The 144,179-nt window shown below is 36.3% G+C and overlaps 1 protein-coding gene and 1 pseudogene across 2 annotated transcripts; both read left to right on the forward strand.

Annotated features, from left to right (window-relative positions):
- Window positions 1–19,531: 19,531 nt before the first annotated feature.
- Window positions 19,532–72,416, forward strand: LOC120079960 (P-loop containing nucleoside triphosphate hydrolases superfamily protein). Of its 2 annotated transcripts, XR_016530147.1 has the most exons (12): window positions 19,532–19,824; window positions 19,920–20,113; window positions 20,245–20,317; window positions 20,603–20,712; window positions 24,913–25,056; window positions 33,281–33,389; window positions 33,481–33,839; window positions 45,902–45,975; window positions 59,581–59,882; window positions 61,310–61,654; window positions 70,027–70,273; window positions 71,853–72,346. XR_016530147.1 is itself a non-coding variant. In XM_039034441.2 (11 exons), exons 2-11 carry the CDS (start codon window positions 19,978–19,980, stop codon window positions 72,090–72,092), a joined length of 1,794 nt encoding a protein of 597 aa, XP_038890369.2. In that variant the 5' UTR covers window positions 19,532–19,824; window positions 19,920–19,977; the 3' UTR covers window positions 72,093–72,416. The 2 variants fall into 2 exon arrangements, 1 of the variants encoding a protein (XP_038890369.2); XM_039034441.2 differs by lacking the exon at window positions 61,310–61,654 and having other exon boundaries at window positions 71,853–72,416.
- Window positions 72,417–103,937: 31,521 nt separating this feature from the next.
- On the forward strand, window positions 103,938–104,588 carry LOC150035725 (uncharacterized; annotated as a pseudogene).
- The last annotated feature ends 39,591 nt before the right edge of the window (window positions 104,589–144,179 follow it).

Raw genomic sequence — 144,179 nt, forward strand, 5'->3', positions numbered from 1 at the left:
TTTGTGATTGGATCATAAAACAATTGTTCATTAGGGAATCAATGGGGGACTTAAGGAACAAGAGGTAATTTTAGGAGTAAATCAGAGATTTGACCCAACTGTTATTGCGAATAACCTGTGAAGGGTTAACTTACTAATCATGGTTATATCGAGTAGACATAATATATCTACAGTGAGGGGAGTTCAACTATGGGCTTTAGTGGAGTGACCCATTAGTTAACGAATGGGGGTTAGATCGGTCTAATGAATTTAGCCGATTAATCTCAGATCGTTGGAGCCCATGATCTGTAGGTCCATGAGGTCCCCCTACTAGCTCGGAAATGGATAGCTCTAGAGTAGCGTGATAAGTTAATTTGAAACATTCAAATTAGAATCAAACGAAATTGGAGAAAATATATTTAAATATGATTTAAATATATGAAAATGAATTTGTGTAAAAATTAATTTAATATTAGATATTAAATTAATTAGAATTATTTAAATTGTTTAAATAATTATTTATTAATTTTATTAGAAAATTAAATTTTGAAATTAATTTGTAAAATTAATAAATTTTGATTTTAGAAATAAAATATTATTGTAAAATCAATTTTGGATTCTTGGAAAATGGAAAAATTACACAAACTTGAAAATATGGGTTTTTCATCTTCAAGTAGCTTACTAAGAACCCACCACCTCCTCCTTTGCTTTTCTCCAAGCATGAGTTGCGTCCCATGCAACACATCTCTTTGCATGATAGTCTGCAATATATTGAAGAGATTGGAGTGAAGAAAGGCATGAGAACCGACTGAAATTTTTATGAAAAATTCGAATGAAGAAGGTGTTCTTCAATGGGTTCTGTTCAGTGAGTTTTCTTTATATTCCTTTGATTCCAACTTATTTTGAGTCCCACAACTCAATCTAGAGCACCAAGAGGATAGTAGGGAAGATCTTGTGGTGGTCTACATAAGGATTCGGAGGATTTTGTAGCTGAAAATGGAGATTTCATTGGTTCAGCCAAGGTATGTTCATGAAACCCATTATACTATGTTTTTAGCATGTTTCTTTTCAACAAAAATTAATGAACTAGAGTGCTTATGGATCCTGATTTCTTCTGATGCGTGATGATGTCCATCCAACAGGACTTACCAGGAAACCTAGTGAGGCTTATACTTGGGTTTTATTAGGAAAACTTGTATGTGCAACGCATAACACATCACCGCAACTCACACCATAATCGCATCACAATTTACAACACATCAGTTACATCTAACTCTTTAAGTACCACTGATTCCTCTAATGAACAATAAGTCATGGTCCTACTTTGACTGAGTTCTCTCTTCTAAAGAAAGGGTGCGGTCACTATGTTCAAGACCCGGAATCAACCCTTAAGGGAGCAATTTATCTACTTACCCCTACTTCGGGGAAGCAGTGAATTCCATCTTGTGTAACTGAGTTCCCAGCTCCCCAATCAAAAGAATCCCCAAAAAGTTAGGCTTGTTGAGTTGGCAATTTGGCCACTCTCACCCATACTAATCAAAGGATTGCTCTCATAAGCAGGAGTTCCCAAAACACTCAAGATTAAGGTCATGTCACCTATGGTCATTTTAGTGAAATGTAAGTCTCAATTATCAATGGCGTTATATAAAGAGACTAATCATCTCGTGGTCTGGTCTTATACAAACTCTTTGTATAGGACACCTCCGCTCGCATGTCTCCACATGAATGGTCGGGATCAAACCATTTGTAGCACTTTACAACACTTGTAAATATCTATAAAGCGGATCGTATCCGTAGTGTCACAAGGATAAGGTATCCTTCCTTTATCCTTATACTACAGACCATTTATGTTATTACTTAAAGCATGATCCATTTGTATGTCTCACATACATGCTTAAGTTTACATGAAATAACCACAGATCTTAGTTTATTGGATATGAGTAAATGTAAATAAAATAACATTTATTTTATCAATTACAATGTGTACAAACTTTTTACAAACTACGAGACTCCGGAAGAATGAGGACATCAATCCCAACATGAACAAACTCTTTGTGATGTAATAATATGAGATATTTTATTCACTACAATCTATGAAATTTGAGATATTTTAGTTGCATTAACCACAAACCAATAAACTAAGATCTCTACTTATGTTATAACTTAAGCATGTATGTGGAGACATACAAGTGAATCGTGCTTTAAGTAATAACCTAAATGGTCTGTAGTATATGCATAAAAGAGGGAAACATTATCCTGGTGACACTACGAATGTGGCCCGCTTTGTAGATGTTACAAGTGTTGTAAAGTGCTACAAGTGGTCTGATCCTGACCATTCATGTATTAGACATGTGAACGGGGATGCTTTATAAAAAGAAGTTTATATAAGACCGAACCATGAAATGTTTAGTCTCGTTATATAATGTCGTTCATGACAGAGACTTTCGTTTCACTAGGATGACCATAGGTAACATGACCTTAATCCTAAATGAGTTAGGAACTCCTGCTTATGAGGGTGGTCCTTTGATTTGCATGGGTACGAGTGGCCAAATCGCCGACTCAAACCTACCACTTTGGGGATTCGTCTGATTGGGGAGCTGGGAACTCAGCTACACAAGACAAAATTCACTTCTTCCCTAAAGCAGGGGTAAGTAGATAAATTGCTCCTTTAAGGGCTGATTTCAAGGCTTGAATAATGTGGCACCATACCTTCTCTTGGCCCGAGAAGTGTTTACTCATAGTGGGACTATGATGTATTGTTCATTAGAGGAATCAGTGATACTTAAGGGGTTAGATGTAACTTCAGGGGCAAAATGGTAAATTGGTCCAGGTGTACTTCCGAGTGATTTGTGAAGGGTCATCACACTGTTGATTGGTTATATGGACACAGAAATATATCTGTAGTGAGAAGAGTGCAACTGTCAGTCTTTAGTGGAGTGCCCACTGTTAACAGATGATGGATATCGTGATTAAAGAGTTTAGTCAGCTATTCACGTACCATGGAGCTTCAAGCTAGAGGTTCATAAGGTCCCCTTGGTAGTTCAATGGGTTCATGTTGAGAATCAGTTTTTTGAGTTAGTTTAAAGTGTTCAAATTAATAAGAGGGATAATTGATTCAAATATATGTGATATAATTGATTTGATATATTAGATATATTAATTGGAGGAATTAATATAAATATTATTTATATTAAATGCAATAAAGGAGAAAAAGAACTATAATTTATATGTTGCATATGATGTGATATTAAAACTATGAGTTATAAACATAATATGATAAATTAGTTATTATATTTATTTATAATTAAATCAATTATAAGATAACTAATTTTCGCTTTTATCTCCTAATAACCGCATTAGTGGGAAGTTTTATTCAGTTTTGATAACTGATGGATAAAATGAAAATTGTTTTCATTTTTCAAAGCCAACACATTCTAATCAAGTAAAAAAAGAAAAAGCTATATAATAGCTTTGAGAAAAAAAACGATCAAGCATCGAGTTTGCTAGACGATAACTCCTCGCTACTCAACGATCGAGTATCCAAGTCTATACGATAGACTTCCGCATTCTCCCACTTACTCGATTGTATAGTTTCTCCTTCCCTCTACCAACTCTATATTGATAACAGGCAGAAATGCACGTTATTACAACGCAAAGATACAAAACCATGTGGGAATGCAATGATAAAAATATGCAAAATCGTGTCCAAAAGCATTAAGTTGAGAATATTGCGATCGCATGCACCCATCGCATTAAAGCAGCTAATTTACTTATTTTGTGCAGGAAAATGCATTGGCCAAAGCAAATTGTGATCTAAGGATTTCGGCGCCCGAGCACATTAGAAGATTCCGACCGCAAAGCTATGCGATCGTATGCGCTCGCGAAGATCTGCTCAAGAAGGTGGTCGCATAAAGACGGCGCATAAGGTGAAAGCATAATAAATCATGATGGGACGGAAAGCTAATGACAGTCGAATCCAAACTTAGTTGACAAGTCGTTAGCGACACACTGTAGCAAGTACATTCAACTTTTTTGTGACCAATAATCGGCACGAATTAATGACCGCCCATCATTGCAATAATTTGAGAGAAAAGTTCTTCACCTTGAAGCTCTATAAATACCAAAGGCCACCACTGTGAAAGGAGTTCGAAAAATAGTTCTAGTTCAAAATATACACAGTTTGCCATATACATAGAAGATAGATCATAGATAGTCGTTAGTCTGTAATTCTTATACCTAGAAGGCGGAGGCGAGCTAAGAGAAGAAGACGCCGAGAGATCACTCCTGGGTAGCTCGAAAGACTATTGGGAGGCGCTGCAAATGGAGAGAGGGCCGACACTTGCGAAAGCAAGAACATTCTTTTGGGCAGAGTAAAGTAAAACACAGTGTAAAAGCCTCATGGAGCAAGACATTGCTACCGGGCTTCCTATCCCTATTTTCCATTGTCGTTTTGTATTCTGATTTTATTTATAAAATGGAATTTGCATCTCTATATCTGTTCAATCTCTTCACATTGTGCATGAGTCACTAAATTTCCGAATGGGTTGAGAAGCACTTAGCTAGCATGACCTAAGATCTTCACTTTATGCGATCATCTTGTCTTATGTATGCGTCATCACCCTTTAGAGATACTTGAGAGAGTCAGGTTAGAATCTAGGCTTGAGAGATCAGATTAGAAATGCATAAGTAAGAGATAGAGACTTAGAGATAAGTTCTATTCACTATCATGCATCGCATGCACCCTAGAAATAGGGTATGATAGTATGTGGTCACCTTGTGTATGTGTGTATCATTCATCATCGCATAGACAAGAATAGAGGCTTAGACATAAGTTCTATCGACATTATTGTATACATCGCATGCGTCCTAGGAATAGGAACTATGACATTTGCATTGAGAGATGACATGTTGTTGTATGTGTGTAAGCATGATCGCATAACTTGAACGCAATCTTAGGAAGTGTTAGCTAAATCCCTTCTCAACCCGTTCGTCGCATACTCGTTGTAACTTTTGCTGTCATTAACTCTTTACTCAATTCTGCCGCATAGGATTTATACTTTAAAAAACATACCAACCAACTTATTGTTTTTGTCAGCGCAAAGGAATTAAAATTTACCGTCGCATAAGTAACTCAATAGTCCCTGTGTTTGACCCTGGACTTACCAGGCAACCTAGTAGGATTTATACTTGGATTTTACTAGGAAAACTTGCATGTGCAACGCATAGTTCACCACCACAATTTCATACCATTATTTCATCACATTCACAAATCATCACATACAGAGCCCACACATCATGTATTCTCACACTAAGAATATGAAGGTAGCCTCTTGGTAGTGACAAGTTTGTTGTTCGAGGATCGAGGATCGAGTTTTACTGGACCAGTTCGAGATTGTTCGGTTTGTTCGTTGCGTTTATGCGCTTGATCGAGTTTGCTTGGACGCTTGGCTGATTGATTGAGATCTTACTAGAAGAAAAGTTCTTCAAAAGGTTTGTCTTACTTGATCCCTTTGTGTTCATTCCTCGAAGCATGTTGTAATTTACTTGTTGATTCATAACTAATGTTGTTTGATTGTAAATGTCTTGTTCTTTCACAAAAACATTTGGAACACTCTGGTTCTGCTCAGTGATTCTCTTGTTTAAGAGTTCCTGCTAGTATTAAAATCAATGACTTTAAGCGATGACGATATTCTTGTATAGACAAGAAAATGAAACGTGGATATTTTTCTATTCGATATTGATATTTACTCATTATGAATGAAGTAAAAATCAATATACAAGTTTTGACTTGTAACACCCCCCGAGTTTTTTTTTTTTTTCAAGAATGAACTTTCGAGGATGAAAGTTCTTTAAGGAGGGAAGAATGTAACACCCCGCACATTTTTTTTTTAGTAATAATGTAATTTCAGTAACTTTATTATTTGGAATTTCAGTAATTGGTATTAGTTGGAGGGCATTTTTAGAATTTTGGACTTCAAGTGTAAGTACGGGAATTTAATTGTTGACGTGAAATTATTCAAATTGGAAATTAATGGCAGGAATTAATTTTCTTTTGAAACGGAAAGAAATTTAATAGTATAAAACAAAAAAGGAATTAAATGAACTATAATGATCCGACCCCCTAGGACTTAAGTTAAGCCGTTACTAAATACATGCATACATAGAACTCAAAACGACACTCGGTTATGGTGAAATAAATGTTAATTAAATAAGGTAAGTTCAAAAGACTTTCATTAAATTCAAATACTAAGACAATAGTAGGGTACCCATAAATCATAAAGGATAGTAAATGAGTCTGAAAACGAATCTTAAAGTAAGTTTTAAACATCAAAACTAAAAGTTAAGAGAAACATGAAAAGAACTCTAAATTTCATGATGCGGAAACGTAAAAACTAGTCCCAGTGGCTCGATCACGAATTCCTCTTGTCCATCGCCAGTGCATCTCTACCTTTACCTGGAACAACAACATGAGAAAGAATGAGTATAAAATACTCAGTAAGTAACCCTACTACTGTGGTCAAGCTGGGCATCTATGTCCTCTAGATATCCACCTCTGGTGAAACATATAAACTGCTCTAGTCCACATGGGACACATATACACATGAAACAAGGAGAGTGATCATATCCTACTATAGTTAAGTATGCTAACTACCTCTGGTGAATCGCAAAGGAGACACAAATTGGTGAATCCCAAAGTAGACACAAACTGGTGAATCCCAAAGGAAACACAAACTGGTGAATGCCGAAGGAAACACAAACTGGTGAATCCCGAAGGAAACACAAACTGGTGAATGCCAAAGGAAACTCAAATTGGTGAATGCCGAAGAAACACAAACTGGTGAATCTCGAAGGTAACACAAAATCTAATGGCCATCTAACTAATCAGTAAGGATATTTGCACAGTCTTAACATCATAATCATCACCGTACAAATTTATGACATACATATAAACCTCAACATCATGACTCTACCACATACACATATACCTCAACATCATGGTTCTACAACATACATGTGTACCTCAACATCATCAGATCAAATACAACCATATGGAAGCACATACCATCTCATACTAGCATTCAAGTGTCTGTGCATAAATAAATAATTCAAATCTCGTACCAGAACATACTTTGATCATATTATACTATCAGTCTATCATGCTAACATTCTGCCATAACGTACATTTATCATGCTAGCATACATCTAATGCCTAGCCCGTGGGCAGTTCTAGTAGTAAGATTACTTACTTTGATATTAGGTCCAACCAAAAAGCAATTGAATCTTCGTGAAATTCTTGAATCCTTAATCAAGCCTAAACATAAACCAAGCTTTAAAATTAATAGTTAAGGCCAAATTCCAAACACCCAAATATTATGAAATATTTCCAGATAACCTTACCTAAGGTGTGGTCCATTTCGAATTCACCTTCCAAACCTCCAATTTTAAGCCCAAATAATTAGCAAACCAAACTCTTCTTCATCTTGAATGAAATTCTTGAATCAACCCCTAATCATAATTTGAAATTAGGCTTACGTGATTAAAGCTTGAATCAAATACATACTTCACTACCAATATCTCAAATAACCATATGTAGCTTTGTCAAAAAAAAATCATTTCCAAATGACTTTACCAAAATTTCTCAACAACCAGGTAATCAAAGCATAAAACTTACCAAAACTCACTAAAACAAACTCCAACTCACTGAACAACACCTCAATACCTTCACAAACTTGAATCCAAAGTTAAAACACAATGGGTATCATCCAATTGATGCCAAAAGTAAATGAGTATTCATGAATCAATCGAAAACAAACCCAAACAGCAGAAATCTTACCCAAATTGATAGATCCAGTGATGGCAAAAGCGAACAACGCTTGAGCAGTGGTGGACGAAGGTATGGGGCCAACGGTAAGCTATGGGGCCAACTCGTTCCAGGACCTCAAAAGGTCCAATGAATCTTGGACTCAACTTTCCCTTCCTGCTAAACCTCAGAATACCTTTCATGCGTGCCACTTTTAAGAACACTTTCACACCAGTCTCAAATTCCAGGTCCTTACATCTTATATCGGCGTAGCTCTTCTGTCTGCTTTGAGTCGGTTGCATACGAACTCTGATCTTCTGTATTGCCTCATTCGTGGTCTGCACTAGCTCAGGACCTAACAACTTCCTCTCACCAACCTCACCCCGGCATACTGGAGACTTGCAACTCTTTCCATATAGGGCCTCAAATGGCAATGTGCCAGTGGCAGTCTGATAGCTATTATTATATGCGAATTCCATTAAATGCAAGTGAGAGTCCTAACTCCCTGAAAACTCTAGTGCACAAGCGCACAACATATCTTCCAATATCTGGTTTAGATGTTCTATTTGACCATCAGTCTATGGGTGAAAAATTGTACCAAAATCCAATCGAGTACTCAATGCTAACTAGAGACTCTAAAAAAAAAAGACTAGATGCAAAACAAGGGTCATCGTTTGACATGGCTAAAACTAGTACCAAAAGAGGTGTAACAACCCCTTCCATAAATAACTATGAAACTTAAGATGTTGAAAATCAGCAACACTTCTACACGTCTGAGCTGAGAACAGTGAAAACAGTCATGAAGTTAAGAAAGTCTTATATACTAAAAACATATATCTGAGCCTACCATGTCACAGGGAAAACTTCATATGTGCAGTGAAGAAACTGGTCATACTATAAAATGCGTCATCTAAAGATATGTACTAGAACAAATCTAGTCAACTGAAAATTGCTTCTACTCTAGAAGCGCAAACTATGATGTCTTTCCTAGGGTCTACATGTCTAAGAATAACTCTGTCTAATTAAGTCTCACATTCATGAGAAACTCATCATGAGGCTTTATGCTGTCATGAGCTATAAAACTTGCTTGAGCCATCCTCATATTATTCTTTAGGCTTGAAACAATCACATATCATTACTTAGACCCCGCTGCGAACGAGTCCAGAATTCCCCCCGAAAATGAGGTTTTAAAGTCCCTAGATGCTAAAGCATAAGTCAATTGATAACATATTTTCATAACCTCGTAATAACCGTAATTGATCCTTGAAGTCATTTTTTTTAACGATAAAACTTTCTTGATTCATAAGTCCTAGCTTGGATTACTCGTATTCCCTAAAGCTAGTTAACTCATTACCCATGCAAGAGAATACATACTATCTTGTAATGCTCCAAACCCACTTTTAGTAACTTCTTACTATCAACTCAACTTTATTACCAATCTATCCCTTATGCCAATGGTGATATTGGAAGATCCAACTTACTTACTTTTGTGCATATACCACTTTTTTCTACCTCGAGCTAGATTAATTTCCTTTTTCAATCAAATTAATGGTCTTCCTAGTTCATTTTTCGAACTTGCACACTACGTCAAAATACCTTAAATCTTACTAATGCGGTCAACGGTTTACCTCTTAACTAATGAAGCCTCAACATACCATGCCAATAGTTCTTGAAGTAACTCCATTTTAACTTATCCTTTCTCAACCTTTTATTTCGGTAACAGATTCTTGTGATAAAACAAAGTTCCAGGCCAATCACCTATGCAAGCTATCTTTCCATCCAACTTATATTCTCCTAAAGTTCCACATGGTAATTAGATATTTTTCTTTTACACCGAAACAAATTCCTTGTAACCCCTCATATCATACCTCCAAACCATACTTAACTGGGCGTTTTGAACACATTAAATTCCTTTCTATTTCCAAAAGAGTAAACTTTCTTGGATACTTTTCTCTCATTCACACTTATCTCTGATAAAACCACTAAATTCAAGATACCTCCTTTTTTTTTTTCATTTTCCATGTGGAATATAATCTCTTTACTAAATTATATTTTTCTTAACTCCTCTATAAATCTTATCTCTCTCACTAAGAATTTCCATCTTGTAGAATTCCTCTTTGCCAATTTGCATACGTTTAAACTCCAAAAGACTTTTGTTTCTTCAAATCTGTCTAACTTGGATCTCTTTAACACAATAAGGCTCTGGGTTTAGTCTAGGTATACTAAAATAATCATTCAACCCAAACAAATAACACCTTACTTTAACCCCTTTAAGTCTAAGGTCATGTTCACTATTTTAGCTTCATGTAATGATATCAACTTAGCTAGATATTCCAAAAAAAAAAAAAAAAAAATCTTCATATCATCACATATACTTTACCTACTCCATCGAGTCGTAGTATTACCCAAGTGATTATGACTTATGAATCCTTTCTAAAATTCTTCTCAAAATGTTGGGTTTTTAATATCTCAAAACCTTTAATGAATCATAGTCTCTTCTTCTTGTCCTTCTTATCCATAAAACAATTTTTACCTTATTTTCGAGAATGTGGCCTGTGAAGGAATTTATTTCTACTGTCTCCAATTGCACTAACCAATACATAACACTAGTCCTGGATGAATTCTTGCCTCGACAATTTTATTCCTAGCCTTAAACATATACGTACCTTTATTTCTAAACTATCATAACTCTACATAGTTTCATCAACCTTTAAGATCTCTAAACTAAGGTATATGTATTTGTTTGTATCTAACATAATTTCCATGAGATAAACTAGTGCCAAGTGACCTCATAATTTATTCTATTTTATTTTTTTTCTCCTTTTGTAGTGTCGTACCTGATAATCCTCTTATAATAACTTCTAACAAGTCACTGACCTAGCATTAGAACACAACTGGTGCATTTAAGCTAAACAGATATTTTAATGCACAACCATCATAAAACTTGTAATTGATAAGACATATCTGGCGATGACGAGGAATCCGTTCGTTGGTCGTAAGGACAATCTAGACTTACATAGTAAGTCAGTCTATAGAACCCAAAACATGGCTCTGATACCAACTGTAACGACCCGACCCCCTAGGACTTAAGTTAAGCCATTACTAAATACATGCATGCATGGAACTCAAAACGACACTCGGTTATGGTGAAATAAATGCTAATTAAATAAGGTAAGTTCAAAAGACTTTCATTAAATTCAAATACTAAGACAATAGTAGGGTACCCATAAATCATAAAGGATAGTAAATGAGTCTGAAAAATGATTCTTAAAGTAAGTTTTAAACATCAAAACTAAAAGTTAAGAGAAACATGAAAAGAACTCTAAATTTCATGATGCGGAAACGTAAAAACTAGTCCCAGTGGCTCGATCACGAATTCCTCTTGTCCATCGCCAGTGCATCTCTACCTTTACCTGGAATAACAACATGAGAAAGAATGAGTATAAAATACTCAGTAAGTAACCCTACTACTGTGGTCAAGCTGGGCATCTATATCCTCTAGATATCCACCTCTGGTGAAACATATAAACTGCTCTAGTGCTCATGGGACACATATGCACATGAAACAAGAAGGAGACTGAGTTATATTCTACTGTAGTTAAGTATGCCCACTACCTTTGGTGAATCCCGAAGGAGACACAGACTGGTGAATCCCGAAGGAAACACAAACTGGTGAATGCCGAAGGAAACACAAACTGGTGAATGTCGAAGGAAACACAAAATCTAATGGGCATCTAATTAATTAGTAAGGACATTTGCACAGTCTCAACATCCTAATCATCAGTCTACGAATCTATGACATACATATAAACCTCAAAATCATGGCTCTACCACATACACATATACCTCAACATCATGGTTCTACAACATACATGTGTACCTCAACATCATCAGATCAAATACAACCATATGGAAGCACATGACAAGATGTTCTATTTTTCTAGAGAAATATATTCGTACTAGCATTCAAGTGTCTATGTGCATAAATAAATAATTCAGATCTCGTACCAGAACAAACTTTGATCATATTATACTATCAGTCTATCATGCTAACATTCTGCCATAACGTACATTTATCATGCTAGCATACATCTAATGTCTGGCCCATGGGCAGTTCCAGTAGTAAGATTACTTACCTTGATATTAGGTCGAACCAAAAAGCAATTGAATCTTTGTGAAATTCTTGAATCCTTAATCAAGCCTAAACATAAACCAAGCTTTAAAATTAATAGTTAAGGCCAAATTCCAAACACCCAAATATTATAAAATATTTCCAGATAACCTTACCTAAGGTGTGGTCCATTTCGAATTCACTTTCCAAACCTCTAATTTTAAGCCCAAATAATTAGCAAACCAAACTCTTCTTCATCTTGAATGAAATTCTTGAATTAACCCCTTAATCATAATTTGAAATTAGGCTTACATGATTAAAGCTTGAATCAAATACATACTTCACTACCAATGTCTCAAATAAATTATCCATATGTAGCTTCGTCAAAAAAATCACTTCCAGATGACTTTACCAAAATTTCTCAACAACGAAAATTAATCTACAAGAGGGTAATCAAAGCATAAAACTTACCAAAACTCGCTAAAACAAACTCCAACTTCACTGAACAACACCTCAATACCTTCACAAACTTGAATCCAAAGTTAAAACACAATGGGTATCATCCAATTGATGCCAAAAGTAAATGAGTATTCATGAGTCAATCGAAAACAAACCCAAACAGCAGAAATCTTACCCAAATCGATAGATCCAGTGATGGCAAAAGCGAACAATGCTTGAGCAGTGGTGGACGAAGGTCATGAAGAAGAAACTAACGCGGCGGCTTTGGGCGGCGTCGGACGGGCTCACGAACGTGAGGAAGAAAATGGGGGTGGGGTTTGACTTTTTATAAAAAAAACAATAATAATAATAAAACAAAAAAGGAAATAAATATAATTACATTTAATTCTTTCGTTTTATACTATTAAATTCCTTTCCGTTTCAAAAGAAAATTAATTCCTACCATTAATTTCTAATTTGAATAATTTCACGCCAACAATTAAATTCCCGCACTTACAGTTAAAGTCCAAAATTCCAAAAATGCCCTCCAACTAATACCAATTACTGAAATTCCAAATAATAAAGTTACTTAAATTACATTATTACTAAAAAAAATGTGCGGGGTGTTACATGACTATTCAACCAATTTAAATAATGGATTTGAAGCGATTTTGTATATTAAAAGTCCATATACAGATATTTAGGACATGTTATTTAATTTGTCTCATGCATCTTACATTTACAAAGTAGTTGTTTAATGTTCACTACGATTGCTAAAAATGGAATAGTAATGTACCAATCTACAATGGCGTTGATATGTCTAAGGAAAATGTTTCCTAAGACACCTCAAATGTTGAAGGGATATCAATTTTACATTAAGACTTCATTAACATGTAATATACAATTGGTTGGTTTAATCGGGGAATTCGATGGTATGACCATTGAGTGTTGAAAATTAAAACTTACAAATAATGGAACTTCAGTGTATAGAGTTTAAGATTTGTTTTTTTACGAGTTACACTATTTCATATTGGATTTAGAGAGATCCATGTTTTATTCTAGATGGTCTCTATTGGACTGAGAGGCAGTATTTTGCTTGTGAAACAATAATTTGCCTATGTTTAAGATGTTTTGAGATATTTAAAAATTGTTTCAGATATTTCTTAATCTATTCACTTTATGCGATAATGTGATTCAAGGATTAGGTTGGAGACCATATGTAAGCACCTAGTGGAAGGAATAACGTGGAATGTGAGTACATATCATTGGTGAATAGATGGTTCTTACTGACATAATTATTTGTATTATATAAAAATATTCTCTAGGCTAAAGTGTGAGAGGATTTTCTAGGTTTTCTAGGACTACGAGACATGTTTCGAGTGTGCTAGGGCAAGTGGGAGAGCATGTAGGGTATAGTGTATGCCCTAGGATACATGTCTCATTGGCTCATATTTCCCCAGATTTAGTGCAACTGGGAGATTGTTAGGGTGTATGCTCTAAAGCCTCGTAGTTTTATGTAAGTTGAATCAATGATTGATTTATTTTGAGTCCCATAACTCAATCTAAGGCTCCAAGAGAATAATAGGGAAGACCTAGGGGTGGTTCACATCTAAAGAAAAAGGAGATTGCAATTAGAGATCGTGATTTAAGAGGTATATCAAAGGTTAGTGTTGAAACTCTGTTTTAGTTTATGAGCATGCTTAGTTTGAAGCCAAAATTAATGAATTAGAATGCTTAATGATCATGTTTTGCTTCCGCTGCTTACTTCCTGAATCCAACAATAACATCACCTTGCGCCAAGCTTTGGTCAACGTGCATCGTAACATCTTCACCCTTCGCCAAAATCAAAGCTAGCAGGCTGAGCGCAGCCACAAATACTTTGACTTATTGACTGCCTACCTACATGGCCTCGTGGTCCCTCCTCATTTGCGCCAGCCTCTATTTTTCAAAGAGCTTCCCGCAACTGCGCTGCAAGCTCCTCCCAACGGCGATCCCCACCACAAGTGTAAATTCAGGGGTGTGATTTTGGAAGTTATTTTCTGCTTTTCTCTTTCTTTTTTCATTGTATTTGATTTTAATTGTCTTAAATATACCTTGCGCTGGCTAGTCTTAATTCCATAGCGTCTTTTGATTTTGTGCTCGTTTTCTTTGTTCTTTTCTCCTACTCATCTTTGCCCTCCGTACTTATCTCTTATCCTTTTAAAATTCTCTCTTTTTGCACGTCTTTTGCATTGATAGTTTAGCTGCTACGATGAATCATATGCATTTACTTAACACATCTCAATTACATTACATGCTTATTTCACTCCTAAAACCTTCCTCAATCAGTATCATTCTTACCTTGTATTTGTGCAAGCCTCTGCTCAATCCTCTTCTTCAAAATTTTTGAACAAGTTTTTCTTTGTTTTTCTTACAAGTGCAATGAGGATATTGCCACTCTAAAAAATTTCGGGGTGGGCAAGGTCTGAGCAGATGCGTTAACTTTTGACCTTGTGTTTTCACAAGCTACGTCTAAAAAAAAAACATTAAAATAATGTAATAAACTCCATTAACAGCACAACGAAAAATCCTAACCTGATAAGAGTTAAGTTGAGAAAGGAACTTGCTCGTAGTTGAATGCTTCACATGATACCCATGCAGGCAAGCCAAAATGAAAGTAGGTTACTAGGATCAATGCAATTGAAATTTAATTAAATAAAGACAACTCCAATATCTAGTAGGAGTTAAAACTTATAGCTAAGATAAGAGTTGAGTTGAACTTGGAATACAAACGTAGTTGGATGACCGTATGACACCCTTGGCAAGCCAAAACGAAGAGTGTAACCAAGTTCAGCACCTTTAAAGCAAGATAAGTAATGAAAACGCAAATTGTCCTCCTATGCAAGAAATGCATTTTGTTTTATGAAAAAAATGATACAAAATTATTTAAAAATTAGAAAAAATTTTTGAGTAGAAGTTTGCCGAATTTAAGACTAAGGAAAGATTTTCCTGAAGAAGCAACCAAAAGTTAAAAGAAACAAATGATTCTAAGGAGATTGTTGTAAAGCTAAAGCACTCTGAACTGCTAGTTGGCGCAATATGATGATTTAAGATAAATTTGAATTTCCTCGGTTAAATATGCTTGAGGGCAAGTAGTATTCTAAATTTGGGGGTGTGATAACTTGTAGAAATACAAGTTATTCGCGCTGTCTTTTTTAGAATATGCAATAAAAGTAGGAAGAAAATTCGCCAATCACGAGTAAATTTATGAAATCAACCAAGCTTGCGCCAGGGTATTCAAAAGACACCCGCTGACCGCATTTCATGTGCAAGGTGTGCCAAAGTCTGTATTTTACAGGTAACTATAGAAGACATCGCATGCGCTAATCCCTAAAAGAATATGCAATAGACGCATGCCTCAGGATCTTTGAAATTGTACTAGCAGATACTCTGACCAATCTTCTGAGCATTGACCATGATGCAAGCTGACATTCTCACCTACCATGACAAATGACAACAACAGATCAGAGCAAGAATCCCAATGTAGAAAAGTGCACGGCTCTATAAATAGAGCCTTGACGCCAGGATGAGATGGGAGGCGAGAAGCAAGAGAGTTGGAGAGTACAATCTACTTTCACTTTCCACCCTTTTTCCAACATCAAAAGTTCACCGGAGAAAGAGTCGAAGAGGGCTCACACCATACTGCCTCACTATACAAAAGCCAACAACCTGCACAATCATCTATTGATGACAAAAGATTGTTATCAGTCGTGCATCCATTTCATTTCATTGCTATTAACGTGTTATAGTACATGTTTATCTAAGACATTAGGCAGCTTGTATTCATAATTTCCCACTTTCTTAATATTATTATCATGTTCATCTCTATCTCATTTCACATCTATTCTTTCGCTATTACTTCCTCCATGAATCACTAAATTTCATAGGGTGAGAGGGAAGGTTACTCTCATGAGTTAAATTAAACATTGGGACTCTATCGTGTTCACTTAACAAATTATTGAAGAAACACTTGCCTGTGAAAATGGAGACAAGTATTATAACCAACGTCTCGAGAGAGAAATGGTTGTAGATTTCGTAAAGTGAAGCAAGAAGTATTTCTAGAGATAAAAACAACCTCGCATTCTTTAGTACTTCCATTTGCGCATCATTGAAATATGACAAGCAAGGATAGCCACTGAGAGGTACACGTCAATGAGAAGTATGAACTATGATCGTTGCTTAGTGAGATTTAATGAGTCAGTAGTTACCTTCCCTCGAGCCGTATCATTTCCACAAATCCTAAATCCAATAAACTAATGAATCCCTAGCTATAACATGAATACATGGACTTTATATGGAGGCATAAAAGTGGATCAAGTTTGAGTATATAGCCAAAATGGTCTATAAGTATAGGGATAAGTTTTGGTATCTTATCCTAAGGACACTATGGATGCGACCCATTTTGTATTTGATACAAACGATGTGATCATGAATCCTTCATATAGAGACATGTGAGTAGGATCATCTTATGCAAAAGATTGCATAAGATCGGACCACGAAATAGTCACTTTTTCTTTATAACGCCATTGATTGTTAAAATTGACTATTTCAAATTCAATCATCTATAGGTAATTCGATCTTAATCCTGAGCTAACTTCTGTTTTTTCAAGATTTTCCTTTAATTTTGTATAGGTGAGAGTGACTCGATAGTGTCGACTTAATAAACCTCTCATTTTAGGGGTAAGACCGGGTAAATAGTTGGGGACATAGTTCTGCAAGAGGGAATTCGCTCCTACCCGATTTTAGGGTTAGTAGATAAGGTTTTCCCTTAAGTACTGACTCATAGTCTTGAACAAGGGGCCTACCCTCTCTTTGGCTGAGAGGGACTCGGTTTAGTGGTAGGACCACAAACCAATTGTTCATGAGCGGATCAGTGGAGACTTAAAGAGCAAGATGTATTATAGGAGTAAAACGGTAATTTTGACTCAATTGTAAATACAAACAATCTGTGAAGGATTGACTTATTGTTTATGATTAAATAAAGTTAATAAAAATGTATCTACAATGAGGAGAGTGCAACTAATAGGCTTTAGTAAAGTGTTCCGATATTTAACGAATGTTGGTTAATTTGGTTAAAAGAGTTTAGCCAATTAATCTCAAATCATTTGGAGCTCATGATTTGTAGGTTCATTAGGTCCCTTGCTAGCTTATAAATGGACTAAACCTTAGAATAATGTGATGAGAGAATTTGAAGTGTTTAAATTCGGTTTAGGGAATTATTAATTATATATAATATAATTAATCGTTTAATTATCAAATTAAACGAATTTGAGAATTAAAAATATATTTAAATATGATTTAAATATTATTTACGTGCATAAGGATTCACGTTCAGGATTAGTGTTTTATTTAATTTAATATTTGATATTAAATTAATTTATTAATTAAATTGTTTAATTAATAAAGTAAAATTAATTTTATATGAAATTGTTTATTAAAATTAATTGTATTTGAAAATTGAATTTGTAACATCTCATTATTTTATTTTTCATTTTAAATTTGATTTTGTGAATTTCATATTTAAAATGAGGAAATAAGGGTTAGTGGAAAAATCCTTATTTTTCCACTAACATGAACACATAATCCCACTAAATTAACTTTGGTTTGGTGTCATCTCCTCAGGATTTTCGTTTGCATGAACTGATTTGATAAAAGATTTTTTTTTTTTTTTAATTATGAAATTGATTCATGCCATTGAAATTTTGAGAGAGAAGGGTTCTGTCTCAAGACTTACACACCAAAAGACTCTAATTCTCCAAAATTCCTTGAATTGCTTTTCATTTTGGATCTCACAATCCAATCTAAGGCCAGGGAATAATATGGAAGACTCTTTGGTAGTCTACAACCTTTGGAGAGAGATATCGGCTGGAAATTGGAGCTATTTGGAGTTCTACAAAAGTTGTTCTTCTAAGCCTCATTTTTTGGTTTTTATGAACAATCATGCTTAATCTCTAAAAACGATCCTAATTTCTTCCGCATGTCAATGTTAACACCATCAATATGGGGCCATTTTGCGGATAGAAAAAAGTTGCACAAGATTTTGGGTTTAGAGTTTACCATTTAGGGGTTACAATTTAGGGTTTAGGGTTTAGGCAAATGTCATTCGTTTGTAAAATCCTTATGCATCACGGGGTATCTCGAGGTTCTGACGCAAATGGGACATTTTGCAGACAAAAGAAAGCTACTCAAAATATTCATTCCAAACACCCTTTTCGATGCCCCGCCTCGTTTTAGCACGAAAAGGCCTCAATTCGTAAAATCCCTCATTCCCTATGAGTCCCTTAAGGTTTTGACTCATATTGGAGCCATTTCATGGAGAAAAAAAAATTGGTCTTTTGTGTTCAGGGTTTGAAATGCACTTCGTTCGAGAAATACTTTTGACTCAAATAGGGTCATTTCGTGGGATAAACAAAGTTGCTCAAAATATTTGTTATGGACATCCCATTCAAGCCCAGACTCTTTAGGGCACAGAAAGCGCTTTGGTCGCAAAAATCCCTTTGTTCCACGAGGTTTCTTGAGGTTTTGACTCATACGAGGTCATTTCGCGAACAAAAGAAAGTTGTTCAAAATTTTGGGTTTAAGGTTTGACGCTCAAAATGCGTTCTGTTCGCAAAATCCTTATATGTATCTTATGATTTTGACTCAAATGAGACTATTTTATAGAAAAAAATGAAGCTGCTTTAAATCTTCGTTCCAGGCACTGCATTTGTAGCATAGGCTCATCAGGAAATGAAAAGTGCTATGATCACAAAATCCCTCTACCCCATGAGATTTCCTTAAGTTCTAACTCGTATGGGGCTTTTTCATGGACCAAAAAAGGTTACTCACAACTTTGGGTTCAAGGTTTATAGTTTCTTTAAATCTTTATATTCAAAAACCCAAAATTTGCTAAAATTGGTTGAAAAAACTCGGACAAAAGAACTATCAAACTTGATGGAATGAGAGAATGAGAGCGAAGAAGAAAACTTTGAATTACGGGTGATCAACTCAAACCGAAAAGCCTAAAAACCGACCAAGGTCAACGAAACCGACATCAATGGTAGGTTTTATGTACTATACGATTGGTGGTCAGAAAAACCGGTAGTTGGTCGAGCCAAAAATGGCTCATTTGACCGAAACCGACCGTTGTAGATATAAAAGAAATCCCATGTACTTAATTTTGTGTAGACATGCACGTGACAAAAAAAAAAAATGTTATTTTAATAGGTAATGATTATCTATAGACATGTTTTAGGGTTTGGCCTTCGGTCTGGAAAACTCAAAAACATCAGGCTCCTTTGTTCCAAGTCGCGAGCCCTGTCTTCACTACTATTTCTCACCCTCTCTCCCCGTCCTCGTTCTGCCGCTGCCGCAGCCGCTCCACCAGCACGCACCGCGTCTTCCTGCACCGGCATTCACGTTTGCAGCCGCGCCGTCGCTTCTGTTATCGTCGCCGCCCTCACGTCGTTGGCCGTCGGTATGCTCCGTGCGTTTCTTCTTTTCTTTCTCTCTCGTTCAGTCCTTCTCCCTCTACCTCACTTCTCACTTCCGTTTTTCTCTCTTCACACCAAGGACCAACTTAGCAGTTAGGAGCAAGCAACCGCACAGCAGGGTAGGCTGAGCTCCTGGGATGAGTGGCAGCACCAAATATATGAACGAGGGGATGAAAAGTACAACGAAGAAAATGGTTAAAGAGGACGAGATTTTTGCCTCTTGTACTTTCGCCAGCCTCGGTCTGGACTCTACTTTATGCGACCAGCTCCGAGGTGTGTTATGTGCCGACTTTATTCTCTTCCTTTACCACGTCTATTTATAATCTACCTTCTGCTATGTTAATTGCATTGTTTCTAATCTTGGCCTGCATCTCCTGGTGTGGTTTTTTCTTCCATCTGGACAGATAAAATGGGATTTGAAGTTCCTACGCTTGTACAGGCTCAAGCAATTTCGGCTATTTTATCCAGGCGTCATGTGTATCCTTCCAGGCTTGTCTCCTTTTTTCTTTTTCTTTTTCTTTTCTTTCTTTCTTCTCTCTCTCTCTCTCTCTCTCTGCAGAAACAACAATTTTTTTCTCTATGAAACTTCATCAATAAAATTTACGATAAGAAATTGATATTATATTGTAGAAAAACGCATACAAAAAAGGGATATCTGGACATTGATTCTCTATCTTTATCACATGGGAAATACATCGAACGGTGCATCTATCTTTTGATATTTGTAGTGCTTCTACAAGTTTTCTTAACTTCTTCATGTAGTCTTGTTAATGCGGCCACGGGCACTGGCAAAACTGTTGCATATTTGGTTCCAATCATCCATCACATGTTGAAGTCTGATCGTAGGATTCAGCGGGCTGATGGAACCTTCGGTACGTAACATTAGTAATTTATTTTTTCATGCTCAATTTTCACCTTTGCCTACTTAATATATATATATATATATATATATATATATATATATATAACAAGAGACTTTATTAAGAAACCAATAAACTAGGGACTAATGCGTCCCTTCTTAAACGGGATCAAACAAAACCTTCTCATTCTAATTTTTTCATTGAGGACTTCTAATTAGCTACACAACTATGGATTCCTTGTGCAACCACCAACCGACGAGAATTTCATGTAACCAAGTACATATAATTTGCTGAAGTCTTCTTGATTTTTTTGAATCCAATATCTTGTCTTGCTCTGTTTTTCAACGTTCGGAACAGAGGAGGAGCTCTGTTCCTTATGGGTTCTCTTAATAAACTCTGTGTCTTTTATATTAGAATAGAGTTTTCTGAAGTCTTTCTTCCCCTTGACATATCAGCATAGCCAATATCTTGAGTCGAATTGAATGTCTGTACTGTTGACTTTGTTTGCTTTGGCATTGAGCCAACTTCCCTATGTAGTTTCATAGAGTCACTTAACATGTTGACGGAGGATTGCCAACCTGAAGTTGAAATACCCGATGGGACGTGGATGAAAAATCTTCCTTTAGATGTAGGCCATACTACGCATCTCATTAACCGAGGATTTGTGGATCTTGGATAACCTTGTAACATTGAATTCGTCTTTTCCACTTTTAACGAAGAAGCTTGAGATTGGGGACTTAATCAATTCTGAGATATTCTCCACGAACCAGAAGAGTTGCCATTCTGATAAAAGTAGATGTTTCTTAACTTCCACATCTTCTACGTAAAATTTTCCATATTGGAGATAAACACAAAAATGTACTTCATTTATCTTACAACTCTCGACTTCCATTGAGAGAAGCTTTTCTGCCCAAAAGGCAATTGACGGCGAACGACTTATTGGTGGCCGGAGTTGCTAGATGGAGAGAGGGAGAGGTGGGTGGGGGAAAGGTGGGCGGAAAGGAGGAAGAAGGTGGTTGAAGGTGGGTGGTTACTGGTGGCCGGAGTTGCTAGACGGAGAGAGGGAGAGAGCCTCCATTGTGATTTCTATTTTCTCTTGTCTTTGCATTAACCATATTTGAGAGAGGCATTTGCATTAACTTTCCACATACTATGTTGTCATCAAGCTGAAATAAAATGTTGAAATCTATATTGAACAATTCAACTTCTTCTAGCTCAACTTGGTGCTCCTTTTATTCACCATCTGATTCTTGTGACTTAGAACTTGAGATGATTGGAGAAGAGCATGGGGTACCTCGCACAAAATGAATGTTTGAGCCTTACATTGTTGCCCTTCTAAGTTAGGCGTTTGGGTGCATTTGTAAAGTGTGACATCAGTCAGTTCCTCACCTCTTATGTAGCGCTCCCATTGGGTGGGAGGGAACCCTAAGAGTTAGTTATTATGGAATCTTGTCTAAAAGTTTTAAAAATTGGTTGTCTTCTTGAAAAAGGAATATTTTTCTGAAAGGGGAGACTTACTCTTATTCTAGCAAGAGGAGGAGGATCCCATTTGGTTAAGTGAGAGGTGGTGTTGAAGCCTACTGAACTTGAAGATTGGGTATTGGAGATTTGAGATTACAAAATGAGGCTCTTCTAGCTTAGTGGTTGTGGTAGTTCTTCATGGAGGTAGACATGCTTGTGGTATAAAGTGATTGTGAGTAGGTATGGACCTCATCCTTTTGATGAGTGGGCTTTATTTAAATGGGGAGTTGATGGGCCCTCTTTGGAAAGTTCTCTCATTTTGCCTCCCTTCTTTCTCTTAGTTTGTTAGGCGCTATTGAGGAAGGCTCAAGTATTTGTTTTTGGGAGAACTATTGGGTGGGAGATAAGCCTTTGTGTGTCTTATTTCCACGTCTTTACTTTCTTTTAGATAAGAGGTGACTTCAATGCTGTCTTCCTCTAACCATTCTTCTTCGATCTTTTTGGGCTTTTGTCGCCCTCTATCTTATAGAAACTAGAAAGGTAGTTGATGTGACATGTTTTCTTTTTATCCTTTGAACCAATTTATTTTATTTTTTTTTTTATAGAAACAACTATTTTCATTGAGAAAAAAATATGAAAGAATATAAAGGCATATAAAAAACCAAGCCCCACAAAAACCCCCAAGGAAAAGAGGATCAACTAGGTAAAATGTTGTCGATGGAATAATTACAGAAAGTCTTTGTAATCAAAGTCCAAAGAGAAACATGAAACCGTACCAAGGACCAAACATCACAAGGGTCCCTCTCCACTCCTCTAAAAACCCTATCATTTCTTTTCACTCAAAGATCCCATTTAAGGCATACACCTTATTATTCTCTTATTTTTAGCAACTCTTTTTCGGGAGGACATCATTCAAATTTTGGTTGGTCCACTTTTGGCCAATAGTTCTTAGATTGTATGGTCGTTAAACTCTTTTGTCTGAGATTTGATTTGAACATAATCAGAGAGTTTTTCACGAAAATCACTTCCTTGGTCTGCTCAGGATTCAGCTTGTCTTCTTGCTTTTTCTTGGTGTTCTCTATCTAAGGCTTTTTCTAATTATTCTATCCAGAATATTAGTTTGAATTAGAGTCCTTTAATTTTCTTTGTATAACCCTGTTTTATCCTTTGTTGTATTTTCTTTTAATTATCGTTTCTTGTATTTAGAGCATTAAAATTATTTCATTATATGAATAAAAGGTCTTGTTTCCTTTTTTTTTTTCTAAAAAAAAGTGGAACTACTTGGTTGAATCTATAATCTCTAATATCAGATTAGTCTCATTTTATTACCTAAATGAAGAAGCTTGTTTCTTGTTTAATGGAAAGGAAAAAACGAAGAGGCTTGTTTCTTGTTAAAAAAAAAATCACGATGAGGAGGGAACACAAAATCGAACTTCTGAAAGAAATCGTTTTATTTTGTTGTCACAAACTTATACATCCAGAGCAAGTGATCCATGTTTTTCTCTGCCTTTCAACACATAATACAATAGAATGGTCCTAGTGGCGCACTAAATGGGCATTCTCCTGAAAAGCCAGTACAAAATATTCTCACGAACAAGTAAGACTTGCCAATAAAAGAACTTAACTTTCTTTGGAATTTTAATATCCCATAAGAACCCCCCCCGCCCCCAAAAAAAAAAAAAGTGCTAATAGGAGAGGGATCTAGTAAATGTTGAAAGAAACGACTTTGAAGACAAACCCTCGATCAAGACTCCAAACACGAAAATCTCTTCTCCTAGGCCTAAAGATAGCCTCCCTTATCAATTAAAATAACCTGACTTGTTAATTGATAGGGAAGTCTGATTATTCTTTTATGAAGAAAGGGATTTTCTATTTTCGAGAAGCTATCCTGCCTACAAATTAAAGCTTCCTCCGTCCTCATTAATTCACCTGATTTCCTATGTGTCTCAGGTGAAGCAGGCTTTTGGAAGTAAAACACTGGTTGAACCAACCCTTCCCATGCTTACGAACAACATTGAATGGATGGAAATTCTTGAGTAAGTGTTTGCTCATTGACGGAATGAGAATATGGGTGATTGGGAGACACTCATTCCATGGAAAGGGTTACCCGAGCATGAAGCCTCGTGAGAAAATTACGACCGGTTCCATAATTAGTTTCCTGACTTCCACCTTGAGGATAAGGACATTATTGCTCTCGGGGTGTTGTGAGGCCCCCAACAGATATGTTAGATGGGGTAGATCGGGGACTTTCCCTCATGGGACTTGATTGGGCCATTATTGGGCTTTTGTTACAATTGTATTTAGGCTTTAGTGTTTTAGCTTTTGGCTGCTTTTGGGATTATCTTTTGGCTTTTGTGTATGTTCTCTATGGTTGGCATACCATATCATAGTGTGGAGATTGCCCAGTTGTTCTTGGCTTGTATATGTAATTTTGTGATTTCTATTTATATTTCAAGTAGAACATTTACATTGTATTTCTTTGTCAAAGAAAGAACTAATAAATAAATAGCTTTTATTATTTTTAATTCTCATCAACGAAATAGAAAAATTACATAAGAGTAACAATCATCATATGACAAAAGAAAAAGCTAAAAGATATAAATTGAATTGCAAAACCCTGATACCAAACGGGAGAAAGCAAGCTAAAAGAGAAATTTATTCATTGTTAGTGTTGTTCAACTCTCTTTCACTCACACGTATGCTTGATACCTCCCACGTATATTTGAGTCTAACGAATTCTTTTGGCCATAGCGTTGGTTCTTGTACCAACGCGAGAGCTATGCATGCAGGTCTATGAAAGTCTACAAAAACTAATACAAAGTTATCATTGGATTGTCCCCGGTTACATCACAGGTGGGGAAAGTCGATCTAAGGAGAAAGCGAGGTTGCGAAAAGGTAGGAGACTCTAAGTTCAAGTTATGGAATATTTCATTTTGGTGTAAGGTAGCCTTATTCCGTGATAATGTACATGTATTTGTTGGTATTTTTGGAAAAGAAATTTCATTTATAAAATTTATGAATAAAGTTTTAACCTAATGACTTCATAGCTATGATTATAGTAATTGGTTGGTGATAATTACGGTTGTGAAATGATTTTTTGGTTTGGTCGGTTTGTTGTTTGGTTTGGTTTAGGTTAAAATACCATTTTAGTCCGTATACTTTGAGTCTCGTTCCATTTCATTCCTTGTGCTTTCATATGTCCATACTAATCTATCTACTCAGTAAATCTTAAAAGTAGTCTTTATTATTAGTACTAAGTTCAGTACGATAAGACATTGAAGTTAATTTTATCAAACTTTGATATCTTAATTTTTTTAAAGTTAATCTTAAGATAGGATATTGAAGTTATTGAAGTAAACTTTTATTAAACTTGGTAAATAATGATAACCGTTTCCATTTATGGAAATAAATGGTATAATGTGGATTTGTTTCCAAAATTTATGGAGGGTAGGTGTTAGACCCCCAATTATATTGCAATACCAAAGGAGGGGTATAAATGGAAAAGCTTATGGTGTAGACTCAAATCTTGGAGAAAATTTTGAAGTAGAGTATTATTGATGATGATAGAATTGTAGACAATGATCTGATAGACCCCCGATCAAGAAGGTATACATCTGAAAGAAGAACAAGCAAGGTGAAGGGTAGAATGGACAAAATGATGTAATGCAAAATGAATAGGGGATTTGTGGGGACCAGGGAGCTTTTCTGTTATTAGGATTATTCCATTATCATTCTGTTATTAAGTTGTTAGGCTGTGGCTATAAATAGGAATAAGGAGGGTAAGGTCTAGGCATGTTTTGGCTTGTATTGAAAATAGCTCAGAGAGCTTGTAGAAGGGGAGGAGGGCCTCGGCTTCCTTGGCTTATAAGCCTAAATTGTGGATATATAATCCGAGGACTATCACTTTGGTATCAGAGCCAATGGTCATTGGGGAATGGTGAAGAAGATGGAAGCTTGAACTTCTGCAATCGAGGAACAACTAACTAGGAATGGAGGCTCGGATGGATCAACGGTTTACTGAAATGCAACAGGTAACGGACAACGTTATGACAACACGCTTTGAAATGTTGGGTGAAACGATGGAGCAAAAGATGTTGCTCATGCTTGAAACATGGTCAAAGAAAAGGGACTCTGCAGGGAAGGGGGAAGACACCAGCTCGTCTGAGTGGACAGTGACGGACAAAGGGAAACACCCAGAGGGCGAGGGAAGCAATAAGAAAGAAAGTTTGGCGTGTAGAGAAAAGGAGGCACCTCTGTTCGATATGCGTTTGCGGAAGCTCGAAATTTCGATTTTCAAAGGAAAAGTGGGAGACGACCAGCTTGGGTGGTTCCATCGAGTGGAGCGCTACTTCATTGTCAATCGTTTGTCAGAGAAGGACAAGATTGAAGCTGCGGTGCTGTGTTTAGATGGTGAAGCGCTGGAGTGGCACCATTGGGAAGAAGAGCGGACGCCAATGGAGAGTTGGGCTGATTTCAAAGAGCAAATGCTCTTGCGCTTCCTGCCGGCAAAAGAAGAAGATCAACGAGCCCAATTCTTGACCTTGAAACAGGAAAGGACAGTGAGAGCATATCGGCGTTGGTTTGAGCAACTTTCAAGGCCATTGAAGGACTTATCGGACGAGACACTGGAGAGTAAGTTTGTTAGTGGGTTGAAGGAAGACATCCAAGTTGAAATGCGAATGTTTAAGCTAGTGGGTATTAAAGAAAAGATGAGAATGGCCCAGCTGATTGAGGATACGGAAGAAGCCCACAAGAAGAAGTGGGGAAGCAGAAGCCAAAGCCCAAGCCAACCGGTCAAAACAATCGGGTCCACTACAACCCCGGGTATGGGTTCAACATTGGGCCAAGGTAACCTAAATAATACCCCCATGGCCCATACAATTTCCCTTAACCCTAGCCGTAGCATGATAGCTTCCTTAAACTCGGTGACACTGCAAGACGTGAATGGCAAGACACTCCTGGCCTACAACTACAAATGGCTCTCTGATAGCGAGATGCAAAGTCGCAGAGACAAGGGGCTATTTTACCGGTGTGATGAACGGTATAGCCTAGGCCACTGCTGTAAAAAGGAGCTGAATCTGTTAATCCACCTCGATGAGGAGGAAGTAGAGGCTGTAGCTGAAGAGAGTGTGGAACCAGAGAGTGCTGAAGGAATTGCCCCAGCTACGTTAGAAAACATGGAGCACCACTCGACTATATTAGACCCAATTGAAATCGAGATTGCTGAATTATCCCTTAATTCTTTAGCCGGAATCGACTCCCCAAAGACAGTGGAACTGATGGGCACGGTAGGGGACAGTGCTGTAGTAGTATTGATTGACAGTGGAGCATCCCATAATTTCATTGATGAAAAGTTGGTCAACACACTTAACCTTCCTTGTTCACCCACCTCCAACTGAGGAATTATGCTTGGCACAGGGAAATCGGTTTAGACCAACGACATCTGTAAAGGTGTAGTCCTTAACCTTCCTAATTTAACTATCATTAACGATTTTTTTTTCCTATACCTCTGGGCAATGCCGATGTGGTACTAGGCGTCTAGTGGCTCATGACCCTCGGGCGCGTGGAATGTGACGAGCACATCGGAGATGGATTTCCAAGTGGGTGAATAGTGGGTACATTTGAAAGGGGACCGAAGTTTAGTAAAGTCCTAGTTCTCATTAAAATCCATGATGAAACACATGATGAAGGAAGGTCAAGGGATTCTCCTCGAGTTGGATGCAATAGGAATCCTATCAGAAGACGATTCCCTCAGTTGTAAAATGGCCAGCGGATACCTTGAAATTCAGGAAGTCTTGCAACAATACCAATCAATGATTAGACCAATGGAGGGGTTACCAACATTAAGGCGCCACGACCACATGATTGAGTTAAAATCAAGGGAGGGACTGATCAATATTCGGCCGTATAGATATCCACAATTTCAAAAGAACGAGATCGAGCAGTTAGTAGCAGAAATGCTGACAACAGGCATCATACAACCAAGTACTAGCCCTTTCTCCAGCTCGGTTTTGTTGGTAAGGAAGAAGGATGGTAGCTGGAGGTTCTGTGTTGATTACAGAGCATTGAACCAAGCAACGATCCCTGCCAACTACCCCATTCCGGTTGTGGATGAACTCCTTTATGAACTCATAGGGGCAGTAATATTTTCCAAAATCAACCTTAAATCTGGATATCATCAAATACGAGTCGCACAACAAGACATCTACAAAACGGCCTTCAGGACGAACGAGGGGCACTACGAATTTTTGGTGATACCATTTGGCCTATGGAATGTTCCCTTCACATTCCAATCGGTAATGAATGATATCCTATGCCTTTTTTTTATGCAAATTTGTAATAGTGTTCTTTGATGATATCCTAATATATAGCACTTCTGCTCATGAACATGTAAACCATCTTACCATGGTGCTGCAAGTCTTGTCTAAAAATCAACTAGTGGCTAATATGAAGAAATGCACGTTCGCGACATCAAGCATTGAGTACCTTGGTCATGTAATATCAGCTGAACGGGTGGTAGCCGACCCATCTAAAATTGAAGCTATGGTAAAATGGCCAGCCCCAACAACGATGAAACAGTTGAAGGGTTTTTTGGGTTTAACAGGGTACTACCGGAAGTTTGTGTGCAACTACGGGTTCATTTCTTTCCTTCTCACGCAACAACTCAAAAAGGACAAGTTCTTATGGAACGAGGAGGCCTAAAGATCTTTCGGAACTTTGAAAAAGGCCTCGACTAAGATTCCAGTGTTAGGCCTTCTGGACTTCACACAGCCATTCGTGGTCGAGACAGATGCGTCCGGGGTAGGAGTCAGAGCTGTATTAATGCAAAAAGGCCGACCCCTCACCTTTTACAGTCATGCTCTACCCGTCATACACCGATTGAAGGCAATTTATGAACGAGAATTAATTGTCATTGTGTTGGCAGTTCAGAAATGGCGACCCTACTTGTTAGGATGTCGATTCACAGTACAAATAGACCAAAAGAGTCTTAAGTTTCTGTTAGAACAATGGGTGATCGCGGGTGAATATCAGAAGTGGGTGGCGAAGCTGATTGGTTACGACTTTGTCATTGAATACAAGAAGGGCTTGGATAATTCAACTGTCGATGCCTTATCCCAAGTACATACAACCGTTGAATTAACAGCTCTAAGTTGTGTGGACAACGTCAACCCAGCTGTCTTTTGTAGCCAAGTCGATCAAGATGAAGAATTGAAGAAGATCCGGTAGGCTATTAGAGCCGGCGAACCAACACTAGTTAGGTATTCTATGAAAGGGGACCTCCTGCTCTATAAAAACATTATTGTGTTGCCCACGAATTCCCCTACAATCCCTCTCTTACTCCAAGAATTCCATTATAATCTTGTGGGAGGACACAATGGGACAGTTCGAATGTATCGTCTCAAAAAGGAGTTCTTTTGGAAAGGGATGAAAGCGACTATACGATCCTTCGTGGGTGATTGTTTGGTTTGTCAGCAAGCTAAGTATTTGTCCTTAGCGCCAGCAGGGCTGTTGGAGTCGTTACCAATATTGATTTGGGATGACATTAGCATGGACTTTGCTGAAGGCCTACCTAAGTCAAAAGGCCACAACGCTATAATGGTGGTGGTCGACAAGTTATCGAAATATGCTCACTTCATCGCCCTCCGATACCCTTTCACAACAGCTACAATGGCCGGCATATTCCTATGTGAGGTGGTTCGATTACATGGAACACCTCGAAGCATCGTTTCAGATAGGGACAAGATATTTACAAGTTTGTTCTGGGAAGAGTTATTTAAGTTAATGGGGGGAACCCAATTGAAGCGAAGCACCTCATATCACCCACAATTCGATGGCTAGATAAAGGTCGTAAACCGAGGATTGGAAGCGTACTCCGATGTTTTACCATCGATACTCTGACTAAATGGGCAAAATGGCTAGCTTGGGCTGATATAACTACAACATGTCTTACCACACTTAACTAAAAAAACTCACTCTTTGAGGTCGTCTGTGGTCGCTCGGTGCCCCCATTAATTTCCTATGAAGCTGGCACTGCAGTAGTTGCGGAGGTGGATGTCCTTTTGAAGGAAAGAGATGACATGTTAACTCAGTTAAAGGTCACGCTTGAACGAACACAACAATGGATGAAAGCCTACGTGGATGCCAAACGGTGAGAAATGGAATTCCAAATCAATGAATGGGTATATGTTAAACTTAAACCATATTGGCAAGGCACATTGTTCATCCACAAACATCCCAAGCTAGCTCCTCGCTTCATCGAACCTTTCAAGATCAACGAACGAATCGGTCCAGTGGCATACCGACTCGATCTCCCAGCCCACGTGAACAATCACCCAGTTTTTCATGTGTCTCAATTACGAAAGGCAATCGGGTCCATCTTACCAAGGATTGTCACCCCTCAGACATGGCAGCATGATACAGAGCTGCATTTGCAACCTCTAGCAGTATTGGGCGTTCGAAAGGTTGGCACTACTGTGATCTCCCCTACATATTTTGAAGTGTTAATTTAGTGGGAGGGCTTGTCTTCAGAGGAAGCTACGTGGGAGAATGGCCTTCATTGTTGAACAATTCCCTAATTTTCACCTTGAGAACAAGGTGACTCTTTGGGGGGTGGGTAGTGATAGACCCCCGATCAAGAAGGTATACGTCCGAAAGAAGAACAAGCAAGGTGAAGGGCAGAATGGACAAAATGATGTAATGCAAAATGAATAGGGGATTTGTGGGGACCAGGGATCTTTTTTGTTATTAGGATTATTCCATTATCATTCTGTTATTAAGTTGTTAGGCTGTGGCTATAAATAGGAATAAGGAGGGTAAGGTCTAGGCATGTTTTGGCTTGTATTGAAAATAGCTCAGAGAGCTTGTAGAGGGGGAGGAGGGCCTCGACTTCCTTGGCTAATAAGCCTAAATTCTGGATATATAATTCGAGTACTATCATGATCCTTTTAAATAGACCCAAAGGGAAAGGGTTGTTTCACACCTAACTAACTAACTAATTCTAATCCTAAAACCTCTTTAAATAGACCCAAAGGGTAAGGGTGTTTTCACACCTAAACTAATAAGAAAATAAATTAAAATTGCAAATTAATACAAATGGAAATTACATAATATTCCTAAAATGTCCCTACATCAATTCGACCCTCTGAGAATTAAACTCGTCCTCGAGTTTATGATGAAAGTTGAAACTCATTAGGTGCGTAGTATGGAAAAATATCAGCGACATTAAATGTGTTGCTAATGTTCATAGATGTAGGTAGATCTATTCGAAAGACATTTTCTCCAAATTTTTCTAGTATTGTGAATGAGTCGAACTTTCTGTTGGTTAGTTTGGAAGAACTTCCAGCTGGTAGTCTTGATTTTTTAATGTACACCATGACTAGATCTCTAGGTTGAAAAGTTTGTTTTCTTCAGTGGGCATGAACTTTGTCTTTATATTTTGTATTGGCAGCTGGTAGTTTCTTCACAACTTCTTCATGTATCTTTTAAATTCTGTCCACCATGTTGTCAACAGAAGAAGGTAAATTAGTCAGGTCAAAAGTTTGTCTAGGAGGATGACTATAAACAATGTCAAAGGGCACTTCCCTGTTGATCTATTTTGCATGTTATTGTATGCAAATTCTGCTTGTGAGAGTGCAAGATCCCATTTTTTTGGTTGTTCTCCACAAATGTATCGAAGTAGATTTCTCAATTTTCTGTTTGTCACCTCAGTGTGTGGATGGCTTGTTGAGCTGAATTTTAAGTGAGTTCCAAACTTCTTCCAAAGGCTTTTCCAAAAAAAAAAAAAATTCATAAATTTAACATCTCTGTCTGATACTATTGATTTGGGAATTCCATGTAAGCGTACGATTTTTTTGAAAAAACATTTGAGCAATATTTAAAGCATTTGAGGTTTTCTTGCAAGGGATAAAATGAGTCATCTTGCTAAATCTATCAACAATAACGAAAATAGAATCAAATCCTCGAGACTAAGGATAAAGTCCATAGAGGGATCCTCCCAAATGTTTTGGGGAATTGGAAGAGGGCTATGAAGTCCTGTATTTTGAGATTGGCCTTTTGTTGTTTGGTACACAAAGCATCGTTTTACAAAATTATTTACATCTTTTCTAATTTGTGGCCAAAAGAATTTTTTAGACAGCATTATATAGGTCTTATCTCGACCGAAACGACCAGCTAATCCACTAGAATGAGCTTCATGTATGATGACTTCTCTTAAGTACCCTTGAGGTATACATAACAAATTACCTGCAAAGAGATAATTGTCAAACAAATGATAACCATTAGGGGCAGAATGTGTATTACACTGCTGCCAAATTGTATGAAAGTCAGGGTCTAGTTCATAACAAGTGGGTAGGTGATCAAAAGCTGTGATAGTGCCTTGAAGAAGTGTTAGTAGAGATGACTTTCCACTTAAAGCATCAGCTACTTTATTGGTGCTACACGAGGTATGTTTTATTACAAAATCAAATTTTTGGATAAATATTATCCATCTAGCATGCATTCTACTAATATGTTTTTGTGAGTGAAAAAACTAGAGGGAATAATGATCGGTTAGTAGAATGAATTCTTTACCTATAAGGTAGTGTTTCCAATATTGTAAGGCTCTTACTAAGGCGTATGTATAATTCTTGTTCATTTTTGTCGAGGTTCACTTAGTTTCTCACTAAAAAATTCTATAGGGTGTGATTCTTGGGATAACACTGCTCCTATTCCAACACCACTAGCATCGACAGCAACTTCGAAAGGCTTACCAAAGTTTGGTAAAGCTAAAACACGGAGGGTGGTTAGCTTTATTTTAATGGTGTTAAAGCTATCTAATGTTTATTGATTCCAAGTAAACTTCCCTTTTCTTAGACAATTTGTTAATGGAGCTGCTAATGTGTTAAAGTGTTTTATGAATTTTCTGTAAAATGAAGCTAACCCTAGAAATGATTATATCTCCTTGACTGTGGATGGTATTGGCTCGTTTTGTCGCCTTTTCCTTTTCTTGTTGGCCTATGTATTGTTTCATTTCTTTTGAAGTCAAGTTTTTCCATTAAAGAAAGAAAAATATACACCCTTCCCATTTCGTGAACTGTTCTGCTATGACTAACATATCAAACTTTTTATGTTCTGTGCTCAGGTATATCAATTTTAGTTGCAACACCAGGTCGGCTCTTGGATCACTTAAAGAATACATCATCCTTTTTGTACTCAAATTTGCATTGGATAGTGTTTGATGAGGCAGATAGGTATTGTTACTCTCTGCTTTGTGGTACGATGCATTCTGGATTAGTTCTTTTATTTTTCACTCTTTTACTTAAAACTCGTGAATCTACACAGAATTTTTGAATTAGGATGTGGCAAAGAAGTTGAGGAAATATTGGATCATTTGGGCTCAAGGAAGAATATTTATGTCAATAAGGATAATGCAACTTCAGGTTTTAAATTCTCGCAGCAGAATTTGCTTTTTTCAGCCACCTTAAATGAAAAAGTAAATCGTTTTGCCAAAATTAGTTTAGAGAATCCCATCATGATTAGTCTTGATGGTGGAAACAATACCTCTGAATTTCAACCATCTGAACATGGTCGATTTTTGGGACATGACATTAATGATGAAGCCCAAGCCATAGGGAAGGAGAAGACCTTTTCAATTGCAGATTATAAAATTCCTACCCAGTTAGTTCAGAGTTACGTGCAAGGTAATTTTATTAAAAGTTCCATTTAATTATCTTTCACAATATATTCATGAGTGCAAATGGTCTTTTAATCAACTTTCACAACGTATTCATGAGTTTAAAGGGTTGGATGCGTGTTGCTTGGACATTGAATTAATATCCAGTGCATCTTTTTGTACTTCTGTGTTGAACGTTCCTTTCTTAGGTCACTTAAAACTTTGGTGCTTCTTGTAGATCTTTGAGTTTTTATTTCGTTTGCCCCTTTGTTGTCTCACACGGTTTTGTTTTAATGTAGCATAATTAGTAATTGTTTTGTAATTTTGATTTCAATTGTTTATTGTTCTAGTTTGTTGTTAGTTGTTTGCCTAGTTATTAGCTTACCTTTTGAATCCTGATTATTGGAAATAGGGTTTTTAACCTAGGGGCATTTATGTAATTGTGTAAGACCTCTAGGGTTTCCTACTATCGATTTATAGTGTGTCCTTGTGTATTTAGTGTATCAGTTTAAAAACAAATAAGAAAAGACTTTATATCGTGGTTTTTCTCCCTGCACTAGGGTTTCCACGTAATCTTGTTGTTCTTTTCTTCCCTATTCTCTATTTTTAACATGGTATCAGAGCGCGGTGACGAAAATCTAGCCGTTATGGAAGAGAATCAACCTCAATCCTCCTCTGTTGATGGGTCTTCAAGTTTTGACATGAGAACGGCAATCTGAGCAGCGGTAAAGGAATGTTTTCAGGATGCCCTATCGGAATTAATATCTGCCGTTCAGGTACAATCCTTGGAAAATCGCCTTCAACCGATCGGGTATCACCATTCTGAAACTAGTCAGAATCCGATCGGAGCTGGAGCCGGCCGCGAGGAACCAACGATTCATGATCGGAGCTATCACAATCATGGCAGAGTCGGCGGCGCTCATGGCAGAGTTGGCGGTCTCGGACATGAAGTACAAGCTGGCCGTGAGGAGATGTTAACCGTCGATCGGAGCTATCAGGGCAGAGTGAGCAGCGTCGGAGGCGAGGAGCAGAGGAGTCGTGATGATCTGATTATGGTTAGTACCGGTTTGGAGCAAACCGGACCGGTTCGGGTTGAACCAGGGTAGACCAGCCAGACCCGGCATTTTAATTTTAATTCTGACCCGAACCGGTTCGACCCTAGGCTAGCCCGACCCGAGAACGCAGCTTTTAATTCCAACCCGCGATCTTTTAATTTTGACCTCTGATCCGACCCACGGCTGGCCCAACCCGAGAGCTCAGCCCGGCCCGAAAGCTCATCTGTCTAGTTTTTTGCACCAGTTGATCCACTTTCAGCCCATCCGGCCCGACCCAGTGATCCGGTTTCCTTCAACAGCCGACCTGATGGTTTTTTCACATCCAACAGCAGTGGTCTCGAGCAGCCCGAGCAACTAGCACCTGTTCCAATCAATTATGGTTCAGCTCGTTACCCAGATGATGTGAGACAACGGTTGGCTTACCTGCAACAGCAGATTTTTTATTTGGATACGATGTTCGATGCAAATCCTCAACTGGTTTATTCAGAAAATCCGGTAAACTCATTACCTATAGTGCCTAACGTTTCCTACGTATCTGGTTCGATGGGTAATTCTGCAGGATTTATCGTTGGAGAAAAATTAAATGGCCAAAACTATTTCTCTTGGTCTCAATCGATCTGGATGGCCTTGGAAGGGCGTCACAAGTTTGGATATTTGATAGGGGAAATTCCAAAGCCGGCCCCAGGTGATCCACAAGAACGAATTTGGAAAGGAGAAGATTCGTTGCTACGGTCTGTCTTGGTGAACAGTATGGAACCCCAGATAGGAAGACCGTTATTATATGCTGCCACAGCCAAGGATATCTGGGAGGCGGCGCAAGATCTATATTCTAAACGACAGAATGCCTCTCGGCTATATACACTCCATAAACAGGTTCATGAATCCAAACAAGAGTCTATGGATGTTACCTCTTATTTTAATAAACTGTTGATGCTGTGGCAGGAAATGGACTTGTGTAGAGAAATTGTCTGGAATTGTCCATAGGATGTGGCCCAATATTTGAAGATTGAAGAAGCAGATCGTGTTTATGTATTTTTGGCTGGATTAAATCCAAAGTTTGATGGGGTTCATAGTCGGATCTTGGGCCAGCGCCCGATTTCTTCACTTCGAGAAGTCTGTTTTGAAATACGGCTGGAAGAAGATAGGTCGTGTGCCATGAATAATACCACCTTAACTACTGATGCAGCCGCTTTCGTTGCCAAGCCGTCCAGTACTTATGGTGATAAGAAACCTCCTTCAGTTTGTGAACATTGTAAAAAGCTTTGGCATACGAAGGATCAATGTTGGAAATTACACGGGAAGCCCCCAAATAGCAGGCGACGACAGCCTCATGACAAATCTAATACTAGTCGTGCCCTGGCAAGTGATTCAGTAGATGACCAAACTCAGAAGAAATCTCCTGGTGACGGTAAACACAGCTCGAGTACAGTTGGGGTGAGTGCAATTGCACAGTCAGGTAATTTTCCTTCTTTTGGCCTAATTAGTGTAAATGGTAAGAAACCATGGATTGTGGATTCAGGGGCTACTGATCACCTTACGAGTTCCTCAGAGTTATTTATGTCATATAATCCGAGTGCTGGTAATGAGAGGATTCGAATTGCAGACGGGTCTTTTGCCCCTGTTGCAGGAAAGGGCAATATCTCTCCGTTTCATGGTTTAATTCTACGTGATACCTTACATGTGCCTAAAATATCATATAATCTGTTATCTTTCAGTAAACTAATAAGAGATTTGAGGTGTAAAGCGATTTTCTCACCAGCTTCAGTTTTATTTCAGGATCTGAAATCGGGGATGACGATTGGCACTGCTTGGCACGATAGGGGATTCTACTTCCTTTTTGACGAGGCTTCCTCTAGGAATGATCACCAATCGGGGTTTATGTCTTTAAATTTCTCTGCTTTTGAAAATGATGTTATGTTATGGCATTTTCGCTTAGGACATCCGAATTTTCAATATATGAAATATTTATTTCCTCATTTATTTTGTAATGCTAGTACTTCTTTTAATTGTGATGTTTGTATTCGTGCCAAGCAACATCGTGTTTCTTTCCATTCTCAGCCTTATAAACCCTTGAGTCATTTTTCTCTTGTTCATAGTGATGTATGGGGTCCTTCACCGGTTACTACTTCCATGGGAAAATGGTGGTTTGTCACGTTTATAGATGATCACACCCGTCTCACTTGGGTTTTCCTGCTCACTGATAAATCTGAAGTGTCCTCTGTTTTCTAACAGTTTTACACAACTGTCGAAACTCAATTTAAAACAAAGATTGGGACTTTAAGAAGTGATAATGGGCGAGAATTCTTTAATGCCTCTTTCAGAGAATTTCTCGACTCTAAAGGTATTGTCCACCAGAGCTCATGGTCTTACACTCTGTAACAAAATGGAGTAGTTGAGCGTAAAAATCGGCATCTAGTTGAAGTAGCCCGATCTCTTATATTATCCGCCACCCTTCCATCATGCCTCTGGGGAGATACAGTTCTTACTGCTGCTCACCTCATTAATCAGATGCCCTCTCGTATTCTTAATCTTCATACCCTTTTAGAATTATTTAAAGAGTCTTTTCCTATTACTCGGTTGATTTCTGATGTTCCTCTTCGAGTTTTTGGTTGCGTTGCTTTTGTTCACTCCCATGGTCCAAACCGCACGAAATTTACTCCTCGTGCTCATAAGTGTGTCTTTGTTGGATATCCACTCCATCGACGTGGATATAAGTGCTATCATCCGTCATCTCGAAAATACTATGTCTCTATGGATGTCACCTTTCTCGAGGATCAGTCGTTCTTCCCTGTTAGTCATCTTCAGGGGGAGAACATAAATGAAGAGACTAACTGGTCATCTTATGCTATTCCTTTAGAGTCAGCGCCCATTCAAACCTTGTCTAAACCTAGTCTTGAGTATGATAGTCTGGTTCTTCCTACCAATCAAGTTCCTTGGAAAACGTACTACAGGAAGAATCTCAAGAAGGAAGCAGTGTCACTTGTTGAACCAGAACTGCCGGTTCCAGTGCAGGAGTCAGACTTGTCATCAGGTCCAGGTACGTATATTCCTAATGATGTTGATTTATGTATGGAGAATGATGAAGGCAGGCATGACAAGGGGGAAGGGAGCAGTGATACTAAGAAGTTTCTGATACACAGATAGTAAATCATGGTGAGAAGCCTGAAGAGGTGAAAGAACGTGATGCGTCATTTGATCTTCCTATAGCCCTGAGGAAAGGTACCCGTTCATGTACTAAATATCCTATGCATAGTTACATGACGTATAGTAATCTGACATCCGAGTTCAAGGCTTTTATTACTAGCTTGGACACTGAGGTGGTGCCAGACAACATAAGGGTTGCAAGAAAAAACCAAAATGGCAGTCTGCTATTATGGAAGAAATAAGGGCTCTGGAAAAGAATGAAACCTGGGAACCGGTGACTTTGCCTGAAGGGCACAAAACAGTAGGATGTAAATAGGTGTTTACTATAAAGTACAAGTCAGATGGGACGATTGACTGATACAAGGCTAGACTTGTTGCAAGAGGCTTCACCCAAACATATGGAGTGGATTATTCTGAGACGTTTTCATCTGTGGCTAAACTTAACACGATCCGAGTGCTTTTGTTAGTAGCTGTGAATAAAGATTGGCCCCTACACCAACTTGATGTTAAAAATGCGTTTTTGAACGGGGAACTTGAGGAGGAAGTCTATATGAGTCCCCCTCTTGGGTTCGAGAGTCAATTTAAAAATAAAGTATGTAGATTGAGGAAATCACTATACGGATTGAAACAGTCTCCAAGGACCTGGTTTGACAGGTTCACGATGTTTGTGAAAGCACAGGGATATGTTCAAGGACATTCCGATCACACTCTTTTTATAAGAAGATCAACTTCAGGGAAAATAGCTGTTCTTATTGTCTATGTTGATGACATTGTTTTATCTGGGGATGATGTAGAAGTCACAAGACTAAAAACAGAGATGACTAGAGAGTTTGAAATTAAAGACCTCGGGAACTTAGATACTTTCTGGGAATGGAATTGGCTCGCTCAAAAGAGGGTATATCAGTTTCTCAACGAAAATATACACTGGACTTGCTAAAGGAAATAGGTATGACTGGGTGTAAACCTGTTGACACGCCAGTAGAATACAATGCGAAAATCGGTGATAAGAATGATGGAATTCCTGTTGATAAAGAAAGGCATCAACGGTTAGTTGGGAAGTTAATATACTTGTCTCACACAAGACCAGATATTTCTTATGCAGTAAGTGTTGTGAGTCAGTTCATGCAAGCTCCTTGTGAGGATCATATAATAGCAGTTGAACGTATTCTTCGGTATCTGAAAGGAACTCCTGGTAAAGGCCTAATGTTCAGGAAAACCGATAAACGATCTATTGAAGCTTACACTGATTCTGACTGGGCAGGGTCTGTTGTTGATAGAAGATCTATGCTTGGATATTGTACGTTTGTCTGGGGAAATCTAGTCACCTGGAGAAGTAAAAAACAATGTCTGGGGAAATCTAGTCACCTGGAGAAGTAAAAAACAAGGAGTTGTTGCTAGAAGTGGTGCTGAAGCAGAGTATCGGGCCATGAGTCTAGGGATTTGTGAAGAAATCTGGTTGAAGAAAGTATTATCAGATCTCCAGCAAGATAATGAGCTTCCAATGAAATTATTTTGTGATAATAAAGCTGCCATCAGTATTGCAAACAACTCAGTTCAACATGACAGAACTATACACGTGGAGATAGACAGACGCTATATTAAGGAGAGGTTGGACAGTGGAAACATATGCATCCCTTATATTCCTTCGAATCAACAAGTTGTTGATGTACTTACAAAAGGGTTATTGAGACAAAATTTTAATTATTGTGTAAGCAAGTTGGGGCTTGTTGATATCTATGCACCAACTTGAAGGGGAGTGTTGGAAATAGGGTTTTTAACCTAGGAGCATTTATGTAATTGTGTAAGACCCCTAGAGTTTCCTACTGTCTATTTATACAGTGTGTCCCTGTATATTTAGTGTATGAGTTTAAAAACAAATAAGAAAAGACTTTATATCGTGGTTTTTCTCCCCGCACTAGGGTTTCCACGTAATCTTCTTGTTCTTCTCTTCCCTATTCTCTATTTTTAACACTGATAAACATTTCTTTGATGATTTTTGGAGATTTCTTCTTAAATTGTTTGGTTGCATCAAATTATAAGAACAACCCAACCTCATAAGAGGGGCCTGATGGCTAGAAAAAGGGTAGCTACCTGTTAGGATACTTCCTAACAAGAACAAGAATTGAATATATTGAGATACAACTATGAAGAAATACAATATAAACCCAAGTATAAGGAACTTGGAACTGCCCTAGATCACTCTACAAAATAGTTTGCCCTTACTTTCACCCACCCTCATATTTATAACTGTTGCAAAACGTTGTTTAGCCCTAAGGGCATTTTAGTCTCTTGTTTGGTGTCTAAAGTCTAGGTTTTCTGTCCTATGGCTATTTATAGCTGTTCCTATACTGTGTAATGCGTATAAAAAATTAATAAAAACTCTTATCGTGGTTTTTTCTACTTGCTTCTACCCTTTATTTTCAATATGGTATTAGAGCAAGGTGATGAGATTGTAGTTGGGATAGAAGAAATTCAGTCATCAACCCTAGCAGGAGATGGGACTTCGGTGGAAAATTCCCAAAGTGCTGAAATCAGGGTTACTGTCGAACACTCAATTTTGATAAACAGTGTGGAACCTCAGATCGGCTTGGGATATCCTGTGTCCTTACCCTCGTATCTATGGGGAGATGCTGTATTTACTGCAGCTCATCTCATCAATCGGATGCCCTCCCATGTGCTTAAATTCCAAACACCCCTAGAGTGTTTTAAAAAGTCTTTCTCATCCACTCGCTTTTTCCCAGATGTTCCCCTTAGGGTGTTTGGCTGTACAGTTTTTGTTCATAATCATGGCCCTTACTAGAGTAAGTTTGCTCCTCGGGCCCAAAAGTGTGTTTGTTGGGTATCCACTTCCTCAACGGGGCTATAAGTGTTTTCAGCCTTCCTCTCGAAAGTATTTTGTCACCATGGACGCCACCTTTCTCGAGGACAAACCTTTTTATTTCGTTAGTCCTCTTCAGGAGAAACCGCTAGTGAAGTGCCCTGTTTCCTGAGCACATCCACCTATTTTGTTCCTATAGATCTGTTTCCTGAGCCTATCCCTGAGACAAATGACCCTGTCCTTCTTACGAAACAAGTGCCCTGGATAACCTACTATAGGAAGAATCTCCGAAAGGAAATAGTTCCCCCTGTTGCTCCATTGGAAGTTGTCCAAGAGTCAGAACCGGAACCAACTCAAGGTGCCTCTATTCTTGATGATAATGAATGTGTTGAAGGTGATGTAGTGAACTTTGATGAAGTCAGGATCGATGGTGGTAGTGAATTATCAGGTGATATACAAGGAACTGAAAACGTGCAACAGTCTAGTACAGATAAGCAGGTGGAAAAGACTGGTGAGTTTGATGCTACCTTGGATTTGCCAATTGCCTTACGGAAAGGTACTAAATCCTGCACCAAACATTCTATGAAAAGCTTATTGTCCTACAATAACTTGTCTTCGAGATTTAAGGCCTTCACGATCAGCTTGGATACCGTGATGATACCAGACGATGTGCATAAGGCCCTAGAAGTTCCTGAATGACGAGTCGCAATTATGGAGGAAATGCGTGCACTTGAGACAAACAAAATGTGGGATCTGGTCGCTCTTCCTAAAGGTCACAAAACAGTTGGGTGCAAGTAGGTGTTCACTGTCAAATACAAGTCTGATGGGACTCTCGATAGATACAAGGCCATGCTAGTTGCAAAAGGTTTTACTTAGACATATAGGGTGGATTACTCGAAGACTTTCTCACCAGTGGCAAAACTTAACACGATTCGAGTTCTTCTCACAGTTGCTATTAATGAAGATTGGCCCTTACATTAATTGGGTGTAAAAAATGCGTTTCTGAATGGTGAGTTAGAAGAAGAGGTCTATATGAACTCACCTCCAGGTTTTGAAGCACGGTTTGGTAATCAAGTTTGCAAATTAAAGAAATCTCTATATGGCCTAAAGCAGTCTCTTAGAGCCTGGTTCGATAGATTCACTACTTTTGTTAAGTCCCAGGGGTTTGTTCAAGGGCATTCTGATTACAGCTTGTTCACTAAGAGGTCGACACCAAGGAAAGTGGCTGTTCTTATTGTCTATGTTTATGATATCATCTTGTCAGGGGATGATTCAGCTGAGATTGGCAGGTTGAAACAGAGGGTGACAGATGAGTTCGAGATCGAAGACCTTGGTGACTTGAGATATTTTCTTGGAATGGAAGTAGTAAGATCAAAGGAAGGGATCTCTGTGTCTCAGAGCAAATATACGCTGGACTTGTTGAAAGAAACTAGAATGACTGGGTGTAAACCTGCAGATACGTTGGTGGAAGTCAATAGCAATCTGGTAGAATCTGTAGAAGATGTTCCTGTTAACAAGGAAAGGTATCAACATCTTGTGGGGAAGCTGATTTATCTTTCACATACCAGACTTGATATATCATATGCAGTTAGTTTGGTTAGTCAGTTTATGTAGGCTTCCTCTGAGAGACATATGGAGGCTGTTACACGGATTCTGAGATATTTGAAGTCTCACGGATTCTGAGATATTTGAAGTCTACTCCTAGAAAAGGTTTGGTGTTCAGAAAACATGACAAAAGATGCATTAAGGCCTACACAGATTCAGACTGGGCAGGTTCTGTTATTGATAGAAAGTCCACCTTGGGATATTGTACGTTTGTGTGGGGAAATTTAGTTACCTGGCAGAGTAAGAAGCAAGGTGTTGTTGCTAGAAGCAGCGCCCAAGTTGAACAAAATTATGAGCCTGGGAATTTGTGAAGAAAATTGGTTGAAAAAGGTTCTGGTAGATCTTCATCAGGAAAGTCATGACCCCATGAGACTTTGTTGCGATAATAAGGTTGCTATTAATATCGCTAACAATCCTGTCCGACACGATAGAACCAAACATGTGGAGATTGACTGGCACTTCATCAAAGAGAAACTGGATAGCAGTAGTATTTGCATTCCCTATGTTCCGTCGAGTCAACAGATTGTTGATGTCCTCACCAAAGGGTTACCGAGACAGATTTTCGACACGTGTTAGCAAGTTGGGTCTTATTGATATCAACGTCCCAACTTGAGGGGGAGTGTTGCAAAACGTTGTTTAGCCCTAAGGGCATTTTAGTCTTTTACTTGGTGTCTATAGTCTAGGGTTTCTGACCTATGGCTATTTTTTATCTGTTCCTGTACTGTGTAGTGCGTATAAAAAATTAATAAAAACTCTTATCATAGTTTTTTCTCCTTGGCCTAGGGTTTTCCATGTAACTTTGGTGTTCTTTCTTCTACCTTTTATTTTCAATAATAACCAATTTAGTCTGACTATGAGTACTAACTCTTAATCTTATTACCTTTATACCCCCAACCCCTAACTTTACCCTGTCCTTCAACGATACCTTGTCCTCTAGGTGTGTTTACAAACATGATCACAAAATTGGGCAACTCTCTCTCTCTCTTTTATTGTTTAACGAAATAGAACCCCAACAACCTCTCTTCAATCTTGGAAAAAGATTTCTTCCCTAAATCATTTGGGCTTCAACTAATCCCTCGGGTTCAGCCCAAGAACAATAAATCTCCCATAATCATCTTTTTTTTCTCATCACACACGTGACTAGGTCCATCTCCACACCATTTGCATATCTATTTAAAATTGTAGTTCATCTTCTCTAATGGGCTAGGCCCTCAATCAACTCTTTTTTTTAAAAAAAAACAGAAATGAGTTTCTTCATAGAATTAATGAATTGAGACTTTTGCTCGAATTACAAAGATAGATACTGAAGCACTAAAACCTGAGGATCAGTAGTAGGATTAGGATAAGTTAGGGTATTATGGTCAAATCCTTAATTGATTAGGATTGAGATTAGTTTCCATGACTGATTAAAATTAGGATTAGTTTTCCTTGGTTTATTAGGATTAGGATTAGTTTGCTTTCCAATTCTCTATAAATAGAGAGATTGTCTTCTTATATTGGCAATTTTTGATTCATGATAAAAACTTTGATTTTATTATTGGAGATTTCTCTCCTTTTATCTCCTAGGCTACATCAGAGTGAGTGCACCTGAATATCTTAACTAGGTTGACACCCCCTTAGCACTCATTATATTTGGAATAATAAAACAGAACAACCTATGGATCGAGTAACCAATCTAATCACATCAAAAGTACGCTTCTAAAATCACCTAACAACTCAATTTTAATAAGTACCCACTTTCCATTTTTTTTTTGAGAAATAACATGATAGACCCACCTTCCACTTTCCTTCTTCCTCAGCTTTGGCCCATTGCTCCACTTAACAAGAAAAGATGTGAAAAATCATTTGCCGACTTGCACAAAGCGAAATGGACTTCTCAATTCAAGCCCATAATTCCCACAAAAATGAAAACTGCATTTTTTCCAACAATGGACACCTTCTGACACTTCACGTGGACAGCAACGTGTTTTTCCATCTCTTCACGCAATTCACCCCTTCCCAAAGCTTTCTTCCCTGACCACCATGGCTCAGCTTCTTTTGCCATTTCCAGTGCCTCCGACCACTGTAGCACGACCTCAATTGCCATAACCAATGCTTCCACTCTCATCGACCTCCCATTAACTCCTTTCAGCGTAGTCAACAACGATTCAATCCACCAAACTCTTTGCCATCCCACCCCATGAACCGCCAACGTCTTCTTTCTCCCTCATGGCCAGCCGTCCTCTGCTTCTTTGAGCCACAACTTTTTCCTTACCTGATTCTTCATCTCCGGCCACACAAGTAATCGTTGCTGACCTTCCTTGGAGATTTCTCCATGGTTGCCCTTATTCATGGAACTTGCAACCACACTTTCCTTGAAATTTCATCTCCAACCATGCTGATTTTTGCCACTTCCTCCTCCCCCTATCTCCACATTTTTCGTCATTCTATGTTGTTCTTTCGTTGTTTCTTCCTCCACTTACACATTTCTTTTCTTTTTCAACTCGCGAACATCTTATTTTCGCTCGTCTCTTTGCCTCTCCAACCTTGCACTCTTCGATGAGTTCTCTCTCAGCTTCCTTTGATCCATTCTCACGTATATACTTCTCTTTTCTTGTTTTCTCTCCAATTTCTTCTTCATTGTCCTCACTCGAACTCCACCTCCTATTGAACCCGTGCTGCCTCCATTGCCCTGCACCATAGACTTCTTTGAGACCGGTACATCAACAATCTTCGAATCACTGTCGGTTTTGATTTCCATTACAAACTTGATAGTCTCCTCCCATTTTTGCTCGTCTCTCGGATCTTCTTGCTTTCTCCTCCTGGCTTCTTCTTCCGTCATTTTGCACTTGTTATCTGCAATCCACTTTGTGCTTGCTCCCATGTCCATGGCGTCTCTCCTCGTTCCGCCATTTCACGTTTGCAACCTGCATTCCATTTTAGCACTCGCTCCTATGACCAAGGTGCTCTTCTTCCATGGCTAAGAGAAAACAGTCTTCCCATAATTGAACTTGCTCTGAAAAAAATTTGTTAGGATACTTCCTAACAAGAACAAGCTCTGGATATATTGAGATAAGAAATAGAATATAAATCCAAGTATAAGGCACTTGGAACCTCCCTCTTGAGTGTCCTCACCCAAGCCCTAGATTCTACAAAATAGTCTGCCCTTACTCACCCACCCTTTTTCTATTTATAACCAATTAAGTAACTGACTATTAGTATTAGCTCTTTATCTAATTACCATTATATCCCTAACCCCATACTAATTATCTAGTACCTAATAATACCCTGCAAAATAACGGAGTTCAGTCTGGTAGAGAGTTTGGAGTGGAATTCTACCATTTTTTTAAATAATGAATAAGTAGACACTAGAAGGAAATGGTAATGGTTCTTGATGCTTGGTTGTATAATGTTTAGTTCTGTTTTTCTTTTGTCCTATTCATACTTAACATAACAAGTACACTTTGTGATAAATTTTTTATTGTGCAGCACCTTGTGGTTCTCGGTTAGCTGTGCTTTTTTCTGTCCTGAAGTATTTGTTTGAGAGAGAATCCTTCGAGAAGGTAAAGATAAATTAATACTTATGTTTAAATGGGTATTTTAGTATTATCACTCTTTAACAAGGTTTTAGTTTTATCATGTCTTTAAAATGGTTTTAGTTTTATCATGCTTTTGGTGGTTATAGAATAAAGCACACAAATGCAATAAAAATAATACGGTTCTCTACTCTCACGTCACTCTATCTTCATACTTTCAATTGCATCCTCTAGGAAGAGTTGTGAGGTTATTTGGAGAGGAAAGTTGCCTAGGAAAGCAAGGATATATTCTTACTTCTTCCTTCTTCCCCTGCCTCAAGGCTCAAGAGGTTCCATGAAGACAACATTCGAAGAAGCCTTTTTGCTTATGGTGTATATCTTCAAAATCATGACCCCCACTATACCCCTCTTCTCTCCATCACCTGGCTCTCTGGTGACCCACCGCCAATACTGACCATGTGTTGGTTGCCCCTTTCACCCCTCCCTTCTCTCCCCTCCCAATCCCACCTTCTCCAAATTTATAGCTTTTGTATCACAGAAGCTACTTGGGACCGATCTTTCACCCTCACCCAAAGGTAAGCATCTCACTTTTCGCTGACCACCCGTTTCATTTACATTCTTGAGGCCCCATTAAACTAGAAGTTCTTTAAGAATGTCATTGTGATGAAAATGTGATTTGGGCGGAGAAAATCACGAATAGAAAAGGCCGCTGGGTTGAAATAATAAAGCTCGGAGTAAATGATGGTTTGAATAAGCTCATTATCCCAGGTGGTGACAATAAATTTGGACAGAAAAATTCTCCCCTGGAAGGCCTCACCAACCTCCAATCCTCCACACAATTAATGGGAAAAAAAACCTACAGAAATGCTCTCTAGATGAATCTTGTCACTATTGAAGCAAAGAAAACCACTCAACCTTCTTGGAAGACTGCACACCAAACATGATGTAGTAGGATTAGGGTATTATAGTAAAATCCTTAATTGATTAGGATTGGGATTTATGGAATATTTATATGGATGACCCAAAAATTGAGCCCAAAATGGTAAATGACTCAAATTTTTTAAATAATGTAAAATGACCTTTTGTTGACGTCATAGATGAGTGAAGTTACGAATTTGCCTTTCAGATTTATTTCTCTCTTTTCTTCTCTTTTTCTCTGGCTTCAGCCTTGTTTTTCTCTTTCCTTCCTCTTCTTCTTCTCTGGCGGACCAACTTGGCGAAAATCTTTTATTCATTTTTCTTTTTCTCTTTCCTTCGTCTTGGTGGCGTTGAAAAACCAACCTACAGGGCATCGATTGTTTTGCTTCTTCGCTGATGATGCTTGCGATTTCTTCTCCAACCAACTTTGGCAAAACTAGAGTTGATAAAATGAAAGAAAGCGAGAGAGAGAGAGAGCAAAACCAAAAGAGAGCGAGAGATATAGAGAGTACTGATTTGTCAGTGAGAAATAGAAGACAGAGAGAGCGATACCAAGAGAGAGCAAGAGCGAGATGCTTTTCCACGTGCGCACGAGTGTATTTTGGTAATTTCACCCGAATTTAACGTTAGCAAAGGGTTATTCGAGTTATTTTTTATTTTTTAATTTTCTTTTAATTTTATTTTGGCCCAATTTTTGGGTCATTTGTACAAAAATCCCATTAGTTTCCATAATTGATTAGAATTAGGATTAGTTTCCTTGGTTTAGTAGGATTAGGATTAGTTTCTTTGATTAAGTAGGAATAGGATTAGTTTGCTTTCCAATTCTTTATGATACCAATTGGTGTATACCAAATGAAATAATTTTATTAATGATCAAAAGTTGCCCATACAAGAAGACATTTTCTCTATTTATAGAGAATTGGAAAGCAAACTAATCATATTCCTAATTTTTTTGAAACAGAAACAACACTTTTTATTGGTAAAATGAACAGAGTCTAATCTAATGCTCGAATTACAAAGAAACGATCAAATTAACAAGAAATAGAACTAAGGATCAGTAGGTGGATCCAACTATCTCAACTAGGTTGATACACCCATAGCACCTTCATCACATCTCAAAACAAACAATGACAATACCAATAGAAAACTAAATGTCATAAAGACATGATTATATATATTGAATGAAAGCATTCCAATTGAGACAAATATCTTGAACTAAATAATTAGAGAATTTCTTGGAAAGGGAGCACCAAGAAGAAACTTTAACTTCAGCAATCTCAAAATGATCAAACCGTTGAAGCGATTTGTCATGAAAAATATGTCGATTGCTCTCAAACCAGATTTCTGACAAAACTGCTTGGACAACATTAATCCACAGTAAAATTGTCTGAGCTTTTAAAGAAGGACCAATTACAATTTGAGTCACATTCTCCTTAAAACCAAAAACCGTTGTAGATTAAATGTTGCAAACAACTTCCTCCACATGTTCAAAGAATATTGGCAATCAAAGAATAAATGCTGGCGGTCTTCAGAATTTTCCTACACGGGCAAATTGATGGCAAGAGAGTATGAGTTGGCAGCTTCCTTTGAATAGTAAGTGAACAATTGAGAGATCTAAAAATCATTATCCAGATTATAATATTGATTCTCCTTGGACAGTTTGAATGCCATAAGTTTTGTGCAACTTACCATTCATTGGGGAAGAAGAGTTCAAATGCTTGAATAATGACTTCACCGAGAACACACCTGAAGCTTGATCATGTCTTTCAACTATCCTCTTCCCTTCTAATAGTAGCAATAGATTCTGAAAATCCAATATCTCTTCATCTTTTAACAATCTTCTAAAGGTGATTGACCATGATAAAGTAATTTGGATCCCAATGATGAAAACCCGAGCCATTAGGAGTCGATGTAATTCTGAATAATCTTGGAAACAAAGCACTCAAGGGAGAAGAATTTGACCAACTGGGAGAAGAATTCAACCAACTGTCATGCTAAAAAGAAATTCTAGAACCATTTCCAAGATTAAAAGATGCAAACCTTGCAACTTGTTGCCAAACATGAGATATAGTAATCCAGGACATCTGAGGCTTCTTCCTTCTTTTACGGCCGTGCCCCATTCAAAGTGATCACTCCCATGAATACTCTTTATTACCTTACACCAATAAGCTTCTTTATCATGCATAAACTGGCATCCCCATTTTGCCAAAAAAGGCACATTTCGGTTTTTTAGATCACCAAAACCAAGACCTTGATGCTTTTGTTGTTTGGAAACTATCTCCCATTTAGCATGGTGATTAATCTTACTTCCACTGGATCCTTCCCAAAAGAAGTTTCTCATAATCTTTTTTATTTTCGAAATCACTTTAGAAGGCATAGCAAAGGAAGACATATAATAAGTTGGAATATTTGAAAGAATTGTCTTATTCAAAGAAAAATTTCCACCCCTTGACAAATTAAAGCGCCTCCATCTATCCAATTTCTTTTGGATTTTATCAATAACTGCTGCCAAAAAGATACTTTTCTTGGATATCCTCCAAGAGGAAGACCGAGATATAGAAACGGTAAAGATACTGATTTGCAATTCTCCTCAATATTCTCTCTAACTAATACCGAATTTTCCCAATTAACCTTTTGTCCCGAACGCCATTGAAATAATTCAGTGGCATTAATTAAGGCTTTCAAACTTTCATCATCATCTTTACAAAATATCAAAGTATCGTCAGCATACTGGAGGATTGAGACATGAACCTTGCTCTTGCCGACCAAGAAACCTTCGTATTCACCTTTCTCATGTATTACATCAACGAGGATACTTAATATTTCACTAACCAATTGGAAAATGAAGGGATCTCCCTGGCTAATTCCTCTTGAAGCAAAAATTCTTCCACGTGGTCTTCCATTGATAAAAATTGAAAACTTGGGATTTTTCACACAACCCATGATCCACTTAATCCATTTTGCTGTAAAACCTTTTAATTTCAACACTTTTTCTAAGAAATCCCAATCTACTCAGACAAAAGCTTTCTACAAATTAAGTTTCAATATCCAACCCTTCTTTTTAATTTTTTACTCTTCCACAACTTCATTAGCAATTAGCACAGGATCCAAAATCTGTTTTCCATTGATGAAGGCACTTTGTGTCGGGGAAATGATACTTGGCCTTACTCTTTTCAATCTTTCTACTAAGACCTTTCCCACAATCTTGTAAACTGAATTAGTTAGGCTAATAGACCTAAAATCTTTCACAAAAACTGCTGAATCCTTTTTCTGGATTGAACAAATGAAATTCTCCTCAAGGAAAGCATTTAATTTGCCATTTTTAAAGAATTCTTTAAAACGTTCCTGAGAATCACTTCTAAAAATATCCCAATTCTTCAAGAAATCTTCAAGAAAAACTCCACCGTGAAACCATCTAGACCAGAAGGTTTTTTTTCCTCCAATGAAACCAATAGCTCTTTTAATTTATAATTAATCAAATAAACTAATCCTAGTCCTACTAAACTAAGGAAACTAATCCTAATTCTAATCAATTATGGAAACTAATCCCAATCCTAATTAATTAAGGATTTGACTATAATACCTATCCTACTACATCACATACTGACAGTCCCAGGGAAGGTGATCCATGTTTTTAATTTGTTGGGGAAAATCACAAAGATCAGGTCACACAAGTAATGAATTGAAGAAACATAATTTTTGCTAAAAAAATATGGATTAGGATGGATGGATATCAAGTCGAAATTGATTGCACAATCTTTGAATCCATCAGAAAGGACTCAAAATTTTCTTGTTAGTGATGAAGGCTGATTGGTAGACAAATATACTAAAAGGCAAGGCTTGCTTTAATCTCTCAGATAAATCTCTAGCAATGATCTTGGAGAAGACATGATCCAAGACTAGTTATCCTTTTAGAACTCTTGTATTAGATCATATTCTCATTAATATAAGATTCTTCATTTGATTTTTGGAGATTTTCGCTCCTTTGTTTACTTAGGCTATCAATTGGTATTAGAACATGTGTTTGGGCCAAGTTGATTGCTGTCGATGGAAGACTCGGAAGCTTTTGGCGACGCCGATCACAAGAGGGAGCTTCGTGAGTTGTGCTCATTGTCAAACAACACACACCTAACTAGGGGGAACCTTTTAAGTTCAAGAAGATCGAAGTTTGAAGAATCATCCAAGAATGGAATTTTATAGAAGAACTACTACAATTTGAGACAAAAATTATTATTTTTGTTATGGAGAACAACCAAGAAAGACAGAGAAATATTCAAGAAAATTGAAGAACCGGTCCTACAAAAATTATGATGAAGAAACTTATTCAAGAATACCCAATTTTTATATCAATCCTGAAGTATTGAAAGACATGGAGAAGGGAGCTAGGAAAATCCTACGTCTATTGGGAAAAATGACTCAAAATGTGGAACAACTTTAAGAACATTTGCAAGAACTTAAAAAAGAATTAATTCAAGAAATTCACTGTGAAGAAAAAAACGATGAATTGGGAAACCCACATAAATTTTATTTGGCAAATTCACAGACAAGGAAGAGGACCAAATCGAAAATTTGACATAAAAAATTGAGAGGACCGAATCGAAAGACCAGACGAAGAAGGAAGAAGAGAAAGATCTTGTGGCTAACGAAGACAATCGTCGAAAGCTCGAATCGAAAAAAATGGGTATCGGGCAATGGTGGCCGAAACAAAAAAACCTACGGAAAAGGAAGAAGAATTGTTGACTCACCAATTGAAATCGTTCACAAGAGAGAAGAAGAATAAGAAATAGTTCCGGGAGTCCATGAAATTCATTCCCGATTTTTCCTTTCCGACTTGATGTGGAAGACACAACAACCGACCCAACCCGAGTTTCCCATTCTTCCACCCATTTTTTTTTTTTGACCCGACTAAGAAGATCCAATACCCAAGAGAAATCAACAGTGTCGCAGCAAAGGTTGAATTGATCAATACCTATATTGCTGCATACGGAAACAAAGAAGAAATTTTTTGCCGAAATAAAGTCGGTAAAATCATTTTGAAATCAAGGCTTGCGCAACTAAATTTGAATGAAAAATCAATGGAGAAAATTGAGAAAAAAGTGTCATTTAAAGAAGTGACCCAAAAATTTTGCGCTACACTAGTTTGGAGAATTGTTTCTTCTTCTCGGTTTAGCTTTGTGTTTTCCAAGGAAGAGGATATTAATTTTCAGATTATTTTCGGCCAATTTTCAACATCTTTGGAGGTGACACAAATTTGGAAGCTTTGGCATGTTCATAACTTTAAAAGGCAATTTTCAGTGGGAGTATTTTGCAATCATCAAAAGAAATATTTCTGCAACAGGTTGGCTCATTCACTAATTTCATTTCAAAATTTTTTAAAACTCGAGGATGAGTTTCTTTTGGGAGGGATAGAATATGATGTAATAGGTTTAGGATATTTTGGTAAAATAAGTTAATCTTGGTTAATCATTGATTAATTACATTTTAATTACCAATTTAGTTTTAACCTCTTAGTTATCCTTTTAGGACTCTTGTAATTCATTATAAATATAAAGAGTCTCCTTGTATTATATCATATTCTCATTAATAAAAGACTCTTGATTCGATTCTTGGAGATTTTCTCTCCTTTGTTTACTTAGGCTACATTAGGTTTAGAGAAAATCATGGGCGTCCATCTTGTCCATGTGTGAAAGAGTTGCAGTATCTTCCACAAGCATCCCCAATTAAAGTCATCAATTGGTTAATCTTTTATCCAATCTCTGTAAGATGGAACTTTAGGTTTTTTTAAAGTAATTTTCAAAATTTTATTGTTTGAATTTCACCATTGTACCATCCTTTAATGTTACAAAGGACACTACCTCGTTCCAAGTTTTCAAGAACTAGGTGCGCTCTATCGGGTTGTAAAGGGGCAATGGAACCAAAGTTAATTACTTCTTGTTGTAAATCCCGTAATATGGCAAACCAATCATCATGGAAATATTGTCTATGACTATAGATAATAATGACATATTCGAGATAAAAAGCCACTAGATCAAAGAAAGGTTTGTGGCTTGTTTTGGCGTATACCAAATGAGAAAATTTTATTAATGATCAACAGGCAAATCTCTCTATTTGTAGAGAATTAGAAAACAAACTAATCCTATTCCTAATTAATCAAAGAAACTAATCTGAATCCTATTAAACCTAGGAAACTAATCCTAGTTCTAATCAATCATGGAAACTAATCCCAATCCTAATCAATTAAGAATTTGACAACAATACCCAAATCCCATTACATCATTCTATCCCTCTAAAAAAAACTTGTCCTCGAGTTTTAAAACAAAAATGAAGGTAAGAATAACAAAATAATCCAAGTGCCCGTGAAAATTCTCATCCTCGAGTTCGAGGTGATAAAATGAAGTTGCCTTCTCATGACAACAACAAAGGGATCACTCTGGTTGTTTGTGCGTCAAAGTGCACGAGTGTTATCAGTTGAGTGCATGTGTACATTGTATCCTATATAACAATTAATTTTATACTTAGTATTTTTGTTTCAACTTTCAATTATTAAAAAAAACCCTAACAAAGGAGCAAAAATTTGGGCCTGACACAAGGTTTGGAAAATGACCACATCGACGCCCGTCCACCTTCGTATGCCTCCGTCCACTTTTTCGGCCGTCCTCCGCTGACCTAGTGTCTGGCCATCGGCCTCCGTCTGTCGGTCCTCCTGGCCGACAATCCTTTCGACTTCTCTTTCCCGAAACCCTAGCTGTCCATCTCCGACCTCTTTGCTTTACACCAATCTTCTTCATCGTCTCTTTCTTTCTCCGACCTTACCTAACCAACCGTTGCCTTTTGCATTCTTCCCACCACCAGTCTTCATTGCTGGTTTCGTCTACCGATCTCTTTCCCTGTGTTTCCTCCGTTCTTTTGCCTTTTCTTTTTCCTCTCTCCATTTTCCGCTCTCCCTTCCCTATCTCTGTCCTTCCTCAAATCTCTAGTTTCGACTATCCTATTACCTTCATCTCGTCATCCTAGCCCCGGTCACTAGTTCCTGCCAGTAGCTTCGATTTGGAAGTGAAAAGTTACAATATGAATGGGATCCCTTATTGCATATGGAATGAAGATGTGGAGGCAAGTAAGTTCCTAATTCTTTCTAAGTCTCATCTAAGCTAGTTTGTGGAGAATATTATTGAACTACTGTTTCTCGTTTCTTTGAGAAAAATGGACGTGATGATTATGGAGCAACAAGTTTGTCTAAGTTCTACAATTCCTCGGGTTGGATTATGCGATGCGTTGTTTGGCCATCAAGTGGGGATCGGTTTTTCAATCATGGTTCTTTCGGACGTTTGGCAGAGTGGTTGGCATTCTTTTGCGGATATGCTATTTGATTTTCAGTGCCTATACGATTCATGTTTGTCTTTTTGAAGTTCGGAGTCGAATCTTGCTGAAATATCGATCATGAGAAATAGTCATGGGGCAAATGTGTTGACAAGAATTATTTTTTAGAGCCTTGCCACTACAACGGAGAAATAGAGTATGATTCCTGTTAGTTGTTCACGACCCCCTGATTTGTCACCCAAAAAACAGAGCAAGAATCAATATTTGGTTCAAAAGAGTCCTGATGTTTTTAAGGAAGATTTTACTAAATTATGGATAATTATGAGATTATTTGAGTTCAACGATTGGGTTGAGATTTTTGAAACTTTAAAACTGAACTTCCAATCAGATGTCATTATTAATCTACTGTTTGTGGAAAATGCTTTGATTAAATTAGATCAAGGAGACCTGGAGGAATTAATTGAGAGCCCAGGCAAATGACAAGAAATTGACTCGTTCCACCTGAAATTTGAAAAATGGAGCTCATGCACAGTCAGCCATTGTATACAAAAGGTTATGGAGGTTGGATTACGATAAGGAACCTTCCTTTAGATTATTGGAGTAAACAATCGTTCGAAGCCATTGGAGCTTAATTTGGTGGATTGGAAAGTATTGCTTTAGAAACTTTGAATTTTCTTAACTTCTCGGAAGCTAGAATTCAAGTTAAGAAAAATCTTTGTGGTTTTATCCCTTCGACTGTAGAGATTATAGATGAAATGCAAGGAAAGATTTATTTGAATTTTGGTGATATTGTATCAATCGATCTGTCAAGTAAGATCAAAGGTGCTTTATTTGTTAAAGATTTTACTAATCGAATTGATATTGTTCGCTTGTCTCAAGTTACAAAAGATGAAGAAGTGGATTTCAATTCTCTAAATTTTGGAGTAAACAATCGTTCGAAGGGATTATTGGAGTAAACAATCGTTCGAAGCCATTGGAGCTTAATTTGGTGGATTGGAAAGTATTGCTTTAGAAACTTTGAATTTTCTTAACTTCTCGGAAGCTAGAATTCAAGTTAAGAAAAATCTTTGTGGTTTTATCCCTTCGACTGTAGAGATTATAGATGAAATGCAAGGAAAGATTTTTGGAGTAAACAATCGTTCGAAGCCATTGGAGCTTAATTTGGTGGATTGGAAAGTATTGCTTTAGAAACTTTGAATTTTCTTAACTTCTCGGAAGCTAGAATTCAAGTTAAGAAAAATCTTTGTGGTTTTATCCCTTCGACTGTAGAGATTATAGATGAAATGCAAGGAAAGATTTATTTGAATTTTGGTGATATTGTATCAATCGATCTGTCAAGTAAGATCAAAGGTGCTTTATTTGTTAAAGATTTTACTAATCGAATTGATATTGTTCGCTTGTCTCAAGTTACAAAAGATGAAGAAGTGGATTTCAATTCTCTAAATTTTGAATTGGATTTTCTTTTACCTGCTCGAATACTTCCAAATTTTTCAAGTTGTCCTTCAGTTTGCAAATTAAAGAATGGGTACTCGTTGTCAAATACCTTGGCTTCTTATCAGAAACTTTCCCAGGTCGACGACTCCGATTCCTCTCCACACAGGAAGGAGTCTTCAAACAAGAAGGAGACGAAGTTGGTAAAGGATAAGGTGGAGTTAGATTCTCTATGGAGTGAGAAAGTGGTCGGCCGTCAGTTTTCAAATAAATCCAAGAAACGTTCTCACCTGTGGAAGCCTTTCCCTAAACATTTTATTAGAAAAAAGACATCCTTCTCCAACTCGTGGACAACATTAGCCAACTCACATTTGCTCGAGGAATGTTGTGTCAAGGTTTAATTCCCTGGTGTTTTCCCTGATAACTCAGCTAGATCTACAACCAAGTTTAGTTCCTTGACTTACTCAGATTTTAAGATCCCTAGCTCAAACATACACTTTCTGAGAGGTACCCCTAGCTTGCCACCTAGTATCTCTCAATCCAGCAAGCATGACTCGGATGGAGATTCAATTACAAGTGCCAGCAGTGAAGATTTAGAAAGATCAGAAACAGAGGAGATTCAAGATGAGGAAGAGATTTTTGATGTCTCTGGCAAAGATTTACACTACCACTTTTAGACAGAGGAAGAACAGTTGATTGACAAAGCTAAAGGCCCATTTTTCATTCCTATTGATAAGAAGGAAATTCCTTAACATCTTATTTCTTTAGTTGAAGATTGTGGTATTATTTTCGGTTGAGCACTAGTTTTAAAATTCTGTGGTAACAAAGTTTGGTTCTTTGATTCGTCCTTGTTGAAGACTCTTTTGTGGAACACGAGGGCTTGGTGACGTTTTTTATTGCTTAGCACTTTATTGAGTCTGACGGAGTTGCTTCTGGGCTTGTTCATTCTCCAAATAAAAGCATTGTTACTTGAATTTTGGTTTGAAAGAACCAGATAGTCTTCCTCAACAAATCAACTCTTTGGATGGTTCGGTTGATATAGCAAGACTCATTTTTTTCATTCTTTTGCGCCCTGCCCAAGACTTTTGCTGACTTCTTGATTCAAGACTTAATCTTAATTTGGAGGCATTTATACAGCTAGCTCACTAGGTTTTGTTCTCATATTGGATCATTATGTATTAGCTATTTACTTTGTTCCCTATATTTTCTAGATGTATTTCTTTTTAGATCCTTGTTGCTCTCAAGATTTTTTGTTTTGCTTTTGGACGGGTTTGTTTGTCCCATTTAGTACTCATTAAGTTTGCTTGGATATGATGTGGCCACTATGGGGTGTCAACATAGTTGAGATGCCCGGGTGTATCTCCGATCCTTTGGTCTTTTTGCTCTTTGTATAATCCTCTTGTACTTCGAGCATTAGTCTCATTTCATTGCATTAATGAAGAGGCTTGTTTCCATTTTTTTTTTAAATGAAGATGCCTTTTCTCGGTTCGTTGAGTGTGATATAGACTTCAATTGAAATTTTTCAAGGCAAAGCTTTCTAAATCTAAATTGGAACTAAAATCCAAGTTCGAATTAAAATAATGCTCCATTGAAATTTCAGAAAATTAATTTGGAAATCAGACTTGAAATGTTATAGTAATAGCAATATGGATGAGTGGCCCAATGTTAAGGGCCCAACGTGAAATTCAGCATTGTATCCCTTAGGTTTAAAGTTTTTGAGGAAAATACCAAAACTGCCCTTGATTTTGTCCTCCTTTCTTCTTCGTGAGCCTCCATCTTCAAAACCCATGATTTTCTTTCTTCAATGTTAACTAGCAAAAGCAACAATGGCAGCTCTCTCCATTTGACTGAGATGAAGGCGACGACGTTCACACCACTTCCTGGGAAGCTAACGGTGGTCAAGTGGTATTCCTACGAAGTCACAGCAATGAGGGAATGCCTCTCCAGTGAAGCTGCGATAGCGTAAACGTTCTCCCCTGAAAAAGCTTGAACTCCCAATGACTTCAGGACGAATACAAACGCGTCTCTCTCGGTTTTTCATTTTCTCCGTCGAATTCTTGTCCTATATCTTATTCTAATATATGGTTATGGTTGCCTTTGATTTCTTCTTTTTTGATTTGTTCACTTGACAATTCCAATTCTTGATGCTGTCTCCTTTGAAAAGTCTTCTGTCTCTATGGGCTTTGGATGTTATTGAGGGGTTCTTGAATGTTTGCAGTTGGTTCTTGGATGTTTCTTGAACGAATTTGGTGTTGTTGGATGTAATGGAGTTGTTCTTGGAAACGGAACATGAACTTTTCTAGTTTCTTGCAGCTGTTTCACGTTTTCTTGAAGTTGTTTTTGCCCTTCGGAAATTGATTCAACTAAAGAGACATTTTCTCTAGTAACCTCATGATACCATCGACAAAACCTTCGACCGACTGCAAGCGTTTGGTCGTAGTCTTCGGTGATAGGACAGTGGGTGTCTCCGCCTCTTTGTTTTGGAAAGTCTCTGCCATAGTAGGCTTCTTCCTGCCATCAAGTCCAATCGATCTTGATGCTCTGATACCAATTGGTGTATACCAAATGAGAGAATTTTATTAATGATTAGAAGTTGCCAATACAAGAAGACAATCTCTCTATTTATAAAGAATTGGAAAGCAAACTAATCCTATTTCTAATTAATCAAAGGAGCTAATCTAATCCTACTAAACCAAGGAAACTAATCGTAATTGTTGAAAATAGGGTTTTTACTCTAGGGGTATTTTTGTAATTGCCTCTAACCGTAGGGTTCTCTACAAGTCTATTTATTCACCCTGTTCTCATGTATTCAGTGTATTAGTTTTATAATAATAAAAGAAAAGATCTGTACCGTGGTTTTTCTCCCTGGTCTAGGTTTTCCACGTAAATATTGTGTTTTTTCTCTGTTATTATTTTCATCAGTAATTTTGATTAATCATGGAACTAATCCCAATTCTAATCAATCAAGGATGTGACTATAATACCCTAATCTTACTGCATCAGTATGCGAGATCTGTTTGGAACTATTTCTTGCAAGAGTTAGATTTTTCACTTGCTTGTCAGAGGAACATTCGGTTGATGATCGGGTAGATCCTCCTCCATCTGCCTTTCAAAGAGAAAGGGTGCTTTCTTTGGTTTGCAGGGGGGTGTGCTTTATTGGGAGATTTGTGGGGAGAGAAACAATAGAGTGTTTAGGGGTGTGGAGAGGGACCCTAGTGAGGTTTGGTCTTTGGTGATGTTTCATGTTTCTCTTTGGACTTCAGTTTTGAAAGTTTTTTTTGTAATTACACTCTAGGCAATATTTTACCTATTTGGAAATTTTTTCTTTGGTAGGGTTGCTGTAGGTTTGTTTTTTTGTATGCCCTTGTATTCTTTCCTTCTTTCTCAATGAAAGTAGTTGATTCTATAAAAAAAACAAATTAAAAACATTAGATTAAAAATGGACTGTGAAGTATTTTGCAACCAACCATGCTCAATGACAAAAAAAAAAGATTTTGCATCTTTAGATTTTCGATCAGGCCCAAATATATAGTTCCACCAATTGACAATCCTACCCAAAGGTCAATGTTTGAGGTCTTACAAGGGATTTGGAGGGTGAAAATGAATGTGCACGGCTACCATTTTCCAGCTTGGTTATTATGTATTTGGCTTGCATTTGTTATCTTTCCTTTTTGGTTTGTTTTGAGCGTTAGTCTATTTTCATTATTTCAATGAAAAGTCTTGTTTCCTTTTCAAATAAAAGAAAAATAAAAGAATTTTAGAGAGAATATTTGCCGTTCTGTCGCTAGCCAGCAATCACAGCAGTATGACGACTATGCTTTAAAAGAGTTAGTGTTGTTTTTATTTTAACACTATGACTATGCTTGCCAGAGGATAACACAATTACTTAGTTACTTCTCATTTTTGTGAACTATTGTTATTATCCTTTCTTCTTTTATGACTCCATTGTTATAAACTCGTTTACAGATTTTGGTACTCTTTTCAACATGTGATGCTGTAGATTTCCACTACTCCCTGTTGGGTGAATTCAAACTCTCCTCTCCAGAATCAGAATCGAGGCCTGAACATTTGTTCCTTAAATGCAAAATTTTCCGGTTGCATGGGAGTATGAAGCCAGAAGATCGTAGAACAACATTTCAGGCCTTCAAAACAGAGAAGCTGGCTCTTCTTCTGTCCACTGATATTGCTGCTAGGGGTTTAGATTTTCCAAGAGTTAGATGTATTATTCAGTATGATCCTCCAGGAGAGGCAATTGAGTATGTGCATAGGTAACCACACTTACTTTTTGAGAAAGAAAAGGCTCTCTTTATTATTTGTTTTTGTCAGTACTCTTCTTCTGTATTTTTAGTATGATATAGTTGATATTTCCACTCTTTCTGCGTCTATTATTATTATTATTTTATTTTTTTGGAATTGGAAACAATAATTTCATTGAAGTAATGAAAGAGACTAATGTTCAAAGTACAAAGGTAAAAAAACTAATGAAGCTTGCTAAATACACTTGAAACTAAACAAAAACAAGCCAAAAATTAAGCTGGTGTGGAAAAGCAGTCCAATTTAGACTAATATCTTGGATGGAAAAGTCAGAAAATTATTTGGAGAGTGAGTACCAAGAAGAAGCTTTAACATGAGCAACTCATGACATTCGGTATTGTTATTGTATGAAATAATGTGATAGCTCTCTTACTAAGCCCTCTATATTGTTGGTTAGAACTATGATGATGTCTTCACTAGCATCTTTTATGTAAAACTCTTATGTTTGAGAGAATCAGAATTCTTTATTCCATTCACTTAAGATATGTAAGTGACCAAAGAAGGAAAGCGTAGAAAATACTGTAAAAGGGAAATATAACAAAGATATTTACAATAATAAAAAATCCCTAATATTAGAACTATAACACTCCCCTCAAGCTAGAGCATACATGTTAATCATACCCAACTTGTTACATAGGTAGTCTATACGTGTTCCATTCAATGCTTTCGTGAAGATATCTCCTAATTGTTCTCCAGTCTTCACATATTATATATGTTAAATATTATAATTAAATTTATCTTCACCCATCATCTTAAACTTTTGGGTCAGTTGGTGATTTAATATGGTATCAGAGCAGGTTGCTTTAGGATGTCCTAGGTTCAAACCCCTGCATTGTTGTTTCTTCCCCATTTAATATTCTTTTCCACTTGTTTGACTCCTCTTCATATTTCGAGCCCACAAGTAAGAGGGAGTGTTAAATATTATAATTAAATTTACCTTCACCCATCAGCTTAAGCTTTTGGGTCAATTGGTGATTTAATAATGTAGATACCAAATCTTGTTGAATTTTCTCACGTACAAAATGACAATCAACTTCAATATGCTTGATTATCACACCACAATTTTGTCGATGTGGTGATTTTAAATCTCAACTCAACAAGAAGATATATCCAAATCAATTCACACATAGACATTACCTATTGAATATAGAAAGTCTTCTCATTTCACATCTCTTTGGAATATTATTTTGTAATTAGTATCCATTCCTTTCCTGTAATATTTTTTCCTTATTTCCATTCATATTACTGTTGATTATCTTTGCCATATTTGGCCCTCATCAGTGTATATATTAGGACAATACCCATTTGTAAAGATATGAGAAAAAATCAGAGTATTCAAATTAGCAAAATGGTATCAGAGCATCTTCATGATTTTTCATAGGTTTCTCGTTCGAAACCCTAGTAAAGAAATACAGAGCATTGAAACTTCAATCAACATACCAGTTCGTTTGAAGTTGTGCATCAGAAAAACTCTATCTATGAACGGGAGCTTCACATCCAAAGCAAATCTGTGAGGAATCATCCAAATAGAAGAAAATCGAAGTCAAGCTTCACGTCAGAAGCAAATCGTAGTCGATCAAAACCTTCTGAAACAGATTGGCCAAGAATCGTGGACTGAAGTCGTGGTTGAGCAATGAAAAGCAAAGGTTTCTTATCATGGGACAACTGGGTCGCACATATCCTGGTTGTGGGCTGAATCCGTGCCGCTGCTGAATCAGGTTTGCAGGTATGGGTCGTTTCTTATTTTTGGGTATGGGCATTCCGTTCGGGTCTGGGCACATCATTTTTCCTTATTTCTAGGTCTGGACACATCATTTTTTCCATTTCTGGGTCTGGGCATTCCGTACTCATTTTTATTATTATTTCGGATTTGTGAGAACATATTTTTTTGTTTTTCCTTTGTTACAAGGAATATTGGGTAAGTGGTAAATATCTTCCTCTACAGAATTGAACATTCTAATATGACATCTATGAATACTAACAGTACAGATGGGGCCATTCTTCCAATTACTAATCACAAACTAAATGGAAGGAATTATCTCCCTTGGTCACAATCTGTTATGATGTTTATACGTGGAAAAGGAAAGGAAGATTACCTATCAAGCGAAAATCCCATCTTAGACCAAGTTGATCCAAAATACAAGACATGGAAAGCTGAAAATAGTATGGCTAATCAATTCTATGACGACAAAAATTGGTGAAGGATTTCAACTCTTCTCGACTGTAAGCGACATCTGGGAAGCAGCTCGTGAAACCTATTTTGACCAAGAAAATGCAGCAGAATCACTTGAAATTGAAGGCAAAATTCACGAGATATGGGAAGGGGATATGCAAGTTACTCACTATTTCACCCAACTGTCTCGTCTTTGGCAACGACTTGATGTATTTGAAAGCCACAAATGGGAATGCACTACAGGAGCTACATACAAGAAGAAAGTTGAGAAGAAATGAGTGTTCAAATTTCTTCTCGGCCTTAATAAAGAATTAGATGAGGTACGTGGTAGAATTTTAGCGATTAAACCCTTACCTACCATCAGAGAAGTTTTTGTAGAAGTAAGAAGAGAAGAAAAAGTAGGAAGAAACTAATGTTAGGAGTGTCTGCAAGCTTTGAACTTGAAGGATCGACTTTAATTGCTTGAAATCTTGGTAATGAGGTACGTATAAATACTCATGATAAATGCTACAATCAAAATCAGAACTACTCAGAAACTGAAAATTGGCAACGGAAACTAAGACCATGGTGTGAGCATTGTAGAAATCCAGGACACACTAAAGAAGTGTGTTGGGATATTCATGGCAAACCTCCAAATTGGAAGCCAAGCAAGGGAATGGACGATAGACGTGGAAAGACCTACCAAACAAGTACAACAACTGAAGGTAACATTACCCTTGAAAATAATGTGTTTACTAAGGAGCAGTTGGATCTTCTCCAAAAACTCTTTGGTCAACTCAAATCTACTAAAAAAGTATCAGAAACAAGTGTGGCTACACTTGCACAATCAGGTAACTTCCTCTATGCCCTTAATGCAACTAAAGAAAATTGTAGTACTTGGATTATGGATTTTGGAGCTTTAGATCACATGACAGGTGATATCTCACTTTTAACTAATTATGTCCATTGTAGTAGCCAAACTACTGTAAAAATTGCTGATGGTACCTATTCTAAAGTAATGGGAACTAGCAATGTTTTTATCTCTAAAGATTTTATGTTAGAAATTGTGTTACATGTTCCTAAACTTAGATGCAATCTTCTTTCCATAAGCAAACTAACACTTACAACAAGGTGCATTGCGACTTTCCACTCACATAATTGCATATTTCAAGATTTGAATTCGAGGAAGACGATTGACAATGCTAAGGAATCCTCAGGTCTCTATATTAGCTTCAAATTCTCATGTCAAGGAGTTAGGACTTAGCAAATCTACTTTTGTTGTTTCTAAGGACAATTATGATAGTACAATAATGTTTTGGCATAATCACTTAGGACATCCCAATTTGCTCTATTTGGAACGAGTTTTTCCAAATTTTTTAAATAAAGTTCTCAGGTTTTTCAATGTGAGTCTTGTGAAATGGAAAAGTTGGCTTGAACTTCATATCCGGTAAGCGCTTATAAACCCTTTCATCCTTTCTCTATAATGCATAGTGATGTTTAGGGACCTAGTAGAGTTTAGAATATAACAGGAGCTAAATGGTTTGTTTCTTTTATTGACGATCACACCAGACTTACTTGCTTTCTAATGAAAGAAATATCTGAGGTTACTATCATATTTAAAAATATGTATGCCATGATTCTCAATTTCTTTAATGCAAAAATTCAAATCTTTCACAATGATAATGCTAAGGATTATTTTAACACTTCCTTAGGGAACATTCTAAAAGAAAAAGGTATTACCCACCTAAGTACATGCTCTAACACTCCCTAATAAAATAGAATTGCGGAGAGCAAAAATAGACATCTCTTAGAAGTTTCCAGAGCTTTAATGCTTTTCGCTAATACCCCCATCGTTTTTGGGAAGAAACTGTTTTGACCGCCACATACCTTATTAATCGAATGCCTTCTTGAACTAATGGCTTCAAGACTCCCTTACAAAAACTTAAGGAAGTTTTTCCACATAATAGATTATTATCTCAAGTTCCCTTAAAGATATTTGGTCGTACAGTTTTTGTTCAAGATCATCAGCCCAATAGGAGTAAACTAGATCCTAAGGCAATCAAATGTATATTTCTAGGTTATGCTCCAAACCAAAAAGGATACAAATGCTATTCACCAACCACGGAAAAATTTTATACCTCCATGGATGTAACCTTTTTTGAAATACAACCTTATTTTCAAAAGCAAGACATCATCGAATCTTCCATTTTTGTTGAAAACAAAGGAACCCCAATAACAACCTTCATTGAAGAAAGTACTCCCTACATGAAACTGATATTTCCAACCAAAGCACACTCGAATGTAGGAAAGATCCCATAGTCTATAATGAAACTGATATTTCCAACCAAAACACATTCAAATATAGGAAAGATCCCATAGTATGTACTCGAAGGAAAACACGTGCCCTTGGACATAAACTAGTACTTAGTCAAAATCCAATAGAAATACACGAAAATCATGTCCCCAACTCCACAACGGAAACCCTTACAGAAAACCTCGATCTTCCCATTGCAAAACGGAAAGGAGTAAGAACTTGTACAATGCATCCTATTCAAAACTATCTTTCTTATAAACATCTTTCTCCCAAGTTCAAAGCACAACTACCCTATCCAACATATGCACTCTTAACAACGTCTATGAAGCTCTTAAAGACCTCAATTGGAAGCAAGCTGTATTAAACGAAATAAATGCCTTGAAAAAGAATAACACATGGAAAATAACAAACCTACCCCTAGGGAAAAACACGGTAGGGTGTAAATGGATCTTCACCATCAAATACAAAGCTAATGGAGAAATCAGTAGACTCAAAACTAGACTGGTTGCCAAAGAATTCACCTAGTCCTACGGCATTGACTACCCAGAAACATTTGCCCTAGTGACAAAAAATTAAATATTATCCGTGTCCTTTCTGTAGCAGTAAATAATGATTAGATACTTCACCAATTAGATGTAAAGAACACCTTCCTTAATGGAGACTTAAAAAAAGAAGTTTATATGGATATACCCACCGGTATAGAATCAACTAAAACCATAAATAAGGTATGCAAACTTAAGAAATCCCTTTATGGCTTAAAACAATCCCCGAGAGCCTGGTTTAAAAAGTTTTCCATAGTAAAGAACAACGGGTACTTGCAATGTCAATCTGACCATACCCTCTTCGTCGAACATCCTTGCAAAGGTAAAATAACAATTATCATCGTTTATGTAGATGACATTATCCTTACAGGAGACCATGAAGAAAAAATAAGAAAAGTAAAACTACTCTTAGCCAAGGAATACGAAGTAGAAGACTTAGGCAACCTTAAATACTTCCTAGGGATGGCTCACTCAAAGAAAGGTTTGAGTATTTCTCAACGAATATATGTCCTTGATCTCTTAAAAGGAAATATGTATGCTTGGATGTAAGCCCGTTAATACTTCTATCGACACGAATCATCACGTAAGCAATGAAAACAAAATGGTTAACAAAGATCAGTATCAAAGACTAGTTGGAAAACTAATTTACCTAACTCACACCAGACCTGATATCTATTTTGCAGTAAGCTGTGTAAGTTAGTTTATGAATAATCCAATTGAAGAAAACATGCAAGCAGTTTATAGAATACTCAGGTACTTGAAAGGAACTCTAGGAGAAGGACTATACATCAAGAAATCTAAGAAAAGAAACATTGAAGTATTCATAGATGCTGATTGGGCAAGCTAAAAAATAGACAGAAGATCAACAACTGGATACTGTACCTTTGTTTGGGGAAACCTAGTCACTTGGCGGAGCAAGAAACAAGCAGTCGTATCTAGTAGTAGTGTTGACTAGCAATTCCACTAACCTCTTATATCTTTCAGGATCTTTTAGCAATTTTCCATTTTTTGTGAGCTATAAGTTGGGCATTATTAAGGTACTACATGGCTTAGTCCTTAGCTTCCCTGTTTCAGTCAACAAGTCAAGCACATATTTTCTCTGTGATAATAGTATTCTTTTCTTACTTCTTATTACATCAATTCCTAAGAAGTATTTTAACATACACAAATCTTGTATATGAATTAACTATGGAGAAAGGTCTTTAGGGACTGGATATCTAAAGTACCATCACTAGTAATCACAATGTCATCAACATATACAACTAACAAGATGACACCACTCTCAGATCTCTTTAAAAAGACCGAATGATCTAACGTGCTCTTCATGAATAGTTTTAGGGATTGATATAGATTCTAAGGATGCAATGAATGAACATGTAGAAGACGTCAAATGGTTAATGAAACAAAAGAGGACATAGGATGTGCATCCTTACGTTTACCTTTACAAAGAGTAATAGGAAGATCATTACGTGTTTCCGGATCCAATGACGAAGAAGGCTCTGGTACAGGACATGGAATTGAAGGAGATGAAGAAGCCTCTTGTACAGGGCATAAAACTGAAGAAGGTTGTCAATTATTGACCTTAGTGATGAATGGAAGTATAGATGTAGACACAGGTAGAGATGTATCGGGAAGAGGATCAGAAGGGAAAACAATTGTGTAGATAAGGAAATCATCCTCTAATTCCTTATGTTCCTCCTGGTTCTTATTCGAAGAGAAAGAAGATGCGGAAAAGAATGAGGAATGTTCAAACTTCAAAGAACGTGACATCAGGAGAGACAAGATATTTCTTTAGACTAAGACAATAACATCAATACATCTTTTGAACACGGAAATAATCAAGGAAAATACATTTTACGGATTTTGGATCCAACTTGGTATGTTGAGGTTGAACATCCTAAACAAAGTAGGTACAACCAAATATTTTAAGTGGAATGGGAAACCAATGTTGTTTGGGGCATAAAGTATGCAAAGGTATCTCACCCTTAAGAATGAAAGAGGGCATGTGATTTATTAAGAAACAAGCTATGGGAACAACATCAACCCAAAAGGATTTTGGAACATGTATTTGAAACATTAAGGCTCTGGCTATTTTAGGAAGATAACGATTCTTTCGTTTTGCAACCCCATTTTGAGATGGAGTATCAACACAAGAAGATTGATGAAGAATGCCATGAGCATTTAAATAAGACTCGAGTGTATGAGAGAGATTCTTTAGCATTATCGCTCCGTAAGATTTTAAGAGCACCAATAAACCGAGTGCGAATTTCAGCATGAAAATTACGAAAATGAGAAAGTAACTCAAAACAAATTTTCATTTAATATAATCACGTTACACGAGAATAGTCATCGACAAATGTAACAAAATACCGAAACCCTTCTTTGGACTCAATAGGACACAAACCCCAAACATCAGAATGGACTAATTCACATAGAGCACTAGCTCGTTAATTGACCCAAGGATACAAACTCAAATGATGAAATTAGCAAATTGACATGATTCACAATTTAAAGAAGACAAATGTTGAAGCTGGGGACGAAGACTCTTCAACACAAAGATAGACGGATGACCCAAACGACAATGTTCTTCAAAGGCAGACGACACGTTAGCGCATGTGATGGCCGTAGGTATTTGTAATTCAAAGATGTAGAGACCTACAAATTCACGCCCTTTATTAATAGTCTACTTCGTCGTAAGATCCTGAAATAAGCAATGACTAGGAAAAATGAGACACAACAATGAAGATCACGAGTGGTTTTACTGATCGGAATCAAATGAAAAGAGAATTGTGGTAAATTTAAAACCGAGGACAAAGAAATTGATTCACTGAGATGGACAGTTCCCAATCCTAAAACAGGAGTGGAGGTTCCATCAGCTATAGTAATATTCGGTGAAGAGGTAGATGTACAAAGGTTAGAGAATAAACTGAGGTTACCTGTTATATGGTTTGTAGTGCCAGAGTCAATGACTCGTTTCGAAGTGGAGGAAAGAAGGCATTTAGAAATGTTATCTGTCTCTGCTATGACAGTAATGGGAGTAAAAGATGATCTCGTCAATGACTCCTGATACTCTTGAAATTTAGCAAACTCTGCAGAAATCGTAATTGACTTGTCAAGATTATTAGGAGTAGAAGCGATAAGTGCAGATGGCACCCTTTGACCTTTATTCAACAATTTTCTGCATTCACGTTTCATATGGCCAGGTTTACAAGAGTAATAGCAAACATCTCTTGAATTTGATCATTGGTTATTGAGCCTTTGGAGTTATTTGATCCAACCCCCTTATTACCTCTATAATCATTTGTGCGCCCAATCAAAGCACTGCTTGAATCAGATGACATAACTGCTCGTAGCTTCTTTATACGAAGTATTCGAGAAGAAGCTTCTTCCAACGATGAGATGTTTGAGCTTGAAAAAATTTGATCTTTGGCCATCTCATATTTAGGTGCAAAACCAACTAAGAAACTCATGATAAGCAACTTTTCACGTTGGGCCATTAGAACTTTTGGATCAGTGCTAATTGGCATCAAGGCATTGAATTCCGCACATGTATTTATGACCTCCAATAAAGTTACTTGTAAGGGATTTCTCTCCTTGGTTAGGTTGATATAGAGTCTTACAAATATCAAACACTTTATTAATGTTCTCTTTCTCAGAATTAAGAAAATCCAAATATTCCAATAGCTCCTTGATTGATTCAGAGTGATTTGCTAACTCAACGATTTCATGGTCAATAAAATTCTTGATTTGTAAAAGCATTCTTGAATCGTCCCGCCACGAAATCTTTTTAGTAGCATTAGTCAGTGACTCTTCCGTGATATGATCATCCATCTCAATGTTCCTAATAAAGTGGCATTTTCACAATCAATAGAATTTTTGATTTGTAGAAGCATTCTTGAATCGTCCTGCCACCAAATCTTTTTAGTAGTATCTATCGGTGACTCTTCCATGATAAAATCATCCATCTCAATGCTCCTAATAAAGTGACGAACATTTGATCTCTAGGAATAGTATCTTGATCATTCAACTAGTGTTCAGTTACTTTTAACATCATAGGAATTATCTCAGACATGACTATAGGTTTCTTGTCAGCCATTACCTCAAAAAAATCAAATAGAAATACTTATTAAAATCTAAAGGAAAGTTGTGTTGAAGTAAGCCCTAATTTACTAAAGAGATTTTTCATTCCATAGTGAGTATATAGCCCAAACAAACACACCACCAAAGAGAGGAAGCAACTCGGACGACACCCACAGAAGACGAACAAAAACAGGTGGGCATGCGCCTACACGCACTGGCGCATGGATTGATGACAGAGGGAGGTGGCAGTGTGTGAGCCTCACGTGCTGTTCAGATGGACAGTGGACTTTGGGGTTCTGTAGATCAGCAGTTGGGCTCCTTGATGAACTAGGCGGTGTTAAAAAATCGCGAAGTAAAATGAATCGACTTGTACCGGCAGACAGCGGTGGCTGGCGACGGCAAACAAACCGAGGACAGTGGTGGTGAGCAAAAGTATAAATCCACCCCTCGACAAAACCCTAGATGTAACATAAAAGGGTTCTAAATTCTTATATCATATAAAACTCTTAGGTTTGAGAGAATCAAAATACTTTATTCAATTCATTAAAGATGTGTATATATTTGTGTACAAGAGTGACCAAAGAAGGAAAGCGTAGAAAATGCCGTAAAAGGAAAATATAACATAGATAATTACGATAATAAAAAATCCCTAATATTAGAACTATCACATTTCTCTCCTTGCATCCTTTTAGTTCCACTGGAATTTCTATTGGAGCTTGTGGATTTCATTGGAGGATTCTATTTACGCTGATTTGGTGGGATTTCCTTAAATGTTATTTATTTTACTGATACCTATGTAATGTTATCTTGGAGGATCCTTAAATTATTTCCTACAAATTATGCAGTAAGTTGGTATTGGTAGAGTGCAGGTGTAGCTATGATATTTCACCAGCGGGGTGATGACAAAATTCCTAATTGGTTGGCTTCTGGAGCTTGCCTTGGCAACTACTTAAGTCCAATTCATCTGGCATTTAATATTCGAGTCCTAAATGGTTGGCTTCCTAATGCAGGGTCGGAAGAACTGCTCGCTTAGGTGAAAGAGGAGATTCATTGTTATTCCTACAACCAACTGAAACAGATTATTTGCAAGATTTGCAGAACCATGGTGTATCTCTTACTGAATATCCTCTTGTCAAGGTGTTGGATAGTTTTCCAGTTCGTGGCAGGAAGCAGTTTGTAGAGAAGTTTGTCTCTTTAGAATCACATTCCTGGATCATGTTCTTGCAGAGGGCTGTCGAATCGTTCATTGCAGCTGAGGTATAGTCTTTTCACCACCCTTATTCTATCTTTTGATCTAATCAATAGTTTCAGAGCATGCGAGCCATCTAGACAAGTACTTCAATTTCATTATTATGAATGACATGTCACGTTGTCTTTGCCTGGGGGAGTTTTTTCTTTTCTTTTCCTTTTTTAACAATGCATTCGATCATTCTTAGAAATTAGAATTTTCATTTTGAGGTGTTTAAGATAATACAAAGGAATTAACTTTTTTTTTTTTTGGAGGGTAAGAATTCTGTGCATTATTGTAATCATGATTCTTGAATCAACACATTTACTTTTCATAATTTTATTGTTATTTGCTTCAAAGGTACTTCTCACTTGTAGGTTTTATTCTAGAATCTAAAATGAGTCAAATGACAATGATTTTGGGAGGAATGATCTTTCATTATGGTTCTGTTATGTGTCATGCGTGAGTAGGAATGGAATGAGCCTTTCCAGTCCCTTTGTTGTTATTGTTTACGGAAAAACATTGAGCATTCTTAACTTGCTGGTTCCACCTCCAAAATCCAGACTTTAGGATTTGGCTGCTCATTTTGATTTTGGTTGTCATATAATCTTGATACTTATGCCCCAACAGAAAGTGAGTCTTGAAGTAAGAAAATGTAACCTAACAGAAAGTGGGAGCCTTTAACTAAGAAAATGTAAATTTACATTAAAAAGTAAATACTTAATGGACGCAAATTTTTAAACCACATAACTATAAGTTGATATTTTTTAATTTTTTGTAAAAATTGTATCCAAATTCCCAAGGTTGTCGTGAGTGAATGCAACATGCGTGGACTAAAATTTTGTCCCTTATCTTGCTATTTACTACCATCACTCTTCATATTGTCCGTCTTGTGAAAAAAAATGACACAATTCCACTAAATTTGGTTGAGTACTAAATATTCTCCCATTCCTTTAGGTTTTTCCCCTCCCTTAAATTCAAGGTGTGGGATTGTAGAGTTGAAAGATTGAACCTCTCACCTCCTAATAGAGGACAAATGCCTTAACCAGTTGAGCTATGTTCATGTTGGTTTTTTGTTGCCTTTCAATCTATTTGTTTCAATCGATTATAGTATTTTTTTTACCAATGATTTACTCCATTGAATGCAGATGTGATATTGTCTAATGCTTCGGCCATCTCAAAATCAAGTGCAAGTCTAACAAAGAAACTTGATTACTCCATTTGTTTGCTCTCATCGAGTGAATTGAATTCTAACATCAGTAATAACTGGTAGCCACATATTGAGCTCGACATAAATCTTCTGGAACTCAAAGAGATCATCTGTTCTCTTTCATTTGCATGATAGAATGTTGTGTTTCCTGTTTTCAAGAATATTGAAATTCTAAGTAATGGACTTCCAAAAGGCACCCCAGCGTTTCAAAAGAATTATTGATTTTTTTTTTTTTTCTTTTTTTAGCTTTTCCTTTTTGTTATTAAATTATTTTTAGATGTGGATTATGGATAATAATTTTTGCAACATACCGATAAGAGATGCAAGTGGCATGACGGGCTACATTTCTTAGTTTTGTTTTGGGTTTAAATTAATTTGTTTTCATTTGCTTTCATCAGCCAGGAATGATGAAGCTGGCACAGAAAGCATTTTGCTCCTGGGTTCGGGCATATACTGCTCATCGTGGTGAGTTGAAAAGAATTTTTGTGGTGAAGAAACTTCATTTGGGGCATGTAGCAAAGAGCTTTGCATTGAAGCAACAACCATCTGTTGTTGGAAAATCATTCAAGAAACAGATAAAGAAAAGGAAAAGAGATTCAAAGCAGGATGTCTCATCATCAAAAAAGAGGACTTTGTAAATCGGAGGAAAGGGTAAGCATGGAGGGGTTGTTAGTGAATGTGTAAAGAAACTGTTCATTCATTTTGTTTACTTTTCTACATGGTAGCGATCTTGAATGCTGTGACTGAACTGTGTTTTCATGTCTAGGGTGTCGTGCATCAACTGCAAAGCACCTCCAAAATTTTGAATTATAGTTGGTTTACTTATGTTAATCATGGGTTAGGTCTATGCAACTTATAACCCAATCTATCCTAATTGATTTTGAGTTGGACAGATCCATGTGTACATATATTGGGCTGAAGCTCTTATTGATTCAACTATGCACAACTTTTTTTTCCGCCCATTCACTGTTTATCTTAGATACTAGATAGCTGGGATTTGTGGAATCTAAACTACCGTTGTGGATGTGGGGCAATAAATACGTCGACCATGACTACCAAATACGAGCATAGTCAGGCCCAACAATCCCCCCACCCTGCGAGCCCCAACGCGTAGAGGAGGTTGGGTAGTCCAAATCGAAGGCACATGGGTGGTTAAATGCAGAAGGGGTCCAACAGGATATTGGGAGTAATCAGTCATACCACCTGTACCATACGCGTTCAAGACTAGCGCCGCCGAACGGAAGCGCAATTATGGGGTTCTCCACGCTCCCACGTCAGGTGCATTTCACTCTTTTGGACCACCACTTGGAAGGTAAAAGTAGGCCGATGTTAAGGCCCGATTACGGTGACTTGGCCCACTTGGGTCACCTGTAATTGACGTCTCTCTCTCTCAACCTACATTAATGGCACAATCCTTCTCCCGTGTATTAGTTTCCTACAGTTTCATACTCACTTTTTTTAATTTATTCTCTGTCATCCATGTGTTTTTATTTCCTGTGTGTTTTTAGTTTCATACACACGTGTGTATGTATAGTTCTAAAACTGTATTTGATACATTATTATTAATATTTTGCTTGATGGTTGTTTCTTGGACAGTTGAGAAATTGTTAGTAATAGCTTCTCAATTTGTTATCTTTCAAAACTAGCATAATTTTTTAAAAATTATGTAAAAGTTTGATATAAGATTTGGTAAAAATATTTGAATTTGGAGAAAATTTTTAAAGATATAAGATTTGGTATAAGATTTGAAAAGATTGTATAGTATTTTAAAAAATTAGTAGAATCTCAATGTTAATATTGTTTGAGATTTCATCTAGAATGACCATGTCGATTAGAAAAAGTTGATTTTTTTTTTTTTTTAACTAAGTCTCAAAGGTCGATCTCGCCTGAGATGGACTGAAAAAAATTAGGTAAGCGACTTTTCAAAAAGCATATTGGTTTTGTAAAGTAAAAACTTGATGATGCTATTTTTAACAATTTGCAATAGTTCTTATCTTGAATCATATAAATTCCTTAAGCAGTCGAGAAAAATCTTTTGTAGCCCACGCCCTGGCCATCGAAATAAATTTGTTGTATGGTGGATAAGAAACATGTTTATGAGCATAGGTTTAATTTTTGGGTAATTGCTATATTTGCAACATTTTCAAAGAGTCGTAAAAAATAGCAAAATTTTTTACCATCATTGATAAACTTCTATTAGCAATAAACTTGTATTAGTGATAAACTTTATCATTGATAAATTTTTATTAACAATATGGTCTATCATTGATAGACTTTGAGAATTGGATTTAAATTTTGTTATATTTGTTTATTTTTTTATATTGTGTTATAATTGCTAATATTTGGGGTCTAATTACTAAATTTGCAATTATCTTTTTATTTTTATTTACATTTCTAATGTAGATAGGATAGGAATTCGCAAGAGGAATTCTCATAACAGGACTTAACAACCAAGTTTGACTACGATTTGGTATTTTGAATTGCAATCGATTGAGGAAGCATTTTGAATGTGAAGTTAATCTCAAAGAGAGAGAGAAAGTGAAGTTGATGTTTCAACTTCAAGCATTTGAGAGTTTGAACTTGTGAGGACGTATGGGATTAAACCCAAAGCAAGTGGGCCACGTGAATGACAATAAATTGGAATCAGACGAGTACGTGCAAAATGGTCGAAGGAGGTGGGCAGTTGGGTAATTATAAACCCAAGTAGAGTAGAAGCGCCCATTAGGCGAAGCTGTTATGGGTATATGCAATAATGCAATGGCAAACGGTGGTGGAGTTGTATATGTAAATAAAAGATAATTTAAGATTAGATTGCAGTACATTTCTTTCATGTGATCGCTATTTGGGCTGTCGAGGATTTGGGCGTGAAGCTAGCTTTGCTACCATGATGTATGACAGCTCTGCACCAACTACAAGGCAAAAACCAAAAAGTATCCATTTGGACTATTTTTACAATTACATGTTGGACAATCTGGAGGTACAAAACAGCCATTTGTACCGTGAATCTCGGGCGTTGCTGGCGCTTTAGGGTGTTATCAGTGAGTTTGTGCTCTTTTCTTTGTTCGCCATACGTTTCTCGGCATGCATTATGTTGTTGAATAACACATGCGCATAATATATTAGACAACATAGTGTCAGTATACTATATATTAATTAATTAGCGTGGCTTAGCTTGTTGTGGAATAATATGTATTTTTCATTCTCTTTCTGCTCAGCTGTAGATGTCCATGGCGGGACGGAGCTGAGATGCCGTTATCCATCCCGTCTTCGCTCCCCATTTCATTTTCCATCCCTGGAAAATTCCTCACGGGGATCGGGTTCTCCGTTACTTTTTCTTTTCTTTTTTTTTTTTTTAAAAAATGGCAATTAATTTAAATCACTAATGTAAGCAAATTTTAATTAAATAATTAACTTCATCACAAAATTATTTATTATAGTTAGTTTTATATGACAATTTGAATTTAAAATAAATTACTCAAATTTTGGCCCAAAAAAGCTAATTAATTTTTAGTAGAAAGAAATAAATATAAATCAAATTATTCACATATATAATCTAAATTTAAACATTCAATTTAAACATATTCATTATCTTTCCAATAAATAATCAAATTTGAAATTTAAATGTAATATTTATATAATAATAATAACATAACATTAGATAACTATACTAAATAAATATGTAAAAGTTAATCGAAGCGGGGACGGGGAACGGGGTGGGGCCGGGGTTCGGGGAATTCGCAGATATCGGATTCCCTGCGGGGAATGCATTCCTCGTCCCCGTCCCCGTTTAGCTCACGGGGAATTTTTTTTCCCACTCTCTCTCTCATTCCCCGCCTAATCGGGGAATCTCCGCCCCCGTGGAGAAATTGAACATCTCTACTCAGTTGTAGATCATTAGTACACAAATCTACAGATAATTTTGGATCGAAGGACATCGTCGTCATTAAAAGATAACAAGATTTGGGCTAAAAGAATAGTCCAAGGCAAAGTGTCTGATGAAGGAAATCCACGAGGAGAAAGTGTCTGATGAAGGAACTGATCCAGAAAAGGGAAGGGATTTAAATGTAGCTCGGAAATCCTAGAGGAATGAGACCTAAGTCAACATTATAAATTTGTGGTAAAGCTCTTAAAGAAAATAAGTTTATTCTAATACTCAAAATCTCAACTTGCACCACGGTTTCCCCTAGGGGTGTTAAAAAAAGCCAATGACTCGAAAAAATCAATCAACCCAATGGATTAGGTTGGTTCTTGGGCTCATCTAAAAGAACCCAAATCAACCTATATAAAATGCATATTTTTTCTCGTATGATACAATTAGTTATACATATATATTTATTTTAGTTTTATTTAACTTCCTAAATTTTTTTTGGATAATTTATTTTCGAACATCTCCTAAAAATAATTTTAGCACTATGGAAAGAGATTTTACATTATATAAATTCAAATTAAGTTGTTAATATTAATTTAATATATGCAAATAATTAAATCAAACTTTTACTTATTAACATTTTACTTCTTTTTAGAAAAAAAATTTAAATAAATTACTCGACTAATTCGAACCAATTCAACCTAAGTATTTCATGGTTGGGTTGGGTTCATTTTTCTAATGAGAGTTATTTGGATTGAAGAAATTTACAACCCGAACAATTAAAATTAGGTTTAAAAAGTCCTTCAACCCAATCTAACTCAACCTACGAACACCCCTAATCTCTCCTCTAACTTAAGTTAATCTATGTGGTAAGCACCACACTAGTTTACAAATCATGTGTCACGTTCTTTTCCGAATTACAAATTCATAATTGGTATCACGTTAGGATAAGATTTCAATTTTAACCCATTAAGATTTTCACATCAACATACGACACTCCGGCTACTTTGTTGTGTACATATGGACGTGAGTGAGCGCAGGCAATGCACTCTGGATTAATCTTCGTACGGCTTGGCTTAAATTAAAGCCTCTGCGGCTGAAGAGATATTTACCATATGGAAGATTGGGGAAAAAGAAACTCCCGTTCCCTCTCGCGTGCGCATTTGGCTAAGGCGTTGTTTGTAAAACAAATGTTTCTAGTGGAAGAAGGGGGAAGGCAAATTGATTGATCGAGCCCCACCTTCACTAGTGCAATAAAAGACTGGCCTCCATCATCACATCATCCTTTGTATAAAAGATATGGTCGAATAATACCTAGATCATGACCTCAGTGGTTCCATTATATTTCAACTTCATCACGAGTGCATAATCAAGGGTCGGATTTTAGTGAGATAAGAGATGGTGTGGAGAAAGCCTAGTCCCTACCAGCAAGCTAATAGGTGCTAACAAGGTTTCACACTAGCTAAAAAATGAAAAGAAAATATTTATATAAGCGAAGACAATTATTACCACGGGTCATTTGAGTGAAACAAAGAACAAAACTTTTATATTTAACGTGGACAATATCATAACATTGTACATATATGCAAAGGGTTTGTTCTGATTTTTAACATGCCTTTTATGAAACTTTGTCTCTATACAATAATGTAGTATTGCATATATTTGTAATGTTGGGGTTGATGCCCTAAAGTCTCGTGTCCTGTAGTTTGTAAACAGTTTGTACGAATGCTTGTGTTGTATAATATATGATATTTACTTCACATCTTGTATTTTGTTCAGTTGCTTGTTTTATTTGCTTTACCACAAACCAATAAACATAAAATCTTCGACTATCTATATGTAATTTAAGCATGTATGTGGTGACATATAAGTGGATCATGTCTTGAGTGATAACCAAAATGGTCTGTAGTATATGGATATAGGGGGAAAACTATCCTTGTCACAGATGGTCTGATCCTGATCATCGGTGTTGGGGACATGCGAGCGGGGGCGTTGATAACTTGTAGAAATACAAGTTATTTATACTGTTTTATTTAGATATTGCGGCAAAAAGAAAGGAAAGTTGCGTCGATAGATACAAATTGGTTAAGAAATACGAAAATTACGAAATGTCGTAAATACACCCACTAACACCATTGCGATGGTAGAATAGAATATCTGTTTCTGTTTGCAGAAAATAAGTCACCGCATGCGTTCATGGCTCGAAGACAAAACAAACAACGCATCTATGTCGCATTGTGCCCATCAATCAAGAACGAAAAGATGATCAATGCAATGACGGCGCATACGACAATCGATCTTGAGCTTAGCGATCAACGCAATTTCAACCACATGCGGTAATAAAAAACAACACCGCATGCGGCGATTGATCGAAGATGTGAAGAGCAACGCATTTGCGGAGGATTCTGACAAGTGTACAGCTTTTGGTTGTGCATTTCTGACGGATTGATTGCGTAACAGAAGGAATTTTCATTCCGCCATTTCAGGAACTACCATAACTATACAGTGGGGACCACAAATTCAAAGAGCCAAGTCTCGCTTATAAAAAGCTTCTTCAAATTCGCTGAAAGATATGCAGATATAGATATTGGTACATACATGTATACATAGAGACGTGTATATACTGATTCTGAGAGAGAGGCTGGTCTGAAGAGACTATCCAGAGTAGATCCGGGAGAACGACGAGACAAGGCCGAGAGGTGAGTCTCCGAGCAGAGAATTCTTCCAATTCTCATAGTTGAAGCTCTGTGCAAAGGTCAATTCTACCGGGAAAGCAATCCTGAGAGGGAAGCTTTCCTCTCCACCACTTCCACACGCTGGCAAGCACAATCTCCGATCAGGATCTGTGTCAAGACGTTGACACTCCTTCCGTATTCGTTTCTATCCTCTATTTCATCTTTGTGTTCATCTTCTGTAATTCTTCATTCACAACATGTATCAAATGCTTAATTTTAGAATTAAATGTTATCATCGTCACCATTATCATCTCTCCGTCTCTTTCCATACATTCATAATCCATTTTCTCCATGATGTGTTCTTAATCTCCGGGTAAATAGCAAGAATTAAATGATTGAGTTAAATTGTGTTAAAGAATTAATTAAGTTTAGCTAAAGCATGCTCGATGGCATCTTCACCTGTGAGAGCAGAAGTGAAGATGCTAATCCGCCTATGGAGAGAAGATTGGAAGAATGTGTTAACTAAAGTGAGAAGTATTTTCAGAGATGGAAACAACCTTGCGTTCATCACGTTCATCCCTGTTTCACCATAGAGATATAGGAACATGGCTGATCACCGAGAGGTGTACACCAAGGGAAAGTGAAACCTTAGTTGCGTTCTTAACACAATTGACAAACTTGCGATATTTTTACTCTTTACTCTTTCTCTTTCTGCTTTGTTCATAAGACTTGCCATCGCATACATCGATTCATTTGTACAGCTTCACAGTCAGTTCTCGACCTCAGTATCATGTATCATGTATCTTGTATCATGTATCATAATAGTTTAGGACTTTACTTTATCAACGCATTTTTATTTCATCGCAATCTATATTTCTGTATAAATCCAGCATTCTTTATTCATTATTAAAAACCGGTCGCATGTATCACATTAGTATCGCATTAACGAAAACAATCCCTGTGTTCGACCTCGGATCATTCTGAGAAACTTGCATTGGAATTATACTTGGTTTCAGCGCAAGGAAACTTATGACACACATTACTTCATCGCATACTACGAGTATATCACTATCAACGCATATATTTAGACGTAGTATCGCATAAAATTCTCTTTATCGCAAAGCACCTGAGCATATTATATATCATCACAGTGCATGCATACTAATAAAAAGCAACCATAAATTTATGTCATCAGGAATCCTATACAAAGAGTTTGTATTAGACCTGACCACGAAGTATTAACATCTCGTTATATAACACCGTTCATGACAGAGACTTCACTTCACTAGGATGACCATAGGTAACATGACCTCAATCCTAAGTGAGTTGGGAACTCTTGCCATTGAGGGCGGTCCTTTGATTTGTATGGGTGCGAGTGGCCAGGTCGCCGATTCAAACCTACCATTTTAGAGATTCGTCTGATTTGGGAGCTGGAAACTCAACTACACAAGATGGAATTCACTCCTTCCCCGAGATAGGGGTAAGTAGATAGATAGCTCCCTTAAGGGTTGATTCCGGGACTTGAACGATGTGGCGCCATACACCTTCTCTTGGCCCGAGAGGTGTTCACACATAGTTGGACTATGTTGTATTGTTCATTAGAGGAATCAATGGTACTTAAGGAGTGAGATGTAACTACAGAGGCAAAATGGTAATTTGGCCTAGCTGTACTTACGAGCATCTGTGAAGGGTCATCGTACACATGATTGGTTATATCCGATGGACACAAAAATATATATGTGGTAAGAAGAGTTCAGCTGTTGGTCATTAGTGGAATGCTTAACAGTCAACAGATGGTGGATCTCGTGGCTAAAGAGTTTAGTCAGCTATTCACGCACCATTGGAGCTTCGAGCAACAGGTCCATTAGGTTTCCTAGGTAGCTTGGATAAAGTCGAGAATCAGTGTTTGGGTTAATTTGAAATGTTCAAATTGACAAGAGGAAGTTTGATTATATATGATATAATTGGACTGGTTAATTATATGTGATATAATTGGCTAAATATATGAGATACATTATTTTGAAGGAAATTAGATATAAATATGATTTATATCAAGTAGAGGAGAGGAGAAATTACTAGATATGTGATATCAAACTATAGGGTAAAAATATAATATGTTTATATTTATTAATATTTTAATTGGTTAATTATATGATAATTAACCTAAAATCTCGCTCGGACGTGCGTTAGTGGGAACATCGTCAGTTATTATAACTGATGAATAAAAATGAAATTTGTTTCATTTTTGAAGAGTTTGAAAAAAGGTTTGGAAAAAGATCAAAGGAGCACGTTGGTGTGAAAAGTAATCGATCGCTTAAAATTAAGAGCCTATACGATAGTCGCTCTGTGCCTAAATGATCGTCTACCTAGCGCCTAAACGATTGCACACTAAGTCCTAAACGATCAGTTATCTTACCTAAACGATCGTATAGTGTGTCCTGTTTGCAAAACGATCGCCTTCTATTTTCTAAATGATCGTTCAGTAAAATCAACACGATCGTGTAGTTTCTCCTAAACGATAGGCATCTTGCTATACGAGAACTTCATATTCCCTCCCACTTGCTTATCACCTACATGATCTGTTCTTCCTCCTACCTCTACCAAACTCACCAAAGACCACACTTTGGGTTCTCACTCCGAGAATACCTGGGGCTCTTTTCTGGTGGTGTCGTCCCCGCTACGTTTGTTTTTGTGCGGTTGTTAGGATGGGAGAATTTTCATAGTAAGTGGGAGTGGGAAGTGCAATAGCATATCCCTTGGTCTCTCTCGTTAGGTTGAATAAAGTTACTACGCATCACCTCAAGACACCCTGGGAGTGTCACCCTAAAGGATGGTAGTTTTGCGCGTTTGTTTATTTGATCTCCTGTAAAGGATAAGGTAACTTAGTCTCTTGCCTACGGTAGGCTCATTAGGGCAGGACTTTGGCACCGAAAGCGAGGGGTCACACTTACATGAAATTGTTAAAGGTTAATAGTTCTGGATCGAAAAATGGTGGCTGTTAGGTTCAGTTCCAAGAGTTGGTTCTGCCTAATGGTTGAGAATGTCTCATCCTAGCGAAGGGGCAACTGATCACCCCACCGGTGACGTTTATCCTGCCTCACTGAGGCATTATTGCAAAATAGAAGTCTATAACTTAGGGTACTTGAAACTATTTTGCAAAACTGATTGGTTTAAAAGTGGCTTAGCAAAATCTAATAAAATTTTATTCGTATTTTCAGCAACTTTTTCAAAATGGCAACAACATGTTGGCATTACTAAGCACTGAAAAACTTACTGGTGATAATTTCGCAACTTGGAAACACATGATCACGACGATCTTGATCATCAAGGATCTCATGTTCGCTCTCACGGAGGTTTGTCCTCCTATTCCAGCTCCTAATGCCGCTCGAAATGTTCGAGAGGCATATGATCGATGGACAAGAGCGAATGAGAAGGCCCGAGCCTACATCTTGGCAAGTCTTTCTGAAGTCTTGGCTAAGAAACATGAGCCTATGGTCTCAGTGCGTGAGATCATGAAGTTCCTGCGAGGGATGTTTGGACAACCGTCTGAATAGCTTATGCATAAGGCTCTTAAATACATATTCAACTCCAAAATGGAAGAAGGCACCACTATTCGTGAACATGTGCTTAACATGATGGTCCACTTTAATGTGGCGGAGTTGAATGGGTCTACCATCAATGAGGGTAGCCAGGTTAGCATAAACCTGCATTCTTTGTCGAAGAGCTTCATGCACTTTGTTAGTAATGTGATTCTTAACAAAGTGAAATATAACCTTACAACTCTCCTCAATGAGTTGCAGACCTACCAATCTTTATTGAAAAGTAAAGAGAGAAACAAGGGTGAGACAAATGTTGTTTCATCCTCCAGGACACTCCATAGAGGTTCGTTCTCAAGAACGAAGTCTGCACCTTCTACTTCTAATTCTGGAAAGGGGAAGAAAAAGAGGAGTGGTAAGGGAAAAGGGAAGGCACCTGCTAACCCACCGCTTGTCACCCCAAGGAGGCATCCACAGGTTGCTAAGGGAAAGTGTTTCCACTGCAACCAAGATGGACACTGGAAGAGAAACTGTCCTCGGTATCTAAAAGAGAAGAAAGCAGCCAAGGTTAAGGCCAAGGCCGATAAAGGTAAATATGATTTACTTATACTTGAAACTTGTTTAGTAGAGAATGATGATTCTGCCTGGATAATTGATTTGGGCGCCACTAACTATGTTTGTTCTTCTTTTCAGGGGATTAGATCTTAGTGACAGCTGAAGACTTGTGAGATGACGATGCGAGTAGGCACCAGACACGTCGTCTCAGTTATGGCAGTGGGAGGACTCCAGTTAGCTTTACAGAATAGGTTTCTTATTTTAAAAGATGTATATATTGTTCCCGAACTAAAAAGGAACCTCATTTCTGTAAAGTGTTTATTGCAATGTAAATATACTGTCTTCTTTGATGTGGATAAAGCGTTTATTCATAAAGATGGTATTTTTATTTGCACAACAAATCTGGAATCGAATTTATATGTGCTAAGGTCGTTAGCCATTAATTCCCTCCATAATACTGAATTGTTTAGAACTGCGGTAACTCAATCAAAACGTCGACGAATTTCTCTAAAAGAAAATGCCTAACTTTGGCATCTTCATTTAGGGCACATCAATCTCAATAGGATTGAGATATTGGTGAAGAATGGACTTCTAAGTGAGTTAGAAGAAAATTCTTTATCAGTGTGTGAGTCTTGCATTGAGGGTAAGATGACTAAACGACCTTTTACTGGAAAAGGATATAGAGCCAAGGAGCCTCTTGAGTTAGTACATTCTGACTTTTGTGGTCCTATAAATGTACGAGCCCGAGGTGGCTGTGAGTATTTTATTAGTTTTACTGATGATTACTCTAGGTACGAGTATGTTTATCTTATGCAACGGAAGTCTGAATCCTTTGAAAAGTTCAAAGAGTTCAAGGATGAAGTTGAAAATGCATTAGATAGACGGATTAAAACACTTCCATCAGATCGAGGTGGAGAGTTTTTGGACCTGGCATTCCAGGACTATTTGATAGAACATGGAATCGTTTCCTAACTCTCTGCGCCGGGTACACCTCAACAGAATGGTGTAGCGGAGAGGAGAAATAGGACCTTGTTAGACATGGTTTTCTCGATGATGAGTTACGCTTCCTTACCGGACTCGTTTTAGGGTTTCGCAGTGGAGACTACGGTATACATACTCAACTGTGTTCCCTCCAAGAGTGTTGCAAGAACACCTCTGGAGTTGTGGAATGGGCGTAAAGCTAGTTTACATCACTTCTGCATTTGGGGTTGTAATGGCGGGAAATTAGATGTCAATTTACTCGATAACTAAAATCCCTTGGACTCAATATGCGATGCATGTTCTTAAGGTATGCGTTGATAGTCATGCGTTGGAATGACTATGCGTTAATAAATGTATGCGATGACCATGCGTTCTGTCACAAGTTTTCTTGCACTCACGGCAAGTATAACGCGAATGAAAATTTCTCGAGTGATCTGAGGTCGAACTTAGGGACTTGTAGCTAGGTGAATGCGGTCATGTGCATGCGGCTATTGAATAAAAGAATGGATGGGAAGGTTTCTAAGCTAACACTACTTCTACTCTGATAACTTGTAGAAATACAAGTTATTTATACTGTTTTATTTAGATATTGCGGCCAAAAGAAAGGAAAATTGCGTCAATTGTATAAAATTAGTTACGAAATGCAAGGATTATATATTGTCGTCAATATACCAATTGACACCATTGCGATGGTAGAAAAGAATGTTTCAAATCTGTTTTGCAGGAAATCAAATCACCGTATGCGTTCAAGGCTCAAGATAAAAAGAACAATGCATTTACGTCGCATTGCGCCCATCATTCAGAAATAAATAAACGATCAACGCAATAACGACACATGCGACAATCGATCCAGAGCTTTATTTAAACCGCATGCGGAAATAAAAAACAACACCGCATGCGGGCAAACGATCGAAGATGTGAAAGAGCAACACAATTGTGGAGGATTCTGACGCGTGTACAACTGATCGTTGTGCATTTCTGACAGGATTTATTGTGTAACAGAAGGAATATTCACTCCACCATTTCAGGAACTACCTTAACAATAAAGTGGGGACCATAATGCAAAGAGTCAAAGCTTAGCCTATAAATAGCTCTGGCCATTCCACTGAAAAGGATGCTTGAATATAGAGAAAAGTGTATATACTGATCTGAGAGAGAGACTGATTGAGTGACTAATCAGAGTAGATCCGGGAAGAATTAAGAGACAAGGCCGATAGGTGAGTCTCTGGGCAAGAATCCTTCCGATCCCCACCATTGAAGCTCTATACGAAGGTCACTTCTACCGGACAAGCAAGCCTGAGAGGGAAGCTCTTCTGTTCATCCACTCCACACGCCGGCAAGCAAATCCACCATCCAGACCTGTGTCAAGACGTTGACACTCTTCTGTATTTGTTTCTATCTCTTTATCATCAATTGTATTCATCTTCTTAGTCTATCATTCACACCATGTATCAGACGCTTAATTCTATAATTAAATGTTATGATCATTTCCATCTCCACCTCATTGCCTATTTCCGTTCATCCATATTTCACTTTCTCCACGATGTTTTCTTAATCCCTTAGATAATTAGCAATAATGGAGCAAATAAATTAATTGGGTTAAGGAAATAATTATGTTTAGTCAAAGCATGCTAGACGACATTTTCACCTGTGAGAGTAGAAGTGAAGATGCCATTCCGCCTATCAAGAGAGGGTTGGAAGAATGCGTTTACTAAAGCGAGAAGTACTTCCAGAGATGAAAGCAACCTTGCGTTCACCACGTTCATCCCTATTTCACCATAGAGATATGGGAACACGGCCAATCACTGAGAGGTGTACGCCAAGAGAAAACGGAAACTTGGTTGTATCTTTAACGCAATTAACAAACTTACGATGTTTGTACTAATTATTCTTTCCCCTTCTGATTCAACCATAAAGCCTTGCCATCCCATACCACGATCCTTTGTATAAACTTCACAGTCAGTCTCGAACTCGGCATCATGTATATCATGTATCTTGTATCTTGCATCACGTTAGATTAGGTTTATTTTTATCGCAATTTATTTTATTAATGCAACTTTAGTTATCTGCACAATTTTACTTTACCGCAATTTACTTTCCTGTACAAACACAATCTTTATTAATTGTAAAAACTGATCACATATATAAAAAATGTAACATATTAACGACAACAATCCCTGTGTTCGACCTCGGATTACTCTGAGAAACTTGCGTTGAAATTATACTTGGTTTCAGCGCAAGGAAACTTGTGACAACGCATAGCATACTACATGCATTTCGTTAATAATGCATACATCTAGAAGTAGTATCGCATAAAGTGTAAATAAGTATAACACAACATCCACACTCCATCTCCATCTTTCCAAGTCATCAAGTTTATGGCAACATGAGCTTGTATGATTCACATTCAACATTGTCCATATTCATATATGCTTATTTAGAGAACACCAATTCAGCAGTGTACATACTTCTAGCTAACAGACAACGCAATGAGAATATGCATGAGAGATAGAGACATGAAAACTCTTGACATGAAACAAATGAATGGGAAAAATAGATAAAATGCGGAGATGTTTTCATTGCAATACTTAAGAGTGACCACAAGGGCAACCTTAGTCAACGCAAGCCATGCGATCATGCTACACACACTTGAGCCTAACTCTAGGACGTATGCGGTGGTTATGCATAAGTGTCGAGATGACTGCATATAACCACCATATTCTACTTCCTGGACGCATGCAATATCCTATCCGTAGGGTACATACGCTGTGTGACAGCAAACGAAGCTTATCTCTAAGTTCTCCATTCTTGCCTATGCATTCCAATCCGCTCTCTCGAGTCTTAGATTTGGATTTTAGACTACTCTCTCAAGTATGCCTAAATGATGAATGATGCACTCATAGGACAAGGTAACCGCCAAAACTTTGCTGACATAAGATTATTCCTATCTCTAGTGAACAATGCATACATTGCTTAATGCGACCAACCACTTACCCTCCCGGGCAGTTGGTTGTTGCTAACTTTACTCATAGACAAACATTGCATTGGCCTATAGACAGGCGTTGCTACAACTTCACACTAAGAAAATAAAGTTTACTCACACACTCACGCAACACACACCTCTTGGTGGTTTGCTACATGCTTTATATCCCTAATCCATATGACTAAGTATGCGATACTCAAACAATCTCACTAAGTAATGCAATAAAGGTTAAAGATGCTAAGTAAAGAAGATGGAGATGGAGTTGAAGGAAATATAGAAATGTATTGAAAAATATATTAATTCCGTAATCCCAAAATGTAGTACAATACAATATAAGAAAAAGAAGGGAAAAGGAAATGACCAGCTGGAAGCAAAGACTTGCTTCCAGTGGATGTGCATCAAGGTTGCCGGTGATGCCATGGATGGGCGATGGAGCTGACTCTCTCGAGATCTAGCTTCAGTCGAAGGCTCCGGTCGTCACTCAGAATAGATGAAGGAGATGAAGAACTCTCAAGCGTCTTCTTACGCATTTGTCTGGATCACAAGGATCCGCCCTAAGCGAACCTTAGGTGAAAACCTTAGATTCAACCTTGGGCAAAAACCTGGATAAATAGAAATTTTGCTCATCGGCTTCTTTATATAGAGCCTGGATCGTCGATAGCATTAATGGACCGCTCTGGTTCTGACATTTGGTACGTTTAATTCTTTCTGAACCTTTACTGCCAACGGCATGGTAGTTGAAATGTCAACATCATCTTTTGATTTTCCCAAGGTAGATGTGTTGATGCATTCATTCCACCAACCTTGCGTTGATCCTTTTACCATGCGTTATCATGTAGCTGCAATCATTCATTAACTGCATTCGCATAATACCATAACTCTACACGATGACTGCAATCGCTTGACACGCACAACTCTCATGCGATGGACGCATACGGCTGATTACCGAAACATCCATGCGTTGATCGAATACGTTCGCCTTTGTGCTAGAGACTTTCTTTGCATGTGGTCGTCTATGTGGTAGTCTGATGTCCGCGTTTGCGTCCACTTCCTGCATTAGCTACAAAAATAGAACATTGAATGCATAATAACGCATAATATTGGGTTAGCCGAGATTCTTAATGTTGAACAATGCAAACTCATTTTCTCATGAATTCCTAACATAATTGCTGCATATTCTGCTTACCAGCCCTCATAATTCTAAGTAAAAGACCTAAGATGACATGCATTTCTGCATGTCATCAGGTTGCCCTGCACATGTGCTTGAGGCTAATCCCAAGAAGTTAGAACTACGGTCGAGGTTATATCTCTTTGTAGGCTACCCCAAAGGTACACGAGAGGGTTATTTTTATGATCCGATGGAAATAGGGTGTTTGTTTCAACAAACGCTACATTCCTGGAGGAGGATCACATAAGGGAGCACAGTCCACGAAGCAAAGTCGTGTTACGTGAGCTTTCCAATGAAACTACTGAAACTTCAACAAGAGTTGTTGAAGAGCCTGCTACATCAACAAGAGTTGTTGATGGGAGTTCATCCATTAGGTTGGATCCACCTCAAGAGTTGAGGGAACCTCGACGTAGTGGGAGGGTTTCGAACCCACTCATTCGCTATATGGGTTTCACGGAAATCCTTGCTATGATAGTAGATGGCGACGTTGAGGATTCGTTGTCTTATAAGAAGGCAATGGAGGATGTTGACCGAGATGAATGGGTCAAGGCCATAGATCTCAAGATGGAGTCGATGTACTTAAACTCAGTATGGGATCTTGGAGATCAACCTGATGGGGTAAGACCTATAGGTTGTAAATGGATCTACAAGTGCAAACGGGGTGCTGATGGGAAGGTACAGACCTTCAAGGCTCGACTTGTGGTAAAGGGTTATACCCAGGTAGAGGGAGTCGACTATGAGGAGACTTTTTTGCCTGTTGCCATGTTAAATTCGATCCGCGTCCTCTTGTCCATTGCAGTTTGTTATAATTATGAGATCTAGCAAATGGACGTCAAGACGACCTTTCTGAATGGCAATCATGAGGAGACCATTTACATAGTGCAACCCGAGGGATTCATAGCCCAAGGTCAAGAGCAAAAAGTTTGCAAACTGAATCGATCCATTTATGGACTGAAATAGGCGTCTCGATCTTGAACATACGGTTTGATAGTGCGATCAAGGTATGGCTTTGACCAAAACGTTGATGAACCTTGTGTTTACAAGAAGATCATCAACGCGTCAGTAGTCTTCTTAGTGTTGTACGTAGACGATATCCTACTCATTGAGAATGATGTAGATCTACTGACTACAGTTAAAAACTAGCTAGCGACCCAATTCCAAATGAAAGATTTGGGAGAGGCTTAGTTTTTTCTAGGTATACAGATATTTTGGGATCGTAAGAACAAAGTGCTAGCACTGTCTCAGGCATCGTACATTGACAAGATGTTGCTCAAGTACTCGATGCAGGACTCCAAGAGGGGCCTATTGCCGTTTAGGCATGGAGTCACTTTGTCTAAGGACATGTGTCCCATATGCATCTGCCGTTGGTAGTTTGATGTATGCGATGCTCTGTACTCGTCCAAACATCTGCTACATGTGGGCATATTCAATAGGTATCAGTCTAACCCAGGCCAGGGTCACTGGACCGCAGTGAAGAAAATCCTCAAGCATCTTCGGAGAATGAGGGACTACATGCTCGCGTATGGTTCTAGGGATTTGATCCTTACCGAATACATGGATTCTGACTTTCAGACTGATAAGGACTCTCGTAAGTCCACATCAGGGTCAGTCTTTACTCTTAACAGAGGAGCTGTAGTGTGGCGAAGCACGAAGTAGAGTGTATCACCAACTCCACTATGGAGGCGGAGTACGTAGTAGTTTGCGAAGCTGCTAAGAAGGTCGTCTGGCTTAGAAGTTCTTGACAGAACTGGAAGTTGTTCCAGATATGTCTAGGCCCATTACCCTCTATTGTGATAATAGTGAGACAGTGGCAAACTCCAAGGAGCCAAGGAGTTACAGGTGCGATAAACACATAGAGCAGAAGTATTATCTGATCCACAAGATCGTGCATCGAGGGGAGGTGATCATCACGAAGATCGCTTCGAAGCACAATGTTACTAACCTGTTTACGAAGGCTCTCATGACTACAGTGTTTGAGGGTTAGCTACGAAGCATGGGTCTATAGGATCATTCGTGGCTGGACTAGAGCAAGCGGGAGATTTTCTTGTACTGTGCTTTTATGCCCTAGTTTATTGTACATCCCACTTCTCTTTAGGACAAGTGGGAGATTTTTGAGTTGATGCTCTAAAGTCTCGTGTCCTATAGTTTGTAAACAGTTTGTATGAATGCTTGTGTTGTATAATATATGATATTTACTTCACATCTTGTATTTTGCTCAGTTGTTTGTTTTATTTGCTTTACCACAAACCAATAAACATAAAATCCCTGGTTATCTGTATATAACTCAAGCATGTATGTGGTGACATACAAGTGGATCATGTTTTGAGTGATAACCAAAATGGTCTGTAGTATATGGATATAGGAGGGATACCTTATCTTGGTAACACTACGAATGTAGCCCACTTTGTGGAATGGTCACAAGTGTTGTGACATGTCACAGGTGGTCTGATCCTGATCATTCGTGTTGGGTACATGTGAGTAAGGGCGTCTTATACAAAGAGTTTGTATAAGACCTGACCACGAAGTGTTAACATCTAGTTATATAACACCGTTCATGACAGAGACTTCACTTCACTAGGTTGACCATAGGTAACTTGACCTCAATCCTGAGTGAGTTGGGAACTCCTGCCATTGAGGGCGGTCCTTTGATTTGTATGGGTGCGACTGGCCAAGCCGCCGATTCAAACCTACCATTTTGGGAATTCGATTATATGTGATATAATTTGACTAGTTAATTATATGTGATATAATTAACTAAATGTATGTGATACATTATTTTGGAGGAAATTAGATATAAATATTATTTATATCAAGTAGAGGAAAAATTACTATAGTAGATATGTGATATCAAACTATAGGGTAAAATATAATATGATTATATTTATTAATATTTTAATTAGTTAATTATATGATAATTAACCCAAAATCCCACTCAGACGTGCATTAGTGGGAACATCGTCGGTTATTGTAATTGATGAATAAAAATGAAATTTGTTTCATTTTTGAAGAGTTCGAAAAAAGGTCCAGAAAAAGATCAAAGGAGCGCATTGGTATGAAAAGTAATCGATCGCTTAAAATCGAGAGCCTATACAATAGTCGCTCTACACCTAAATGATCGTCTACCTAGCACCTAAACGATCACACACTAAATCCTAGACGATCAGTTAGCTTACCTAAACGATCGTATAGTGTGTCGTGTTTGCTAAATGATCGTCTTCTATTTTCTAAACGATCGTTCAGTAAAATCTACACGATCGTGTAGTTTCTCCTAAACGATAAGCATCTTGCTATACGATAGCTTCATATTCCCTCAAACTTGCTTATCGCCTACACAATCTGTTCTTCCTCTTACTTTTACCAAACTCACCAAGGATCATGCTTTGAGTTCTCACTCCGAGAATACCTGGGGCTCTTTTCTAGTGGTGTCGTCCCTGCTACATTCGTTTTTGTGCAGTTGTTCGTGCTGCTGTCGTCGACACATCTGCTAGATGTTAGTTGATCGGGTAGAGGTCTTCTACTGCGTTGAGTTCCAAAGTTTGAAGACTGTCTTCAAGTGGTATGGGAACTCTCTACCTTGTTATTTCTTGTTCAAAGCATGCTGTTAATTACTGTTTGTTTGCTTAATTGTGCGTTTGAATGTATATGGTGTATTTTGGTCACTGTGAAATTGGAGCGATCCGAACGCGCTCATGGAACTCTTCGACAAGAGATCCTTCATATAACACATGCATATTAATGCTAGATTTTGCAACATAAGGTCCAGGAACCATGTTTAAATACATATACGTGGATGTGGATCCTTTTTAAAAAAAATCTAGGTTTGAATGGAATATAATATTTTGTATTCCACTAATTCAAGTGTAAGATACATAACCTTCTCATATAGGAGAATACCTGATACCTAAAAGGAAAGAATCATCTTAAGAATAAAATATAATCATCAATGATTTTACAGCTAATTAACATATTTACAGCCAACACTCCCTATTAAGCTAATTTGAATATATCTTCCATCGCCAACTGGTCAATCATTCTATCAAATTGTACTTTTTTTAGTCCTTTAGTCAACAAATCATCAATTTTCTATGTACTATGGAGATAAATATCACATCGGTTTCAATTTTTTCTCCTTTATGAAGTGTCTGTCAATTTCGATATATTTTTATCCTATCATGCATAACTCAATTGTGGGCTATAGAGATGCCAGCCTTGTTGTCACCAGTATACACATATAAGTGTTTTTTAAAGACTTTCAATTCTTCAAGTAATCTTTTTATCTATATTCATTCATATATACTATGAGCTAAAGCTCTAAACTTTGCTTTAACGCTACTTTTGGCCACCATATTTTATTTTTTGCTATGCCAAGTGACTAAATTACCTCCAACAAATGAACAATAGAAAAAGTACATAGACCTTCTATCCATTGTACTTCTTGCCCAATCAGCATCGATATAAACTTCAACTTGGTGATGGTTGTGCTTTTCAACATGTCTTTTTTTGGAGTTCCCTTCAAATATCTCAAGATTCTATATGCAGCTTCAAAGTAAATCAATCCTGAAAAGTACATGAATTGGTTTACCACACTTATTGCTAAAGTAGTATTCGAATATGTGTGAGAAAGATAAATAAGTTTTGCCACTAGTCTTTGGTACTTTCCTTATCCCTTACTTCTTCATCTTTTACAATTTTCAATCTTGAATTTGGTTCAATAGGTGTCTTAGCTATCCAACACCTAAATAAGCTTGTTTCTCCAACTAAATCAATAATATATTTCTTTGAGTTATGAAGATACCTTTTTTAGAACTTGCAAATTACATTCCTAGGAAGTACTTAAGTATTTCTAAGTTCTTGATTTGAAACATACTAGCAAGTTTTTTTTTTAAGGTGGTAAATTTTGCTCCCTCATCACCTACAAAAATAATATCATCCACATAGACAATCCAATTGCAGTTTTGTTATTTACAAAATATTTGTAAAAGATGGTTTGGTTAGCTTGATTTGGAAGGTGCCCAAAGTATGTAACTACTATCCCAAATCATTCAAACTATGCTTTTAAAGATTGTTTGAGCTTGTATAGAGATTTCTTTAGTTGGCATACTTTGTCCTTTCCAAGACCAATTTCAAAACATGGTGGTAAGTTCATAAAAACTTCTTCTTCAAGGTCACCATTGAGAAAGACATTTTTAAAATCTAGTTGGTGAAAAGTCCAATCTAAATTTGTTGCAAGAGACAAAAGTACTTTAACATAATTAATTTTAGCAATAATAGTAAAACTTTCCAAATAACCAATCTCATAGGATAGGGTGAATTCTTTGCAACTAGTCTCGCTTTATATGTTTGAATATTATCACCTGACGTTACATTTAATTGTAAAGAACCATTATCCCAATCTCAGCAATCTACTATTTCTCATGTACCAATTTGGATAATCTAAGTCCTCTTGTATATTGCTAAGGACAAATAAGTTGCCTATCTTGAAGGTGAAAGTTAAGATATTTTCAATGGTTGGAGAGACATTAGGCGAGGAATTTTCAATTTTTAGGAAGATAATAGGTGAAATCAGGGAGAAAGGTTGGTTACTTGGAGTTTCATAATCATCCTTTTGAATATCATATTAGATGTATTCAAAAGAACCAACTATTTGTGACAAGTCAGCTATTTGGTCTTTGTAATATGAAGGAGTATAAAGCAAAGTTGTATTACTGACTCCACTATGGAAGTAGAGTGTGTAGCTGCATGTGAAGAAGCAAAAGAAATAGTATGACTTAGAAAGTTCTTGAATGATTTAGAAGTTGTTCCAAATACGTATTTTCCTATCACCCTCTATTGTGATAACAACAAAGTAATACCCAACTCAAAAGAACCAAGAAGCCATAAGCATGGGAAGTACATCAAGTACAAGTACCATCTCATCAGGGAGATAGTACATCGAGGAGATGTGATCATGACATAAATCGCCTTAAAAGACAATTTAGTCAATTCATTTACAAAGGCCCTCACGACTAAAGTGCTCGATGGTCACCTAGTCAGACTAGGACTACGAGATTCATAAATCTAGGGAAAGTGGGAGAATTCATAGGTATTAGATGTCCTAGTTTATTATATTTGTTTCTCCCTTGCTCAACATTGTATATATGTAAACCCACTGGAGTTTTAGTTTAAGTGGGAGTTTGTTGTGTTGTATGTCCTAAAACTTGCAGCTTGTAATCTTTAAACTTATTTTATTTACAATAAAGTTGTTATTGAGGTTTATTCAATAATGTTATTATTGAACATGTAAATTGCACTTGTAATGGTCTAAATCTAATAAACTAACGAACCTATGGCTATAACATGAATACATGAACTTTATGTAGAAACATAATAGTAGATCAAGTTTAATTATATAGTCAAAATAGTCTATAAGTATAAGGATATGGGTTAATACCTTATCTTGGGGACACTATGGATATGACCTACTTTGTACATGATACAAATGACGTGATCCCAAAGTCGTTCATGTAGAGACATGCAAGTGGGGGCATCATATGCAAAAGATGTTTGCATAAAACTGAACGATGAAATAGTCACTTTTCTTTATAACACCATTTACTGTTAAAACTGACTATTTCAATTCGATGACCTAAGGTAACTCGATCTTAATCCTGAACTAACTATGAACTCCTGTTTATTTTAGATTATCCTTTAATCTGCATGGATGAGAGTGGCTCAACATCGTCGCTCAATAAGTCTCTCATTTTAGGGGTAAGACCGGGTAGATAGCTGGGGTCATAGCCCTACAAGGGGCCCACCTTCTCTATAGCTAAGAGGGACTCAGTTTAGTGGTAGGACCACAAACTAGTTGTTCATTAGTGGATCGGTGGAGACTTAAGAAGCAAGATGTATTACATGGGTAAAACGGTTATTTTGACCCCGTTGTAAATACAAACAACCTATGAAAGATTGACTTACTGATCATGCTTAAATCAAGTTGACGAAAATATATCTACAGTGAAGAGTGTGCAACTATTAGGCTTTAGTGTACTGTCTCGGTAGTTAACGAATGTGAGTTAATTTGATTAAAAGAGTTTAGCCAATTAATCTTGTATCCTTGGAGCTCATGATCTGTAGGTCCATTAGGTTCTTCTACTAGCTCGTAAATGGATTAAACCTTATAATAGTGTGTTGAGAGAATTTGAAATGTTCAAATTCGGATGAGAGTTTGGTTTATTATATTTGATATAATTAACGTTTAATTATCGAATTAAACGTTTTTAGAGAATTAAAAATATTTAAATTAGATATAAATATAACATATATGAATATGGATTCATATTAGGATTAGGTGTTTTATTAATTTAATATTTGATATTAAATTAATTAAATTGTTCAATTAATTATATATTTATTTGTTTGTTTAATATTAATTAAATTTTGAATTTTGGAAATTCAAATTTAATTATCATTTAAATTAATTTTTAAAATTTAAATCAAACAAATAAATTAAAGAAAGAAAATGGGATTATCCCAAAAAATCCCACTATTCAATTATAGTGCTAAATTGAGTGTCAAAATTTGGTTAATTCCATTTTTCATATCAATTTTATATTAAAGAGAGGTTTTAATTAAAAAATTCATGCAAAATTCAAAATCTGAAAAGAATTTTCAGTTTTAATTTTTCTATGTTTTAGCTCTCCAACTCCAAAGTTCATCGAAAATCCATCTCAATTTGGGTTTCATTACCCAATCTAAGGCCAAGAGAATAATAGAGAAGTCCTTGTGATATTCTACATCAAGTTTACAAGCAGAAATGTGCAAAGGATTGGAACAGTTAGTCGATTCTTCAAAGGTTGTTTTTCTAAACCCTAGTTTCTGAAAAACATGAACTTGCATGCTTAAACACTAAAATTGGTGTAATTAGAGTGCTTAGGAACCAAATTACTTTCCAGTGTTGAATCTCACCTCTAACAATTGGTATCAGAGCATGTTTTAAGCACTCAATATTCGTTAATTTTAGCTTGGTGGGTATTTTTCATAAGTTGTATGAAATGGGTGCTGATATGGATATATTACAATTTTGACATTAGATTTCTCTTCAATTATGTCGCAATTGTTGTAATTGAATCTTTATTTATGGGCTTTAATATGTGATTAAGAGCCTGTAAATTTGTTAGAGTCAATAAAGTTGAAATAGGCTGTAATTGAAGAAAAAATGAAGTAAGCTCACAGAAAACAACAGCAGAATAGTTATTGCATTCGCAACATTGCAACGTTGTTCATGTAGCATTGCACTCCAGCCAGCCCAGAATGCATACTCGAGGTTGAATCTGGCTCGAGTGGTTTTGGTTCGACTGGTTTGGGTCATTTTGGTCTAGTCTTCACTAGGTTTTGGACCGGTTCAGCCATTTTCAAGCTTGGAGGTTCGATTCGGACAGTCCGGTGGCGGTTCAAGACAAGTTTTAATTATTATTGTAATAGTTTAGCTTGTTAAATTGCTTATGATGCCAAAACTGGTCCATATCAGTATATGCTTAATTATTAATGTATTGTGAATGTATGCTATAATTAAATAAATCTTGTATGTGCATAATGTATGCCATGGAGGTTCAAAATCCCACCATAGGAAGCATGCAACATGCATTAAAAGTATGTTAGAATTAGTTATAATATTTAGTATGCATGTGTTACGATTTCATGTTTGATATAATTGGTTATATTAAAGTATGAAATGCTGGTTGTATGTTATGGATTGAATGCATGTCTATTGTTTTATAAAGTGTGATAAAATAAATTAGACATTTAAAATCTATAACAAAGATAAAATGCATGCTCACCTAGGGATAACAAATAACTTATTTTAATTTGTTAAAATAGGTTATTATCTTGTAAAACTTCAGTTACAAACTCACGTGGACTAAATCCTGTCTAAGGCTAAAAGTACTTAAGTTAACGGTTTATGGAACACCTTACCTGGGGATTTTAGCTGGTTCTTGAGTGTTGTTAACCTGGTTTTATGAGCATGCATGCATGATTTGAGGTAATAAATTGGTTTATTACTTAAACATCGTAGGTTAAATCCAAAAATAAATGTTATACTTGGATAATCACCAAGACTTAGGTTGTTTTTAGCCGGAATATACCTAAAGTAAATTATACATACCTAAATAAATAGAACACTTTAATGGAATATTAATAATATATACGATATATTATTTTTAACTCTCACCTCCCTAAGAGTTCACACTGTGCGGTGCATGCTCAGTTTTGTGTCGCTTTTGCCAGGACTGCTTCATTCGAGAAGTGTTTTTATGGGTCAAAACAAGGTGAATAGGGTAAGTAGTGCATAGTAAGTGGGTGAAGGAAATGTGTCAACATATCCTGTGGTCTCTTCCATTAGGTTGCATTGTGAGATTTTTATGTTCCACCCGCATGTTGTTTTTAGACGACCACCCATTCGGAGGGTTGTAACATAGGGATCAAAACACTACAAACTTCAGAAATGAATAGAGTTTATTGATTCTGTCTTCAGCATTGTCTTCTAATTCGAGAGCTTATTGATACCATTCTCTAAAATCTAAAAATAGAGGGTCACACTTACAAGATTTACTTAGAGAAATAAAGAGTTATTCTGGTATTAGTATTTAGTTAAGAAAGTCTTGCTTCAGTGAAGGAGTATTTGACTTCCCCTCGATAGCATCTATTTTGACTCACTAAAGTATCGTTGCAATTAATAATGAAATATGGGTACATTATTACTTTTGCTAAAATTTGATTGGATTTAAAAGCAGTTTACTAATATATTTTGTTTAAATTTTTAGCATGTTGAATTTTATATCCAACTTTTAGCTTTCGATAAGTTTAATGATGAAGGTTATTCAACCTGGAAATCAAACATCAATACAATAATAGTTGTGAATGATTTAAGGTTTGCTTTAACGAAGGAATGTCCTCTAGTTCCCAGGTCAACTGCAAACCAAAATGTTTGGGATGCATATGACAAATGGGTTAAGGAAAATGAAAAGCTCGAGCCTATGTATTAGCCAACATATTTGATGTGTTGACTAAGAAGCATGAGAGCATGGTCACTGCTAAGGCGAGGAATCATTACAGGCGATGTTTGAACAGCCATCGTCATCCATTCGATATGATGCTCTCAAATAGTTCTTGAATGAAGGAGGGGACCTCAGTTAAAGAACATGTCCTGAACATGATGGTCCACTTCAATATCGTTGAGGCAAACGAGGTTGTCATAAATGAGAAGAGCCAAGTCGACTTCATCATGGAATCTCATCGAAAGAGTTTCCTGCAATTTCGAACGATTGCAATGATGAACAAAATAGAATATAATCTAACTACTCTTCTTAATGAGCTTCTAAATTATCAATCCCTGATGAAAAACAAAGGTTAGGAAGGGGAAACAAATGTTGTAACTCCTAGAAAATTTCAGAAGGGATCTTCATCGGGGACTAAACCCTTTGATAAGATGTCTGGACCTTCTACTTCTAAAGATAAAGTTCCATATGAAGAAGAAGGGAAAAGGGAAAAAGAAAACTCCTGCAAATAAAAGCAAGTCCAAAGTTGTTAAAGATAAATGTTACTGTTGCAACGACTATGGAATTTGAAAAAGAAAATGCTCAAAATTTCGTGCTAAAAAAAGGCTGAAAAGGATAAACACGATAAATTTGATTTACTAGTGATTGAGACATGTTTAGTGGAGAATTCTCATTTGACATGGATACTAGATTTGAGCGCTTCTAACCATATTTGCACTTTCATTCAGGAAACGAGTTCCTGGAAACAGCTAGCAGAAGGTGAGATGACTTTTAAACTGGGAACGAGAGAAGTTGTCTCAGCTCATGCAGTAGGAGATTTGAAGTTATTTTTTGGAGATGTTTACATTTTGTTAGAAAATGTTTATTATGTACCTGACATGAGAAGGAACTTAGTATCAATCTCTTTTTTTTTAGAACATACGTACAAAGTTACTTTTGACATCAATGAAGTGTTCATTAGTTCAAGAGGTGTTCAATTATGTTATGCTAAACTTGAAATAGCTTGTGTTGGGTTGTATGTCCTAAAACTCACAGTTTGTAGAGTTAAACACTTATGAAGTGTTCATTATTCAACATTTCTTCAATAAAGTTGTTATTGAATTTGTAAATTGCACTTGTAAAGACTAAATCCAATAAACTAAGATCCATGGCTATTATATGAATACTTGAACTTTATGTGGAGACATAAAAGTGGATCAAGTTCGAGTAAATAGTCAAAATGATCTATAGTATAAGAATAAGGTTGGGTGCCTTATTCTGGTAACACTATCGGATGTGACCCACTCTGTAGTTGATACAATTTGTTGTAAGGTGCTACAAACGAAGTGATCCTGATTCGTTCATGTAGTGACATGAGAAGTGTGGGTGTCCTATGTAATGAAATTACATAAGATCGGATCAAGAAATAAGTCCCTCTTATTTATAACGTTATTTACTGTTTAAGACTGATTCTTTCGCTTAGATAACCTAGGTAACTCGATCTTAATCCTGAGCTAACTATGAATTCCTGTTTATTTAGGATTATCCTTAGATTTGCATAAGTGAGGGTTGGCTCAACAGCGTTGGCTCAATAAGCCTCTCATTTCAGGGGTAAGATTGAGTAGATAGCTAGGGACATAGGATGCAAGATGGAGGAGTATAGAGCAAAGTTGTATTGCTGACTCCACCATGGAAGCGGAATATGAAGCTACATGTGAAGAAGGAAAAGAATCAGTATGTCTTAGAAAGTTCTTGAATGATTTGGAAGTAGTTCCAAATATGCATCTACCTATCACCCTCCATTTTGATAACAGTGGAGTAGTTGCCAACTCAAAAGAACCAAGAAGTAATAAGCGCGGGAAGCACAATGAAACCAAGTACCATCTCTTCAAGGAGATAGTACATTGAGAAGACGTGATCGTTACACAAATCGCCTTAGAAGACAATTTAGCTTATCTATTTACAAAGGCCCCTACAGCTAAAGTGTTCGAGGGTCACCTAGTTGGACTAGGATTACAAGATTTATAAATCTAGGGTAAGTGGGAGAATGCATAGGTATTAGATGTCCTAGTTTATTGTATTGTGTATATGTAAACCCATTGAAGTTTTAGTCCAAGTGGGAGTTTGTTGGGTTGTATGTCCTAAAACTCGCAGTTTGTAATCTTTAATCTTATTATATTAACAATAAAGTTGTTATTGAGGTTTATTTAATAATGTTGTTATTGAACATGTAAATTGCACTTGTAATAGTCTAAATCCAATAAACTAACAAACCTCTGGCTATAGCATGAATAATTGAACTTTATGTGGAGATATAAAAGTGGATCAAGTTTTAGTATATAGTCAAAACGGTCTATAAGTATAAGGATAGGGTTGGGTACCTTATTTTGGGGACACTATGGATACAACCTACTTTGTACATGATACAAACAACATGATCCCAAAGTAGTTCATGTAAAGACATGCAAGTGGAGGCATCCTATGCAAAAAATATTTGCATAAGATCGGACCACGACATAGTCACTTTTCTTTATAATACTGTTTACTGTTAAAACTAACTATTTCAATTCGATGACCTACGATAACTCGATCTTAATCCTGAGCTAACTATGAACTCCTGTTTATACAGGATTATCATTTAATTTGCATGGGTAAGAGTGGCTCAACATCGTCACTCAATAAGTCTCTCATTTTAAGGGTAAGACCAGGTAGATACTTGGGGACATAGTTCTGCAAGATGGAATTCACTTCTACTTGATTTCAGGGTTAGTAGATAGGTTGTTCCCTTACGTATTGACTCCTAGTCTTAAATAAAGGGTCTGCCCTCTTTATGATTGAGAGAGATCGGGGTTATTGGTACAACCATAAACTAATTGTTCATTAGTGGATCGGTGGAGACTTAAGAAGTAAGATGTATTACAAGGGTAAAATAGTAATTTTGACCCAGCTGTTAATACGAACAACCTATAAAGGATTGACTTACTGATCATGGTTCAATAAAGTGGACAAAAGTGTATCTACAGTGAGAAGAGTGCAGCTACTGGGCTTTGTGGAGTAACCCGATAGTTAAAAATGTTGGTTAATTCGGTTAAAAGAGTTTAGCCAATTAAGCTCAGATCATTGGAACTCATGATTTTAGGTCCATTAGATCTCTCTACTAGCTCGTAAATTGATTAAATCTTATAATAGTGTGTTAAAAGAATTTGAAAGGTTCAAATTCATATTAGAGTTTGGTTATTATATTTGATATAGTTAACGTTTAATTATCGAATTAAATGTTTTTGGAGAATTAAAAATATTTAAATTAGATTTAAATGCATATATGAATATGGATTCATATTAGGATTAGGTGTTTTATTAATTCAATATTTGATATTAAATTAATTTTTAAGTTAATTAAATTATTTAATTTATTACAGTTATTTGTTTGTTTAAAATTAATTAAATTTTGAATTTTGGAAATTCAAATTTAATTATAATTTAAATTAAACTTTTAAATTTGAATCAAATAAATAATTAAAGAAAGAAAGTGGGATTACCCCCAAAAAAAACCCCACTATCCATTCTACTTAATCCAAAATTATATTGCTAAATTGAGGGTCAAATTTGGTTAATTCCATTTATGTCAATTTTGCATGAAAGAGAAGTTTTAATCTGATTAAAAACTTTATGCAAAAATCAAAATCTGAAAATAATTTCCAGTTTTGATTTTTCTATGTTTTAGCTCTCCAACTCCAAATTTTATAAAAAAAATTCATCTCAATTTGGATTCCACTACCCAATCTAAGATCAAGAGAATAGTGGAGAAGTCCTTGTAGTAGTCTATATCAAGTCTACAAACAGAAATGTGCAAAGGATTGGAGCAACTAGTGGATTCTTCAACGGTTGTATTTCTAAACTCTAATTTCTGAAAAACATGAACTTGCATGCTTAAAAACTAAAATTGGTGTAGTTAGAGTGCCTAGAATCCAAATTATTTTCGTATGTTGAATATCTCCTCTAACAAATTATTCGCTCTACACTAGTTTCAAGCATATTGTTTCAACAAGATACAATGACTAATTACGATAAAATAAAAACTTCAAACTACTAATATCTGACAAAACTTTTGGATACTCATTTTGAACTTGTAATCCCAAAATTAAAAGAAAGAGAAGCAAAAACTCTCTGATTGGAATGAAATATTCCAAATAAATAACCAAATTGTTATTTTGTAGGCTAACAACTTAATCAATCTATCTAAAAAAAGTAAAATAAATACAAAATCGAAACATAACTCAATTGAGTTGTTACTTAAGGATAAAGTATCAGTTTTGTTATGTATTTTGTGGGTTATTTTTTTTATTGATGGTTGTTTTGGTTTGTTTTGTTTTACTCAATATTAGAACTCCATGTGTTGTACTTTTCTCTTTATATTTTGTGATCCTCTTATTCATTAATATAGAGAGAATAATAAATATTCTATCAAGATTTTTCTTTCTATGTCTATCGTTTATGGTATCAAAGCCACGACTCTTTATTGGCTGAAATGTCATCAAGCGAAGGGTTTTCTTCCTCCTCTCTTCCATCGGTCAATGAACCTCTCTTAAATATAACCCTCCCAATCCCAATCCCAACCCCAATCCCAACCCCCTACCTTCTTCTTATTCTCTTGAGGCCACACCAGTGAGTACCCCTCTTACTCCTACCTAAAGGAATCAAATTTCTTACCGGAAGTGTGTGAATGCGTGTGCCTTTAAAATATTTTTGGAAAAAAAACATGAAAAACATATAATTACAAAACAATAAGATAAACATTCTAATCAAAAGATATTTTTTTACGAGAGAAGAGGTGCATATGTTAGACATATTTAAATAATAATATGTTTAATTAAAGTATGAGCTATGTATGTGGATTAATAATTTATCACATTGGGTTATTTTATTAGATTGTGCCGATTTAATTAATTAAGGCCCTAGATTGAGTATGGACTTAATGGTAGAAGCCTAATTTAATTAATTAGGGTTTAATGGGAACTCTAATTGAACTAGTATATAAAGAAATCTTAGGGCTATGGTCCCCAACATACCAAAACAATAAGCACTCCGTCTTTCTTGAATCTCATCTAGATCCCACTAAGGGCATTCAGAGTTTTGGTTGAGGAAGACTATAGTCCCCTATCATCATCTTGAAGCTATCATTAATTTCTCAATGAAATCCGGTATGTCATTATTCTTGACAATTTGGAATGAATGATCTATGGTTTATCTATTTAATATAGATTTAAAGTATTTATGCTAACAAGCGGTATCAGAGCATGAATTTCATGTTAAATTGTTGGCTTAGATTTGTTTTTCAATGATATTGTGATTCAATTTTGGTTCGACTTTGTGGGTTTTTCAATTACAAGAAATATATATGTTCCTATTTATTTCGTGGAAAACATATTAAGTGGCTTGCCAGCGGTAACATGCGGGTGAAAAACCAATTTGATTTTTTTTTTTTAAGGGAATAGTAATTTTAATTTGATGAAGTTAATGGTTTTCATGGGTAAGGGTCAAATGTCGAGTACTGTGTTGCCGACTATGTATATGTGTTACACATTAAGGGTTTAGAAAACCATTATAGCTATATCCACATATATGTAGCATGTGTTTCGACATTATCCACATATATGGAGCACCATTTTTTTTCAAAAAAAAATCTTTTAGCAATTTGTGTTGTTGCCACTGTGTTGTTGCCGATGTTTTATTTTTGGCAATTTCGTCACTTATTGTTCAGATATGCCCATGAATATTGAATCATATTGAACTAAATTCCAGTCTGGATGATGATCATGACATGTGGGTGGCAGATTAAGGGATTGTTTAGTCGATAACTTCGGTTAGGTTTGATTGACAATATTGAATTTGGTAAATTTAATCAATTCAGTGTTTTTTTTTTTAATTGATTGAAAATCTTGCATTTGTCAAGAATTAATCAATCCTATAAGTAATTCCTATTTAATTAGGCATTAGTTGATAAATTAGGAATTAAATCAATCAAATCATGAAGTTAGATTTAAATTTGATCAATCACATTGTAAATTTAAGTTTAAATTTGATTAATCATGTTGTGGATTTAAATTTAAATTTGATTAATGATATGTGGCGATATTCACATGTTTATGTTGCTTTGATTGTATTATGTGTATGCAATTATTAAGTGAATATTAGTAAAGACTATTTGGTGTTCTTCCTTTATTTTTGTACAATAATATTTTTATATTATTGTGTCTTATATTTTAAATTGAATTGGTCAAAATAATATGTTACCAAAGTAGCATCTGTTATCTAGATTAATTTAATTCTAAAATATAAGATGTGAATATTCATGAATTTATGCGGATAATTAACGGCCCAAAGGAAGATAATTATTTGGCCAAATTGTGGGTATGCATGTGGTAATGAGTATGTGGCAATTATAAGAATTGCGCACGTGAAAAATAGTCGGTCCAAAGAAAGGCTATTTTTTGACCGAGTTAATTGTCAGTATTTTGATTACAACGTTGAGAGTGCCATTTATAGTTGGTGTTTTTACCCAAAGGTTAGACATCAATGTTGTGTTAGGTATCTTGTTAAAGGGGCCCACCACATAGTGAAATTATTTTGTTATATTTTAATTGTGAGCATATGTTTTGTTGTTTATTGTTTCAATTGGTCTTACTCAAATATATGAAAATCTGAGTTCAATCCCTAAGTTGAATGGATCAAACTTCAAGATTTGGAAGGAAAGACTAGAGATACTTCTCAAGTGTATGGATTTGGACCTTGCATTAAGGACTGATAAACCTACTTTTACTGAGGAACAATCAAATACGACTAATATGGAGAAGTGGGAACGGTCAAATCGCAGGTGTCTAATGATCATTAGGCACTCCATTCCGGAGTCTTTTCGAGGCTCTATCACGGAAAGTGAAAATGCCAATAAGTTCCTTGCTCAAATTGAGAAATATTTTGCTAAAAATGAGAAAGAGGAAACAAGTAGTCTTTTGATTTCTTTAACTTCTATAAGATATAAGGGCAATGGAAACATAAGGGAGTACATTATGGAAATGTCTAATCTCGCAAGTAAATTAAAGGCACTTGATATCGAGATAAAAGAAAATTTACTTGTGCATCTGGTACTTATCTCTCTTCTTACATAATTCACTCAGTTTAAGATAAGCTATAATACTCAGAAGGATAAATGGAGTATTAATGAGCTTATCTCACAATGTGTGTAAGAAGAAGATAGGATTAAGAGAGAAAGGACAGAAAGTATTCATTTGGCAACAGGCTCTCGTGATAAGAAGAAAAGGAAATTTATGGATGCTGCAGAAGAGACATGTGAATAAAAACAAGAAACAAGCTACTGAAAATCCTTGTGTTTTTCTGCAAAAGAAAAGATCATTTCAAGAAAGATTGTCCAAAGTATGCCAAGTGGCGTGTAAAGAAGGATAAACTTCTCACTTTAGTTTTTTCTGAAGTTAATTTAGCTTTTGTACCTACAGATACTTGGTGGGTAGATTTTGGTGCTACTACTCACATAAGCATATCAATGCAGGGTTGCCTGTGGAGCTAACCGTCAAGTGATGCTGAAAGATTCATCTATATGGGCGATGGCAAAGCAGTTCCAGTTAAAGCTATTAGAAATTTTAGATTACTTTTAAAAACTGGATGTTATTTGGATCTGAATGAGATTTTTATTGTACCGTCATTTAGACGAAATTTAGTTTCTATTTCCAGTTTGGACAAATTTGGTTTGTCTTGTTCTTTTGAAAATAATAAAGTTAGTCTTTTTCAAGACTCTAAGCTTATTGATACCAGTTCTTTAATTGATAGTCTATATATGCTTGATTCTTTTGCTTCATTTAACAAGATCTTCTTATCTAATTCATGTGGTACAAAGCGTAAATTAAAAGAGAATTCCGCTATGTTATGGCATAAGCGTTTAGGTCACATCTCTAAACAGAGAATTCAAAGACTTGTGTCAGATGGAATTCTTCATTCCTTGATTTAAGTAACTTCAATGTTTGTGTGGAATGTATTAAGAGAAAATAGACAAACATAAGAAAATTAGGTGCCAACAGACGCTCAGACATCTTAGAACTAATACATACAGACATTTGTGGTCCATTCCCTACGGCCTCTTGGAATGGACAACAATATTTTATTATGTTCATAGACGACTATTCAAGATATGGGTACCTGTATTTAATTCATGAGAAGTCTCAATCTTTGGATGCTTTCAACTCTTTCAAAGCTGAAGTTGAACTTCAACTTGGAAAGAAAATTAAGGCTGTCAAATCCGATCGTGGTAGTGAATATTATGGTAGATATGATGGATTAGGTAAACAACGTCCAGGGCCCTTTGCCAAATACCTAGAGGAATGTGAAATCGTCCCGCAATACACTATGCCGGGAAAATTCAGCATGAATGGTGTAGCGGAAAGGCGAAATAGAACACTTAAGGATATGGTAATAAGTATGATTAGTCATTCTTCTCTACTAGAATCCCTCTGGGGTGAGGCAATAAAAACTGCAACATATATCCTTAATAGGTTACCTAGTAAAGCAGTAACCAAAACCCCTTATGAGCTGTGGACAGGAAAGAAGCCTAGTATTAGGCATCTTCACATTTGGGGTTGTTCAGCTGAGGCTAGGCCATATAGGCCTAATGAAAGAAACTTGGACTCAAGAACTATTAGCTGCTATTTTGTTGGGTATTCTAAGCGCTCTCGGGGTTTCAAGTTTTATGATCCCACTTCCAGATCACTGGGGAAGAAAGATAACATAAGGATGTTGAGTTTAACGTTTGGCAATATCAAAAGATATAAGGCTCATCTTGTTGCAAAGGGTTTTACTCAAAAGGAAGACATTGATTACAAAGAGACTTTCTCTCCAGTTTCATCGAAAGACTCTTTTAGGGTAATCATGACACCGGTAGCTCACTTTGATTTAGAGCTACACCATATAGATAAAAACTGCGTTTCTCAATGGGAACATTGATAAGACGATTTATATGGTGCAACCGAAAAAATTTGTGTCCGGTAATTCAAAGTTTATGGTGTGTAAATTAAAGAAATCCATCTACGGTCTCAAGCAAGCCTCTCGTCAATGGTATCACAAATTCCATGAAGTGATAACCTCATTTGGTTTTTAGGTGAACATAGTGGAAGATTGTGTATATCACAAGTTCAGTAGGAGTAAATCAATCTTTCGGGTGTTATATGTCAATGACATACTCATAGCTAGTAATGATGTAGCTTTATTGCATGACACTAAGAGATTTCTCAAAAGGAATTTTGAGATGAAAGATCTTGGTGATGCTTCTTTTGTATTAGGAATTGAAATACTGAGAGATCATTCTCAAGGTATTTTGAGATTGTCACAAAAGAACTACATTGAAAAGATTTTGAGTAGATTTGGCATGAAAGATTGTGCACCAGGAGATACCTCGATCGCTAAAGGTGATAAATTTCATTTAGGTCAATGCCCCAAGACCACACTCGAGACTAAGGAGATGCAGAATGTTCCCTATGCATCGGCCATTAGAAGTCTATTGTATGCTCAAGTATGTACACGTCCAGATATTGCGTTCATAGTTGGAGTGTTAGGCAGATATTTGAGTAATCTGGGGACGGATCATTGGAAAGCAACCAAATGGATTATGAGGTATTTACAGAGAACAAAAGATTATATGCTCACTTATCGGAGATCAGAAGTTTTAGAGATCATTGAGTATTCTAATTATGCTGGATGTCAAGACACTTTGCGATCCACTTTAGGCTATATCATCATGTTGGCTAGAGGAGCTGTATCTTGGAACAATGTTAAACAAACACTTATGGCTTCTTCTATCATGGCTGCGGAGTTTATATGAGGCATCCAATCATGGAATATGGTTTCAAAATTTTGTCACTAGACTATGGATAGTGGTTGGCATAGAAAGGCCACTAAAATTATTTTGTGACAATAAGTTGGCAGTGATATATTCCAACAACAATAGAAGCAATACGAAGTCAAAGCATGTAGACGTGAAGTTTCTGGTTGTTAAAGAAAGAGATCAGAATGGTCAAATTTCGATAGAACACATAGGAATAAACTCTATGGTGGCAAATCCATTGACTAAAGGTTTACCACCTAAAGTTTTTCATGAGCATGTTGCTCACATGGGTGTTAGTCACTTTTTTTATTCCATAGTTTAGTGGGAGTTTGTTATTAAGGATATTCTTTGACCTTATTTTGTTTATTTCTATATAGAATAAAGTTGATGGTTTATGTTTTATTATCTGAACTCGTTTATCATGCAAGTAGTTGTGCATAAAGTTTTTAGAATGATCTCATTAAGGAATTTGGACTAGTTGAAAACAGGCATGATCTAGATCACTTTGCATGTAGTTTCCATGCTATCCATCCATACTTGATCTATGTCATTGAATGTATTGGAATTGGTGATCAAGGAAGGTTTAGTTACAAGGGTAGTGACGAAAGCTGCCTTGATTCCATGCTAATACAGGAGATGGACTAGATTGAACTAAAGGGGAATTCTATTATTGAAATAACCTGTTTATGTAAGCTTAAGGTTTATGTGATGTAATTATATCAGGTACACAGACATCACCTAAGTGGGAGATTGTTAGACATATTTAAATAATAATATGTTTAATTAAAGTATGGGCTATGTATGTGGATTAATAATTTATCACATTGAGTTATTTTATTAGATTGGGCCTTATTATGTGATCTAATTAATTAAGGTCTTAGATTCCTAATTGAGTATGGACTTAATGGGTAGAACTCATTCCTAGTTAATTAGGGTTTAATGGGAACCCTAATTGAACTAGTATATAAGGAGACCTTAGGGCTATGGTCCCCAACATACTAAAACAATAAACACTCAATCTTTCTTGAATTCCATCTAGAAAGAGATCCCACTAAGGGCATTCAGAGTTTTTGTTAAGGAAGACCATAGTCATCTATCATCATCTTGAAGCTATCATTAATTTCTCGATGAAATCCGGTATGTCATTATTCTTGACAATTTTGCATGAATGATCCTAGAGTTTATCTATTTAATATAGATTTAAAGTATTTATGCTAACAACATATCCTTGAAGACCTTCTTCAATGCTACCTTCTCCACAACCTCAAGAACAGCTACGAACTGAGAAAATCTCCCTTGAACTCGAAACTCCTTCCAAGAAAACTAACTAGAACGAACAAGAACACCAGCACTAAAAAACCTTACTATTCTCAAGCTAAGGAATAGGATAGTGTGATACTTTTTGTTTTAAAAGATCAAAGAGAAGAGTACAAAGAGATTTAAAGTTATTATTGAGAAAATTTCTTTTCTTTTGTAACTCTTACAAAATACTTGAGAAGTGATTAATCTTCCATGTGAGAGATGGTGATAACTCCCACTCCATTACGCATCTCTATCTTTATATTATTTAAATAATATATTAAATTAATTTAATATATAATTTAAATAATAATATTAATTAATTAACTAATAACATATTTTTAATTTAATTTGAATCATATTCAAATTACATCCTCTTTACTCTCATATAATAAAGTATAATTTTGAATCTCATTTAAAATTAACTTTATATTATAATGTATCCATATACATTATATTAATTTGAATATTATTCAAATATTTATCTCTCTCATATATGTATTATTAATTATAGTCATATTTATAATTAACTATATATTATAATGTATCAATATACATTATGCTTTATATTATCACATTAATATAAATCACACATCTATATCCTTTAAATAATTTGAAGAATTCAAATTATTCCAAAACCATTTATTATTTGTTTTTATCCTTGGTGAGCTAGCAATGGATCCTAATGGATCTTCAGATTAGAAGCTTCAATGATACAAGATTAATTAATTAAATTGTAGATGAAATGTGAGTTATAACTCCCCGCCATTATGTGTGGGAGTTATTCTATCTTTATATTATTTAAATAATACATTAAATCTAATTTAATATATAATTAAATAATAATATTAACTCAACAATTAACTAATCAATAACTAAATACCATATATTTAATTTAATTTGAATCATATTCAACTAACATCCTTTCACATCACCTATGGTTTTTATATGTATCTCAGTTTGTAGTTTTAATATGAATTTTAATTTAATATTTGAATCTAATTCAAATATATATCTCTCATGTAACCTATAGTTATCATATGAATCTCATTCCTATTAATTATAACCTATAATAATTATACAAATCTCATTCATACAAATAATGTTTGAATCTCATTCAAATATATTACACTCATATAATAAAGTATAATTTTGAATCTCATTCAAACTTAACTTTATATTATAATGTATCTATAAACATTATATTAATTTGAATCTTATTCAAATATTTATCTCTCTCATATACATAGTATTAATTAATAATCATATTTGTAATTCACTGTATACTATAATGTATCAATATACACTATACTTTTTATTAATAAATCACACTTCTATATCTTTTAAATAATTTGAACATTTCAAATTATTCCAAAACCATTTATTTCTTGTTTTATTCTTAATGAGCTAACAAGAGGACCTAATGAATCTACAGATTAGAAGCTCCAATGATATGAGATTAATTAATTAAACTCTTTAATTAAATTAATCAACATTTATTAACTACAAGTCACTTCACTAAAGATCCACAACTGCACTCTTTGCACTGTAGATATATTTCTATGTCCATAGATATAACCAATCAACAACAAGTCAACCCTTCACGAATCTCATAATTACAACTGGGACAAATTACCGTTTTACCCCTGTAATTACAACTAACTCCTTAAGTCTCACTGATTCTCTATTGAACAATTTGCTTATGGTTCTACCATAAACAAAACCCTCTCAAGCTAGAGAGGGGGAGGGACCTCATTATTCAAAACCCAGAGTCAGCACTTAGGAGAGCAATTCATCTACTTAAGGAGCGAATTCCTTCTTATGCAGTTATGTTCCCAGATCCCTACTCGGATAAATTCCCAAAATGATAGGTTTATTGAATCAGTGAATCTAGTCACTCTCACTCATCCAGACCCTCATAAACAACTCACTCAGGATTAAGGTCAAGTCACCTACGGTCATCCTAAAATGTTAATTTCTTCAATCAACACTACAACAAAAACAAGGTTTTATGACTCTAAAAAATTGCCATTAACACAATTTTGGACTCTTTTTTTTTTTTTTTTTTTTGTAGTTTTTGAATCCACCATTAAAAAAAAATGTGTAGATTACACATGAAAAATCAGTCATTATTAGTTGTTTCATGACTTTTCAATTCAATCAATAATAAGCATTTATTGACATTTATTACTTATCATAGTTAAATTTTTTTATAATTTATCATTGTCAATAACAAAAAATTTGACTTTTTCTGTCAATTAAACATTTACCTTGACATTAAAAATTTGTCACAAAAATATTAATAATGTCACATTTACAGTATATAGTATCTTAATTATGACACTTTCTAAAAGTCATTGAACTTATACATTAACACTTATTTAATGTCATAACTACATCCGTGACATTTATGAAATGTCAAAAAACTGTGTTTAATGATAGATAACTATTTGTTTCATACCTGTTATGATGCCTATGTTTCCCTCAAATTTGACACAAAACATGTATATAAACATAAATATGAACTTTCATACATAAACATGAAGTTTGTAACATTAATACAAGGAAACCATTTATGACAAAACTAGTAACAAAACTTCGGTTAAGTTGTTTACAAAGAAAATAAATACAACCAAGTGTTAGCACTATCCCAACAAAGAAAACACATATAAATAACTTGCTTGGTGGTTTCCTCACTTCAATATGTTTGTTCAATCCCTAGTAAAAAAAACAATATTCATTTTAAAACTCAATGCAATACATCAATATCAACAATTATAGCAAAATTCACAAGTTATACATTTTTAATGTTAACAATCTTCTCAACTTATTAAACATCTTCCATCTATTAACAACTCACAAAAGTCTCATTCATGTTACATAATGATATGATCGTCTAGCCGTAGCCGCATATCAGCTGCGCTCAATATGCAGGATTTCTGTTGGATCTGATCTTTCGGCTAGCGTGCATACTCTTCCTTGAGATATATGAGCGATAGTCAAAATATAACACTAATATTACATAGTACAAAACATTTTTCATACTCAAAGGAGATGTTCTTACCTTGATAAGAGCCTTAAAACTCAATTCGTACACATTGAAACAATTTAGAACGACAAACGAAGAATCTAAGAGTTAATTAGAAATCTTGATCTACAATCAAACTTAATTAAAAGTATGAAAAATAGTTATAAACAATATAAAAAACAATAAACATCAATCTTGCTCAAAACATCGATGTTAGAACTTACTTCCACGAAGTGGATATACCCACACATGGGTTTACTGGAAAGAGAGTCAAATTAGATAAATGTTGTATAAAAAAATTAGTTCTTTTTTTGGGGGGAGGGGTAAATAAATGAAACATGTACCTCTTGAATATAAAAATAATATTTATTGCATCAAGAAATATGATATAACAAGAGCCTTAAAATTTAGTTCGAACACTTTGACACAACCTTGTAGTACAAACAAAGAGTTTAATACATAATTAGAAATCTCGAACTACAATCAAATTTAGCATGTTTCTCAACAATACATTTAATAATGTATCACATTTCTCAAAATATTGATGTCATTACATTTTTCATCTACTAACAACCCAACAAAAGTCTCATCCATGTCAAATAACCAAAACATACATTTAAAATACATTGTACAAAACATTCTTTATGCTCAAAGGAGATGTTCTTATCTTGACAAGAGCCTTAAAACTTAGTTCAAACACATTCAAACAATCTGGAATTACAAACAAAGAATTTAAGATTTGGTTAGAAATCTCAACCTATAAGCATAATTAAGAACTTACAACAGTTCTACTATTTAAACTCAAATCTACTAAATTAATCAATGTCAACAACTATTTAAAATAAATTTTCATTATTATTAAAAGAACTTAAGTCTATCAAAATAAATATAAACATGCTATTCTAAGTTATATGATGTACCTCTTAGAAACCAAAAAATACTCTACTTCAAAACTTCTTTATTGAACCTCTACTTGATATGATTTTTCAACCACAGAAAAGAATATCTACAAGAACAAGACCATCACATCTTTGGCCAAAACCATGTCCATTTAATCCATTTAATTCAAAAAACTCAACTAAAGTGAAATCCAAAATTTCAACTTCAATTATGAAAATAAACTACATGTTAAGGAAAAAAAAAACTCAGAGCGTTACGGAGACACCTAAAGAGAAATGATCGCCGAATGAGAGAACAAGAGAAAGAGATAGACGGCTTATCCTATCCTCAATGATCGACAACAACACACGATGAACGGCAACTAAAAGCGACGAAAAATCAAATGAGAACGACGAGCGACGACCATTGACTATGTTTAGTAACGTGGAAAAATTAAAGTCATTAGCAAATTTGACATTCTAAGAACATCAAGTTTGTAATGGCATGGAAAAAATTTTAAAAAAAATTCAAGAATCTCTGTTTCTTTTTTTCACTTTTCTTGACTTTTTTTCCAAAAAAAAAAAAAAAAACATGTTACTTAACTTTTTTTTTTTGAAAAAAAAAGTTGAGGAATTAAATATTGCAAATGTCAAGTAACAAAATTTGTAGTAGTAACCAGAAGTATTTATCATCTTGCACCTATTCTTCAGGTGAAGAGGGAGTGTCAGCTTTCTTTGCCAAAATGGGAAGATGAGGGGGGCTGGTAAGCTGGAAGAAAGAAAACAAAAGAGGGTTTGGCACTACTGAATACCCAAGGAGAAAAAGAAAGGGACTACGCTGAATTTCAGTTGGGTTATTTTAATTTCCCTTTCTTTCATATTCCCAATCTTCTTCATCGAATCTAATATCTACTTCATTCTAATTTATTTTGGTTTAGTATAACATATAGTTATGTTAGATTTTATATCCTAAAACTCGTGGTTTGTAAACAATTGACATATTCTATTTTGCAATAAAGTTGCTATTGAAGTTTATTTAGTAAAGATGTTATTAAATATGTGAATTGCACTTAAAAACCCTAAATCCAATAACTAAGAACCTTGGCTATTACATGAATACTTAAACTATATGTGGAGACATAAAAGTGGATCAAGTTTGAGTAAATAGCCAAAACGGTCCATAGTATAAGGATAAGGATGGGTACCTTATCTTGGGGACATTATGGATGTGGCTCACTATGTATTTATACAAACGATGTGAACTTGAATTGTTCATGTGGAGACATGCAAGTAGGGACGTCCTATGCAATGAATTTGCATAATAACAGATAGTGAATTAGTCACTTTTACTTTATAATGTCGTTTATTGTTAAGATTGACTATTTCAATATAATAACCTAGGTAACTTGATCTTAATCCTGTTTATCCGAGATTATCCTTTAATCTGCATGGGTGAGAGTGACTGCAGTTCACCAACTCAATTAACCTCCCATTTTAGGGATAAGACCGGGTAGATAGTTGGGACATAGTCCTACAAGATGAAATTCGCTCCTACCCGATTCTAGGGATAGTATATAGGTTGTTCTCTTAAGTGCTGACTCCGGTTCTTGAACAAAGGGTCTCACCCTCTCATTGGCTTGAGAGGGACTCGATTTGGTGGTTGGACCACAAACTAATTGTTTATTAGAGAATCAGTGGGACTTAAGAAGCAAGATATAATTATAGGGGTAAAACAACAATTTTGACCCAATTGTAATTACGAATAACCTGTGAAGGATCAACTTACTAATCATGGTTATATCGAGTAGACAGAAATATATCTACAGTGAGGAGAGTGCAGCTATTGGACTATAGTGGAGTATCTCGGTAGTTAACAAATGTTGATTAACTAGGTTAAAGAGTTTAATTGGTTATCTTGAATCATTGGAGTTCATGATCTATAGGTAGGTCTTTCTACTATTTCATATTGGACTACACCTTAGAACAGTGTGATAAAAGAATTTGAATTGTTCAAATTAGCTTGGAAAATAAACGTTAATTGTATTCGATATACTTAATGTCTTGGAGAGTTGAACAATATTTAAATGGGATTTAAATATTACACACATAAATAGGGATTCATGATCGAGATTGGTGTTGAATATTAATTTAATATTTGATATTAAATTAATATTATTAATTAAATTGTTTAATCAATTATTTAAAATTAATTTTAAATTATTTAATATTTGATATTAAATTATTTAATTAATTAAAAAAATTATTTAAAATTAATTATTAGAACTAATTTTATTTAAAATTGTTTAAAATTAATTTTATTTGAAAATAAATTAATTTAACTTTTGAATTTAGGAAATTCAAAATTTTGAAATTTGAGAAAGTGGGATTTTCCCACATTTTAAGCTTGGTATTTGCATGCTTAATCCTTAAATTAATGAAATTAGAATGTTTAAGATCCTGAATGTTTGCTCTTGCATGTTGCTAACTCCTTCAAGTTAGTAAATCTATTAAAATAGACTTTTAAAAATCACAGTCATTTCACAAAATTTTAAAAATCGGTTTCTTCTTTATTTTAGATTATGATAGACTCTGATGTCATTTTTTAAGTAAAATTTCAGTTTTCCATCGTCAATTTTATCCTTCAAATCAAGATTTATTAAATTTCTCATCATAACTAGTTTTTTCTGTTAATTGATTTTTAGTGACAATTAATATAAGTCAGATTGGTGACACTAAGAAAACAGTCATAAAAGGCCAACAAATCTAAAATTTCCCTTTTTCTTGCCAAAAGTTTTTTTTTTTTAATTTTAAATTTATTGACTCTAAAGAACTATTACTCTTTAATGACTATTAATTCTAGTCATAAATTAGTAGCACAAAAGAAAAATATCAAAATAGTCGAAAAATCCGAAATTTCCTGTCTTTGAGGCTCGTTTTTTATTTGTATGGGTGTAAGTGGCTAGATTGCTAACTCAAACCTATCACTTTGGAGTTTCTTCTGATTAGGGAATTGGGAACTCAGCTACACAAGATGGAATTCACTCCTTCCCCAAAGTAGAGGTAGTAGATAGATTGCTCCCTTAAAGGCTGATTCTGGGGCTTAACCGATAAATTGGCCCAACTGTACTTACGAGTGATCTGTGAAGGATTATTGTACTGTTGACTGGTTATATCTGATGGATACAGAAATATATCTATAGTGAGAAGAGTGCAGTTAGTGGTCTTTAGTGGAATGCCCGGCAGTTAACGGATGGTGGATCTCGTGATTAAAGAGTTTAGTCAGCTATTCACGTACCGTTGGAGCTTCGGACTACAAGTCCATAAGGTCCCCTTGGTAGCTCAATGGATTCAAGTTGAGAATCAGTTTTTGGGTCAGTTTGAAGTGTTCAAATTGACAAGAGGGAGTTTTATTATATATGATATAACTAAACAGGTTCAGTTATATGTGATATAATTGATATGATGTATGAGATACATTAATTGGAGGAATTTGATATAAATATGATTTATATCAAGTAAAGGAGAAAATAACTATGGTTTAAATGTTACATATGATGTGATATTAAAACTATAGGTTATAGATATAATATGGTAAATTAGTTATTATATTTATTTATAATTAAAACAATTATATGATAATTGTTGGTAGTTTCTTCTTTAACTGTGCGTGAAAGTGGGAGGTTATTTTCAGTTTTCATAACTGAAGGATAAAATGAAAAAAAATTTCATTTTGAAAAGGATCACTTCATTAAGAGCATTATCAATAGTTTAGCTAATTAGAGACTATACGATAGCCTTCTAAGCGAGAGCCTAAACGATTGTGTAAGCGCCTTTGACTAAACGATCGTGTAAAGTTTTACTAAACCATCGGGTAGCAAAGAAGATTCTCTAAACGATCGTGTAAATGATCACGCCTGTTTTTCTAGACAAGCGTGTACCTGCTGAGTTTTACTAAACGATCAAGCATAAAATCTATACGATAGACAGTATACTCTCCCACTTACTTGGTCGCATAGTTTGATTTTTGTTTCCTCCTTCCTTCTACCAAATCCAAAAAAGCCCACACCTCCTAAATTCTCACTCCGAGAATACCAAGGTTACTGAGTGGTGGTGTCCGAGAGGTTACTTAGTCGTGGAGAAGATTATTCGTGATTGACCAGACGATTGACTAGACGATCGTAGAGACAGCAAAAGGTTGCTGGTCCAAGTCTTCACGAGAGCGAGAGGTCTTTAGATGAAGAGTTCTTCAAAGGTATGTCTCTCGTTCCTTTTGTATTTATTTTCTATAGCATGTCGTAATTTGTTAGAAGATGCATAACTGGTTTGTATGTTTGTGAATGCTTGTAATTCTGTCACAATGAATTTGGATCTATCATGCTTCCGCTCATAGGTTCTCTTTGATAGGAGTTCCTTCAACCAAGATAAGGCACCCAAACTTATCCATATACTACAGACCATTTAGGTTATTACTTAAACATGATCCACCTGTATATCAACCACATACATATTTAAGTTATATAAAATAACTTTGGGTCTTTCTTTAATAGATAACTGCGTACAAAATAATCAACCATTATTTCAAATAACATATTAATTACGAGGTTTTAAGGCATACATCCCAACAATAGCTATGTCTCCTGCCCTCCTAATGCCTTTTGATGTCATCCCAGTCTTTCCAGCCTAAGTTTTCGAGTATTCAAGCCTTTACGCAAACCCATTTTCACCCATATTATTCCCCTTCCTAGTCGTTTGTTCCCCCTTCTCAGTATCCACAATATCCTCAGTATTAACCTCCTAATTTTCTTCATTTCTTTCGAAACCTCCTTATCCTGGCCTTCCTCCGATGTTTCCCATTCTACCACAACCACTATCTATTAAGTCGACTGACATGAATTACCTCCTCTGGAAGATGCAACTCATGAATGTCATCATTGTCAATGGTCTCGAAGGGTATTTTTTATGATAGTGTGCCTTGTCCTCCTCAATTCCGTGATGTTCAACAAACTCAAGTCATTGATGATTCCACTTATTGGCATTGGCTGAATAGGATATTGATGTGTTGGATTTACTTTTCTTTTTCTGAAGAAAAGATGGGTGAGATTGTTTCCCTTCAAACTACTCATGAAATCTAGGTGTCTCTTAGACGTGTGCATGACTTCAAAACTACAGCTAGAATAATGAGTTTAAAGGCTAAGGTCCATAAAATTCATAAAGACAGTCAGTCAATTAATCAGTGTTTGTCTCAGATTAAAGAAATTGCATATCAATTTGCTACTATAGAGGAGCCTATCTCATATAGAGATCACTTAGGTCATATTTTGGATGGTTTAGGAGTTGGGAACAATGCCTTTGTTAATTCCATTCAAAATAGATATGATATCCCTACTCTTGAAGATGTGCGCAGTTGTTATTAGCTATAAGGCTCGACTTTAGAAAGAAACTTCTATTGATCAATTAAATTTGGCTCAAGCTCATTTTAATAGCATGTCTCTTCAACAAAATAACAAACAGTCTCAACCTAAATCTGTAACAACACGACCCCCTAGGACTTAAGTTAGGCCGTTACTAAACACATACATGCATGGAACTTAAAACGACACTCTGGTATGGTGAAATAAATGCTAATTAAAAAGGTAAATTTAAAAGACTTTGCATTTAATTTCAAATATTAAAAATAACGGTAGGATACCCATAAATCATAAATGAAAATAAATAAATCTGGAAGCGATTCTTAATAGTAAGTTTTAAACATCAACACTGAAAACTAAGAAGAACGTGAAAAGAAGTTCAAATCTCATGAGCAAAAGCATAAAACTGGTCCCAGTGGCTCGATCACGAATTCCGTTTGTCATTCGCCAGTACCTCCCTACTCTGACATGAAATATAAACATGAGAATGTAAGTATAAAATACTCAGTAAGTAACCCCACTACTAAGGTTAGGCTAGGTATCTATATCCTCTAGATGTCTACCTCTAGTGAAACATATAAACTGCTCTAGTCCTCGTGGAACACATACATACATGAAAAACTTATTTCCATCCTACTGTAGTTAAGTATGTCCACTACCTCTAGTAAGTCCTGTAGGACCCACAACCTCTGGTGAATCCCGAAGAAAACACAATCTCTTACACACGCATGCTTATGCATACACCTCTTTCGTATACACATAACCCACTTAATGTGTACCTCTTTCGTATACATGGTTACGTATACACCTCTTTCGTATACACATAACCCACTTAATGTGTACCTTTTTCGTACACATGGTTACGTATATGCCTCTTTCATATACATGTAACCCACTGAGCGTGCACCTCTTACGTACACCCCAGTACCCTCTAGGTATGTATCACTTTCATACACACCAGCCCTAGTACATCTCCCATGTACTAGCGCCCTTGGACGTGCATCACTTTCATGCAGTCACATAGTCTGGAAAGGAAAAGATATTGCATCTAACTTCATATTACACATAACGTTCACATAATCATAAATTCTCTAAAATCTCCCGATCAAGGTCTTGATCATGTTAATTAACCTCAACATACGTAATTAATCTAGTATTAATAGATCCACTCTAGTACATCACTTTCATGCACAAACTCATGTAAACAATCAAACATTTGAAATTTCATAATACATCATATAGCTTGAACACTTTCATAATAAATCACATAAATAAGCACATAAACAAAATGCTCCAACTTTTACCTAACTTTAAGACATTCCCATAGTAGTGTCGCTTAACTCATAATTTAGGGTCATGCTCAATCGTCCTTTTAATATATCTCATAAAATTCTAAATCATACTCATACATTAACATGCTTCAAACATATTATCACATGCTTATATATCTTTTCTAAAGAGTCCATTAAATCTCAAAACAGTCAAAATTATCCTTGTAACTAGTCTTACAATCCCTAACATAAATCATAAATTTATCGGCACAAAGGCGGTTCTAGTAATAAGATTACTTACCTCAACTTAGTAAAAAACGCAAAACAAAATCTCCTTAGAACTTCTTTAGCACACTTGAATCAATCTAAAGTTGTGGCTTGGTCCAAGAAAAATTCCAATACTCGATTTAATTAGCCAATCTGATCATGAATTAAATCCAAAATCAATAACTCAATTTTCTCACTATTACTCTCAATCCAAAAGAATAACCATCCAACAACTTACAAAACTTACCGATCTTCACCAATTTTCTACAAAACAAAATGGTATCTAGCTTGATGGTCAATGCCTCAAAACTTCCAAACCTCGAATCTAAGTTTCAAACCAAAAACCCAAATTATAAGGAAAAATAAGTCTTACCCAAGGCTTTTCTCAAAATTTCGGCAAAGATCGGGGCAATGCCGGCCGACGGCCATCAACTTGTGGCTGCCATAGATAGGCAACGTGTGTTGCTATCAGACAGTATAAATTGATTAGGCTAGCGGCTGGTAGTGAGGGTCTTGCATGAGAAAGGTTTGCGAGAGTGGGAGGGAAGGGAAATTTCTAGTTTACAGATTTTATTCAGCAGCGATTACGAACAAACCAGAGCTTCGAACAACAATCCAACCATTCAAAATGAAACTTTATATGTCTCGAACAGGCTGACCAATTTCGCTGAAAAATCGAATTACTTTCTCCCCCAATTTTTGACCTCTTTTCACTCTCATTTAATTTCGAAAAAAATCTCAATTCTTTTATTTTTTCCAAATTTTGAAAAGATAAATAAAATATTTTATCACAATATCTCCAAAATCTCTAAAGATTCTATTAAATTTAGAAATCAATTAACTTTTCAAATTTTCTTAATTTAGGCTTCAAAAACCAAAATTAAAGGGCATAAGATCCATCAATTTGATACAAATTAAATCCTTCCAAATATATCAATTCAAAACCACATGAAATTAATTATCTCTTTTATTATTATTTTTTTTTCAGTTGACCTTAAACTCCAAAATCAAAGGGAAGCAAAATTCAATATTTTCAAGATAATCAATTCAAATATCTAATCAATTAAATTCAATTTAACAAATAAAATTTTTTCAATTATTTCAATTTAACCCAAATTTCCAAATGAAAGGGAAATTTAAACTCAATAATTTTAGGTAATTGACTTTTAATTAATTAAGAAACTTTCGCCCTCGAAAGTTCAAGTCCTTAAATGCTCGTGATACTTAGTTCTTATCTCATCCTCATATTTTCAAATTGCTTCTTCAGACCGATAATTCTACCAAAGAACTTTTAATTAGCACTAACTCCACGTTTCAAAAAGTCTTCACCTCCTACCATGAATTGTATAACTTATCTGAGATAATATCATGTTACTCTTTAATCTTAAAATAAACACATAACACCATTTAGATCGTCCTATGCATGAGTCTGAAAATCTCACTTAAATGAGGCTCTTGAAGTCCCCATAAAAATATATCACTATAACCTCATAATAGTTGTAACCATTACCTAATGTCGATTTCTAAGATAAAGACCTTCATGATTGCATACATCTATATTGAGAATGTTCACACTCCATAGAGTGGGTCACCTCACTGTCCATGCAACAGAAAATATATCTCTCGTGGTATCTCAAGTCCAGGATTCAGAATTCGGATTCGACACCTAATTGCTCTGATAATCCCCTGCAACCGAGATATGCTATCATATTCAATTCGTAATAGTTGATACAAAGTCGTGTGAATCATCTTTCTTTCCTAATAAACAAAGCTGGTGTGCTCCAAGGCAAAACATTAAGGCACATATGAAACACTTTGCTAAATGGTTCTTGTATAAGTGACTTAGGTTATTTCAACTCTGCTAGAGTCCTTCTATGAGGAGCCTTAAGGATAGGAGTTGCTCTCAACTCAAATTCATCTCTAGTGCTAGGGGTCATTGTGGGAGATCAAATTTACTCAACCTTAATACTCATATAGCTTGTTTCTTACTTGGAGCTAGATTACTTTCACCTTCAAATAAAATCGATGGCTTCATTAATTCCTTGTTCTAGATATTCGTGTCCACAATCAAAACCTCTAGACCTTGCTAATACCTTTCAATGTCTTCCCCCTCTTTAACGAGGCCTTACCCCTTCCATTTCCATAGTTTCTAGCAACTATTGCTACTAAACATCCTTTCATAAAACGTTATGACTTAAGTTAGGAATGATGTAACAGCTTCACTAATTCTAGCTTCCATTTCCTTTTCATCAATTCGGGTCATAGGGGGATTTGGAGCTGTCGAGACAGTCTGATTACTCTCAGCTCCCTCTACTTGCACTCCTTCTCTAACTGTCTTTCTTGCTCTAGGTTTAGGTGCCATGTCCTGTCATGAACTCATAAATTAACTATCTATCTCTAGGTCTTTCTCAGAAATCATGCTATTAAAACACTACATCACTAATCTCATATATGAATTGAAACTTTCATTAGTAAGACGTACTTGGTGATGACAAGGGATCCGTTACTGGGCCAGGGACTATCTAAACTTACGTAGTAAGTCAGTCTACAGAACCCAAAACATGGGCTCTGATACCAACTGTCAGCGTTGGTTGTCTGATTTTATTTGGGGAATTTCGATTAAGGTAAGTGATCTTACTACTGGAACTGCCCACGGGCCAAGCTTTAGTTGTTGCTAGCATGATAAATGTATGTTATGGCAAAATCTTAGCAAGATAAATTTATAGTATGATCTGAATCAAAGTATATTTTGGCACGAGATCTGAATTATCTAAATATGCACATAGACACTTGAATGCTAGTATGAGATGGTATCAGAGTGGAACCTCTCCCAGTAAGATGTGGTTCGAGGATGAACCAAGCCAAAACTGGTGGGCATGTAACGACCTGAATTCAAGAGGGGTACATGAATGAACCGATATCACATCCAACTGAGGGGGATTCTGAGGATATGAAAGTATGGTTAAAAAAGACTAAAAAGAATTGAAAGTTACTACCTATACCAACAAGGTGTACCTTCCTTTTCGGTGGCTCAATCATAAGAATTCCAAAGTTAAACGTGCTTAGCTTGGAGCAATCCTATGTTGGGTGATCTCCTAGGAATTTTCCTAGGATGCATATGAGTGAGGACAAAGCATGTTGAAAGGACCTCTGTTGGTTTGTGGGGACAACTTTCACTTCTAGAAGCATTCAAGGCAAGTGAGGATGACGTAGCCAGGTCGCAGGGGACGTAGGGGAATGTCGGGGTCATCAGGGGCCGAATCTGGATTCCGAATCCTAGGCCTAGGGTGTTACAAAATCCCTTCCCCTCCCCCCAACTTCCCTCATTTTTGTGCATTTTCCCCTACTTCTAATCCTCCCAGCACTTCCCCTAGTGCTCTAGCTAAACCTTAAACCTCCCTTCTTGCTAGCCTCCTAAGAATAATAACCATAAAGTTCAATACCAAATTCGCAATAAACCTGGGCACTCTGCTTTGACATGCTACCAATTATCCAACTATACCTCTCAGCACCTTTCACCCTAAGTTCATCTTACGATGACACCTACTCAACTGTCCTTTCCTTCTCTATCTGTTCATACCTCTACTGTCGCTACTAAGATAAGTCATCCCGACGAAACTAGTATATGGATTCCAAAGCTACCCATCATATGACTCCGGATTCTTTTATTCTTGGCAACACTATTCCTTATTATGTGGTGAGAAAATCACAGTCGACAATGGTAAGCAACTTGACATTCTCTACATTGGTTCAACTATTGTTTATTCCCCTGTTAAACCTCTTATTTTAAAAAAATGTGTTACATGCTCCATCTATCTCAAATAAACTAATTAGTATTACTAGACTTTGTCATGATAATCAAGCTTTTGTTGAGTTCCATGCTTCTTAATTTCTTGTGAAGGATCTCCAAACCAAGACCATCCTTCTTCAAGGAATCCTTAAAGATGGCCTCTATAAATTGTCTTTGCGAGCTCCTTAGTCTTTTGCTCATCCATCTCCTTCCATTACTTCCTTTGTCTCTCGTTTATAGTCTCCCTCTTCCTTGTGGCATCTTCTTTTGGGACATCCTACTAGCCTAGTTTTAAAACATGTTTTAAGTCTATGTAATCTTCCAACTTCTAGAGTCTATACAACTGAATTTGTAACTCATGTCACATGGCTAAAATTCATCTTTTACCATTTCCTTTATCAATTACAAAACTTGTGAACCTTTTCAACTTGTTCATTTTGATGTATGGGGACCTTTCCCTCAACTTTCAATTAATGAGCTCATTATTTCCTTTTATTTGTTGATGATTTTATGCATTGTTCTTGGCTTTATCTACTTAAATCTAAAGATAAGACTATGTCTTGTTTCTATCATTTCAAAAATCTTGTTAATAAGAAAACTAAAAGTCTTTAGACTGATTGGGGTGGTGAGTTTAGAAGTCTTGGCTCCATTTTATCTTTAGATCGTTTATAGAATGTCATGGTCATCATTCCTTAGCAAAATAGTCGAGTAGAAAGGAAAAATTGAATCTTGTCGAAATGGGGCTTGCTTTACTTGCTCATTCTTACTTACCTACTTTTTTTAGCTTTTCTTTTCAAATGGCCATTCATCTTATTGATTATTTACCAACTTCTGTCTTTAGCTTTACATCTCCTTATGTAAAGTTATATACTCACCTTCCTGATTATCAAATGTTAAGGGTGTTTGGTTGTGCATGTTGTCACACCCTCTCCCAGATTTTCTTCTTGACCTAGGAGAAGATGTAAGGACTGCAGATATCAACCCTTTTATGACATCTACCACCCATCTCAACTCTCATAACCTGTTAGTCAAAGCCTTTAACACCTGATAAACAATTTATAGGCATACAATCCCTTAGACACTCCACATCTAGAAACAACTAAAGACAGGTGCACAAACTTCTATATACATAATAGAATATTTACACAGATACACAACAGTGAGATCTATTCTCAGTTTTACTCTTAGTCCTTAAAACATGCTTAACAACCTAAACTTTTACTCTGCTTCTTCCATTCAAAACTTGCTCTTTGGGTGGAAGACCGGTAGAATAGCTACATTCTAGGGAGTTTACCAATACCTAGGGAAAAAGAAAACATCGAAATGAGTGAGCTACTAGCCCAGTGAGTGACTTACTTTTTAAACGTTCTCATTTAACATTAAGTAGAATTTTTAACTCAAAAACAGTATATATCTCAAATCCTCAGGTTTTGGAAACAACTGAAATCATAAACATGTAAAAACCCTGGAAACTTAAACATTAACATTTGCGTTGGAAATCAACATCTTCCAGCCTTAGTTAAGAGAGAGCCCTTTCGCTCGATTACTCAACGTCGAATCCTTAACTTATGTAGAGTAATCTCAATACAATCAGTGTTAATGACATAGTACCTACATGTACATGGTAAAGCCCTAGATACCGTCATACCTTAGGTATCAGGGGATCCAAATACCTTCATACCTTCAGCATCGGGTTTCCTCGTCAGAACATCATAAAACCTTTTTTGCATAAAGAAACTAAGATTTTAAATCATTAAGCATTCTAGTAAAACATGTGTCATAAGCATATAAATTATGAGAAAATAATTCAACTCAAAGAATGCTAGCTAATGTATGCTTTCAATCATTAGAATCAAGTATTCTTTGTAAACCTCTTTTAAAAAGTCATCAAACTCAGTCTTAACAACTAGCCTCAAATACTAGAAAGCATACTTTCAATTAATAATAGAACTTTCTATAAACATGTTGTATTTTATGGTAACCCTCAATGCTTTGAAAAGATTGGACTATGCGTCCACACATTAACCTTCAAACTAAAGCATGCATTGAAATTTTTCAAAAAAGTATCCTCATAACTTATGAGTTCAAATTTGAATCATGCATTGAAAACTCCCAAGTAAATCCTTCATTCAACTTATGCATCAGAACTATTTAATGGAAAACATTCATAAACATGTCAATCACTATCTTAGGCTACTCCCTTAAAAGATGATAAGCTTCCCCTATTGGTTTTTTCCCTGTGACATCAAAAAGTACCTTTGGTTAATGCCACTAGCTCCCTTTTGGACTTAATTTTAATATTTAAGCTTAACATAAAACTTTAGACATTTTCCTTAAAAATTATTAACGTCGAGCTTAACTCATCGCATCTTAACCCATATCATCGTACCATCCACACTTAACCAATTTACCTTATAACTTGGTTGAATAATGGAAACCCTCGCTCACGGGTGCTCGGGTAGGCATTAGGACACGTTTCCTTGCCTATATGATGGCCATCCATTGCGCATCACACTCAACATGTCTCGATTGTTGGCACTCTTCTCTATGTTGCCTTACACCTCGTCTAGCAACTACTTACGCTTGCATATACCTTCGCCAATGCTTACACGCATCATGGCATATCATCGACGAGTTAGTTTCTTGCTCATTCGTCGGATGCAATTGCCTACTTACTCATCCACAACACCATTTCCAGATTTCAACTTCCAAATTTAATAACTTAAAATAAAACCATTACTCCACCAAATTTCCTTCTAAGAACTTGCTCATAAATATTTTAATTTTTTTACCTTAAAATTTGAGCATCAACTTCCTTCTGATGAATAGGAAATCCTTCAATCTTTCAACATTGCCTGAGAACCCTTTGAGACTTTGAATCCTCGACAATACTTCAAACTTCCAACATTCAATTGTCTGAAACTCACCTTTGGTAGCTCAAGATCATCTTCAACATCGATCGAGCTTCAAGTGGACAACAATTCTTCTGCCTTAGCATGACTAAAGTGGCAAAAAAATAGATTTCCTTTTTACAACTTCTATTATATTTGGGTTCATATGAACACTTAACTTAATCAAATGCCATATGGCTCATTAACTCCTAATTAGTGCTCCTAAGACTGCAGCCCACTAACCAAATGATTAAGTTGATCTTCTTCATCTTTACTTCGTTGCATAGGGCTTGTGTCCATTCAAGCCCTTTCTTGGTCACCGTTCATACCTAGCCATCACTGCATTGTCTTGCCTTAAGCATTCTTTACAAGCCTTGCCTGATCATCCTTGCCTCAATTAACTCCCACAACATACCTCGTCGCATTAATGAAGTGACGTCATTCACCCATGTCATTGTCTAAGCCCACAGTAGCCTCGCATGCTAGCCTCTAACCTTCTGGTCAATACGTACCACGTGGCTCTCCTAACTCCCTGCCTTAGTGCCCCCTTCTTGTACACTCGCTTAGGAAACTTGGCCACTCGCATGTTGCCTACAATGCCCTTCACTAACCTCAAATGAGTCTAATCGCATACTCCCTTCGCCAGCCTTAGCCAACACCTCACTCAATAATCATCCTAACTTCCACCATAGCCTTCTACATGCACCTTGTGCCATACTTAGCCAAATTTTCCCATCTTGAATTCTTAGGTGCATAGTTTGGCATGCATTCATCGCCTCAAGCTCTCCATTTCCCTTCTAAGTCTCTGATTTTCCTTATTTCACCTGTGAGCTTTAATATTTCATGCTTAGAGAATTTCTTTTTCCTCTTTTGGCTTAGTTTCACGTTTAACTTCCCTTACTTATAACTCCCAATATTATACTAAGTGTTGGTTGTCTAAACAAGCTACCCGAGGCATACCTTCTTAACACTTAGAGATGTTTCTTTTCTTCTTAACATTTATATACATTCTACATAGCATACACTTAAGTTTAATACTTACAAACATTATAAGCACATAACTGAAAAGAGACTTAAACACAATTACTTAGTATAGTAGGTTTAGGGCTTTACACGTGCTTCCCATTTCTTTGGACTTATGATTCTCATAAACTGCTATTAAATCTCGTGAATGCATCTTTCTTGGTTTTAATATGAGTTATAAAAGTTACTTATGTCTTGATCCTACCTTTGACCAAATCCCTGTTTCATGTCATGTTATCTTTAATAAAGCTTCGTTTCTAGCTCAACATACTAAATTTTCTTTCTCTAAAACCACCCAATTTCACTCCGATCAAATACACTATTCTCATATGTCTATTCTTGTACCACCTCCAATATTTCATTCTTCTTCTCCATCACATGTTTCTTCTTCTCTTTCTACCTCCACTTCGTTGGTTCCTCTTGGTTTTTCCTCTCATATTCGCACTTCACCATTGTCGGACGTGTCTTCCTCTTTTCACCAACATAATCATAAATTTCTTCCCCTCTCACCCTCTTCTGTTTTGCCTCATCCTTTTTTCCCTCTCTTTGTTAGTCCATCCCCTTCCTCAATTTCAACCTCCACCCATACCTCTCCTTCGTTTTCCTCCAACACTTCCAGTAGTTTCCCAATAACCCAACCTTCCACTTCTATTCCCCCTTTATTTCCTTCCACGAACTCCATCTCTAATCCAATTCCCTCTCAACCTATTAATTCTCTACCTCCTACTAATACTCATCATATGATTACTAGATTTAAAGTTGTCATTTGCCCAAATTTTGGCTTTCCCCTAGTGAATCTCCAAACTTCAAGGCTGTTATTAAGTTTTCTGAGTGGAAACATGCTATGGAAAATGAGTTTCGGGCCTTAACAAAGAATCAAACATGAAGTCTTGTCCCACCTTCATCTGAGTACAAAGTGATTAGATGTAAGTGGGTATACAAGCTGAAATTAAAACCAAATGGAGAGATTGAACACTACAAGGCTCGATTGGTTGCACAAGGTTTCGATCAAGCATATGAGATTGCTTATTTTGAGACATTTAGCTCAGTTGTTAAACTCGTCAATATTCACATTGTGTTAGCTTTGGCTATCCATTTTCTATGGTTCATCAAGTAATTAGATGTCCACAATGTGTTCCTCAATGGCGAATTAACTGAAGATGTTTATATGGTTCAACCATCTGGCTTCATTGATCAATAAAAATTGCCCTATGTGTGTAAACTTCATAAAGTTTTGTATGGGTTGAAACAAAGTCCTCGTGCTTGGTTTCTCAAACTTAGTAAATGGCTGCTTGACTGAGGCTTTCATGCTACTAAATCCAATATCTTCTTTTTTTTTTTTTTGTATATTGCACTGCCTCAGTTTTTGTTGTTATTTTGATCTATGTGGATGACATAATAGTGACTGGAAATGATGTTGCCCTCATATAGAATTTTATTTGTGATTTGAATGCCATTTATTCATTAAGGAATCTTGGAGATTTATCCTTTTTCTTAGGTATTCAAGTTTGTTAGCAAGGTGATTTGTTACATTTGTCTCAAGCTAAATACATAATGATTTGCTTTATTGTGCTCAATTAGTTGACTGCAAGAATATTGCTCCTTAAATGGATGTCGGTTCTTCTTTCTCAGCTCATGATGGGGATCCTCTTCCTCATCCTACTATATATCGTAGCATTATAGGTGCTTTACAATATTGCACACTAACTAGGCCGGACTTAAGCTTTTTCATTAATAAAGTTTGTCAAATTTTACATGCTCCCACCTCTTCTCATAATCAGGCAGTTAAGTGTATCTTGCGCTATTTCAAGGCCACAAGTTCACTTGGTATTTCTTTCTCATATTTTGTCGATTTGTCTTTGACGTGTTACATAGATGTTGATTGGGCAAATTTTTTGGATGATCGTCGTAATATAGGTGGCTATTATGTGTTTCTTAGTGAAAACTAGTCTCTCGTTCCAGTGTCGAGTTCGAATACCAAGGGATGTCGAATTTTGCTGGTGAACTTATTTAGGTGCAATCCTATTATCTAAACTGTATTTTCTCCCTCTTATATCCCTTTGTTGTTATGTGATAATGTTAGTGCAACATTCTTGGCCGCTAATCCTATTTTTCACTCTTGAACTAAAAATATCGAGATTGATCAACATTTCATTAGAGAATGTGTTGCTCGTCGTCAGCTTCTTGTTCGTTTTGTTCCCTTAAAAGATCAATTTGTTGATACTTTTACGAAGTTGTTACCTTTTCAGCATTTTTGTAATTTGAGGACCAAGCATTCCATTTATCACACCCCATTCTAGATTACTTCTTTAATCTAGAAGATGATGTGAAGACAACAAATAACACCACATTGTGATACTTATTGTCCACCTTAACCTGTCCTACCTAATAACTCAAATAACTATAAACATCTATGTATATATATACTTCCAAATCAAATCATTCTTTTATTAATACAAAATCAACAAATACATAAAAGTTTCTACACAATTCTCCACAATACACAATTATGAACTATATACCCCTTTTCGTGAACCCATTACAATTTATGTTACTCTATCAAGGATGTGGAAGACTTTTACCTTTTATAGGCACTCGAAACTTTGTCGCTACCTGAGGGGGAGGGGGGAATAAAAATAGAAAGAATGAGCTGGGGAGCCTAGTGAATGGCATTTTAATATAAGTATAGGATTTTTCCTTGAAAACCTTTTTAAATATCATGTTAAGCAATTGTAAATCACAATAAAGTATTAAGATATCCAAACCAGTTCCGATCATAGCCAAAAAGCTCTAAACAGAAAAATGGCATGATCATAAGTTCCCTAAAATATTTTAAGGTATAAATTTACAGAATCCCTATCCAAACCACAAAACCGAACAAATCTTGTTTCCATTCCCTGCTGGTATTGTTATACATAGTAATTTGACAACCTGTCTTATGTGCATATAGATATACCTTTTATTCTCTCGTCATAGGCTCAGAAGTTAGATTCAAAGATCCTCTGACCATTCTATGCGACATTTGTTCTACAAGCTCAAAAGTTAGATCCAAAGATCCTCTAACCATCCCATGTTAGGTTCCACCACATGCTCAGAAATTAGATCAGAGGATCCTATGACCATCCCACGCGAGATTTCTTTCACTGGCTCAAAAGCTAGATCCGAAGATCCTCTGACCATCCCGTGTGAGGTTCTACCACAGACTCGAAAACTATATCTGAAGATCCTCTGATTATCCCGTGCAATATTATAAAAGCATATTTCCAAACCATATAATATTCATGGAATTAGAAATCATTGCTTAAACCATTTTCCAAACATAGTTTTATAATGGATCATAAACCATACATACTATTGTACATCAAAATACTTTGAAATTAACCACTCATCGTTGAACCAACTTCTCTTGGATTCCCTAACTTCCAGTTTTTCACTTGAGAAATCCAAAATAGGTCAAAGTTGTTCGATTGTGATCCAAGTGAAGGAACTAAATTCTAGCAGTGGAAGAGAGTGATAGCCTTTGTGTCTAAGAATTAATTTTTGAAACTCTTTAAAAATAGATATTTACAAAACAGAGAGGATAAACACTATACTGCCTAAGCATGCTTTCGAAAAAGATCAACAGGAAAGGGAAAGAGAGAACATACCCTTGAAGATCTTTTCTTCGTGTTTTTCCTCTCCCAGTGATCATGAACACTTCTTCTCCTCTTGAACATGTCAACCACGAACATAGCAGGAAAGCAGTGAAACTTGGACACCACAATAAAAGCTTCCTCATTATTGTCGAGGTGAGAATTAAAGGTATGGGAGTGGGCTTGCCTGATTAATTTTGGGTGAATGAGAAGGAAAATTTTGAGAGAGTGTTCTTACAGAGGAAGATGATGAAGTGCAGAGAGATCCCAAAATGACTTTCACGTAAGACATGATCCTATGTTGTATATTGATCCCAAAATGACTTTCACGTAAAACATGATCCTACATTGTATGCTGATCCCAAAATGACTTTCACGTAAGCTTCCTCAATATGGGTGTGGCCTATGTTGTATACTGATACAAATGACATGATCACAAAATCGTTCATGTGGATAGATGTGAGTGGAGGGATCCTATGCAAAAGAGTTTTGCATAAGACTGGACCATGAAATAGTCACTTTTCTTTATAGCGACCGTTTACTGTTAAAACTGACTATTTCAAATTTGATGACCTAGGGTAACTCGATCTTAATCCTGAGTTAACTATGAACTCCTATTTATTCGAGATTATCCTTTTATCTGCATAGGTGAGAGTAGTTCAACAACACTGCTCAATAAGCCTCTCATTTTAGGGATAAGACCAGATAGATAGCTAGAGAAATAGTTCCGTAGGATGGAAATCACTCCTACCCATTTTAGGGTTAGCAGATAGGTTGTTCCCTTAAGTACTAATTCCTGGTCATGAACAAAGAGCCTCCGCCCTCTCATGGCCAAGAGGGACATAGTTTATTAGTTGGACTATAAACCAATTATTCAATAGAGGATCAATGGGAGCTTAAGGAGCAAGATGTATTTAGAGGGGTAAAACGATAATTTTGACCTAACTGTAAAATAAGAACGATCTGTGAAGAATCAACTTACTGGTTATGGTTAAATCAAGTGGACAGAAATATATCTACAGTGAGAATAGTGTAGCCATCGAGCTATAGTGGTGTGTCTCAATGGTTAACAAATATTGATTAATTCGGGTTAAAGTGTTTAACTGATTAATCTTAAATCATTGGAGCTCATGATCTGTAGGTCCATAAGGTCCCCTACTAGCTCGTAAAAGGTTAAACATTTTATCAAAAAATTGAACGAATTTGAAGTATTCAAATTCGAAATTAGGGTTGAGAATTTGTAATGTTCAATTTCAATTTTAGGGTTTAGATAATTATATCCAATATAATTAACATTTAAATTTATCGAAATTAAATGTAATTGGGGAGTTTAAAATATTTAAATATTGATTACATGATTAGGGATTCATGTTTGAATTAGATGTTTTATTAATTCAATATTTGATATTAAATTATTAATTAATTAATTAATTTTGTTTAATTAATCATTTAAAATAAAATCATTTTTTTCCTTTTTTAAAAAGATCAATTTATAGAAATTGAATTAAGTTTTAATTTATTGTTAACATTAAAATTAATTTGAAAAATTGAAATTGAATTAGTGGATTTATCCCAAACATGGGATTTTGAGTGGATTTCTCCACAATTCAACACTTTTCCCACTCACTTAGTGCTAATTGAAGTATCAATTAGCTCAAAAACTAAGTGCTTACATGCTTAAACTTGTTAAATACTTAAATTTCATAAATTGAAAGTTCATGCATGCTGAATTAGTTGAAAATTCTGAGAATTTGTGAAATTCTCTCAAACCCTCTCCAATCCAACTTCTATTAAGCTCAATTGAGAGTTTTCACCATTCAATCCAAGACTGAGAATAGTAGAGAAGCTCTTTTGTGGTCTACTAGATATTTGGAGTTTAATTTCGTGGAGTTCAGCAAGAATCAACAAGAATTATACAATGGTATACACATATGAAGCCCTCTTTTTATTAAATATGTTTTTTATCATGTTTTGAACTCAAATTAAATATAATTAGGATGCTCAATGATTCTGTCAGCTTCCGCTTTATGCTTGTTTACTCTATCACACGTTAATTTTAATCTATAGTTTGTTATATGAATCTCGTCCATATAATTAATATTTGAGTCACATTCAAATATTTATCTCTCTCATGAAACTTTATGATATAATGTATCTACATATATTATATTAATTGTATCTCATACAATTAATTTCCTTTAATTAATTTGAACAATTCAAATTAATCCAAAATTAATTGATTCTCATTGACCCTTATTGGGCTACCAAGGGGACCTTATGGACCTACAAATTAAAAGCTCCAATGATACGGGATTAATTAATTATACTTTTTAATTAAATTAATCAACCTTCATTAACTGTCGATCACTCCACTGAAGACCGACAGCTGCATTCTTCGCACGTAGGTGTATTTCTGTGTCCATTGGATATGACTAATCAACAGTAAGTTGACCCTTCACAAATTGGTTATAGCTATAGTTGGGTCAAAATCACCATTTTACCTTTGTAGTTACATTTAACTCCTTAACTACCACTGATCACTCTAATGAATAATTAGTCATAGTCTCACTTATAACTAGACCCCTCTTTGGCGAGTGAGAGGGTATGGCTGTCACACACCCTCCCGAGCTCACCTCTCAAACCCAGAAGAAGGTGTGAGAACAACAGATACCACCTTTTTGTGAAACTATAACATGTTCTTAATTGTTTTGCTCACTAAACTCACAGCCAAGGAAAATACTATAACAAAAATTCTTGGCTAAACTTATTTTATTACAAATCAATATAACGTTTATACAACTCCAGACTTTTAATTACTAAAATTTATAGTAGTAAACTTAAATTCGGAACTGTGACTGTAGTGTGGCAGACCTTGACCTTAGCAGCACCCTGAAACTCCTCAACAACCGCCACCTGAAAGGGGAAAATATAAAAGGAAAGAATGAGCTTCAAGAAGCTCGGTGAGTGACATTTTAAAACATGTTTCCAAAACATCATCTTATTCAAGTATCAATTTAATGAACTTCAGGGTTTCAAATTTGAATATCAGGTATAACATTTTAGAAAATGTTTAAAAAAACCTTGGAAACATCGAATAAAATCCACTTTGTTATGAAATCATCATCCTTTGGCCTTAATGGAGGGAGAGCCCTTTTGCTCAATCGCTCAACGTCGAAATCCTTAGTTGGTGTGGAGTAATGTCAACACAACCAACGTCAAAAAAATACCTAAATGCACATGGTTATGCCCTAGATATTGTTATACCTTAGGTATCAAGGGACCCAGATACCTTCTCTCAGTCCTTCAGTATCGGGTTTCCTCATTGAAACATCATAAAATCTCACATTCATTAAAGAATTCAGCCTTAAAACATCAAGTATTCTAGTAGCATAGACATCATAAATATAGAATTAATGAGGAATAACTTAATTCAAGGAATGCTTTGTAAAATATACTTCCGACCATTAAAACTCAAGTATGCTTAAGAAATTTTATAAGAAAAGCATAAAACTTATTTTAAAACTTTAAGAATAGCATGCTCGGAAAAAATCTTAAATAAAACACATAATAAGCTTATATAATGAAATCATTCATAAAAACATGTTGTTCACAGTTAACCGACAATGTTTCCTCTTTTTTCTTCAAACCTTTTCGCTTTCTGTTTCTTTCTGGAATCTTGGGCTTGCACTAGCCCAATTTTAACTTAGAATCTCATCTTTAGGGCTAGAACAGCCTTAGAATACCTTCTTGGGCCTAAAATTAGCTGACCAACTTCAACAGATATGAAAATAGGCTTCATATTCACTTAGGACAGCTGTGGATGCATGGTAGCCTTCCTCAGTACCAATTGGACGAATGGTTGCTTCCCCATGCCAGTTGGATGCATGGTCCACCCTTTTGGACACATGGTCTGCCTTCTCAACTCAACTCATACTTAGTTAGACGCTTGGACCTCTTCATGAACGCATGGTTGGTCCATTCCAATGCATGCCTTACCCCCGGAACCCTAATTCTCTCCAACACTCCCCGTTTTGAGTTCTCTTTAGGAGAGCTTTGAGTTATGATGGGAAATGAGGCTCCCTTGGGGTATTTATAGGCCCTAAAAGGTGTCCTTGTCACCCTTCCTAGGCCATCAACACATGACATATGTTTTGCATGAAAATCCTAAATGTTAGCACCATGCAAAGTCTAGTACAAGGGTCCTTGAAACCTTCTACTTGCATACGAGCTTAAAGCGTCTCCACCATCCAAATTCCAATGCATAGTCCTTCTTTGAGCTATCATTCAAGCCTTTTGCATATCCTATTATGCATCCACCTCACCCTAGACTCGACTGGGGCTTCATTTGGTTGAGCCACATATCCCTTTTTGCTGTTAATCTGACCTTATTCTCCAAGTTTCCAAACTGACACATGGTAATCTATGTTGGGCACATGGTTGCTTCAAAAACCATCCTCTATGCATCCAACATCTCCCCTATGCACCCATGAGGTGATTCCAATTGATGATTCCTTAGGTTTGGATGCATGGTTTATTAACTATATCACCAGCTTGTCTCCTATTCACCATTTAGTTTCCTCTTTGGTCTATGGCAAAGACATGTGTCCACTCACATTCTCTCTATCATGCATCCAACTAGGATTATTGGGCTTCATTGGTGTAACTCTCTCCCAGGGGTTTGTCTTATGCCTCCATCTTGCTTCTCATGGATCTAAAATGGAATCCACAAGACCTCTTATGCACCAAATCCTAATCCTATGCCCCCAATTCCAACCCCATGCACCAATATTTCTTCCACTTCCTTCTCCCTTGGTTTCTATCTTCTTTTCAAAGCATAGTTTACTCCTTCAACTCAAGGAATAGCCATGTTTCCTTTTTTTTCTCTCTTTTCTCTTAAGCATGCACCCATCTATGCACCCACATGGCCATCTATGCATCCAAGCTTCCATCTATGTGTCCAACACCTCATCTATCATACAACCCTTCCCTCTGTAGGGTTTTCTCCACTTGTGGTGTCTTATGTTGTCCAACACTTTAGCCAATTTCTCTCTCAGAATATCCTATGCACCCATTATTCTTTCCTTAGACGTCTATCATGATTCTCTATGCGTCCATCCCATTGTTTAACACATGGTTTCCCCTAGATTCAACATAATCTCATAGCATAACTTCCCACATCCCTAGACATCCATAGTTTTTCAAAATCTCCCTTTGGGATGCGTTCAACATACTTCCTCTACCACATCATGCGTTGATCTCATCCAAGGTTCTCCATCCTCTCCTATGCTATGAATTCAACTCTTATTATTATACCACATTTTGGACACTCCAAATTTTTACTCCAAACTACTATGCCTCCAACACTTATAAATTTTTCTTCCTCCAAGGCATAGTCTAAGTACTTAGTTTAACTCTTCCCTTCTAAAGCTTGAACTATGAGCTCTTCTCTCCCTCTAAGGAGATCCTGTGAGGGCTTGGGTGTTACATTTACCCCCTTTTAGGCTCTGAGTATCTATCTGCTCGACAGCTAAAGAATTCTTGTCAAGATCTAGGTGTTACAAATCCACCCTCCTTAGAAAATTTCGTCCTCAAAATTTGCCACGTGTTCTATTACCGAAACAAGTAAGGATATTTATTCTTCATGTTCTCCTTGGGTTCCCATGTAGCTTCCTCCACTTAAGGGTTTCTCCATAACACCTTACTAATTGTATCGATTTATTCATTAATACCTATTCTTTCCTATTGAGAATCTATATGGGCTCTTCCTCGTAAGTTAGATATTCGTTCAATTGTACCAATTGATCTTGCAAACATGTGTAAGGTCCAACACATATTTCCTTAATAATGATACATGAAAAACATCATGTATCCACGATAGCTCTGTAAGTAGAGCTAGTTTATAGGCTATTGGCCCGACCCGTTCAATTCTCTCATAAGGTTCTATGTATCTTGGGCTCAGTTTTCCCTTCCTGTCAAATCTAAGTATTCCTTTCCATGAAGATAGTCTTAGGAATACTTGATCCCCGATCACAAATTCTAACTCTCTTCTTCGTTTGTATGCATAGTTATTTTGCCTATCTCGACTATCTTCAGATTTTCTCTGATCAATCTAACATTGTCCGAGGTCATTTGTACTAAATCTAGCCCTACTAGTTTCCTTTCTCCAACTTCATACCAACAGATAGGAATTATGCATAGTCTTTCGTATAATGCCTCGCACCAGGCCATCCCAATACTGGAATGGTAATTATTGTTAAAGCAAATTATATTAACGGCAAGTGTGTATCCTAACTATCCGTAAACTACAACACACATGCCCTTAACATATCTTCCAAGGTTTGGATTGTTCGTTCTGACTATCCATCCATCTGCAGATGAAACGCTATACTAAAATTCAACCTAGTACCAAGAGCCTTTTTCACAATGGGCCAAAATTTTAAGGTGAACCTCGGATTTCCATCTGATACAATTGACACCGAAGTTCCATACTGGCTCACCACTCTTTCTATATACAACTTGGCTAATTGATCGAGTGTAAATGTAACTTTAACTGGTAAGAGTTCAATTGTCTTTGTAAGTCGATGACTATTACCCATATACCATCATAATTGCTCAGAGTCTTGTGTAATCCAAACAAAAAATCCATTGTGACATGTTCCCATTTCCACTATAGAGTGGGTTAAGCAATCCTGCAGGCCTTTGACGTTCAAGTTTAACCTATTGACAAACCAAGCACTTCTCTACAAACTTTGCTATGTTTCTTTTCATCCTAGGCCACCAATAGAACTTTTTCAAGGTTATGTACATCTTAGTACTGCCTGGATGCATAGCATAGGCCAAACTATGGGCTTCTTCTAGAATAGTTCTCTTTAGGTTTGTATCATTAAGTATGCACGCTCTACATTCCTTTAACAAGGCCTCATCTATTCTTAACTCATAATCTAATATTTGGTTCTTACTTACTTCCTCTTACTGTCTTCTGTAAATTGGGATCCTCTGGTTGTTCTTTAAGAATATCATCTGTCAAAGTAGGCCTTATATGAAGATGTTCTATCAAACCCTCTTCCTGGCCTACTGTCAACATAGTGTTGACATTCTCTAATTTCTATAGCAGCATGCCTTTAACTGAACTGAGGGTAACTTTAGAAGTATCGCCTTCCTACTTAATGCATCTGCTACTATATTCACCTTCCTGGGGTGGTACTCGATGATACAATCATAGTCTTTAATCAGTTCTAACCACCCCCTTTGTCTCAAGTTTAACTCTTTTTTATCAAAGATATACCTTAAACTCTTATGATCAGTAAATATATTGCATCGTTCACCGAAAAGATAATGCCTCCATATTTTTAAAGCTAATACTACGGCCACCAATTCCAAATCATGGGTAGAATAATTATGTTCATGCTTCTTTAACTGTCTAGAAGCATAGGAATCTATCTTCCCTTTCTGCATTAATATACTTCCAAATCCTTATCTGGAAGCATCACAGTAATCTCAAACTCCTTGCCCGGGACTAGAAGAATTAGGATTAGTGTGAACACCAATTTTTTTTTTCATTTTTGAAAACTCTCATCGTACTTTTTAGTCCATTCAAACTTTCAAACTTGTTAACAGAAGGGCTATTGTTGAAAAACCTTCCACAAATCTCTGATAATAACCTTCCAGGCCAAGGAAACTACATACTTCTGACACTAAGGTAGGTTGTTCCTATTTTACTATCATTTCTATTTTCTGAAGATATATACTCACTCCTATGGCCAACACAACATGCCCTAAGAATATAACCTGGTCTAACCAAAACTCACATTTACTAAACTTAGCATACAATTGCTTTTCTAGTAATGTCTGTAATACTACCCTCAGATGCTCGACATATTTCTCTTTGTCTACCAAGTAAACTAGGATATTGTCAATAAAGACAATTATGAACTGATCTAAGTAAGGATAAAATATCTAGTTTATTAAATCCATAAACATTGTTGGGGCATTTGTCAAATAAAATGGCATAATTAAAAACTCATAATGCTCATATCTCGTTCTAGAAGCAATTTTAGGAATATCACCTTCTTTAACTGTCAATTGGTGATATTTAGGTCTATCTTGGACAACATTGTGGCTGCTCTTAGCTAATCGAATAAGTTATCAATATGGGGCAACGAATACTTATTTCGAATTGTCACCTTATTCAACTATCTATTCTCAATGCACAGCCTAAGGGTGCCATCTTTCTTTTTATAAACAAACTGATGCTCCCCCATGGTTACACAGTAGGCCTAATATAGACTTTGGCCACTAGTTCCTGTAGTTGAACCTTTAGATCCTTCAATTGGTGCCATCCTGTATGGGGCTTGTGAAATAGGGGTTATACCAGGAATTAGGTCAATCGTAAATTCTACTTCTTTGTCAAGTGGTTAGCCTGACAATTTTTCATGGAATACTTTCATAAATTCTTGCTTTACGGGTATATCTTCTGGCTCTAATTTCTTTGTTTTATGAAACTGTTACATGGGCCAGGTAGGCCATGCCCTCTTCCTTAACAATTTCCTAACTTTGATTACTGAAATAGGGCTATTAAGGAGTATTATTATATTCCCCATAAATACTATCTCGACTTTTCCAAGTTTCCTAGACATTACCTTCTTCCTATAGCCATCTATAGAGGCGTGATATTTACTTAGAAAGTTCATGCTCAATATAGCATCGGACTCAAGCAATTCTAAATGGATTGAATAAATTTGCATATTTTGTCCCCCAATCACTTCCTCACATTCTCTATAAAATTCCTTTGCCCATATTATCTCACCATCGGGGGTGAAAATCAATAACTCATCGGGCATGTTCTTTAACATCTTATCCTAATGCAATGTAAACATGCTAGAAACAAATGAATGAATAGCACTAGGATCCAACTGTATATATGCAAGGTGGTTACAAAGAGTTACCATACCAGTTACAATATTAGATGCCTCTTCAGCCTTCTTGTGCATCAATGCATAGACCTTAGCTTGCTATCGAGCTTTACCAGCTATCCCTTTCTGGTTAACTTCACTTATGCTTCCAACCCTAGGGTAACTTATTCCAAGTTTAAGCCCTTACTTCCAACATACTTGGTACTTAGTCCAAACTCCTTCCTCTTCCAATCTTTGAGAGTTTTGGGTTCCATCACCATTCCCTCAATCAATCTTGCCTCCACCCACATAACTGCCTCAAATAGCTTTGGGAATTCCAACCTTTCTGCACCAGTGGTTACGAGTGTTCTGATTCTGGTCTGCAACCTTCTCTCGAACCATTTACATCTCTCTTCCTCGTCCTCGATATTTTTCAAGACCTACACTGGGTGAGAGTTCCGCAACAGCTATTTTCTATAATACTTCATAACCTCCATTACCACTATGCTTCTGCTGCTTCACTCTAATATTAACTTCCCGAACTTGTCCACAACCAAACTCTAAGTTCCTCTAATTTCTTCTTCCCTCCAATTGATCCAAGCTTTGATGACAATTGGATCTGTAGTTCCTTCGGAGGTAGTAGGACTTAGAGCTTTCAACTGCTCTATTTTTACCTTCCTCTGAGTCCAACGGTGCTTTTTCTAGCCTTTTAGCTAGTCATTAAACCAAACCATCTATGAATTAATTCCCTATCTCGACCTCTAATTGAGAATGACTTAATTCGTTCTTACCTTCTTCAACGGATCTTCTGGTAGCGTTATGAGTTCCAGCTCAAGTTGCTGAGTCATCCTTCTCCTTCTTCCCCTTTGTAGAGTCAGAAGTAGAAGGTGTAGACTTTGTTCCTAAGGTCAAACCTGGTGATATTTACCTTGAGATGCTAAGCGATCGTTTAGTCAGTTACTAAACAATGAAGCTTGCTGACCTAAATGATCGTCTAGCGCGCGCGCATTAAACTATACTCAGCGATCGCGTACCCGATCGTCAACCTGATGCGACCAACTCTTCATCGCATTCCTCATCGTTTAACCGATGCGTTCAATAATGACCGCGTACACCTTCATCTTTACGATGCGATCAACAGTGATCATGTAGAACATCTTCTGCACGATGCGATCAACCCTAGATCGCCTTCTTCTTCGAAGAATTGCAACGCTTGCCCAGATCGCATACCACTTTTATGCAACGCTTACATATATCTGCTTCTTCGACGAACGACTCAAAACTTCAAACAAAATTTGAATACAAACTCGATAACGATCATTAATGCCAAAAAACGCAGGGCCTTTACAAATAACCGCAAATGTAAAAGGATCTAAAACAAACCGAGGCTAATCATCCCAAAAATACCATTAATCTGGCACATCCACAGCATATTTAACAATTAAACAACATAGAAATACACCCACCATGAATGTAAATCTTATTTCGTTGCAACAGATGAGATCGGAGTATCAGAACCTGGCTCTGATACCAATTGAAGGTTCTCATATCTCAGAGTTCCGTGAGCGCATTCGGATCGCTCCAATCTCATCGTGACCGAATTATAACATTATACATTCAACACATACAGTTAAGCAAATAAACTCTAATTAATGGCATGCTCAAAACAAGAAATTAACAAAGGGAAAGAGTTCCATGCTAGTTGAAGACAATCTTCAAACTTCAGGACTCCAACGCAGCGAAAACCTTCCAAGTGATCTACCAACGCCCGACAGGAACGTCGACTGCAGCAGCACGATCAACACGAACTCATGATCGCAATGGGGACGCCAAAATCACTAATGAGCCCCGGGTATTCTCAGAATGAAAACCCAAAGGGTGGGCTTTGGTGAATTTGAGAGGAAGGAGGAACACGAATCGTGTAGGAGATAAGCAAGTGGGAGGGAAGAAAATCGTTATTGCATAGCAGAAATGTTTAACTAGAAGAGCTACACGATCGTGCAGAATTTGTTGTTCGATCGTTTAGGAAAAGGTATACGATCGTTTTGCTAAATCGGCACACTATACGATCGTTTAGAGAAGTTATTTGATCGTGTAGGCTAGAATATGCGATCGTTTAGTGCGAGATGGACGATCAATTAGGCAGAGAAGCGACTATCGTATAGGCTCTCGAGCGATCGTTTTCTTTCACCAACGCGTGCTTCACGAAAATTTTTGAGCGAATGACCGGCTTATCGATTGCACTATCCAAAATGAAAACTTTTTTCATTTATAACTCATCGGTTACCATAACCGATGTTGTCCACTAACCCACATCCAAAAGTGATATTAGGATTAATTATCATATAATTAATCAATCAATTAATTAATTAATATAATCATATTATATTTATGTCCTATAGTTTGATATCACATATCTACTATAGTATTTTCTCCTCCACTTGATATAAATCATATTTATATATAATTTCTTCCATAATAATGTATCTCATACATTTTCCAATTATATCATATATAATTAACCAGTCCAATTATATCATATATAATCGAACTTCCTCTTGTCAATTTGAACATTTCAAATTAACCCAAATATTGGTTCTCAACTTTATCCAAGCTACCCAGGGGACCTAATGGACCTATGGCTCGAAGCTCCAACGGTACGTGAATAGATGACTAAACTCTTTAGCCACGAGATCCACCATCCGTTAACTGTCAGGCATTCCACTAAAGACCAACAGCTAAACTCTTATTACCACAGATATATTTCTATGTCCATCGGATATAACCAATCATGAGTACGATGACTTTTCACAGATGCTCGTAAGTATAGCTGGGCCAAATTACCGTTATGCCTCTGTAGTTACATCTCACTCCTTAAGTACCACTAATTCCTCTAATGAACAATACAACATAGTCCAACTATGTGTAAACACCTCTCGGGCTAAGAGAAGGTGTGTGGCGCCACATCATTCAAGCCCTGGAATTAGTCCTTAAAAGAGCTATCTATCTACTTACCCCAGCCTTGGGGAAGGAGTGAATCGTGTAGGTGATAAGCTAGTGGGAGGGAAGAAAATCGCTATCGCATAGCAGAAATGCCTATCGTCTAGAAGAGCTACACGATCGTGTAGGATTTGCTGAACGATCATTTAAGAAAAGGTATACCATCGTTTAGCTAAATAGGCACACTATACGATCGTTTAGAGAAGCTATCCGATCGTGTAGGCGAGAGTGTGCGATCGTTTAGCGCGAGATGGACGATCGCTTAGGCAAAGAAGCAACTATCATATAGGCTCTCGAGCGATTGTTTTCTTTCACTAACGTGCGCTTCATGAAACTTTTAAATGAATGACCGGCTTATCGATTGAACTATCCAAAATGATAACTTTGTCCATTTTTAACTCATTGGTTACCATAACCGATGTTGTCCACTAACCCACGTCCAAATGTGATATTAGGATTAATTATCATATAATTAATTAATTAGTATAATCATATTATATTTATATTCTATAGTTTGATATCTCATATCTATTATAGTATTTTCTCCTCCACTTGATATAAATCATATTTATATCTAATTTCCTCCATAATAATGTATCTCATACATTTGCGTATTATATCATACATAATTAACCAATTCAATTATATCATATATAATCGAACTTCCTCTTGTCAATTTGAACATTTCAAATTAACCCAAATACTGGTTCTCAACTTTATCCAAGCTACCTAGGGGACCTAATGAACCTGTGGCTCGAAGCTCCAATGGTACATGAATAGCTGACTAAACTCTTTAGCCACGAGATCCACCACTCTTTAACTGTCAGGCATTCCACTAAAAACCAACAGCTGAACTCTTTTTACCACAGATATATTTATGTGTCCATCGGATACAACCAATCATGAGTACGATGACCCTTCATAGATGCTCGTCAGTACAGCTGGGCCAAATTACCGTTATGTCGCTATAGTTACATTTTACTCCTTAAGTACCACTGATTCCTCTAATGAACAATACAACATAGTCCAACTATGTGTGAACACCTTTCGGGCCAAGAGAAGATGTATGGCGCCACATCGTTCAAGCCCCGAAATTAGCCCTAAAGGGAGTTATCTATCTACTTACCCTTACCTCGGGGAAGGAATGAATTCCATCTTGTGTAGCTGAGTTCCCAGCTCCCAAATCAGATAAATCCCCAAAATGGTAGGTTTGAATCGGCGACCTGGCCACTCGCACCCATACAAATAAAAGAACCGCCCTCAATGATAGGAGTTCCCAACTCACTCAAGATTGAGGTCATGTTACCTATGGTCATCCTAGTGAAGTGAAGTCTCTGTCATGAACGGTGTTATATAATGAGACATTAACACTTCGTGGTCAAGTCTTATACAAACTCTTTGTATAGGACGCCCCTGCTTGTATGTCCCCAACACAAATGATCAAGATCAGACCATCTGTGACAAGTCACAACCCTTGTGACCATTCCACAAAATGGGTCGCATCTGTAGCATTACCAGGATAAGGTTTCCCTCCTATATTCATATACTACATACCATTTTGGTTATCACTCAAGACATGATCCACTTGTATGTCACCACATACATGCTTGAGTCACATATAGATAACCTGTGATTTTATGTTTATTGGTTTGTGGTAAAGTAAATAAAACAATTAACCAAGC

This window comes from Benincasa hispida, chromosome 6 (assembly GCF_027475165.1).
Source record: "Benincasa hispida cultivar pf3 chromosome 6, pf3_genome.v1.1, whole genome shotgun sequence".
NCBI lineage: Eukaryota > Viridiplantae > Streptophyta > Magnoliopsida > Cucurbitales > Cucurbitaceae > Benincasa > Benincasa hispida.

Bases quoted from the DNA above. Each gene is read 5' to 3' on its own strand.
- LOC120079960 (XM_039034441.2), top strand. From the start codon at position 19,978: ATGAGTGGCAGCACCAAATATATGAACGAGGGGATGAAAAGTACAACG. The intron at 33,390-33,480 runs GTATTGTTACTC...GAATCTACACAG, and splicing joins GTGTTTGATGAGGCAGATAG to AATTTTTGAATTAGGATGTG. The intron at 45,976-59,580 runs GTAAAGATAAAT...ACTCGTTTACAG, and splicing joins AGAGAGAATCCTTCGAGAAG to ATTTTGGTACTCTTTTCAAC.